General features: G+C 29.5%; 1 protein-coding gene, 1 long non-coding RNA gene and 1 pseudogene across 5 annotated transcripts; 1 reads left to right on the forward strand and 2 right to left on the reverse strand.

Moving 5' to 3' along the window:
• Positions 1–40,190: 40,190 nt before the first annotated feature.
• On the reverse strand, positions 40,191–99,743 carry LOC147806625 (nonsense-mediated mRNA decay factor SMG8-like; annotated as a pseudogene). Its single transcript, XR_015428598.1, has 22 exons — positions 99,690–99,743; positions 98,551–98,607; positions 97,242–97,313; positions 93,917–94,000; positions 92,831–92,898; positions 89,062–89,233; positions 88,269–88,357; positions 87,094–87,227; positions 83,770–83,981; positions 82,793–82,932; positions 81,440–81,527; positions 81,203–81,357; positions 79,610–79,750; positions 69,070–69,283; positions 67,613–67,735; positions 65,737–65,883; positions 63,796–63,942; positions 61,626–61,729; positions 57,993–58,098; positions 56,751–56,905; positions 47,724–47,845; positions 40,191–40,354 (listed from the first exon to the last, which is right to left on the reverse strand). The product of XR_015428598.1 is annotated as a nonsense-mediated mRNA decay factor SMG8-like (transcript).
• On the reverse strand, positions 40,476–43,721 carry LOC147806626 (uncharacterized). The gene is made up of 2 exons (XR_015428416.1): positions 43,566–43,721; positions 40,476–40,642 (listed from the first exon to the last, which is right to left on the reverse strand). It is a non-coding gene; the product is annotated as an uncharacterized LOC147806626 (long non-coding RNA).
• Positions 99,744–104,709: 4,966 nt separating the features above from the next.
• Positions 104,710–117,078, forward strand: LOC147806627 (dual specificity testis-specific protein kinase 2-like). Of its 3 annotated transcripts, XM_087169579.1 has the most exons (6): positions 104,710–104,785; positions 106,245–106,394; positions 107,880–107,961; positions 109,774–109,858; positions 110,559–110,703; positions 116,461–117,078. In XM_087169579.1, exons 2-5 carry the CDS (start codon positions 106,346–106,348, stop codon positions 110,697–110,699), a joined length of 357 nt encoding a protein of 118 aa, XP_087025705.1. In that variant the 5' UTR covers positions 104,710–104,785; positions 106,245–106,345; the 3' UTR covers positions 110,700–110,703; positions 116,461–117,078. The 3 variants fall into 3 exon arrangements, 2 of the variants coding, with proteins under 2 accessions (XP_087025705.1, XP_087025706.1); XR_015436052.1 differs by having other exon boundaries at positions 104,716–106,394; positions 107,880–107,969; XM_087169580.1 differs by lacking the exon at positions 110,559–110,703 and having other exon boundaries at positions 104,716–106,394.
• Positions 117,079–143,314: the final 26,236 nt, after the last annotated feature.

The raw sequence follows: 143,314 nt of genomic DNA on the forward strand, positions 1-143,314 counted from the left end.
ACGTTTAAAAATAAAAATATATATTAAAAAAATAATATTAAAAAAAAGAAAAAATTTGAATGTTGACTGTCGCAGGGTTTCGAACCCATGGCATCGTGGACTACAATTTTAACTTGCCACACAGCTTTACCAACTGCGCCATGATTCACATGCCTGACCGCGAATATTTAGCTTAAAACACCACCGCCCGGTTAGTAAACAAAACTTATTTTGGCAGATTGTGGGCCCACTAATTGGTATATAAAAAAATCCTTCGGTACAATTGCTGGATACATTAAATTCTAAGTTTGGGCGGAGTTTGAAATTTATAGGTTAATATTATAGGGAGTTACGGGGTGTGATTTGTGCGTGACTCCTGATATGACTTCTATCCCGTTTTCAGTCTTTATTCACATATAGAAGACTTTATTCGCTTTAAAATATTGGAAAGAAGTTAAAAAAAGTTCGCTATTAGTTATTATTCGCTATTTCCCAAAGAAAAAATAGATTTTTTATTATATACAGAACACTTGATTCACGTTTAAAAATAAAAATATATATTAAAAAAATAATATTAAAAAAAAGAAAAAATTTGAATGTTGACTGTCGCAGGGTTTCGAACCCATGGCATCGTGGACTACAATTTTAACTTGCCACACAGCTTTACCAACTGCGCCATGATTCACATGCCTGTCCGCGAATATTTAGCTTAAAACACCACCGCCCGGTTAGTAAACAAAACTTATTTTTGCAGATTGTGGGCCCACTAATTGGTATATAAAAAAATCCTTCGGTACAATTGCTGGATACATTAAATTCTAAGTTTGAGCGGAGTTTGAAATTTATAGGTTAATATTATAGGGAGTTACGGGGTGTGATGTGTGCGTGACTCCTGATATGACTTCTGTCCCGTTTTTAGCCTTTATTCACATATAGAAGACTTTATTCGCTTTAAAATATTGGAAAGAAGTTAAAAAAAGTTCGCTATTAGTTATTATTCGCTATTTCCCAAAGAAAAAATAGATTTTTTTTTATATACAGAACACTTGATTCACGTTTAAAAATAAAAATATATATTAAAAAAATAATATTAAAAAAAAGAAAAAATTTGAATGTTGACTGTCGCAGGGTTTCGAACCCATGGTATCGTGGACTACAAATTTAACTTGCCACACAGCTTTACCAACTGCGCCATGATTCACATGCCTGTCCGCGAATATTTAGCTTAAAACACCACCGCCCGGTTAGTAAACAAAACTTATTTTGGCAGATTGTGGGCCCACTAATTGGTATATAAAAAAATCCTTCGGTACAATTGCTGGATACATTAAATTCTAAGTTTGGGCGGAGTTTGAAATTTATAGGTTAATATTATAGGGAGTTACGGGGTGTGATGTGTGCGTGACTCCTGATATGACTTCTGTCCCGTTTTCAGCCTTTATTCACATATAGAAGACTTTATTCGCTTTAAAATATTGGAAAGAAGTTAAAAAAAGTTCGCTATTAGTTATTATTCGCTATTTCCCAAAGAAAAAATAGATTTTTTTTTTATATACAGAACACTTGATTCACGTTTAAAAATAAAAATATATATTAAAAAAATAATATTAAAAAAAAGAAAAAATTTGAATGTTGACTGTCGCAGGGTTTCGAACCCATGGTATCGTGGACTACAAATTTAACTTGCCACACAGCTTTACCAACTGCGCCATGATTCACATGCCTGTCCGCGAATATTTAGCTTAAAACACCACCGCCCGGTTAGTAAACAAAACTTATTTTGGCAGATTGTGGGCCCACTAATTGGTATATAAAAAAATCCTTCGGTACAATTGCTGGATACATTAAATTCTAAGTTTGAGCGGAGTTTGAAATTTATAGGTTAATATTATAGGGAGTTACGGGGTGTGACGTGTGCGTGACTCCTGATATGACTTCTGTCCCGTTTTTAGCCTTTATTCACATATAGAAGACTTTATTCGCTTTAAAATATTGGAAAGAAGTTAAAAAAAGTTCGCTATTAGTTATTATTCGCTATTTCTTAAAGAAAAAATAGATTTTTTTTATATACAGAACACTTGATTCACGTTTAAAAATAAAAATATATATTAAAAAAATAATATTAAAAAAAAGAAAAAATTTGAATGTTGACCGTCGCAGGGTTTCGAACCCATGGTATCGTGGACTACAAATTTAACTTGCCACACAGCTTTACCAACTGCGCCATGATTCACGTGCCCGACCGCGAATATTTAGCTTAAAACACCACCGCCCGGTTAGTAAACAAAACTTATTTTGGCAGATTGTGGGCCCACTAATTGGTATATAAAAAAATCCTTCGGTACAATTGCTGGATACATTAAATTCTAAGTTTGGGCGGAGTTTGAAATTTATTGGTTAATATTATAGGGAGTTACGGGGTGTGATGTGTGCGTGACTCCTGATATGACTTCTGTCCCGTTTTAAGCCTTTATTCACATATAGAAGACTTTATTCGCTTTAAAATATTGGAAAGAAGTTAAAAAAAGTTCGCTATTAGTTATTATTCGCTATTTCCCAAAGAAAAAATAGATTTTTTTTTATATACAGAACACTTGATTCACGTTTAAAAATAAAAATATATATTAAAAAAATAATATTAAAAAAAAGAAAAAATTTGAATGTTGACTGTCGCAGGGTTTCGAACCCATGGTATCGTGGACTACAAATTTAACTTGCCACACAGCTTTACCAACTGCGCCATGATTCACATGCCTGTCCGCGAATATTTAGCTTAAAACACCACCGCCCGGTTAGTAAATAAAACTTATTTTGGCAGATTGGTGGCCCACTAATTGGTATATAAAAAAATCCTTCGGTACAATTGCTGGATACATTAAATTCTAAGTTTGAGCGGAGTTTGAAATTTATAGGTTAATATTATAGGGAGTTACGGGGTGTGATGTGTGCGTGACTCCTGATATGACTTCTGTCCCGTTTTTAGCATTTATTCACATATAGAAGACTTTATTCGCTTTAAAATATTGGAAAGAAGTTAAAAAAAGTTCGCTATTAGTTATTATTCGCTATTTCTTAAAGAAAAAATAGATTTTTTTTATATACAGAACACTTGATTCACGTTTAAAAATAAAAATATATATTAAAAAAATAATATTAAAAAAAAGAAAAAATTTGAATGCAGACCGTCGCAGGGTTTCGAACCCATGGTATCGTGGACTACAAATTTAACTTGCCACACAGCTTTACCAACTGCGCCATGATTCACATGTCTGACCGCGAATATTTAGCTTAAAACACCACCGCCCGGTTAGTAAACAAAACTTAATTTGGCAGATTGTGGGCCCACTAATTGGTATATAAAAAAATCCTTCGGTACAATTGCTGGATACATTAAATTCTAAGTTTGGGCGGAGTTTGAAATTTATAGGTTAATATTATAGGGAGTTACGGGGTGTGATGTGTGCGTGACTCCTGATATGACTTCTATCCCGTTTTCAGTCTTTATTCACATATAGAAGACTTTATTCGCTTTAAAATATTGGAAAGAAGTTAAAAAAAGTTCGCTATTAGTTATTATTCGCTATTTCCCAAAGAAAAAACAGATTTTTTTTTATATACAGAACACTTGATTCACGTTTAAAAATTAAAATATTTATTAAAAAAATAATATTAAAAAAAAGAAAAAATTTGAAAGTTGACCGTTGCAGGTTTCGAACCCATGGTATCGTGGACTACAAATTTAACTTGCCACACAGCTTTACCAACTGCGCCATGATTCACATGCCTGACCGCGAATATTTAGCTTAAAATACCACCGCCCGGTTAGTAAACAAAACTTATTTTGGCAGATTGTGGGCCCACTAATTGGTATATAAAAAAATCCTTCGGTACAATTGCTGGATACATTAAATTCTAAGTTTGGGCGGGGTTTGAAATTTATAGGTTAATATTATAGGGAGTTACGGGGTGTGATGTGTGCGTGACTCCTGATATGACTTCTGTCCCGTTTTCAGCCTTTATTCACATATAGATGACTTTATTCGCTTTAAAATATTGGAAAGAAGTTAAAAAAAGTTCGCTATTAGTTATTATTCGCTATTTCTTAAAGAAAAAATAGATTTTTTTTATATACAGAACACTTGATTCACGTTTAAAAATAAAAATATATATTAAAAAAATAATATTAAAAAAAAGAAAAAATTTGAATGCTGACCGTCGCAGGGTTTCGAACCCATGGTATCGTGGACTACAAATTTAACTTGCCACACAGCTTTACCAACTGCGCCATGATTCACATGCCTGACCGCGAATATTTAGCTTAAAACACCATCGCCCGGTTAGTAAACAAAACTTATTTTGGCAGATTGTGGGCCCACTAATTGGTATATAAAAAAATCCTTCGGTACAATTGCTGGATACATTAAATTCTAAGTTTGAGCGTAGTTTGAAATTTATAGGTTAATATTATAGGGAGTTACGGGGTGTGATGTGTGCGTGACTCCTGATATGACTTCTGTCCCGTTTTTAGCCTTTATTCACATATAGAAGACTTTATTCGCTTTAAAATATTGGAAAGAAGTTAAAAAAAGTTCGCTATTAGTTATTATTCGCTATTTCCCAAAGAAAAAATAGATTTTTTTTTATATACGGAACACTTGATTCACGTTTAAAAATAAAAATATATATTAAAAAAATAATATTAAAAAAAAGAAAAAATTTGAATGTTGACCGTCGCAGGGTTTCGAACCCATGGTATCGTGGACTACAAATTTAACTTGCCACACAGCTTTACCAACTGCGCCATGATTGACGTGCCTGACCGCGAATATTTAGCTTAAAACACCACCGCCCGGTTAGTAAACAAAACTTATTTTGGCAGATTGTGGGCCCACTATATGGTATATAAAAAAATCCTTCGGTACAATTGCTGGATACATTAAATTCTAAGTTTGGGCGGGGTTTGAAATTTATAGGTTAATATTATAGGGAGTTACGGGGTGTGATGTGTGCGTGACTCCTGATATGACTTCTGTCCCGTTTTCAGCCTTTATTCACATATAGATGACTTTATTCGCTTTAAAATATTGGAAAGAAGTTAAAAAAAGTTCGCTATTAGTTATTATTCGCTATTTCTTAAAGAAAAAATAGATTTTTTTTATATACAGAACACTTGATTCACGTTTAAAAATAAAAATATATATTAAAAAAATAATATTAAAAAAAAGAAAAAATTTGAATGCTGACCGTCGCAGGGTTTCGAACCCATGGTGTCGTGGACTACAAATTTAACTTGCCACACAGCTTTACCAACTGCGCCATGATTCACATGCCTGACCGCGAATATTTAGCTTAAAACACCACCGCCCGGTTAGTAAACAAAACTTATTTTGGCAGATTGTGGGCCCACTAATTGGTATATAAAAAAATCCTTCGGTACAATTGCTGGATACATTAAATTCTAAGTTTGGGCGGAGTTGAAATTTATAGGTTAATATTATAGGGAGTTACGGGGTGTGATGTGTGCGTGACTCCTGATATGACTTCTATCCCGTTTTCAGTCTTTATTCACATATAGAAGACTTTATTCGCTTTAAAATATTGGAAAGAAGTTAAAAAAAAGTTCGCTATTAGTTATTATTCGCTATTTCCCAAAGAAAAAATAGATTTTTTTTTATATACAGAACACTTGATTCACGTTTAAAAATTAAAATATATATTAAAAAAAAGAAAAAATTTGAAAGTTGACCGTTGCAGGTTTCGAACCCATGGTATCGTGGACTACAAATTTAACTTGCCACACAGCTTTACCAACTGCGCCATGATTCACATGCCTGACCGCGAATATTTAGCTTAAAACACCACCGCCCGGTTAGTAAACAAAACTTATTTTGGCAGATTGTGGGCCCACTAATTGGTATATAAAAAAATACTTCGGTACAATTGCTGGATACATTAAATTCTAAGTTTGAGCGTAGTTTGAAATTTATAGGTTAATATTATAGGGAGTTACGGGGTGTGATGTGTGCGTGACTCCTGATATGACTTCTGTCCCGTTTTTAGCCTTTATTCACATATAGAAGACTTTATTCGCTTTAAAATATTGGAAAGAAGTTAAAAAAAGTTCGCTATTAGTTATTATTCGCTATTTCCCAAAGAAAAAATAGATTTTTTTTTATATACGGAACACTTGATTCACGTTTAAAAATAAAAATATATATTAAAAAAATAATATTAAAAAAAAGAAAAAATTTGAATGTTGACCGTCGCAGGGTTTCGAACCCATGGTATCGTGGACTACAAATTTAACTTGCCACACAGCTTTACCAACTGCGCCATGATTCACGTGCCTGACCGCGAATATTTAGCTTAAAACACCACCGCCCGGTTAGTAAACAAAACTTATTTTGGCAGATTGTGGGCCCACTATATGGTATATAAAAAAATCCTTCGGTACAATTGCTGGATACATTAAATTCTAAGTTTGGGCGGGGTTTGAAATTTATAGGTTAATATTATAGGGAGTTACGGGATGTGATGTGTGCGTGACTCCTGATATGACTTCTGTCCCGTTTTCAGCCTTTATTCACATATAGATGACTTTATTCGCTTTAAAATATTTTAAAGAAGTTAAAAAAAGTTCGCTATTAGTTATTATTCGCTATTTCTTAAAGAAAAAATAGATTTTTTTTATATACAGAACACTTGATTCACGTTTAAAAATAAAAATATATATTAAAAAAATAATATTAAAAAAAAGAAAAAATTTGAATGCTGACCGTCGCAGGGTTTCGAACCCATGGTATCGTGGACTACAAATTTAACTTGCCACACAGCTTTACCAACTGCGCCATGATTCACATGCCTGACCGCGAATATTTAGCTTAAAACACCACCGCCCGGTTAGTAAACAAAACTTTTTTTGGCAGATTGTGGGCCCACTAATTGGTATATAAAAAAATCCTTCGGTACAATTGCTGGATACATTAAATTCTAAGTTTGAGCGTAGTTTGAAATTTATAGGTTAATATTATAGGGAGTTACGGGGTGTGATGTGTGCGTGACTCCTGATATGACTTCTGTCCCGTTTTTAGCCTTTATTCACATATAGAAGACTTTATTCGCTTTAAAATATTGGAAAGAAGTTAAAAAAAGTTCGCTATTAGTTATTATTCGCTATTTCTTAAAGAAAAAATAGATTTTTTTTATATACAGAACACTTGATTCACGTTTAAAAATAAAAATATATATTAAAAAAATAATATTAAAAAAAAGAAAAAATTTGAATGCTGACCGTCGCAGGGTTTCGAACCCATGGTATCGTGGACTACAAATTTAACTTGCCACACAGCTTTACCAACTGCGCCATGATTCACATGCCTGACCGCGAATATTTAGCTTAAAACACCACCGCCCGGTTAGTAAACAAAACTTATTTTGGCAGATTGTGGGCCCACTAATTGGTATATAAAAAAATCCTTCGGTACAATTGCTGGATACATTAAATTCTAAGTTTGGGCGGAGTTTGAAATTTATAGGTTAATATTATAGGGAGTTACGGGGTGTGATGTGTGCGTGACTCCTGATATGACTTCTATCCCGTTTTCAGTCTTTATTCACATATAGAAGACTTTATTCGCTTTAAAATATTGGAAAGAAGTTAAAAAAAAGTTCGCTATTAGTTATTATTCGCTATTTCCCAAAGAAAAAATAGATTTTTTTTTATATACAGAACACTTGATTCACGTTTAAAAATTAAAATATATATTAAAAAAAAGAAAAAATTTGAAAGTTGACCGTTGCAGGTTTCGAACCCATGGTATCGTGGACTACAAATTTAACTTGCCACACAGCTTTACCAACTGCGCCATGATTCACATGCCTGACCGCGAATATTTAGCTTAAAACACCACCGCCCGGTTAGTAAACAAAACTTATTTTGGCAGATTGTGGGCCCACTAATTGGTATATAAAAAAATCCTTCGGTACAATTGCTGGATACATTAAATTCTAAGTTTGAGCGTAGTTTGAAATTTATAGGTTAATATTATAGGGAGTTACGGGGTGTGATATGTGCGTGACTCCCGATATGACTTCTGTCCCGTTTTTAGCCTTTATTCACATATAGAAGACTTTATTCGCTTTAAAATATTGGAAAGAAGTTAAAAAAAGTTCGCTATTAGTTATTATTCGCTATTTCCCAAAGAAAAAATAGATTTTTTTTTATATACGGAACACTTGATTCACGTTTAAAAATAAAAATATATTTTAAAAAAATAATATTAAAAAAAAGAAAAAATTTGAATGTTGACCGTCGCAAGGTTTCGAACCCATGGTATCGTGGACTACAAATTTAACTTGCCACACAGCTTTACCAACTGCGCCATGATTCACGTGCCTGACCGCGAATATTTAGCTTAAAACACCACCGCCCGGTTAGTAAACAAAACTTATTTTGGCAGATTGTGGGCCCACTATATGGTATATAAAAAAATCCTTCGGTACAATTGCTGGATACATTAAATTCTAAGTTTGGGCGGGGTTTGAAATTTATAGGTTAATATTATAGGGAGTTACGGGGTGTGATGTGTGCGTGACTCCTGATATGACTTCTGTCCCGTTTTCAGCCTTTATTCACATATAGATGACTTTATTCGCTTTAAAATATTGGAAAGAAGTTAAAAAAAGTTCGCTATTAGTTATTATTCGCTATTTCTTAAGGAAAAAATAGATTTTTTTTATATACAGAACACTTGATTCACGTTTAAAAATAAAAATATATATTAAAAAAATAATATTAAAAAAAAGAAAAAATTTGAATGCTGACCGTCGCAGGGTTTCGAACCCATGGTATCGTGGACTACAAATTTAACTTGCCACACAGCTTTACCAACTGCGCCATGATTCACATGCCTGACCGCGAATATTTAGCTTAAAACACCACCGCCCGGTTAGTAAACAAAACTTATTTTGGCAGATTGTGGGCCCACTAATTGGTATATAAAAAAATCCTTCGGTACAATTGCTGGATACATTAAATTCTAAGTTTGGGCGGAGTTTGAAATTTATAGGTTAATATTATAGGGAGTTACGGGGTGTGATGTGTGCGTGACTCCTGATATGACTTCTATCCCGTTTTCAGTCTTTATTCACATATAGAAGACTTTATTCGCTTTAAAATATTGGAAAGAAGTTAAAAAAAGTTCGCTATTAGTTATTATTCGCTATTTCCCAAAGAAAAAATAGATTTTTTTTATATACAGAACACTTGATTCACGTTTAAAAATAAAAATATATATTAAAAAAATAATATTAAAAAAAAGAAAAAATTTGAAAGTTGACCGTTGCAGGTTTCGAACCCATGGTATCGTGGACTACATATTTAACTTGCCACACAGCTTTACCAACTGCGCCATGATTCACATGCCTGACCGCGAATATTTAGCTTAAAACACCACCGCCCGGTTAGTAAACAAAACTTATTTTGGCAGATTGTGGGCCCACTAATTGGTATATAAAAAAATCCTTCGGTAGTATTGCTGGATACATTAAATTCTAATTTTGGGCGGAGTTTGAAACTTATAGGTTAATATTATAGGGAGTTACGGGGTGTGATGTGTTTGTGACTCCTGATATGACTTCTGTCCCGTTTTCAGCCTTTATTCACATATAGATGACTTTATTCGCTTTAAAATATTGGAAAGAAGTTAAAAAACGTTCGCTATTAGTTATTATTCGCTATTTCTTAAAGAAATAATAGATTTTTTTTATATACAGAACACTTGATTCACGTTTAAAAATAAAAATATATATTAAAAAAATAATATTAAAAAAAAGAAAAAATTTGAATGCTGACCGTCGCAGGGTTTCGAACCCATGGTATCGTGGACTACAAATTTAACTTGCCACACAGCTTTACCAACTGCGCCATGATTCACATGCCTGACCGCGAATATTTAGCTTAAAACACCACCGCCCGGTTAGTAAACAAAACTTATTTTGGCAGATTGTGGGCCCACTAATTGGTATATAAAAAAATCCTTCGGTACAATTGCTGGATACATTAAATTCTAAGTTTGGGCGGAGTTTGAAATTTATAGGTTAATATTATAGGGAGTTACGGGGTGTGATGTGTGCGTGACTCCTGATATGACTTCTATCCCGTTTTCAGTCTTTATTCACATATAGAAGACTTTATTCGCTTTAAAATATTGGAAAGAAGTTAAAAAAAGTTCGCTATTAGTCATTATTCGCTATTTCCCAAAGAAAAAATAGATTTTTTTTATATACAGAACACTTGATTCACGTTTAAAAATTAAAATATATATTAAAAAAAAGAAAAAATTTGAAAGTTGACCGTTGCAGGTTTCGAACCCATGGTATCGTGGACTACAAATTTAACTTGCCACACAGCTTTACCAACTGCGCCATGATTCACATGCCTGACCGCGAATATTTAGCTTAAAACACCACCGGCCTGTTAGTAAACAAAACTTATTTTGGCAGATTGTGGGCCCACTAATTGGTATATAAAAAAATCTTTCGGTAGTATTGCTGGATACATTAAATTCTAATTTTGGGCGGAGTTTGAAATTTATAGGTTAATATTATAGGGAGTTACGGTGTGTGATGTGTGCGTGACTCCTGATATGACTTCTGTCCCGTTTTCAGCCTTTATTCACATATAGAAGACTTTATTCGCTTTAAAATATTGGAAAGAAGTTAAAAAAAGTTCGCTATTAGTTATTATTCGCTATTTCCCAAAGAAAAAATAGATTTTTTTTTTATATACAGAACACTTGATTCACGTTTAAAAATAAAAATATATATTAAAAAAATAATATTAAAAAAAAGAAAAAATTTGAATGTTGACCGTCGCAGGGTTTCGAACCCATGGTATCGTGGACTACAAATTTAACTTGCCACACAGCTTTACCAACTGCGCCATGATTCACGTGCCTGACCGCGAATATTTAGCTTAAAACACCACCGCCCGGTTAGTAAACAAAACTTATTTTGGCAGATTGAGGGCCCACTAATTGGTATATAAAAAAATCCTTCGGTACAATTGCTGGATACATTAAATTCTAAGTTTGAGCGGAGTTTGAAATTTATAGGTTAATATTATAGGGAGTTACGGGGTGTGATGTGTGCGTGACTCCTGATATGACTTCTGTCCCGTTTTCAGTCTTTACTCACATATAGAAAACTTTATTCGCTTTAAAATATTGGAAAGAAGTTAAAAAAAGTTCGCTATTAGTTATTATTCGCTATTTCCCAAAGAAAAAATAGATTTTTTTTATATACAGAACACTTGATTCACGTTTAAAAATAAAAATATATATTAAAAAAAATAATATTAAAAAAAAGAAAAAATTTGAAAGTTGACCGTTGCAGGTTTCGAACCCATGGTATTGTGGACTACAAATTTAACTTGCCACACAGCTTTACCAACTGCGCCATGATTCACGTGCCTGACCGCGAATATTTAGCTTAAAACACCACCGCCCGGTTAGTAAACAAAACTTATTTTGGCAGATTGTGGGCCCACTAATTGGTATATAAAAAAATCCTTCGGTAGTATTGCTGGATACATTAAATTCTAAATTTGGGCGGAGTTTGAAATTTATAGGTTAATATTATAGGGAGTTACGGGGTGTGATGTGTGCGTGACTCCTGATATGACTTCTGTCCCGTTTTCAGCCTTTATTCACATATAGAAGACTTCATTCGCTTTAAAATATTGGAAAGAAGTTAAAAAAAGTTCGCTATTAGTTATTATTCGCTATTTCTTAAAGAAAAAATAGATTTTTTTTATATACAGAACACTTGATTCACGTTTAAAAATAAAAATATATATTAAAAAAATAATATTAAAAAAAAGAGAAAATTTGAATGCTGACCGTCGCAGGGTTTCGAACCCATGGTATCGTGGACTACAAATTTAACTTGCCACACAGCTTTACCAACTGCGCCATGATTCACATGCCTGACCGCGAATATTTAGCTTAAAACACCACCGCCCGGTTAGTAAACAAAACTTATTTTGGCAGATTGTGGGCCCACTAATTGGTATATAGAAAAATCCTTCGGTACAATTGCTGGATACATTAAATTCTAAGTTTGGGCGGAGTTTGAAATTTATAGGTTAATATTATAGGGAGTTACGGGGTGTGATGTGTGCGTGACTCCTGATATGACTTCTGTCCCGTTTTTAGCCTTTATTCACATATAGAAGACTTTATTCGCTTTAAAATATTGGAAAGAAGTTAAAAAAAGTTCGCTATTAGTTATTATTCGCTATTTCCCAAAGAAAAAATAGATTTTTTTTTATATACAGAACACTTGATTCACGTTTAAAAATAAAAATATATATTAAAAAAATAATATTAAAAAAAAGAAAAAACTTGAATGTTGACTGTCGCAGGGTTTCGAGCCCATGGTATCGTGAACTACAAATTTAACTTGCCACACAGCTTTACCAACTGCGCCATGATTCACATGCCTGACCGCGAATATTTAGCTTAAAACACCACCGCCCGGTTAGTAAACAAAACTTATTTTGGCAGATTGTGGGCCCACTAATTGGTATATAAAAAAATCCTTCGGTACAATTGCTGGATACATTAAATTCTAAGTTTGAGCGGAGTTTGAAATTTATAGGTTAATATTATAGGGAGTTACGGGGTGTGATGTGTGCGTGACTCCTGATATGACTTCTGTCCCGTTTTTAGCCTTTATTCACATATAGAAGACTTTATTCGCTTTAAAATATTGGAAAGAAGTTAAAAAAAGTTCGCTATTAGTTATTATTCGCTATTTCCCAAAGAAAAAATAGATTTTTTTTTATATACAGAACACTTGATTCACGTTTAAAAATAAAAATATATATTAAAAAAATAATATTAAAAAAAAGAAAAAATTTGAATGTTGACCGTCGCAGGGTTTCGAACCCATGGTATCGTGGACTACAAATTTAACTTGCCACACAGCTTTACCAACTGCGCCATGATTCACGTGCCTGACCGCGAATATTTAGCTTAAAACACCACCGCCCGGTTAGTAAACAAAACTTATTTTGGCAGATTGTGGGCCCACTAATTGGTATATAAAAAAATCCTTCGTTAGTATTGCTGGATACATTAAATTCTAAGTTTGGGCGGAGTTTGAAATTTATAGGTTAATATTATAGGGAGTTACGGGGTGTGATGTGTGCGTGACTCCTGATATGACTTCTGTCCCGTTTTCAGCCTTTATTCACATATAGAAGACTTCATTCGCTTTAAAATATTGGAAAGAAGTTAAAAAAAGTTCGCTATTAGTTATTATTCGCTATTTCTTAAAGAAAAAATAGATTTTTTTTATATACAGAACACTTGATTCACGTTTAAAAATAAAAATATATATTAAAAAAATAATATTAAAAAAAAGAAAAAATTTGAATGCTGACCGTCGCAGGGTTTCGAACCCATGGTATCGTGGACTACAAATTTAACTTGCCACACAGCTTTACCAACTGCGCCATGATTCACATGCCTGACCGCGAATATTTAGCTTAAAACACCACCGCCCGGTTAGTAAACAAAACTTATTTTGGCAGATTGTGGGCCCACTAATTGGTATATAGAAAAATCCTTCGGTACAATTGCTGGATACATTAAATTCTAAGTTTGGGCGGAGTTTGAAATTTATAGGTTAATATTATAGGGAGTTACGGGGTGTGATGTGTGCGTGACTCCTGATATGACTTCTGTCCCGTTTTTAGCCTTTATTCACATATAGAAGACTTTATTCGCTTTAAAATATTGGAAAGAAGTTAAAAAAAGTTCGCTATTAGTTATTATTCGCTATTTCCCAAAGAAAAAATAGATTTTTTTTTATATACAGAACACTTGATTCACGTTTAAAAATAAAAATATATATTAAAAAAATAATATTAAAAAAAAGAAAAAACTTGAATGTTGACTGTCGCAGGGTTTCGAACCCATGGTATCGTGAACTACAAATTTAACTTGCCACACAGCTTTACCAACTGCGCCATGATTCACATGCCTGACCGCGAATATTTAGCTTAAAACACCACCGCCCGGTTAGTAAACAAAACTTATTTTGGCAGATTGTGGGCCCACTAATTGGTATATAAAAAAATCCTTCGGTACAATTGCTGGATACATTAAATTCTAAGTTTGAGCGGAGTTTGAAATTTATAGGTTAATATTATAGGGAGTTACGGGGTGTGATGTGTGCGTGACTCCTGATATGACTTCTGTCCCGTTTTTAGCCTTTATTCACATATAGAAGACTTTATTCGCTTTAAAATATTGGAAAGAAGTTAAAAAAAGTTCGCTATTAGTTATTATTCGCTATTTCCCAAAGAAAAAATAGATTTTTTTTTATATACAGAACACTTGATTCACGTTTAAAAATAAAAATATATATTAAAAAAATAATATTAAAAAAAAGAAAAAATTTGAATGTTGACCGTCGCAGGGTTTCGAACCCATGGTATCGTGGACTACAAATTTAACTTGCCACACAGCTTTACCAACTGCGCCATGATTCACGTGCCTGACCGCGAATATTTAGCTTAAAACACCACCGCCCGGTTAGTAAACAAAACTTATTTTGGCAGATTGTGGGCCCACTAATTGGTATATAAAAAAATCCTTCGTTAGTATTGCTGGATACATTAAATTCTAAGTTTGGGCGGAGTTTGAAATTTATAGGTTAATATTATAGGGAGTTACGGGGTCTGATGTGTGCGTGACTCCTGATATGACTTCTGTCCCGTTTTCAGCCTTTATTCACATATAGAAGACTTCATTCGCTTTAAAATATTGGAAAGAAGTTAAAAAAAGTTCGCTATTAGTTATTATTCGCTATTTCTTAAAGAAAAAATAGATTTTTTTTATATACAGAACACTTGATTCACGTTTAAAAATAAAAATATATATTAAAAAAATAATATTAAAAAAAAGAAAAAATTTGAATGCTGACCGTCGCAGGGTTTCGAACCCATGGTATCGTGGACTACAAATTTAACTTGCCACACAGCTTTACCAACTGCGCCATGATTCACATGCCTGACCGCGAATATTTAGCTTAAAACACCACCGCCCGGTTAGTAAACAAAACTTATTTTGGCAGATTGTGGGCCCACTAATTGGTATATAGAAAAATCCTTCGGTACAATTGCTGGATACATTAAATTCTAAGTTTGGGCGGAGTTTGAAATTTATAGGTTAATATTATAGGGAGTTACGGGGTGTGATGTGTGCGTGACTCCTGATATGACTTCTATCCCGTTTTCAGTCTTTATTCACATATAGAAGACTTTATTCGCTTTAAAATATTGGAAAGAAGTTAAAAAAAGTTCGCTATTAGTTATTATTCGCTATTTCCCAAAGAAAAAATAGATTTTTTTTTATATACAGAACACTTGATTCACGTTTAAAAATAAAAATATATATTAAAAAAATAATATTAAAAAAAAGAAAAAATTTGAATGTTGACCGTTGCAGGTTTCGAACCCATGGTATCGTGGACTACAAATTTAACTTGCCACACAGCTTTACCAACTGCGCCATGATTCACATGCCTGACCGCGAATATTTAGCTTAAAACACCACCGCCCGGTTAGTAAACAAAACTTATTTTGGCAGATTGTGGGCCCACTAATTGGTATATAAAAAAATCCTTCGGTAGTATTGCTGGATACATTAAATTCTAAGTTTGGGCGGAGTTTGAAATTTATAGGTTAATATTATAGGGAGTTACGGGGTGTGATGTGTGCGTGACTCCTGATATGACTTCTGTCCCGTTTTTAGCCTTTATTCACATATAGAAGACTTTATTCGCTTTAAAATATTGGAAAGAAGTTAAAAAAAGTTCGCTATTAGTTATTATTCGCTATTTCCCAAAGAAAAAATAGATTTTTTTTTATATACAGAACACTTGATTCACGTTTAAAAATAAAAATATATATTAAAAAAATAATATTAAAAAAAAGAAAAAACTTGAATGTTGACTGTCGCAGGGTTTCGAACCCATGGTATCGTGGACTACAAATTTAACTTGCCACACAGCTTTACCAACTGCGCCATGATTCACATGCCTGTCCGCGAATATTTAGCTTAAAACACCACCGCCCGGTTAGTAAACAAAACTTATTTTGGCAGATTGTGGGCCCACTAATTGGTATATAAAAAAATCCTTCGGTACAATTGCTGGATACATTAAATTCTAAGTTTGAGCGGAGTTTGAAATTTATAGGTTAATATTATAGGGAGTTACGGGGTGTGATGTGTGCGTGACTCCTGATATGATTTCTGTCCCGTTTTTAGCCTTTATTCACATATAGAAGACTTTATTCGCTTTAAAATATTGGAAAGAAGTTAAAAAAAGTTCGCTATTAGTTATTATTCGCTATTTCCCAAAGAAAAAATAGATTTTTTTTTATATACAGAACACTTGATTCACGTTTAAAAATAAAAATATATATTAAAAAAATAATATTAAAAAAAAGAAAAAATTTGAATGTTGACCGTCGCAGGGTTTCGAACCCATGGTATCGTGGACTACAAATTTAACTTGCCACACAGCTTTACCAACTGCGCCATGATTCACGTGCCTGACCGCGAATATTTAGCTTAAAACACCACCGCCCGGTTAGTAAACAAAACTTATTTTGGCAGATTGTGGGCCCACTAATTGGTATATAAAAAAATCCTTCGGTACAATTGCTGGATACATTAAATTTTAAGTTTGGGCGGAGTTTGAAATTTATAGGTTAATATTATAGGGAGTTACGGGGTGTGATGTGTGCGTGACTCCTGATATGACTTCTATCCCGTTTTCAGCCTTTATTCACATATAGAAGACTTTATTCGCTTTAAAATATTGGAAAGAAGTTAAAAAAAGTTCGCTATTAGTTATTATTCGCTATTTCCCAAAGAAAAAATAGATTTTTTTTTATATACAGAACACTTGATTCACGTTTAAAAATAAAAATATATATTAAAAAAATAATATTAAAAAAAAGAAAAAATTTGAATGTTCACCGTCGCAGGGTTTCGAACCCATGGTATCGTGGACTACAAATTTAACTTGCCACACAGCTTTACCAACTGCGCCATGATTCACATGCCTGACCGCGAATATTTAGCTTAAAACACCACCGCCCGGTTAGTAAACAAAACTTATTTTGGCAGATTGTGGGCCCACTAATTGGTATATAAAAAAATCCTTCGGTACAATTGCTGGATACATTAAATTCTAAGTTTGGGCGGAGTTTAAAATTTATAGGTTAATATTATAGGGAGTTACGGGGTGTGATGTGTGCGTGACTCCTGATATGACTTCTATCCCGTTTTCAGCCTTTATTCACATATAGAAGACTTTATTCGCTTTAAAATATTGGAAAGAAGTTAAAAAAAGTTCGCTATTAGTTATTATTCGCTATTTCCCAAAGAAAAAATAGATTTTTTTTTATATACAGAACACTTGATTCACGTTTAAAAATAAAAATATATATTAAAAAAATAATATTAAAAAAAAGAAAAAATTTGAATGTTGACCGTCGCAGGGTTTCGAACCCATGGTATCGTGGACTACAAATTTAACTTGCCACACAGCTTTTCCAACTGCGCCATGATTCACATGCCTGACCGCGAATATTTAGCTTAAAACACCACCGCCCGGTTAGTAAACAAAACTTATTTTGGCAGATTGTGGGCCCACTAATTGGTATATAAAAAAATCCTTCGTTAGTATTGCTGGATACATTAAATTCTAAGTTTGGGCGGAGTTTGAAATTTATAGGTTAATATTATAGGGAGTTACGGGGTGTGATGTGTGCGTGACTCCTGATATGACTTCTGTCCCGTTTTCAGCCTTTATTCACATATAGAAGACTTCATTCGCTTTAAAATATTGGAAAGAAGTTAAAAAAAGTTCGCTATTAGTTATTATTCGCTATTTCTTAAAGAAAAAATAGATTTTTTTTATATACAGAACACTTGATTCACGTTTAAAAATAAAAATATATATTAAAAAAATAATATTAAAAAAAAGAAAAAATTTGAATGCTGACCGTCGCAGGGTTTCGAACCCATGGTATCGTGGACTACAAATTTAACTTGCCACACAGCTTTACCAACTGCGCCATGATTCACATGCCTGACCGCGAATATTTAGCTTAAAACACCACCGCCCGGTTAGTAAACAAAACTTATTTTGGCAGATTGTGGGCCCACTAATTGGTATATAGAAAAATCCTTCGGTACAATTGCTGGATACATTAAATTCTAAGTTTGGGCGGAGTTTGAAATTTATAGGTTAATATTATAGGGAGTTACGGGGTGTGATGTGTGCGTGACTCCTGATATGACTTCTGTCCCGTTTTTAGCCTTTATTCACATATAGAAGACTTTATTCGCTTTAAAATATTGGAAAGAAGTTAAAAAAAGTTCGCTATTAGTTATTATTCGCTATTTCCCAAAGAAAAAATAGATTTTTTTTTATATACAGAACACTTGATTCACGTTTAAAAATAAAAATATATATTAAAAAAATAATATTAAAAAAAAGAAAAAACTTGAATGTTGACTGTCGCAGGGTTTCGAACCCATGGTATCGTGAACTACAAATTTAACTTGCCACACAGCTTTACCAACTGCGCCATGATTCACATGCCTGACCGCGAATATTTAGCTTAAAACACCACCGCCCGGTTAGTAAACAAAACTTATTTTGGCAGATTGTGGGCCCACTAATTGGTATATAAAAAAATCCTTCGGTACAATTGCTGGATACATTAAATTCTAAGTTTGAGCGGAGTTTGAAATTTATAGGTTAATATTATAGGGAGTTACGGGGTGTGATGTGTGCGTGACTCCTGATATGACTTCTGTCCCGTTTTTAGCCTTTATTCACATATAGAAGACTTTATTCGCTTTAAAATATTGGAAAGAAGTTAAAAAAAGTTCGCTATTAGTTATTATTCGCTATTTCCCAAAGAAAAAATAGATTTTTTTTTATATACAGAACACTTGATTCACGTTTAAAAATAAAAATATATATTAAAAAAATAATATTAAAAAAAAGAAAAAATTTGAATGTTGACCGTCGCAGGGTTTCGAACCCATGGTATCGTGGACTACAAATTTAACTTGCCACACAGCTTTACCAACTGCGCCATGATTCACGTGCCTGACCGCGAATATTTAGCTTAAAACACCACCGCCCGGTTAGTAAACAAAACTTATTTTGGCAGATTGTGGGCCCACTAATTGGTATATAAAAAAATCCTTCGTTAGTATTGCTGGATACATTAAATTCTAAGTTTGGGCGGAGTTTGAAATTTATAGGTTAATATTATAGGGAGTTACGGGGTCTGATGTGTGCGTGACTCCTGATATGACTTCTGTCCCGTTTTCAGCCTTTATTCACATATAGAAGACTTCATTCGCTTTAAAATATTGGAAAGAAGTTAAAAAAAGTTCGCTATTAGTTATTATTCGCTATTTCTTAAAGAAAAAATAGATTTTTTTTATATACAGAACACTTGATTCACGTTTAAAAATAAAAATATATATTAAAAAAATAATATTAAAAAAAAGAAAAAATTTGAATGCTGACCGTCGCAGGGTTTCGAACCCATGGTATCGTGGACTACAAATTTAACTTGCCACACAGCTTTACCAACTGCGCCATGATTCACATGCCTGACCGCGAATATTTAGCTTAAAACACCACCGCCCGGTTAGTAAACAAAACTTATTTTGGCAGATTGTGGGCCCACTAATTGGTATATAGAAAAATCCTTCGGTACAATTGCTGGATACATTAAATTCTAAGTTTGGGCGGAGTTTGAAATTTATAGGTTAATATTATAGGGAGTTACGGGGTGTGATGTGTGCGTGACTCCTGATATGACTTCTATCCCGTTTTCAGTCTTTATTCACATATAGAAGACTTTATTCGCTTTAAAATATTGGAAAGAAGTTAAAAAAAGTTCGCTATTAGTTATTATTCGCTATTTCCCAAAGAAAAAATAGATTTTTTTTTATATACAGAACACTTGATTCACGTTTAAAAATAAAAATATATATTAAAAAAATAATATTAAAAAAAAGAAAAAATTTGAATGTTGACCGTTGCAGGTTTCGAACCCATGGTATCGTGGACTACAAATTTAACTTGCCACACAGCTTTACCAACTGCGCCATGATTCACATGCCTGACCGCGAATATTTAGCTTAAAACACCACCGCCCGGTTAGTAAACAAAACTTATTTTGGCAGATTGTGGGCCCACTAATTGGTATATAAAAAAATCCTTCGGTAGTATTGCTGGATACATTAAATTCTAAGTTTGGGCGGAGTTTGAAATTTATAGGTTAATATTATAGGGAGTTACGGGGTGTGATGTGTGCGTGACTCCTGATATGACTTCTGTCCCGTTTTTAGCCTTTATTCACATATAGAAGACTTTATTCGCTTTAAAATATTGGAAAGAAGTTAAAAAAAGTTCGCTATTAGTTATTATTCGCTATTTCCCAAAGAAAAAATAGATTTTTTTTTATATACAGAACACTTGATTCACGTTTAAAAATAAAAATATATATTAAAAAAATAATATTAAAAAAAAGAAAAAACTTGAATGTTGACTGTCGCAGGGTTTCGAACCCATGGTATCGTGGACTACAAATTTAACTTGCCACACAGCTTTACCAACTGCGCCATGATTCACATGCCTGTCCGCGAATATTTAGCTTAAAACACCACCGCCCGGTTAGTAAACAAAACTTATTTTGGCAGATTGTGGGCCCACTAATTGGTATATAAAAAAATCCTTCGGTACAATTGCTGGATACATTAAATTCTAAGTTTGAGCGGAGTTTGAAATTTATAGGTTAATATTATAGGGAGTTACGGGGTGTGATGTGTGCGTGACTCCTGATATGATTTCTGTCCCGTTTTTAGCCTTTATTCACATATAGAAGACTTTATTCGCTTTAAAATATTGGAAAGAAGTTAAAAAAAGTTCGCTATTAGTTATTATTCGCTATTTCCCAAAGAAAAAATAGATTTTTTTTTATATACAGAACACTTGATTCACGTTTAAAAATAAAAATATATATTAAAAAAATAATATTAAAAAAAAGAAAAAATTTGAATGTTGACCGTCGCAGGGTTTCGAACCCATGGTATCGTGGACTACAAATTTAACTTGCCACACAGCTTTACCAACTGCGCCATGATTCACGTGCCTGACCGCGAATATTTAGCTTAAAACACCACCGCCCGGTTAGTAAACAAAACTTATTTTGGCAGATTGTGGGCCCACTAATTGGTATATAAAAAAATCCTTCGGTACAATTGCTGGATACATTAAATTTTAAGTTTGGGCGGAGTTTGAAATTTATAGGTTAATATTATAGGGAGTTACGGGGTGTGATGTGTGCGTGACTCCTGATATGACTTCTATCCCGTTTTCAGCCTTTATTCACATATAGAAGACTTTATTCGCTTTAAAATATTGGAAAGAAGTTAAAAAAAGTTCGCTATTAGTTATTATTCGCTATTTCCCAAAGAAAAAATAGATTTTTTTTTATATACAGAACACTTGATTCACGTTTAAAAATAAAAATATATATTAAAAAAATAATATTAAAAAAAAGAAAAAATTTGAATGTTCACCGTCGCAGGGTTTCGAACCCATGGTATCGTGGACTACAAATTTAACTTGCCACACAGCTTTACCAACTGCGCCATGATTCACATGCCTGACCGCGAATATTTAGCTTAAAACACCACCGCCCGGTTAGTAAACAAAACTTATTTTGGCAGATTGTGGGCCCACTAATTGGTATATAAAAAAATCCTTCGGTACAATTGCTGGATACATTAAATTCTAAGTTTGGGCGGAGTTTAAAATTTATAGGTTAATATTATAGGGAGTTACGGGGTGTGATGTGTGCGTGACTCCTGATATGACTTCTATCCCGTTTTCAGCCTTTATTCACATATAGAAGACTTTATTCGCTTTAAAATATTGGAAAGAAGTTAAAAAAAGTTCGCTATTAGTTATTATTCGCTATTTCCCAAAGAAAAAATAGATTTTTTTTTATATACAGAACACTTGATTCACGTTTAAAAATAAAAATATATATTAAAAAAATAATATTAAAAAAAAGAAAAAATTTGAATGTTGACCGTCGCAGGGTTTCGAACCCATGGTATCGTGGACTACAAATTTAACTTGCCACACAGCTTTTCCAACTGCGCCATGATTCACATGCCTGACCGCGAATATTTAGCTTAAAACACCACCGCCCGGTTAGTAAACAAAACTTATTTTGGCAGATTGTGGGCCCACTAATTGGTATATAAAAAAATCCTTCGGTACAATTGTTGGATACATTAAATTCTAATTTTGGGCGGAGTTTGAAATTTATAGGTTAATATTATAGGGAGTTACGGGGTGTGATATGTGCGTGACTCCTGATATGACTTCTGTCCCGTTTTCAGCCTTTATTCACATATAGAAGACTTTATTCGCTTTAAAATATTGGAAAGAAGTTAAAAAAAGTTCGCTATTAGTTATTATTCGCTATTTCCCAAAGAAAAAATAGATTTTTTTTTATATACAGAACACTTGATTCACGTTTAAAAATAAAAATATATATTAAAAAAATAATATTAAAAAAAAGAAAAAATTTGAATGTTGACCGTCGCAGGGTTTCGAACCCATGGTATCGTAGACTACAAATTTAACTTGCCACACAGCTTTACCAACTGCGCCATGATTCACGTGCCTGACCGCGAATATTTAGCTTAAAACACCACCGCCCGGTTAGTAAACAAAACTTATTTTGGCAGATTGTGGGCCCACTAATTGGTATATAAAAAAATCCTTCGTTAGTATTGCTGGATACATTAAATTCTAAGTTTGGGCGGAGTTTGAAATTTATAGGTTAATATTATAGGGAGTTACGGGGTGTGATGTGTGCGTGACTCCTGATATGACTTCTGTCCCGTTTTCAGCCTTTATTCACATATAGAAGACTTCATTCGCTTTAAAATATTGGAAAGAAGTTAAAAAAAGTTCGCTATTAGTTATTATTCGCTATTTCTTAAAGAAAAAATAGATTTTTTTTATATACAGAACACTTGATTCACGTTTAAAAATAAAAATATATATTAAAAAAATAATATTAAAAAAAAGAAAAAATTTGAATGCTGACCGTCGCAGGGTTTCGAACCCATGTTATCGTGGACTACAAATTTAACTTGCCACACAGCTTTACCAACTGCGCCATGATTCACATGCCTGACCGCGAATATTTAGCTTAAAACACCACCGCCCGGTTAGTAAACAAAACTTATTTTGGCAGATTGTGGGCCCACTAATTGGTATATAGAAAAATCCTTCGGTACAATTGCTGGATACATTAAATTCTAAGTTTGGGCGGAGTTTGAAATTTATAGGTTAATATTATAGGGAGTTACGGGGTGTGATGTGTGCGTGACTCCTGATATGACTTCTATCCCGTTTTCAGTCTTTATTCACATATAGAAGACTTTATTCGCTTTAAAATATTGGAAAGAAGTTAAAAAAAGTTCGCTATTAGTTATTATTCGCTATTTCCCAAAGAAAAAATAGATTTTTTTTTATATACAGAACACTTGATTCACGTTTAAAAATAAAAATATATATTAAAAAAATAATATTAAAAAAAAGAAAAAATTTGAATGTTGACCGTTAAAGGTTTCGAACCCATGGTATCGTGGACTACAAATTTAACTTGCCACACAGCTTTACCAACTGCGCCATGATTCACATGCCTGACCGCGAATATTTAGCTTAAAACACCACCGCCCGGTTAGTAAACAAAACTTATTTTGGCAGATTGTGGGCCCACTAATTGGTATATAAAAAAATCCTTCGGTAGTATTGCTGGATACATTAAATTCTAAGTTTGGGCGGAGTTTGAAATTTATAGGTTAATATTATAGGGAGTTACGGGGTGTGATGTGTGCGTGACTCCTGATATGACTTCTGTCCCGTTTTTAGCCTTTATTCACATATAGAAGACTTTATTCGCTTTAAAATATTGGAAAGAAGTTAAAAAAAGTTCGCTATTAGTTATTATTCGCTATTTCCCAAAGAAAAAATAGATTTTTTTTTATATACAGAACACTTGATTCACGTTTAAAAATAAAAATATATATTAAAAAAATAATATTAAAAAAAAGAAAAAACTTGAATGTTGACTGTCGCAGGGTTTCGAACCCATGGTATCGTGGACTACAAATTTAACTTGCCACACAGCTTTACCAACTGCGCCATGATTCACATGCCTGTCCGCGAATATTTAGCTTAAAACACCACCGCCCGGTTAGTAAACAAAACTTATTTTGGCAGATTGTGGGCCCACTAATTGGTATATAAAAAAATCCTTCGGTACAATTGCTGGATACATTAAATTCTAAGTTTGAGCGGAGTTTGAAATTTATAGGTTAATATTATAGGGAGTTACGGGGTGTGATGTGTGCGTGACTCCTGATATGACTTCTGTCCCGTTTTTAGCCTTTATTCACATATAGAAGACTTTATTCGCTTTAAAATATTGGAAAGAAGTTAAAAAAAGTTCGCTATTAGTTATTATTCGCTATTTCCCAAAGAAAAAATAGATTTTTTTTTATATACAGAACACTTGATTCACGTTTAAAAATAAAAATATATATTAAAAAAATAATATTAAAAAAAAGAAAAAATTTAAATGTTGACCGTCGCAGGGTTTCGAACCCATGGTATCGTGGACTACAAATTTAACTTGCCACACAGCTTTACCAACTGCGCCATGATTCACGTGCCTGACCGCGAATATTTAGCTTAAAACACCACCGCCCGGTTAGTAAACAAAACTTATTTTGGCAGATTGTGGGCCCACTAATTGGTATATAAAAAAATCCTTCGGTACAATTGCTGGATACATTAAATTCTAAGTTTGGGCGGAGTTTGAAATTTATAGGTTAATATTATAGGGAGTTACGGGGTGTGATGTGTGCGTGACTCCTGATATGACTTCTATCCCGTTTTCAGCCTTTATTCACATATAGAAGACTTTATTCGCTTTAAAATATTGGAAAGAAGTTAAAAAAAGTTCGCTATTAGTTATTATTCGCTATTTCCCAAAGAAAAAATAGATTTTTTTTTATATACAGAACACTTGATTCACGTTTAAAAATAAAAATATATATTAAAAAAATAATATTAAAAAAAAGAAAAAATTTGAATGTTCACCGTCGCAGGGTTTCGAACCCATGGTATCGTGGACTACAAATTTAACTTGCCACACAGCTTTACCAACTGCGCCATGATTCACATGCCTGACCGCGAATATTTAGCTTAAAACACCACCGCCCGGTTAGTAAACAAAACTTATTTTGGCAGATTGTGGGCCCACTAATTGGTATATAAAAAAATCCTTCGGTACAATTGCTGGATACATTAAATTCTAAGTTTGGGCGGAGTTTAAAATTTATAGGTTAATATTATAGGGAGTTACGGGGTGTGATGTGTGCGTGACTCCTGATATGACTTCTATCCCGTTTTCAGCCTTTATTCACATATAGAAGACTTTATTCGCTTTAAAATATTGGAAAGAAGTTAAAAAAAGTTCGCTATTAGTTATTATTCGCTATTTCCCAAAGAAAAAATAGATTTTTTTTTATATACAGAACACTTGATTCACGTTTAAAAATAAAAATATATATTAAAAAAATAATATTAAAAAAAAGAAAAAATTTGAATGTTGACCGTCGCAGGGTTTCGAACCCATGGTATCGTGGACTACAAATTTAACTTGCCACACAGCTTTACCAACTGCGCCATGATTCACATGCCTGACCGCGAATATTTAGCTTAAAACACCACCGCCCGGTTAGTAAACAAAACTTATTTTGGCAGATTGTGGGCCCACTAATTGGTATATAAAAAAATCCTTCGGTACAATTGTTGGATACATTAAATTCTAATTTTGGGCGGAGTTTGAAATTTATAGGTTAATATTATAGGGAGTTACGGGGTGTGATATGTGCGTGACTCCTGATATGACTTCTGTCCCGTTTTCAGCCTTTATTCACATATAGAAGACTTTATTCGCTTTAAAATATTGGAAAGAAGTTAAAAAAAGTTCGCTATTAGTTATTATTCGCTATTTCCCAAAGAAAAAATAGATTTTTTTTTATATACAGAACACTTGATTCACGTTTAAAAATAAAAATATATATTAAAAAAATAATATTAAAAAAAAGAAAAAATTTGAATGTTGACCGTCGCAGGGTTTCGAACCCATGGTATCGTGGACTACAAATTTAACTTGCCACACAGCTTTACCAACTGCGCCATGATTTACATGCCTGACCGCGAATATTTAGCTTAAAACACCACCGCCCGGTTAGTAAACAAAACTTATTTTGGCAGATTGTGGGCCCACTAATTGGTATATAAAAAAATCCTTCGTTAGTATTGCTGGATACATTAAATTCTAAGTTTGGGCGGAGTTTGAAATTTATAGGTTAATATTATAGGGAGTTACGGGGTGTGATGTGTGCGTGACTCCTGATATGACTTCTGTCCCGTTTTCAGCCTTTATTCACATATAGAAGACTTCATTCGCTTTAAAATATTGGAAAGAAGTTAAAAAAAGTTCGCTATTAGTTATTATTCGCTATTTCTTAAAGAAAAAATAGATTTTTTTTATATACAGAACACTTGATTCACGTTTAAAAATAAAAATATATATTAAAAAAATAATATTAAAAAAAAGAAAAAATTTGAATGCTGACCGTCGCAGGGTTTCGAACCCATGGTATCGTGGACTACAAATTTAACTTGCCACACAGCTTTACCAACTGCGCCATGATTCACATGCCTGACCGCGAATATTTAGCTTAAAACACCACCGCCCGGTTAGTAAACAAAACTTATTTTGGCAGATTGTGGGCCCACTAATTGGTATATAAAAAAATCCTTCGGTACAATTGCTGGATACATTAAATTCTAAGTTTGGGCGGAGTTTAAAATTTATAGGTTAATATTATAGGGAGTTACGGGGTGTGATGTGTGCGTGACTCCTGATATGACTTCTATCCCGTTTTCAGCCTTTATTCACATATAGAAGACTTTATTCGCTTTAAAATATTGGAAAGAAGTTAAAAAAAGTTCGCTATTAGTTATTATTCGCTATTTCCCAAAGAAAAAATAGATTTTTTTTTATATACAGAACACTTGATTCACGTTTAAAAATAAAAATATATATTAAAAAAATAATATTAAAAAAAAGAAAAAATTTGAATGTTGACCGTCGCAGGGTTTCGAACCCATGGTATCGTGGACTACAAATTTAACTTGCCACACAGCTTTACCAACTGCGCCATGATTCACATGCCTGACCGCGAATATTTAGCTAAAAACACCACCTCCCGGTTAGTAAGCAAAACTTATTTTGGCAGATTGTGGGCCCACTAATTGGTATATAAAAAAATCCTTCGGTACAATTGCTGGATACATTAAATTCTAAGTTTGGGCGGAGTTTGAAATTTATAGGTTAATATTACAGGGAGTTACGGGGTGGGATGTGTGCGTGACTCCTGATATGACTTCTGTCCCGTTTTCAGCCTTTATTCACATATAGAAGACTTTATTCGCTTTAAAATATTAGTAAGAAGTTAAAAAAAGTTCGCTATTAGTTATTATTCGCTATTTCCCAAAGAAAAAACAGATTTTTTTTTTATAGACAGAACACTTGATTCACGTTTAAAAATGAAAATATATATTAAAAAAATAATATTAAAAAAAAGAAAAAACTTCAATGTTGTCCGTCGCAGGGTTTCGAACCCATGGTATCGTGGACTACAAATTTAACTTGCCACACAGCTTTACCAACTGTGCAATGATTCACATGCCTGACCGCGAATATTTAGCTTAAAACACCACCGCCCGGTTAGTAAACAAAACTTATTTTGGCAGATTGTGGGCCTATTAATTGGTATATAAAAAAATCCTTCGGTAAAATTGCTGGATACATTAAATTCTGAGTTTGGGCGGAGTTTGAAATTTATAGGTTAATATTATAGGGAGTTACGGGGTGTGATGTGTGCATGACTCCTGATATGACTTCTGTCCCGTTTTCAGCCTTTATTCACATATAGAAGACTTTATTCGCTTTAAAATATTGGAAAGAAGTTAAAAAAAGTTCGCTATTAGTTATTATTCGCTATTTCCCAAAGAAAAAATAGATTTTTTTTATATAAAGAACACTTGATTCACGTTTAAAAATAAAAATATATATTAAAAAAATAATATTAAAAAAATAATATTAAAAAAAAGAAAAAATTTGAATGCTGACCGTCGCAGCGTTTCGAACCCATGGTATCGTGGACAACAAATTTAACTTGCCACACAGCTTTACCAGCTGCGCCATGATTCACATGCCTGACCGCGAATATTTAGCTTAAAACACCACCGCCCGGTTAGTAAACAAAACTTATTTTGGCAGATTGTGGGCCCACTAATTGGTATATAAAAAAATCCTTCGGTACAATTGCTGGATACATTAAATTCTAAGTTTGGGCGGAGTTTAAAATTTATAGGTTAATATTATAGGGAGTTACGGGGTGTGATGTGTGCGTGACTCCTGATATGACTTCTATCCCGTTTTCAGCCTTTATTCACATATAGAAGACTTTATTCGCTTTAAAATATTGGAAAGAAGTTAAAAAAAAGTTCGCTATTAGTTATTATTCGCTATTTCCCAAAGAAAAAATAGATTTTTTTTTATATACAGAACACTTGATTCACGTTTAAAAATAAAAATATATATTAAAAAAATAATATTAAAAAAAAGAAAAAATTTGAATGTTGACCGTCGCAGGGTTTCGAACCCATGGTATCGTGGACTACAAATTTAACTTGCCACACAGCTTTACCAACTGCGCCATGATTCACATGCCTGACCGCGAATATTTAGCTTAAAACACCACCGCCCGGTTAGTAAACAAAACATATTTTGGCAGATTGTGGGCCCACTAATTGGTATATAAAAAAATCCTTCGGTACAATTGCTGGAGACATTAAATTCTAAGTTTGGGCGGAGTTTGAAATTTATAGGTTAATATTATAGGGAGTTACGGGGTGTGATGTGTGCGTGACTCCTGATATGACTTCTGTCCCGTTTTCAGCTTTTATTCACATATAGAAGACTTTATTCGCTTTAAAATATTGGAAAGAAGTTAAAAAAAGTTCGCTATTAGTTATTATTCGCTATTTCTTAAAGAAAAAATAGATTTTTTTTATATACAGAACACTTGATTCACGTTTAAAAACAAAAATATATATTAAAAAAATAATATTAAAAAAAAGAAAAAATTTGAATGCTGACCGTCGCAGCGTTTCGAACCCATGGTATCGTGGACTACAAATTTAACTTGCCACACAGCTTTACCAACTGCGCCATGATTCACATGCCTGACCGCGAATATTTAGCTTAAAACACCACCGCCCGGTTAGTAAACAAAACTTATTTTGGCAGATTGTGGGCCCATTAATTGGTATATAAAAAAAATCCTTCGGTACAATTGCTGGATACATTAAATTCTAAGTTTGGGCGGAGTTTGAAATTTATAGGTTCATATTATAGGGAGTTACGGGGTGTGATGTGTGCGTGACTCCTGATATGACTTCTATCCCGTTTTCAGTCTTTATTCACATATAGAAGACTTTATTCGCTTTAAAATATTGGAAAGAAGTTAAAAAAAGTTCGCTATTAGTTATTATTCGCTATTTCCCAAAGAAAAAATAGATTTTTTTTTATATACAGAACACTTGATTCACGTTTAAAAATAAAAATATATATTAAAAAAATAATATTAAAAAAAAGAAAAAATTTGAATGTTGACCGTCACAGGGTTTCGAACCCATGGTATCGTGGACTACAAATTTAACTTGCCACACAGCTTTACCAACTGCGCCATGATTCACATGCCTGCCCGCGAATATTTAGCTTAAAACACCACCGCTCGGTTAGTAAACAAAACTTATTTTAGCAGATTGTGGGCCCACTAATTGGTATATAAAAAAATCCTTCGGTACAATTGCTGGAGACATTAAATTCTAAGTTTGGGCGGAGTTTGAAATTTATAGGTTAATATTATAGGGAGTTACGGGGTGTGATGTGTGCGTGACTCCTGATATGACTTCTGTCCCGTTTTCAGCTTTTATTCACATATAGAAGACTTTATTCGCTTTAAAATATTGGAAAGAAGTTAAAAAAAGTTCGCTATTAGTTATTATTCGCTATTTCTTGAAGAAAAAATAGATTTTTTTTATATACAGAACACTTGATTCACGTTTAAAAACAAAAATATATATTAAAAAAATAATATTAAAAAAAAGAAAAAATTTGAATGCTGACCGTCGCAGCGTTTCGAACCCATGGTATCGTGGACTACAAATTTAACTTGCCACACAGCTTTACCAACTGCGCCATGATTCACATGCCTGACCGCGAATATTTAGCTTAAAACACCACCGCCCGGTTAGTAAACAAAACTTATTTTGGCAGATTGTGGGCCCATTAATTGGTATATAAAAAAAATCCTTCGGTACAATTGCTGGATACATTAAATTCTAAGTTTGGGCGGAGTTTGAAATTTATAGGTTCATATTATAGGGAGTTACGGGGTGTGATGTGTGCGTGACTCCTGATATGACTTCTATCCCGTTTTCAGTCTTTATTCACATATAGAAGACTTTATTCGCTTTAAAATATTGGAAAGAAGTTAAAAAAAGTTCGCTATTAGTTATTATTCGCTATTTCCCAAAGAAAAAATAGATTTTTTTTATATACAGAACACTTGATTCACGTTTAAAAATAAAAATATATATTAAAAAAATAATATTAAAAAAAAGAAAAAATTTGAATGTTGACCGTCGCAGGGTTTCGAACCCATGGTATCGTGGACTACAAATTTAACTTGCCACACAGCTTTACCAACTGCGCCATGATTCACATGCCTGACCGCGAATATTTAGCTTAAAACACCACCGCCCGGTTAGTAAACAAAACTTATTTTGGCAGATTGTGGGCCCACTAATTGGTATATAAAAAAATCCTTCGGTACAATTGCTGGATACATTAAATTCTAAGTTTGGGCGGAGTTTGAAATTTATAGGTTAATATTATAGGGAGTTACGGGGTGTGATGTGTGCGTGACTCCTGATATGACTTCTGTCCCGTTTTCAGCCTTTATTCACATATAGAAGACTTTATTCGCTTTAAAATATTGGAAAGGAGTTAAAAAAAGTTCGCTATTAGTTATTATTCGCTATTTCCCAAAGAAAAAATATATTTTTTTTTACATACAGAACACTTGATTCACGTTTAAAAATTAAAATATATATTAAAAAAATAATATTAAAAAAAAGAAAAAATTTGAATGTTGACCGTCGCAGGGTTTCGAACCCATGGTATCGTGGACTACAAATTTAACTTGCCACACAGCTTTACCAACTGCGCCATGATTCACATGCCTGACCGCGAATATTTAGCTAAAAACACCACCTCCCGGTTAGTAAGCAAAACTTATTTTGGCAGATTGTGGGCCCACTAATTGGTATATAAAAAAATCCTTCGGTTCAATTGCTGGATACATTAAATTCTAAGTTTGGGCGGAGTTTGAAATTTATAGGTTAATATTACAGGGAGTTACGGGGTGTGATGTGTGCGTGACTCCTGATATGACTTCTGTCCCGTTTTCAGCCTTTATTCACATATAGAAGACTTTATTCGCTTTAAAATATTGGAAAGAAGTTAAAAAAAGTTCGCTATTAGTTATTATTCGCTATTTCCCAAAGAAAAAATAGATTTTTTTTATATAAAGAACACTTGATTCACGTTTAAAAATAAAAATATATATTAAAAGAAATAATATTAAAAAAAAGAAAAAATTTGAATGTTGACCGTCGCAGGGTTTCGAACCCATGGTATCGTGAACTACAAATTTAACTTGCCACACAGCTTTACCAACTGCGCCATGATTCACATGCCTGACTGCGAATATTTAGCTTAAAACACCACCGCCCGGTTAGTAAACAAAACTTATTTTGGCAGATTGTGGTCCCACTAATTGGTATATAAAAAAATCCTTCGGTACAATTGCTGGATACATTAAATTCTAAGTTTGGGCGGAGTTTGAAATTTATAGGTTAATATTATAGGGAGTTACGGGGTGTGATGTGTGCGTGACTCCTGATATGACTTCTGTCCCGTTTTCAGCCTTTATTCACATATAGAAGACTATTCGCTTTAAAATATTGAAAAGAAGTTAAAATAATATAAATTAAAATAAATAAATGAATAAAATTTATCCGAAATTTATCCGATTATTAGCTATTATTCGCTATTTCCCAAAGAAAAAATAGATTTTTTTAATATACAGAACACTTGATTCACATTAAAATATCAAAAAATATATTTAAAAAATAATACATAAAAAAAGAAAAAATTTGAAAGTCGACTTCGCAGTGTTTCGACCCCATGGCCCCCGGGACAACAAATCTAACTTGTCACACAGCTTTACCAACTGCTTCATGATTCACATGCCTGCCCACGAATATTTAGCTTAAAACACCACCTCCCGGTTAGTAAACAAAACTTATTTTGGCAGATTGTGGGCCCACTAATTGGTATATAAAAATATCCTTCGGTGCAGTTGTGGGATACATTAAATTCTAATTTTGGGCGGAGTTTGAAATTTATAGGTTAATATTATTGGGAGTTACGGGGTGTGATGTGTGCGTGCCTCCTGATATGGCTTCTGTCCCGTTTTCAGCCTTTATTCACATATAGAAGACTATTCGCTTTAAAATATTGAAAAGCAGTTAAAATAATATAAATTAAAATAAATAAATAAATAAAATTTATCCGATTATTAGCTATTATTCGCTATTTCCCAAAGAAAAATTGTTTTTTTTTTGTATACGGAACTCTTGATTCACTTTAAAATATAAAAATATATATTAAAAAAAATAATATAAAAAAAAGAAAAAATTTGAATGTTGACTGTCGCAGGGTTTCGAACCCATGGCCCCCGGGACAACAAATCTAACTTGCCATACAGCTTTACCAACCGCGCTATGATTCTTATGCCTGACGCGCGAATATTTAGCTTAAAACACCTCCTCCCGGATAGTAAACAAAACATATTTTGGCAAATTGTGCGCCCACTAATTGGTATATAAAAAAATCCTTCGGTTCAATTGTTCGATACAGTAAACTCTAATTTTGGGCGGAGTTTGAAATTTATAGGTTAATATTATAGGCAGTTACGGGCTGTGATATGTGCGTGCCTCCTGATATGACTTCTGTCCCGTTTTCAGCCTTTATTCGCTCTTTAACAACGAAAAATATTTCTTTCCACATATAGAAGACTTTATTCGCTTTAAAATATTGATAGAAGTTAAAAAAATAATATAAATTAAAATAAATAAATAAATAAAATGTATCCGTTTTATGGCTATTATTCGCTATTTCCCAAAGAAAAAATTGTTTTTTTTTTTTATATACAGAACACTTGATTCACATTAAAATATCAAGAAATATATAAAAAAAAATAATATATAAAAAAAGAAAGAAAAAAATTTGAATGTCGACAGTCGCAGCGTTTCGAACCCATAGCCCCCGGAAAAACAAGTCTAACTTGCCACACAGTGTTTTAAGCTAAATATCCGCGAGCTCGGCATGTGAAGCGTGGCGCAGTTGGTAAAGCTGTGTGGCAAGATAGATTTGTTGTCCCGGATGCCCTGGGTTTGAAACCCTGCGAGGATCGTCTTTCAAATTATTTTAGTTTTTTTTTTATTTTGTTAAAAAATATTTTTCGATATTTTAACGTGAATAAAGTGTTATGTACATAAAACTATCTTTTTTTTTTAGGAAATAGCGAATAATAGCTAATAAACGGATGAATTTCGGATAATTCTTATTTATTTATTTATTTCACTTTATGTTATTTATTTATTTAATTTTATGTTATTTTTTTAACTTCTTTTTCAATATTTTAACGTGAATAAAGTGTTCTATAAGTAAAAAGAATTATTTTCCTTTGTTAAAGAGCGAAAAATGGCTGAAAAAGAGACAAAAGTTGTATCAGAAAGCATGCACACATCACACCCCGTAACTCCCTATAATATTAACCTATAAATTTTAAATTCTGCCCGAAATTAGAGTTTAATGTAACGAACAATTGTACGAAAGGATTATTTTATAGAACTATTAGTGGGAACACAATGGGCCAAAATAAGTTTTGTTGACTAACCGGGAGGAGGTGTTTTAAGCAAATATCCGCGGGCCTGGCAAGTGAGGTGTGGCGTAGCTGGAAAAACTGCGTGGCAAGGTAGTGTTGTAGTTCCGGATACCCTAGGTTCGAAACCCTGCGAGGGTCGACTTTCAAATTTTTTTTATATTTTGTTTTAATATATTTTTTGATATTTTAACTTAAATAAAGTGTTCTGTATGTAAAAATATCTTTTTTTTGTTGAGAAATGGTGAATAATAGCTAATAAACGGAAAATTCGGATAATTTTTACTTATTTATTTATTTTATTTTATGTCATATTTTTAACTTCATTTTCAATATTTTCACGTGAATAAACTGTTCTATACGTAAAAAGAATTATTTTTTTTGTTAAAGAGCGAATAATGGCTGAAAAAGAGACAAAAGTCGTATCAGGATGCACGCACACATCACACCCCGTAACTCCCTATAATATTAACCTATAAATTTTAAATTCGGCTCGAAATTAGAGTTTAATGTAACGGACAATTGTACTAAAGAAATTGTTTATAGACCTATTAGAGGGAACGCAATAGGCCAAAATACGTTTTGTTGACTAACCGGGAGGAGGTGTTTTAAGCTAAATATCCGCGGGCCTGGCATGTGAAGTGTAGCGCAGTTGGTAAAGCTGCCTGGCAAGGAAGATTTGTAGTCCTGGATACCTGGGTTCGAAACCCTGCGAGGGTCGACTTTCGAATTTTTTTTATATTTTGTTTTAATATTTGTTTCGATATTTTAACGAGAATAAAGTGTTCTGTATATAAAAAAATCTCTTTTTTCGTTGGGAAATAGTGAATAATAGCTAATAAACGGATAAATTTCGGATACTTTTTATTTATTTATTTAACTTTATGTTATTTATTTATTTCCTTTTACGTTATTTTTTTTAACTTCTTTTTCAATATTTTAACGTGAATAAAGTGTTCCATACGTAAAAATAATTATTTTTCTTTGTTAAAGAGCGAATAATGGCTGAAAAAGAGACAAGAGTCGTATCAGGATGCACGCACACATCACACCCCGTACCTCCCTATAATATTAATCTATAAATTTTAAATTCGGCCCGAAATTAGAGTTTAATGTAGCGAACAATTGTACGTATGGAATATTTTATAGACCTATTAGTGGGAACACAATGTTCCAAAATAAGTTTTGTTGACTAACCGGGAGGAGGTGTTTTAAGCTAAATAACAGCGGGCCTGGCATGTGAAGTGTGGCACAGTTGGTAAAGCTGTGTGGCAAGGTAGATTTGTAGTCCTGGATCCCGTGGGTGCGAAACCCTGCGAGGGTCGACTTTCAAATTTTTTTTATATTTTGTTTTAATATATTTTTCGATATTTTAACGTAAATAAAGTGTTTTGTATATAAAAATATATATTTTTTTTGTTGGGAAATAGCGAATAATAGCTAATAAACGGTAAAATTTTGGATAATTTTTACTTATTTATTTATTTTATGTTATATTTTTAATTTCTTTTTCAATATTTAACGTCAATAAAGTGTTCTATACGTAAAAAGAATTATTTTTCTTTCTTAAAGAGCGAATAATGGCTGAAAGAGAGTTAAAAGTCGTATCAGGAGGCATGCACACATCACACCCCCGTAACTCCCTATAATATAACCTATAAATTTTGAATTCGTCCTGAAATTAGAGTTTAATGCAGGGCTCGAAGAAAGTCAGAAATTTTAGCTGTCCCCGAGGACGGCTTGTTCAACAATGTACCCGTCCTCCTTTGAAACTAACCCGTAGCTTATAATTAAATAAAAATATAATTTTCTCTTTATTTATTACAACCATTAATATAAATTGCACAATGAATTAGTAGTTACTAGGATGACAAATACTGGGTTACTAATAGTAAAACCTAGTAATTCTTATATGAAATAATTTCTTTCTCTTATGAAATAATTTAAATGACAAAGGTCAAGTTATCTGGAATGTCAATTTATCCGAGGGTACAGTAAAACTTGTGTAAGTTGACCACTTGTGGTGCATTGTTTTAGCGGTCAACTTAGACAAGTGGGCAAATTATAGAGGGGGTGGGTCATTGTTTACTTTTTCTTTTCCTATATCATGTTGCTATATATTAAATTTTTTTTTTACTTGACTTTAAAATTTTATTCAGAAAATATGCAAATGAATATGTTAAGAAATGTGTTTAACCCTGAATGAACTTCAATTTGATACATATAATTCTAATATTTAACTAATTTTTTTTTTAAATTATTTGTTAGTTAGTTATGCATGTGAAGTGTTTAATAAATATAATTTCTTAAAATATCAGAACACGAAAATATGTAATTTGAAATCTTTCACAAAATAAAATTATTTGGACACTTTAAAATTTATTTACTACACTTAAAGATCAAAGATTCAGAGTATTCATTTATTCAAATGCTCACTATTGCAACAGGAAGAGCAACTTTTCAACTAACACACCTGTTTTCAATGAACGGATGAAAGAAATTGTAAAAAGCTGACTCCTTACAGTTTCCCCTGATGGTCAACTCACAAAAGGGTTTAGATTAGCTTTTTACACTATTTCACCAAACAAGTGAAATTTTAACATACATTGCTAAAATGACAGAAAATTTTCTGAATTTTTTTTCTGGTCAACTTATGAGGTTTTTAGAATAGAATTTCATAATACTCCTAGACAAAATTGACTTATTTCAGTGGTCAACATACAAGATAGACAGGTGGTCCAGTTATAAAGGTTTTGCTTCCTTATATTATATAGGAAAAATTCCGTTCTTGATAATTGAGGTCAACTTATGCAGGTGCCCAACTTACAAGGGTGGTCAACTTGGCAGGTTTCACTGTACTTCGTTTTTCAAATGAAACAAATATGACCTTTGCCAGTTCCACAATCAAGCCAATAATTTACAGAGGTTTCTGCACAGATCTCTGAAAGGGGTTTTCCATTCAGGTGGATGTTCATAATTGCGTTTAACGCTTCTTGTTTAAGACCAGTACGTAATGTGTTTTTTTGTAAGCTCATTGCTGAAAAGCCTCTTTCAACCACTGCAGTACTCCCAGACAGAGAAAACATCAATTCCACCAAGCGCAGTATGTTGCTGTATTTCTAGATTAGAGGGTCATTTTAGAAGTGAGGCGCAGGACTCTTGTAAGATAACAAAAATTGAAAATGTATCACGAATATTAACGGAAAATGGCCGTCCGCGCGCACGCCGGATTCGAGATATTTGTTGTCCGCCGAGGACGGGCGGTTCTTCGAGCCCTGGTCTCCCGTAAGGAAAACATATTTTCATGAGGGTGGTTTGTTACCACTGCCGATAAACGCCCGACATCGAGCTTTTTGGATCTCATCCCGTGACTTAGCCAAAGATAAACAACGAGCATAGATTCGGCTGATTTGAGACGATTATCGATCATATTTCCAACAGAATCTATATAAATCTCTTCTCCCTCTTGATAACTAAAATCAGCCAAAAGGATCCCAGCGTTTTAAGGTTTCCAAATACATTGCAGGTCCCAGTAGTTCAGTTCATCCTTGGAAGTGACCCCCTTGAATCATAAATCGTATGACACAAAAAACCGGTCATTAGATTACGAGTGTTTTTGTCCATTACACAACTGTAAAATGTGCATTTAAACGAAATTAAGCTTAAAGTAAAGATAATGGTTGAAAACCTCGAATAGGGTAAAAATTAGCTGCCATATAAAGTTTAATTCATTTACTTATGAAATAATAAAACTTTTTTACTCTTTTAAAGTCACGACACAATGATCGCCTGCTAAATTTTACTTATATTTCTAGATATCTGATCTAAAAAGGTGGATAACTATTTTGTTTGTTTTATTCAATATATATTTATTATTTTTTAATGTAATTTTTTTTACAAAATTCATATATTAAAAACAAAAAACAATTGGCTGTTTTTTATATTTTTGAATTACTTGAGAAAACTTATATGTAACTTAGAAATTTAATTTTTTAAATGTCTTTTACTGAATTTCTTTTATTTTGTAACCAATATTTTAAGTTTTTATTAAATTTAATCTTAATAATATGAACAAGATTACATTATAATTCCTGTTGGAAAAAAAAAAGATTAATAAGGATAAATTGAAAAGAGATATTTACCACTGAAAAAGAAGATCACACCATTTAAAATATGAACTTTGATGGTAATACACATTATTTGTTTTCACGAGAATTATAATGAAATTTTGCTTAAATTTCATAATTAAATTTTAAGAAAATAACTCAAAATATTTCTTACAAAATAAAAAAATTTCAGTTAAATAAAAAAAAAAATTTACATTACTAATTTTTTTATAATCATATTTTAATTAAAAAATAAAAGTAAAATGTAGCTTAATTGTTCTTTGTTTGAAAATTTTAAACTTTGTAAAATAATTAATTTAAATATTGAATAAAACATACCAAATAATTATCAGTATTTTCATATCAGGAATCAAGAAATATAAATGAATGCCTCAGTTAGAAGGCTTAATTGTTGCACCATAAATTCACGAAAGATAAAAAGTTTTACTATTTCACAAGTGAATGAATTAAAACTTAAAGCAAACATATTTTACTCCAGGAGCAGCAGTATTTGCAAATTTTTAACCTCTCCAAGGTTTTCAACCATGCTCATTAATTTAAGCGAAATATCTCTTTAATGCAGACATAAACTTCACTTGTATTTAAACACACTTAATGACTAGACTAGGGGTGCACAACCCGCATTTAATCAGAAAAAATATTTCTTTTCTTCAATGTTTATTTATTTTGATAAATCTATTGTTCATATAATAAAAACAGCAAGTTTTTTTTTTCTAAAAGAAAAAAAAAAGTATAAGTTTTTTTTATTTTGAATGCATTCTTTTTATTTTGAATAATGGAACACTATTAAGTTATTAATATTACTAAGTTTATTGATGAAAAAAATGGAACGCTAATGTTTAAATAAACATTATAACATTTGTCATTAACATGTCTAAATACATGTGCGGCCCTTCGTTAGCCAACCTGCTGTGCAAGTGGCCCTTCACTCAAAAAGGTTGTGCACCCCTAGACTAGACGATCGAATATTGATTCACGTTTGAGACCTATTATTTCATTTTTTTTCTTTAAATATTCCCCCCCCTTTTTTTTAAAAAAGAAATGGACATATTTTTTTTAATGAACTCTACTGTTTACAAATATTATTAAAAATTATTTTATTTCATTAACTGTATTTTTTTTATAATACTTCATATTGCTTGGTATTTAAATTACTTAACAACCACTTCAGAATATAATAGTTATTAAAAAAATATTTAAAAATTAGTGCTTATAATAATAAATAAAATTTAGATATTAAAAGGATACAACCATAATATACTTTGACGTCTGCTTTTTCGACATTTAAAATATAAAGTGTTCTTCAGAAATCTTTATATTCAATCTACAAAATCATGATATAAATGTTCATACATATCGAATTAAAATATAAACAACAGTTCCTCATTTATTATCACCAATCTATTGAACACTAATGTGCATATATATTATTAAAAAAAATAATAAAATTTCTTTTTTTCCTTGACAACAAGTAACTGTTAACTGAAATACCAAGCAAGTGCACAGTCATAAGCTCAAGAAACAAAAAATCTATAAAAAGGTATCTAATATTATTGAATAATAAAAAGGAATTGTTCCTTTTATACAAACAAGACATCAATCATTCCTTGTTTCTAGGATTTCACAAGGGTTCCGTCTCCTAGCTATTACTTGGAAAGAACGGCAACATCGACAAAGGGATGTTAACTTTTAAAGAATATACAATGAAAACCAGAAATTCACAATAAACAAAATAAATATTTAATAGGAATCATCATTAAAGTAAAAGTGATAAATATTTTAATTACAAATGTTGAAACAAAACATTTCATTTCAAAATTTAAAACTCTTCTTATTTTTTGTTTTCTTAAGATTCATGGAAGATGAAGCTTGATTACAAGTCTGAAATGAAAAAGAAACTGTATTTAACGATTTATATATAATAATAAAAATACAGTTAGGTAAAGTTTTTGGTAGTTAAAACTTTGGTAACTTTTAAAGAATATACAATGAAAACCAGAAATTCACAATAAACAAAATAAATATTTAATAGGAATCATCATCAAAGTAAAAGTGATAAATAAATATTTTAATTACAAATGTTGAAACAAAACATTTTATTTCAAAATTTAAAACTCTTCTAATTTTTTGTTTCTTAAGATTCGTGGAAGATGAAGCTTGATTACGAGCCTGAAATGAAAAAGAAACTGTATTTCTTGATTTACATACAATAATAAAAATACACTTAGGAAAAGTTTTTGGTAGTTAAAAATCCTATAAATAAAATTTTTCTGAAAAAAATTGCAACGGTTAGTTTAGGAGAGAAAACTATTACAACTTCCAAAGGCTATAGGTGAGAAGAATTTTAACCAATAACTGCGTAGAAATTTGATTTTAGATATTTTTTAGACCATTTATTTATCTGATGTATCAAAACCATTATTAGTAAATTTAGTTGAAGGCAAAGACTGAGTTATCCAAAGTTAATCTGACAATGATTGTTGACTTCAAAATAGACTTGAAAATTTAAATTTTCAGTTAGTAGCCTGTGGTAGGTAGACTAATAGCTTAGCAGCTAATTTTTCCTCCAACTAAATGAGTCAATAATCAATACTGATAGGTCATTTTTATTTAATTAATGATCCCGATCATTAAGACACAGTTCCCAGTAGAACACTGAAGTCAAGCATCACTGGCTGCGGTCAGTAAGCGGGAGGGTGACCACTTTGATCATCGGTCCTCGTTAAACTGTTTTACCATAAAGTGCGCGACTTCGCGCACAGGTCGTCGGGCTACCAAAATGGAAGAGCCATCCCCTCTGTAGAGGATCAAAATTGTGATGGCATGTCTTCGGATCATCCTCGGGGATGTTTCCCAGACCGTCGCCAATAGCCCATTGTGCAGCTCTAGTGCGACGTAAATAAAAGAAAGCTATGAATAAAAATATTGTAAAATGTTTTCGTTAAATGTTCACGGAATAAAAATGGTTTTTCTGCATTCATCTAAACTATCCTTTACTATATTTCGGGTAAACGTACGCAATGAGAATGCCTCTGTGGCTGAGCATTAATAAGATCTACGGCCCCTGGCCAAATTATTAGACGCACTATAAGTTTCTACGTAAAATCTTAATTATTAGGTGACACTATACAGCTTTTACGCAGTTTGCACTTGTTTACGTTTAAATTAAACGATATATAATGTAAATTTGACGATAGATTATATAAATATTTATTATATCAATCAGGTATTATATTAGTACATTATTATTAATTCGACCAAATCATTAGACACACAGCAGTTTTTTAATAACTAGTGTTTTAATAACTGCATGTTTTGCACGAGTGTATATGCGATACATTTATATTTAAACATACATGTAATGAGTGCTCTTCTAGAGATTTTTATATACTTCCTATTTGTAATTATTTTTAAAGTATTGCATTACAATGTTAACCAATTAATACACGAACGTAAACAAGTGCAAACTGGTTTCAGTCGTGTAAGTCAGTTGATAATTTATATAGAATCTTCAGTGCATCAAATAATTTGGCCAGGAACTGATACTAGGCAAAATCGGTCGAATCGTTCCTCAGAAATCGAACCTTAAATATCTGACTTTCTTAGAATTCGATTTCACAAGAACTATAAAGTACGCTTTTGTATCTGATTTCATAGATTAAAATATTGTCTGCATTAATTAATCAGCCTATTTTCGGTCACCCCCTCAAATCATTAAGATTAAGTCCTGAACGTGAAGATCCGATCATTAGATCAAAAGTTATTCGGCGTGGTCAGCTTTTTTGTTTTTCGTACTTTGACAATGTTTTTTGTTTTTTTTTCCCCAGCAAGTTTGCACTTTATTTCTTTGAAGATATAAAAAAGCACTGATCACTTAAATCATAAATATTTGATTATTTCCTAAATCACTGACCAGAAAAGCATAGATTTTGAAAGTTAAAGGAACAAATACATAAAAAGTGCTTTAAAATTAAAAAAACTATTTCATGTAAGCATGAATTAAAACTTCTTAATATCTCCTTATATTTAACCTAGCCAATTTTTTATTCAACACCATTTTGACAATCGGTGAAAATAAGTTCTCCAGTTAAGTTTATCTTCTAAAAGTAGCAGAGTAGTGAACGCATATATTTAACCTAGCCAATTTTTTATTCAACACCATTTTGACTATCATCGAAAATTAAGTTCTCCAGTTAAGTTTGTCTTCTAAAAGTAGCAGAGTAGTGAACGCATATATTTAACCTAGCCAATTTTTTATTCAACACCATTTTGACTATCGTCGAAAATTAAGTTCTCCAGTTAAGTTTGTCTTCTAAAAGTAGCAGAGTAGTGAACGCATTTCTAAAGTAGTTTGTAGTTGCTACATGTTACATTTTTCAAAAAAAAGTAGTTATAGTTAACAACAATTGTAATAAAGTAGAACTACAGAGTTAGCTACTGAAGTTAACTACAAAGAAAATGTAGTTTTACCGACCACCACCCCTGGGTGCTATCTATGGGGGCAATTTGATCTAGGAGAGCGATGAATGAATACCAATACTATTTGAATTATAAATCAAAATGATGAATGAATACCAATACTATTAATTATAAATCAAAATGAGGAATAAATACCAATGCTATTTTTATTATGAATGAATACAATTACAAAGATTTTAAAAACCAAGCGATGATTTTAAATCACGTATTGGAGATATTTAAAATATGGATAAAGCAGGATGGATTATCAAGATGATTTAACTGCGTAAATTATAGATGATTATGCAAAAAATATCTTAAACTTTAAAATGGCAAGATTTCCATTTGACATATTGATGATATAAAATTTCATTTGCAAAAAAAAAAAAAAAATATTCAGAGTCAACATGTTTTGAAGCTTGAAAATATGCGCCCATTCTCAAGACTCACCAGATGTGAATGAGGCATGAATATATTCCTCACTCACATCATGGAGTCTTGAGAATGAGCACCTGTTTTTAAACACTCAAAACACTTAGATTTTTATTACCAGCAGCATATTTTTTTTAAGCAAATGAAGTTTTATACATATTGTCAGTGGATAAATACAATATAAAATGGTAGATTTCCGAACCTGTGCAATATTTTCTTCATTTGGACCTTCAGATCCTGAATCAGAAATTTCTCGTTTGACAGGAGCTTTTCTGTCCAGTTCTTCCTTATCTTCATCATATTGTATTGGAAATGAAGATTCAGATATCTCCTTCTTAATCGGCATTTGAGACTTATCTGGACTTTCTGACAGTTGATTTTCTGTAAGTCAATGGTAATTGTATAATTAGATTCAAATTCAATTATAAATGCAAGTTTTCTAAAAAAAAATAAACCTTTTGCTAACTTATAGAATGAAAGACTTTTCCGTAATAATAAAGTAAGCGAAAGACATAAATCCACTACAATATTAACCTAAGAGCCGAGATGGCTCAGGTGATGGAGCGTTCGCAGTCTCATGAGCTGAACCGGGTTTGAATCCCAGCTGGTCGATACAAATTCCGCATTCACCTTGCACCGACCACATTACTGACGTATAATATCCTCAATGGTAGACGGATCAGAGGTTAGAGTCCTCTTGCCATCAGGCTAACCTTGGGAGATTTTGCTCACCATGTAACCCAAATGTGGGTTAGTTCCATCAAAAATTCCTTCACGAAGGCAAATTTCTCACACTACTTGATGCAGGAGTTCCCTTGTCTTCCAGATTAGGTTAAAAATTACAAGGCTACTGCGTGGAGCGTTAGTAGTCGTAAACCACAAAATCGGGTCGGCTGTTCAATGACAATTTTAAAATAAAATACTTATCTAAAATCTTAATTGCCTAATTTTTATAAAATAATTCATCATAATGTAGTCACCTTCATCATAACTAGGGCTGCAAGTTTGTCGCGGGAAAAAATTCGCGGAAAAATCGCAGGAAATTTTGAAAATTACACAAATTTTAAACATAAAAAAATTTATTATATAAATGATGCAAAAGACAGAAATTGCGCAAATAATAAAAAAAAGCTCATAAATACACAATAAAAGTATTTCTTTGAATTTCAAGCAATATTAATATTTTTATTTAAATGAACAGAATTTTGGTACAAAGTATTGTACATTGTCAGATTATTCTCATTAATGCTTCGTCTTTCATCACTTAATGCATTTTTATACTTAGAAAACGATCTTTCTGCGTCAACGCTGTTTTTAGGCACCGACAAACATCCAATTGCAAATTTTGGAGCGTTCGGCCTTTGATTTCCAAAACTCGATCAATTTTCCTTCACCAACGCGCAATTCCTTGGCCGTTGCTTTGTAAGAAGTAAATGCTGTAAAACTCAAATATTCTACATTCAAACTTCTAGTTACAAGTCCCTACTAACTACTAGTCCCTCTCATCTAAGAAACTGATCCATATTTAAGAGATCACAAGAAGCCGCCTAGGAAAAATTAACTGAATATGTAGAAAGGCAGTAGAAATTTCGTTGCCCAGTGCAATAGCATGTATAACAATTTTTCTGTCAAAGATTTGATTTATAACATTTTCCTTCCTTTGTGATTCCAATTTCTTTTGTACTCTTACTGACTTCAGGAAGGTAATTACCCTCCCTAAGTGTAGAAAGACCACCTTAGTTGACAAGATTGTGATTATCTCTTATCTCTGAACTATTTTCATGTCATTTTGCTATTGATTCACTCCCCTAAATATCTAATCAATTTTACACATTCAATTTAAGGTTCAGGAAAATAAAAAATTCTGTTTTATAAAAATAATAAATAAAATAAAAAAACTCTAATTTTAAGCAATTTTCACGCAAGTCAAGACATATTGAGAAATTAGCGGATTTTAGGAAAAAAGATGACAATTTCGAGGAAATTCGTGCCGCGACAAACCTGCAGCCCTAATGATCAATAGTGAATAATCAACTCCATAGGTCCTCATGACTTACAGGTATGCTGTACTTTTTTTTTTCTGTGAATCTTGGGAGGTTTACTTTCAAAGAAGTATTAACCATGTTCCCTATCAAGTAATACTTAGGTGTAAGGGGATGTAAATCTAATAACTGAAACTGACTGAAAACTAAAAGCTCCTATTCGGTATAATTTGTCTGACTTGAATATTTGAGCTAATAGGAAAATCATATTCATTTATCTGTAGCTACATCTAGAATTATGTACTTATATCAAGCTTTTTAATGTATTCTTTTTTATCGCAAAATATTTTTGAAAGTTTAAATATATATTCTTGTAGATTATTTAATTATTTCTTTGAAAATATTCTAAAAACAATTTATGTTGATAAACTTCGTTATTAGGGTATCCTTCCTGTAGACGGACAACTCTCATAAACGGACAATTTTTTCGGTCCCAAGAAAGTCCTCTTAACCGAGGTTTCACTGTATACGTAAATGAAAACATATAAAAGGTAATTTATATTTCTTAAGTTATACAAACTAACAATTTTTACATTACATAGATTAAGACTGTAATGAATAAATGGAAGTATAAAATAAAAAGAGAAAAATGTGAAAGAAAATCTGAACTGATATATTATTACCAATATTGTAAAGAATAACACATTATTTAAATATAAACACTATTTTGCATGAAAATGAGTTGCATTTTGTTTGATTTTAAATGGGGCAAGAACCTTGCATTTCCAATCTTATAAAATGCTACAAAAATAATTATAATTTTATGAGTATGCTATACTTCTGCTGGGAGAAACCCTTCACGGCAAATTCTCTTTATAATTACTTGAAAGTATAGATTAAAGTGAGTTCAACTATACACCTAGAGCATTGATGGACAAACCTTTCTGATCCAAGGCAAAAATTCAAAGAAAAAAAAGTTTGGTGAGCTAAGTAAAAACTTCTAAAATAAAATAAAAAAAATGATATACAAGTTTTAATTTAAATATTTAATGAGATGAATGAAATTAGGATTTCATTTTTAAAAGTTCCTTATATTGAAGTTCCAAGTGAGATGTTCTTATTTTAAAGAGCGAGGCTAAAAGTTTGTCTGCTTCTGAAATGATTTTTTCTAAGGTTCATAGTTGAAAACACTTGTGCACATAGATAAGATGAAGCAAACATAGCACTGATTTTCTGGGCCTGAGATATTAAATTTGGGAAACTAGCTTTTGGTAATGATTTGTAAAACTCAAACTTTGGCATATTTAGAAACAACTGCTTCAGATGGCACCAATTTTCTGCTATTCTATTTAGAACTTTTGCTTTTAACATTTTACCAATTGAAGCTGACTGTGCTAGCTATTTCCATCAATTTATGTTTTGAAGAACAAAAATAGAGAAAGTAAAAAGATCGTCAGTACTTTGTTGTTAGAAAAGAAAGAACAAAAATAGCTTTAAACAAATTAGACAAGAAAATGGGTGTATATTGTTTATATTCGCTATGGATCGGCAAGTTAAAATTCTATCTGCGTGCCGGATAAAACCTTCTGGCGGGCCGCAGTTTGCTCATACCTGATTTAGAGCAAACAATGAAGTATCAAATGTTGAAAAAATGCGTGTAACTTATTGCATAGTGAAATAACACATTTAGTCACTTTAAAAATATTTACTCCAGGCTTAAATGAAATCACTTTTCTGTAAAATATCAACAGAGATGAAATAGAATTTCCCATAAAATTTTTCTCTCATGATACAGTGTGCTCTCAAGAGGACGCCACACCACGGGTGAAACTTTTCGTCGCTAATTCTTTTTCACCTTCATGATAAATTTTTTTTAAAAAAAGAAAAAGTGAGTTCAGACAAACCTAGAGTAAGCAATGAAGTTTCAGTTGCTGAAAAAAAAAATCAAAATGCAAACAAATTATTGAAAGAGAACTTTTCCATTACGTAATCCTAACTTATCATCGTATAATTTATTTTCATTTTGATACTTAAAACATTTCTTTTCATTATTTGAAACTTCATGCCTTGCTCTAGGTTTATCTGAACTCCCTTTTTCTTTAGCTTCAATTTCAAATTAGTTATGGAGGTGAAAAAGAATTTGCAATGAAAGGTTTCCCCCCGTGGTATGGCGTCCTCTTAAGACAGCCAAATAAAGTCAAGAAGACACTTTGTGGGGTGAGGAGACAATGTCAACCTTCATCTATGAAAAGGTACTCCTTCGTAGAATTGAGTTAACATGTCTTATATACTAGGGAAATGGAATTGTATTTTTGTAGTGGTAGATATAGACTACAACTTATTTTGAAAGGGTCAGTAAAATAGGAATTTCGTCTTACTTTCCAAACATCTCAGAAAACTTCCAAAAACTATGACTAGCTTCCTCCTCAGGGGGTGGACTTGGGGTTGGACTCAGCATGTAAACTGGTATCCTGGCAGAATGTTCAGTTGGGATATGCATCTGAAAAATTGGAATAACATTACACATGAGAAGCTTCATTTATGCAATTCATATAACGACCCTTGTTATTCAAACAAAAATGGACATTATTATGTGAGCTCATCATGTTCCAAGTACACAAATATTTGTGCATGGCTAATAAATAGACCAGAGTTTCTCAAAAGGTGTTTTTCAAACCTTACTGTTCAGTGATAGGATCAATAAGGTACGGAGGTACTTTATTTAGGTCACTCTAAAGCTGCACAATGGGCCATTGGCGACGGTCTGAGAAACATCCTTGAGGATGATTCAAAGAAATGTCATCGCAATTTTTATTCTCTGCAGAGAGGATGGCTCATTTGCTTTGGTAGCCCGATGACCTGTGCAGGTAGTCGAGCACTTTACAGTCGAACAGTTTATCGAGGACCGATACCGTGCACCCTCAGTCTCTACATCGTGTCACCCTCAGTCTCTACATCGTGCACCCTCAGTCTCTACATCAAAGTGGTCATTTACTGACCATAGCCAGCAATGCTTGACTTTGGTGTTCTACTGGGAACCGTGTCTTTACGATCAGCCCACTGCAGGATCATTGGTAAGATCAAGTGGTTCCGGATGTAAGTACATTTTTTAAAACAGTAATGATTTTTGAAATCGGTAATTTTTCTTATATTCAAACAACAATTTAGAAATTAATTATTATTATTTTTTTACATAAAATTATTGAAGTAAAATGCCAAAGAAGGCAAATTGCCAAAATTTGAAAAATAATTTTTAAAACAATATATCGAATAAATTATTAAAAGAATATAGAATCTAAGATAAAATATTCTATCAATATTTCTCATTGAAATTATTATTTCAAATAAAATAATTGAAATGAAAAATAAAATTTTTTGTTTATCTGACAATCATTTTCAGCGTTTATAAAAGCTCCCTTTTGAAAACCAAAACCAGCTTATTTTATAGTTTTTGATACCATAATCAAGTTTATTAATCAAAAGCTACTTTATTTTCTGCATATGTATAAACCAAAAACCAATTCAGATGTCACTTTAGACCTGTGACATTAACTGTCTTTTTAATTCCAGGACAATTATTGATAAAAACGATGATTCATTGCTCTTATTAAATATTTTCAAAATTATCAACAGTCGTCCATTTGGATAGAATATACATAGCTTCAAGCAAACTTAAGAGTTTCCATTTTTAGTTTCATGGTCGAAAAAATAATTAAGAACCGCAGTACTAGATTGATTTGGGCAAAAAATGCAAATTTTTCTTTTCTTTATATTCTTATTTCTTCCTTCCTTTTCACAGTGTAGGGTTCTTTCTGTAACTCTTAAAAATCATGAGGTGATTTTGCTCTAGGGGTTGGTAAAAGTAGAAAACATAGGATGCGCATTGTTAGCTGGTGGGTCAAAAGAGGGTATATGTCCACCTCAGTAAATAGAAATCTCTAAAAGTCCCCCCTCAAAATTTCAGAGAATTTCAAATAATCATCAAAATTAAAAACAAGAGAATTAAGCTTTTTACAAATATTTAGCACATTTCAAAAAATCTTTTCTACGTGTGAATTTTTTTTTTCTGATAAAGTATTCTGAATTCTCAAAAATTAGTCTCTTGCAATGACTATGGCATGGGCTTCTTAGTATACATAAAAGTACCATACAAAAGAATAGATTATGGATGGTTAACCATGTAAAGCTAAGCACAGGTGGCGCTTGGGGTTAAAATTCGCCAATTTTCAAAAATTGAGAATTATTTATTGATTTTAGTATTTCTTATCTAGGTGGTATTTTGTAAGAATTTTTTAGATTTCTTTGCTTTGTGCGAAAGCTCTTAAACTGCCCCTTCTTTTTTATTTTCCCTGGCGTAAGAGCTTTGAAAAACATCCTTAAATAATTTTCAGTTAAACAACAAAGAGCTTCATAAAATTCTACTTTAATAGTGAAATGTATCGTTAACTTTCAATTCAACAACAAAGAGCTTCATAAAAACCTACCAAAATAATTCCTAAAAAGTGGAAAGAGTTTCCTTGTGAGAAAAAAAAACTGTTAAAGGTAAGGATAATAAAATAAAAGCTTACTTTACTGCTGAATTTATCACATACTGTCCTTTCACACATTTTACACTTTATTTTCCATGGACCAAAGAAGGAAAACCTAACTTGTTTGCAAGTGAAACAGACCTAGAACAAACAGTTAAAATGTTATCTTTTAAATAGTCACAAAATTCTACATTGACAGTAAAGATCGGACAAAAAAAAATCAATTAAAGATAAACAGGAAGAGATAGTATAGTTTGTCTAAAGTGAGAAATCCCCATGCCATTCGTCTGGCCCTGTCGCGGTGACCATGGTAACGAAGTATAACTTCTTCACGTAGGGGTCGTTGTTTAGGACAGGTTTTAGCTCGGGTGGGCAAAAGAAAGGGAATATTTTTCTTCGTGTTAGCCTTAGAGTGAAGAGAAGCTACCCTCCCTAAAATGCACTATTATTGTTTCCATAGCCGCAGACGGCCTCAGATTTTTTGGAGGTGAGAGTTCTTACAATAGACAAACTATACAGCTTGCAGCCTTCAGCACAAGAAACCTGGAATTTATTTTCACCAAGTTTCAAAATCAGTAACTAACTTTGTTGCTAGAAAACATGCTAACGGGAAATATTATAAAATAATATTTTTGCAGTATGTCAGACCATAATAAATTACATACAGTAAAAGCTCGATAAAATGAGTACCCGAGTAGCACAGGAATATTGTTAGACACTATTATTATAATATTGATCAGCATCGTGAATGCAAAGAAAACCAAAGGCATTTGCGCACATTACGTCATCGAGTGATAACACAATTTCATAAGAAGTTACCAATTTATTCCTGTTAGTTAACTAATTTCATAGGAAGCTAGTTTAGCAATAATATACAAGAAAAAATGTTTAGAAGACTAAAATAATTCATTTTTGCTGAAAAAATCAAAGAGTCAAAATTTGCATTGTATAAAAATTTTTTGTAAACAACAATGAATATCATATATGTAATGTTTTTTCGATTTGCATCCTTTTACCTTTCGTTTGAGAGTTAAATTTATTCATGAACAAAGCATTTTAAATGGATGAAAATGTTGCTTACTTCGCATTAGGATAGCTATAGCAGAAAGTGATGTGTATTTACTGTAAAAGGTATTAATTATTGTCCTGTATTGAAAAAACTATAAAATTATCACCTATTGATTCAATTATTTGAATTTTTAATGTTCTATATATTTGATGATCTGAAAATCTGCGTTGTAGGCCTAATCTGTAACATCTTGTCCAGAGTTTTAAGAAGCTTTTAATGTTATTTAATTTCAAATTTAATATTTTTTTTAAAACTTTAAACGCAGACTTTTTATGTTTCATTATATCTTAACAAATTGTTTAACTGGATCATCCACCATACAGCACCAGATTTTCATCTGTTTCCAGAACTTGAGGAATTTCTAGGTGAAAAGCACTTTGGGAAATGATGACATGTTGAAAGAACCTGTTACTAAGTGGTTTAATGGCCAGGCAGCAGAGTTCTTAGTTGAAATTGTAAAATGAATAAATGTTCCTATTTTAGTTAGTGATACAATTAACGTTCATATATAAAGTTTCTTTTACAAGATGATTCTTACTTATGTAGCGTTTCTACCACTGCAAAAATACCATTCCAATTCTATATAAGACATGTTAACTCGATTACATGGTGGGGTACCTTTTCATAGATGAAGGTCAACATTGTCGATAAATACATCCCCACATTGGTGACCTTCGGACGTGATGTGAACATGCCTACCTTGACAGAAACTCCCACTTCGATATGAACACGTCTATCTTGACATTAACGTCCACTTCGATCTGAACACAAACGCCTACTTCATTGGATGGTCCACATTGAACAGTTGACTTGCTACTTGTGATTGCGACATTGTCCATCTCTTCGCGCTATTGCTGCTCAGTCTTGATCGACAATCTATACACTCGACTGCTAAAGGGAACACAGGAGCGACCACGACTGTGAACTTAATACAGCTCTAAAAAAGTACGATGATCTTAATACAGCTCTCCCAGCTTCTCACAAAACAGCATTGAATCGACTAGCAGTATTCATGTATCGAATTCTATCGCAAATATAATTATGGTAGGGGAGTGCTGTAGCGTTTATACCCCTACAAAAATATAATTCCAATTCACTAGTATATAATACATGTTAACTCGATTCTATGTTAGGGTTTCATAGATGAAGGTTGACATTGTCGATAACAACTCACTCCCCGCACTTAATTAGATGATATTTCAAAATGTATCTATTAAGCTAAAATCTTTCGTAGTACAATGTTTTATAGGTATACAAGATTTAACAAACTTAATTTTACTTTAAACAGATCATAAATCGCAAAGCGTTTTAATTTTTTAAAATACAATTCACTTTAGAACGCGAGCATTAAGTTATTCATAAAATATTTTTGGAATTATTCCTCTCCTGAAAGTACTTTTCTCGTTAAATTTGGTTGCAGTTTTTTTTAGGAGAAATTTTAGTGAGAAATAAAAAAAAAGATAAGTTAATTAAAATTACAGTTATTAAAAGAATGACAAATTAAAATTATTAAAAGGCTGTTTGTACATTGGAAAAGAGAAAAAACTGTAAGCAAAGCCATTTCGTTGCTACCTTTTTTTGATTATATTAGCCACCATAAAATTTTATATATCTTCCTCAATAAATCAAATACCCTCCTCGTCATTGAAAAGCCTATTCTTTCAATCACTTGTCATGGAGCTCATATTTAGCGATACAAACCAGCCAGTTTCAGCAGAAATTTAAAGACAAGACATCAATTAGCTCCTCTTCAAAAAAAAAAAAAAAAAAAACTTGCACAATTTTTATACAAAAAAGAAAAATTTGAAAAGTATAACAGTGAATGGGTAATTACAGTTTGGTCAGTAATATGGGTGAATGTAACACAAAGTTAAAAAAAAATTATCAATTGTATCACTAATAAGTTTATGTTTAGATTAATGAAGTATTTATGATGATCATGAACAGTTCAAATCAAATTTATCAAAGAATAAAAATGATTGTTTATCTATAATTTGGTCAAAATAGGAATTTCATTCAGCAAAATGTGAATTTTGTTCCTCCAAAAATATAAGTTTGCGAAGCCCCTGATGTCTAAACATTTTTTACTCTTTTTATAGTTATTTTAACATTAAATATGTTTATTTGCTTATAATAACGCACAATTTCATCTTTCCATAATTTAATCTACAATTATAGATTGTCGTTATAACGGACTGCATAGGCATCTGTTAATGTTGTTCTTAGACTGCTGGAAGTTGCTGCTTTAAAATGGTGGTCAGTTTGAAAACAGTTGATAGCAAAATTTCTCTTGAAATAAAAAACAAGACTCCGTTTGGCAAATAGGACTGCCTAGGGGTCGAGAAAATTTGTTCTTAATTTACAAAACTCTTGTCTGACCAGTCTTGGCATATACTTCTGAAGCTTGGACAATGACAAAACTGGAGGAAAATTGTATCACAATGTTTGAGAGAAAGATTTTGAGGAGTATACCTGGTGGTGTAACTGAAAACAATAACTGGAGAAGGAGATTTAACTTTGCCCTATATTATTAAACATTAACAGTTCGATATTATTAAATACATAAAAATAAACAGAATGAATTGTATGGCCCATGTGATTTGAATGAGTGATGAGAATTCAATAAAAAATATATTGCTTTTTAGACCCAATGGAAAAATTTCTTACAATTCATGAAAAGAATTGGACATCCAAGATAAATTGGAAATCGTTATGGAGAAATGTTTAGAGGAAGGCATTGGCCCACATTGGGCTGTCTGGCCAGCTATGATGACGATGAGTTTGAAAACATCCTTTTACAGTTTATTTTTTCAGTTATCAATTTAATATGTTGACGAATTTTATAATAATTTTTTTTTAAACTAAAGAAGAATAAATAAGCAGGTTTCAAAAGCAAAGAGCAGTGATTACCTTTCCCTTGCATATGTCGTCGTAGAGTGTAGGATCTACAATTAGACTTTCAAGCTCAGCTTTCGTCTAAACGTTGCGGATGTGGACTTCTTCTAAAGTTAAGGAAAGACATTCAAGGCTCTGCCACTGAGACTGAAAAAGAATGTTAATGACTTGAAAAATACAATTAAAGCCTCATGAAATGACTTCAAAAAGAAAAATAGTGTTTTTAAAAATGTTGGAAAAATTGTTTTATATTACCACCACTTTTTGTGAAAAATCACAAAGCATAATTTGCATTTATCAATGTAGTAAAAAATGAGAAAAATTTTTAAAAAAAATTTGAAAAAATAAAATTTAACTAATTATTTGATAAAGGAAGAATCTAACCTTCTTTAAGTTTGCAAAAATACCAGAATTGAATTGTGTTGTCAAATATTTTTTTTTAAATTAGAAGATTGCCTAATGTCCTAAAGTAAATTCTTTCTTCTTTACTGCCTAATGTCCTAAAGTAAATTCTTCCTTCTTTACTGCCTAATGTCCTAAAGTAAATTCTTCATTCTTTACATCTCGTAAAAACTCTGTTCAACATCAACAGTTGCAGGAACCACATAACTTGGGGGATCTCTGATCCCTCACATTTTATAGAGGGAGGAACACAGCCTTTTCTAATATCACAATTTTTCAATAAATATTTTTTTAATACGTAATCTCTGTATACAAAAGGAAAAAACTTTCTGTTGCAATTCCAAAAAAAAATAAAATAATAATACAGTAGGGAACCGATTATCCGGAACGAGCGGGACCATCGCTATTCCAGATAACTGATTTTTCTGGTTTTCTGAATCACTACAAAAAGCCGTTTTTTTATTGTTAAACCCAACTAAAAAAAAAAAAAATATTTGGAAATAATCATAAAAAGAAGAAAAATGATGAAATAATACACTAATAATTATTTCCAAAATGACGGTAAGGTAAACATCTTTCAAAAAAGAAAGAAAAATCCTAAAATTTTAAGAGGAAAAAAAAAACGCCAGGAAAATTTATTGAATTTTGTTCCGGTTTTTTGGTTTTCCGACTTCCGGATAACGGGTTCTGTACTGTAATAATAAATTACCTTATTTCAAGAGATCTTTAATATTTCCTTGGTGGGAACTGCTACCAAAATCATCCCCCCCCCACAAAGGCAATCTATGGTGATCAACGGAAAAAATCTTACTTTTAAATGTTTTTTTTTAATTTTTAATTTTTTATTTATTTTTAATGGCAGAAATTGACAAACTCTTAACGAGAAGAATATATGCAAATGAAATAGATAAGAGAAAAAAAGTCAATGACTCATTAGCAGTTGCCTAGCACTCCAATATCTTTTCACTTCGGAGTCTCCGTGTACAGCCGAACATCCCATCAAGTGCTTCCTTTCCATTAATTCGAATTTCCTACAGAGTGAGCAAATCGGACTCGGTATAAATACCAAGCGGTGGAGGTGGTGCGCAAGACAGTCATGACCCACCGCAAGTCTAAATTCTGCCACAGCCTTTTCACGGGATCTGTCTGAAATGCCCCAGTCTAAAATGTTCCCCCAACTTTTCAGGGATATATGGGAAGAAAGGGACACTTTCCAATTTTTCCACATTAAATTTTTGATGTAGATTTTCGTGGAATGAAAGGATATATTGGTATTTAGTTGTTGGATTATTTTTGTGCCTTTTTTTGCCAACATATATCAGCTTGTTCATTGCCGTAGATATCGCAATGTCCTGGGATCCATTGTAGAGTAACCTGACAACCATCGATCTTCAATTTCTCCAAGAGACTATCTTGTATATTCTTGGATATGGGCATTTCCTTAGATGCAATGGCCTGTGTGGCAGCTTTGGAGTCAAGAGAGAATAACAGTCTTTTTGTAGAGGTGTCTTGGAATTAGCTGTATCAGAGCCACATTGATCGCTGTTACCTCTCCCTCAAAGGAGAGGTAGCAGCGTTACTTTTAAATGTCGTAGTGGAAAAAAAAAGAAAAAAAAAATAGCAGAGAGGAAAAAAAAGCTAGAAAAAAGAGAAAAAATCTAATATGCTATCATATTGTGCTTGTTTTAAAATGGATTAATTATTTAATATGTTGGCTTAAGCAAAATATATATAGCATAATTAAAATTAAAAAAACAAAGAAAATTAAGAAAAGCAATTGTTAGACAAACAAATAGATCAATTTTTTTTTCTTCCTCTCTTCGGATTTTTATTATTATTATTCCCCCCTTTTTTTCCCATTGTTCTGTAATTTTTTCTATGTTTTCTCCACATTTTGAACTCTTTATATATATATAAATACACAGGGGTCTGTTCAGGCCAAATTTACTACCGTTTATCGGCACCTTCACAAATTCAACTTTAGAGAAAACGGTAGTTTCACAAAATACTTTTTCTTAAAATTTTATTTTCGTATCCCTTAAGAAACGATAAATCCATATTTTTGCGTTGATTTTTTTTTTAATATAAATTTTAATTTCCACAAATTATGTCTAAATTTTCACAAAATAGTTACCTCTCAGAAAAACCTAGACAGACCCCTGATATATATATATAAATAGCACAATAAGACAAAAAGAAGAATAAAAAAATAAAACTAATAAGTTTTATATACTGCACATACATGTAACTACTAAAATAAGTTAAAAAATATAGAGAAAACATGGAAAATATTAAAGATTATTGAAAAGAGAAAAAGAAATATTCCTAAAATAAAATATTTTTAAAAAAATTAAAAAAAAATATATTAAAAGGCTGGAAAACAAAAAAAGTGAAAAGATATAATCTCATCATCAGCTCGCACAATTATATCCACAAAAAGGGTATATATATATATATATATATATATATATATATATATATATATATATATATATTGAGAAATCACTTACAGATTTCCAATAGTCGGATCTTGTCCGACTAGAACATTCATAGAATGGTGTGGAATATTTCAGAGTTCCTTCACACTGTGGGGTCTGGTCACCAGACTTAGGAGGAGATTCACACACGCTGATGCTGTGTCTCCTTTCTCTACTCCTCACACTTTCTGCAAAATAAATTTAAAAAAACATTTCTACATTATTGATACATTTTCTTTAAAGTTAAATAAACATTACCAAATCTTTTCAACATTCTGAACCCAATATATATATATATATACTGGATTAGTTTGTTGAAAATCTGGCACTGAAGAAGCTGTTGATTATTTTAATTACAGGCTACATTTTAGATTTTCAAATCCAAAACTTTCTGTGACTAATTCCAAGAATTTTCATGACTTAACGAAATTACTATTTTCTCTGACAAAAACACAACAATAAATTTAAAATAAGCATTATATTAACATTAATTGAAATGATAGATATAACCAAAACTGTTATATTCCGCATCTTCATATTTATAGATTTTTAACTTAAAAAATGGAGTAAAGAAAGAGTTGAAGCAATAAAATAAAGGAAAAAAATACAATGGGAAAAAAATACAAAAGGAAATAACTAAATACAGTCAGATATATGCAGTTATTTAAATCTGTTTTATTTCTTATTAAAGGTAAGTGTAATATAAGAAGCCTATACTAGAATTTTAATTTGATAAAATAAAAATAATAATAAATAGATAAAATATTCTAATATCATGGGAGTTTAAAAGATAATTCGCTCTAGAAATTATGTTCTTTCATTTTTTAAAAGAACACCATAATTTTTAAAGAACAGGATAAAAACATGCTATATTTTAATAAAATATGACTATGAGTGGGGATTTTGTTACAAATTCAGATATTCGGAACATTGGAAACTGTGAAATTGGTAAATTCTATTTTAAAAATTAGATTTTTCGGCAATCTAAATCCATGACTTTCCATGATCTTGTTTTAAAACAAAAATAGTTAAAATCATTATATTTCGTGACAAATTTTGTTCAATACCAAAATCCATGATTTTTCATGACTTTCCAGGTGCACAGATACTCTGTAATTATTTGATATTCCAATTTAATCTTCATATGAATGGGATGTTAGAGAAACCATTATCAGGCTACCAATCAATAACTTTAATGAAAGACTGACAATTACTTTTAATAATTCAAATGTTCATTTAATTTTCATACAAATTGGATGATGGAAAAAGGTTTACCTATTTGACTATTACTACGTTCAATGGAAGACTGCCGATTACTTCGATTTTGAAGAGGTAGTGACTTCGGTTCCTCGTGAGGAGTCTGAGGTAGATCATCAATATCCTGAGATAAAACATTAATTCTTACACATTAAAATGTTTAAAAAAAATTGATATACTTGTACCAGGGTTTGTTGATTTAAATCAGCTTGATTTATATCACAATTTAAATCAAATTATTTTTATTTAAAAATCATCGATTTAAATCAACTTATTTTTATATATATATATATATTGATTTAAAAAGTTAAAAAACAGTGTTTTAAATTATTGATACTTCTTTTATTTCTTTTCTTATAAAAATTTATTTGAAATAAATTGCTGCATTAGTTTCAAAATTTAATATTGCTGCATTAATTAATTTTAGCTAACAAAATTACTTTCTTTCTTGGTATGTGTTAAATTCCAACATATTTGAAATTACATTTTTAAAAATCATTTGATGCTTGAGATTGAAAGTACAGATTAAAGTAATCATTTAAGTATTTTTTTTTCACATAATATGTTTACAGTATCTTTGACATTAAAGGAATTTTGTGAAAAAAATTTAAATGAGTACATAGATTTTTTAAATTTTTTTTTTAAAGCTTAACTTATCTATTTTGATACAGGATTAAAAATTTATATTTTAATGTAAAAATATATAGATTAAATATTTATTTATTTTTTGATGAATGACTACATTTATAAACACAATCTGTTACATTTATTTTGTCATTTAAAAAAAAATTTTTGTCACAAAAAAAAAAGAAATCACAATTTTAAATTAAAATTATGGTTTGGTAATTGAAACTTTGTTTTAATAGTTTAAGTATTCTTTAAATTCTCTATTTCTCTAGTCTTTAAATTTCAATCATGTATTTGTTTCAAAATGGTTGCTATGCATTCAAAGCTATGTATTATAATGAAAAATTGTTTTAGGTAGTTAGAGCTTCTAAAATATTCTTATAATATAGTTTTAATATTAATTTATATTGATTAAACATTTATAAAGTTATTTTAATCATAAATCAAAGTTCTTACAGTGTATTTGAATAAAAATCAAAAATATCCAATTTAAATTTTAAAAAATCTGATTTATTTTTTTAAAATTTTTTTTTATATCAAAAAAATTACGAACCCTGATTGATACACATATAGTCATCTATCTACTTTGCGCAGAACATTAGAATTGAAATTAATTCATTTCATCAACTTCCAAAAGTAAAAAACTTTTTAATTAGTGAATATATCTATAAATCTAGGTCATAATTTTAAAGCTGTCAAGGCAAATAGATTATACCATAAAATAGAAATTTCATGCTAACTACTACATAAGTGCATAACATGTGAAATACTCTACATCTAAGGAACTTAATATATTTTTTGCAATGGCAAATAAAGTACAAAAATGCTTAAAAACTACAGCATTTAATATATATATTACTGTGAATAACTGAAATTGGTGGTTGTTGACTTCCGCCAGTGAATGTTGACAATCACAGTCGCTTTGGTAAATGTCCAAAATATATACTAGGTCTAGTTAAGTGCCCGGTATGCATTTGCCCGGTGTACCATTGTATTTTTAAGGACCAGTGCCCTTGCCCAGTATGCATTTAACTGGTACTCTGAACACTGATGTTTCTCCAAATCTATTCTTAGCAGATATTAAAATATCAAATAAATGTTATATCAACGAATAAATGAATATCAACTCGGATATAACAAATATTTCGGACATTCACTGAAGCGACTATGTAATTGCTGACTTTCACTGGTGAAAATTGACATTCTCTTGATTTCGGTCTTTCACGATAATGTATACACTAATAACTATAAATTTAAATTGTTATCTGTTTGTGACCAACACTGGATGGCCATAATCACATAGGGAAAAAACTCTCTAACTGATTTTTTAGACTGATTGTAGAAAAAGGATTAATATGGCCACAGTCACTTAGGAAAAAAACTCCCAGACTGATTTTATAAAAATTTATCAATTTCTGCAACTGGTAGTATAAATTTCATTATTAATTTTTTAGCAATACCTTATTCTCATCCATAAAATATGTCACAAAACTTTTATGTTAAGCACAAGCACATCAAATAAGAGGAGCCCACATTATGCAGGACCACCATGTAAAAGAAACCACAACCATTTTGTAGGTACAAATTTTAACTAATGCTGTTGTCCTTGTAGGCCATTAAGGCAAAAGGTGCGATTGTTTTTGTTTTCCAGTGACGCCATCTGTAGCCAAGAATTAGACTTCAGCCACACCCATACGTCACACCAGCTTATAGAACGAACCCATTCATTCATCCACAGATCTTATTTTTAACCTGAACCAGAGAATGGTCAATCCCCAATTCAGTACCCCTAGAGGTATAATTTGTTATGGGAACATGGAGGACTTTGTGACCAGACAGATTTAATATACACCAGTCACCATTTACTACACCGGGAGTCTTCGGCTGGCTAGATTTAAACTCCCGTTCTCACGCACGTGAATCCCACGTTCTGCCAATGAGGCTATCCCGGCCAACTTTAACTAATCTCACCCCTAATTGATACAATAAAAAGTTGATAGTGATAGGTTTTACACTTGCTACTAGATTTAAAAATAACCTTTTTTTATTTCATAATTATTGTGAGACCAATTTAAGAAAAATTATTGCAAGACTACTTTAACGAAAATATTGGACATTTGGGTACCTGAAAATCTAATTAATTCATTTTTCGTGACTTTTTTTAAAATTATAATTCCATGATTTTTCACTGCAATGTGACCACCCTGTAAACACTAAATAAATTAATATAAACATTTTTTATTAGGTTCATTGCATTCTTCAATTCATAATTTTCAATGAATTTATTTTCGATAGTTATGACATATTTTTGAATAACAAATACATTAAAAACATTGGTGATAATATTAGATGCTAATTATTTTCTAACTGATTTAAAAATAAAGCTTTTATTAAAAAAGATAATAAGTAAAATTTACAGAATTTTCAGAATTTTAAATTATAAGTAACACTTGCTTTGCTGATACTTACTTAAATTTACAAGCCATCAATTATTTGAGTATAGATTTATTTTGACAGGGATTCTTACAGTGAATTCTTTAGATTTCATAAAATTTTTTAAAATATACGAATACATACAGAAGTTTTGTTTAAATTAGAACACCAGGATAAAATTGCCAAAGTTAGTTATTTTCAGGAAAATAAAGTAGTAACAATTATTTTCAACTCTTAAGAATATGCGAAGATTGCTCAACTTCATTTGAATGAAGTCTGCAATCATAAAATTCACCAACTTTTTTAAAAAAATAAAATCTAGAATAATAATTATAAAGAACACTTGATTTTGTTTTAATACAAAATGGAACTTTCAAATCCACTTAACTTTGTTTCCATAAAATCTAGAATTATAAAAAAAAGTTTGTTCCTATAAAATCAGGAATTACAAAATCCAAGTAATTTTATTAAAATAAAATCTAGAATTACAAAAACTACCTAAATTTATTTTAATGAAATCTAGAAAATGAAGAAGAGAAAAGCTATTTCTTTCAGAAAAAAAAAAGCATTGGCTATTAAATAAATACTTGCCTCGTAACTTGAAGAAAAACCTAAACTAATGTCTGCTTTAATAAGTCGTCTTTGTGGTTGTGGCCTATCATCTGTGTCCTCTAGTTTTGTTCGAGAAGTTTCAACTAAAAATAAAATATACAAAAACATACATATTTATAACTGTTTTTCTTGAAGAACATTTTAACCTAATAATATAAGGATTCTAACATAAAAATAGCCCTGTGGCAGAATTTTTTAGAGCTATCTGGGACATAATGGTCCAGCACTAATATCTTTCTGCAAAATACTTTTAATAATAACAAACATATATGTTACTAATTTAAAATAACAAGAGCGTTTTGTTTACAACTACAAAAAAAAAAAAACTATAGAATTCTTTTAAACTGAACATGTAATAATTTTTTTATTCTAATATTATGGGTGGTATTCTCGCATTTTGTAGGGGGGGGGGGTGAACGCACCAGTTATTTCCTTTTTTGCATTTTGTAAATAATTATCACAATAAAAAAAATTAAAAATCATGAAATCCGTAGTGGTAATTGTCCAAAAAAAGACAGAGGACAAAATCACGAGAATAGAACTCTTCAAAAAGGGGCTTCTCTTCAAGATTAGGTTGTTGTATCGAAATGTTATCGATTAAAAATGTATAAATGGAGAAATCTATACTAATAACTGCTCAAAAATTCTATAGAATTATTGCCTTAAAAAGCAAATACTCAAATGTCCGATTCAAATTTTCCATGCTGTTTGAAATATATCGGAATATTTAAAATCCAACTGAAAATCAATATCAGTAACTGTCAATAATACAATCGAAACATTACATTGCGTTACGATACCATCGTCGTAAATTGAGCGAGTCAAAAAGTGATTAACTAAAAGTGACTAGCTTTAATTAAGGTTTTTTTCACGCTTGAAAATCCTAAGACAACCTCGATTTAAGGTTTTTATATAGAAGGTTGTTTTCCAAGGTTTTGGATTAGGGTAATGTGAGTAGAATAGAGGAGATTGTCGCAGACAATCTCCTCTATCAAAAAACTCAGACAAAATTAACAGACTTTATCAATAGTAATTAAAATTAAGAATGCATGTGAAAATGTATGTTTAAAATTACATTTATAATAAATGAAGCAATAATTTTGTTATATAAAAATTTAGCATTTTTATTCAGGGGAAAATATATGTAGCATGATAGTGTAACACACTGGATAATGTTTTATTCTATTCTTACTTTCATTGCATATTTCTTTTATGGGTAAGATTTATAAAATAATTAATTGATAATAATTTACAAGATAAAGGTGTATCAATTGCAATTTTAATTATTTCTAGTATCCGTGAATTTAAAACCTATTCTACGTTGTGTAAGTATTTCAAAAGATGATTTTCTATTTAACGAATTTTCCATATAACGAACTTTTTTTCGGGATTTAGCGACTTCGTTAAATAGAGGTCCGACTGTATATCCATTTAGTTTTAAATTTATTTAAATTTAAGTACTTTTAAAACTTTATAAATATGTAGTTTGTGTTTACAAAAAAATAAAATTTTATTGAAATTCATGAGGTTGCTGAACTTGAATAAAATTTTGATTTTATTGAGTGATTATATAGTTGTAATTAAATAATAATCTTGAGTTTTAAATTTATATAAATTCAAGTATTTTAAAATTTTAAGAATATGTCGTTTGTGTACATAAAAAATGATGAGATTGTTGAGCTTTAATAAAAATTAGTTTGATTATATTTAGTAATTAGATATTGTTGTAATTAAATAATAATCTTAACTTATTTAGTTTGGAAAAATAAAGTATTTTAGCTACATATTTGTTTTTGAATAAAATTAAGTATTATTAATACATTTTATCATAGTTTAGATTAAAAAACGAAAAAATAAAATTTAAAAAAAAACTTATTTCAATTTTTAATTAATTTATCTTTTTTTAAAAATCATTAATTTCACCATCCCTAGTCACAACAGTTATATTTTTTTTCAAAATAATAATAATAATTGAAGGTTTTTAAGAAATTTTAAATTTCGATTTGTTGATAGATGTTCATAGTAGTAAACAGAGCTGAATATTGATGAAATAAAATAGATGAATAATAAGAAAGAACATAATTCTATAAGCAGCATTTTTATGTTATCTATAATCTCTAAAAAATAAATGCATTTAAAAAAAAATCACCTCTAACAGTCTTTTTAGATTTCAGACCATACGATCTCTTCCCTTCTCACAATGCAGGCCAGCGTTCTTTTTGTTCCAATTTTACAGTCACATCCCAAGGAAGTAAGTAATTTGTTTCAGGTATGAATCCAGGCTGATCTTGCAAACCTGTTACAGATTTAATAGCAACAAGCAGATTAGAATATTTATTAAAACAACATTTTACAATATAAAAATCTAATAGTCATTATACTATTCAAGAAAAAAAAAAACTTAATCGTAATATGTAAATAAATCATTTACTTATAGAATTACTAAGCTTTTATATAAAATTCAGCCAACATTTAGCATGACTCAATTAGTATGATTCTTTCATTATAATGACCACTACATGAGTCCTGTTTGCTGGTCCCTAGACGCAATTTTATTTTAACGCCCTTAAGACGCCATAAGAAAATTTTTATAGCAAATTCTCTTTCTCCTTTAATTCTAATTTAAAGTGTAGAAAAATAAAGTTCAAAGAAACCTAGAGTAAGCCATGAATTTCAAATACTGAAAAGAAAATTTTAAAATATACAAATGAAAATAAATTATGAGATAACAACTTAGGAACTGAGAAATTCTCTTCTAATAATTTGTTTAATATTTCGAAGTATTTTTTTCAGCAACAGAAACTTCATGACTTACACTGAACTTACTTTTAAATTAGTAATGAAGGAGATTTTGCAATGAAAATTTTCGACCACACTTCCCCTTAAGAACGTCTGAACTGAACCCTACTTTCAAACAAGGCGATAAAAATTTTGTTTGATTTTTGATTAATTCCAAGAAAAACACTCCAAAAATAGGTGCTAATATAATTAGGAGCTTTCAAAACTAAAATTTTTTTCATTTGTCAATCAATAATTAAAATCCTGCAGAAAACTATTCAAACTACTCAGGTGTTAACAATAAAACTGGAAATATAAGCAAATGTAAGAATTTTGCGAGAAGCATCTGCAGATCATTTGATGCCACCTGTTGAGGAAATATTATTTATTTCTTCATTGTGGTTAAATTCCTTTCTATACCATTCATAAGATTCACTTTATCTTTCCTTTTTAAGAGTTAAGAGTTTTACAAATTTTTTACAAGAAACTGCAACTGTAAATTTTCTTTACAAACAACTCAGAAACTGAAAAATAAATAGGTTAACTGAACAGCATAAGTTTAAGTACAGAATCAAAATAGTCAAATAAATAAACTTTAAGGGTGAACCTAGATTCTTTCATTATTGAACCAATAGAATGCAATGCATATGTTGACAATGCAAACAATACTGACAATAGAAAACAAATTTTTCCACACATGGTTTTAAACTACTGTTTTACTTTTCTTTTACAGGGTTGCCATTCAAATCTGAAAAATAATTCCCTGTACATAATATACACAATATATTGATAGGAAACACACAATTGATGTGCTCTTGAGAAACCTATATTAGTCTAGCTATACTAGTTTTAATTGCTGGAAAAGCTTTAAGAAATAACATACTTAAAACAGATAATGCTATAGTAAATGAAATAGTTTAGTACGGCTGAAATATCATCCTTAAATATCATAAAAATTGCACCTTGAATATCCCAAAGACGAAAATAAGAAATAAAATTCTCTGTATTTTTCCAGTTTGCTGGGAAAAACTCAGAATTCCCTGCATTATCCCGGTTATTTTTAATTTCCCTGTTCTACTTGTGGAGTAGCAACCCTGTTTTTGATCGGAAGGAAAAAGTTATCTTTCCTAAGATAATAAAAAGGAGTGCGCATGAATAATAAAGAAGTCTAGATAAAATAGATACGGATCTAATAAAAATTAAAAGTTATGGTTGTATTTTTAAGAGCTGAATATTTCTTCTCTTTTGTTGCCCTGAAATGATTAAATGAAGACAAATTTCATAACTATACAGAGACAGTAAGAACTCTCACCAATGTTATGGGAGTAGAGACTAGAGGGTCCCACACACACTAGGGACCAAGAGGAAAACATTGGAAGTAATCCTGGTCTACTTTCTGAATGCAACATACCAGGCAGATATTCTGTAGTGGAAGGCTGTCTCGTAAGATTTCCTTTATCTAAAGTTTAAAAAAAAAGTCATTCATAAAAACTACACAAAACAAACTTTAGTTTCGATTGTCTTAAAATATTGTAGATTATTAATATCATATTAGCATGAGAGTGGGAAATAAAAAAAAAGTCTGAAAGTATCTATCAAGTCAAATCAAGAAAAAATAAATGAAAAAGAGTGTGAAACTATTTTTTACTGACAGAAAAAAATTTAATTAACTACATACTTATTATTTTTTGCTATATGTGTGCATTCACAACACAATGAACTTAAGATTAGTTAAAAAAATTAAAAACTGTTAAGATTTACATACATAAATCACGATTAAAGAAAATAAAACTAATAATAATGTAAATCAACAAAACAATGTAGAAATATTAAGAAAAATAGTCACTTAACGTAGCTTTTTCTTTTATTATTTTTAGTTCAAAATATCTCCAAAAATTGGAAGAATCTCATGCGTGATTAATAAAATTAGAAAAAAAAATGGTTTTTAAACATAAATGTTTTTTATTCTATTATTTTGATTAGAGAGGAAATGTCTTTATTTTCATTTTTATTTCATAAAAAAATTTATTCTATTTTCAACAAAAAATAAGCACTTGAAGAATATTTTTAATCACTTTCCAAAAAAAAAATAGTAATAATCATAATTAGGAATTGTGCAGTACTAAATATAGTTTTTTCCTGTCGTTTAGAGTTCTTAATTTATAAACATAAAATCAATGAAATTCAAAAAGAAAAAATTTCACAGACTTTACATAATCATGATAAAATAACTAGCTTCTGATAAATATTGCAGAGAAAATTGGGAAAATCATGAATTTTTTTGTAATTTTGTATTCAATACGATACGACAAAGAAAATTATTTTTTAAAAAAAAATAGAAAAATAAGAACTTTTTACAAACCCTGAATAAAAAAAGCATCTTTAAGAGCTTTTAAAAAATGTAAATCAAAAGTAAGCACCTTTAAGCACTTTTTAAAAACGCTATGCACCCTGTATTCATTTCATAAATGAATAAGTACAATAAGTGCCAGATAAATACCAAAGTAATTAACTTTGTCATAAATTTCATTCATTTTCGCAAAAGTTCAAAATCCTCATACCATAGAACCCTAATCACCAAAATACCATAATAAATAAAGGATTATTGTTTTGAAATTTTTTATCATCCCTGACACAGATATGTACTAATGTTTTTTATTTCCTAATTTATTTGGCAGACAATATAAGCAGTTTTGAATGGATCAAAAGCAAATAAAATTAAATGAAATAAGAAGTTTGTATCATATTTCGGAGTTTTCTTTATCTGTTTATTTTGATATTACACTAAACAACTAATATATAAAAGATTCAATTAGGTCAACAAAGAAAAATTTTATTTTAGTTACTTTTTATTATATAACATTTTATTAAGAATTTTTTCTCCCATATAACTAATTAATTAAATTTATGAATTAATATTTTTAAAAACTGTATTAACATCTCACTAAAAGTTTTAAAAAATGTATTTGTACTTGAATGGGTGAATAAAAAGTATTTTATTAACGATTGAAAATTTGAACAAGATAATAGGGAGAGTGGGAATAAATAGTAGGAATTGAAAAATGCACTTAAAAATAAATTTTTATCCAATCAAAGAGGAAAACTACAGAAAAAAAAAAAAAATTCAGATTTGCCACTATTGGGCGCCTACTTTAACTCATAAAGTGTACAACAAAGAAAACAGCAACCTTTGCTAATGCTGCTTTCTTCCTGGATGACGATTTCATCCCTTTCTTCTTGACTCTGAGAAGACTCATCTTCTGTGGTCAGTTGTTCCATCTCGCTGGTCAAAGAATTTTCCTCAGAGTTTCCTGCTTCAAAAGACAAAAATGTGATCACCTAAATTATGTTTCACATTATTAACTACGGTCAATAGCAAACACTTGGTTGTAGCAAGCTTTTTTAGTAGTCCCATCTGAACTCTTATATAACTGATTTATTTTATCTATTTATGGTAAGCAGCTGTAAGATTTTATTTTACATTTTATAACTTTCATTGAACAGCCAACCCAATTTTTTGGGTTTTTGACTACTAATGTTCAACTCCATCGCCTTGTAATTTTGATCCTAATCCAGAAGACAAGGGAACTGCTGGACCAAGTATTGGGAGAAATTTGCCTTCTTGGAAGACTTTTATATGGAACTAACCCACATTTGCGTTACATGGAGAGGAAAAATCATGAAAACCTTCCACAGCTAGCCTGACGGCAAGGGGACTCTAACCCAAGATCTGTCTACCAATGATGATATTTTACATTAGCACTGTGGCCTCTGCAAGCCGGATGCGGAATTTGTAACGATCAGTCATCGCTGGGATTCGAATCTGGTTCACTTCATTCAAAGACAAACGCTCTATCCCCTGACCCATCACGACTCTAACTGTAAGAATTATAGTATGTTTATAGTGGTTTATTATTTCATTTCTTCAGTTCTTATTTCAATTTATTATTTCTCCAACTTTAAGTTTTATAGCAGATTACTTGTTTTTAATTATCAGGACATTTTTGTTTAAATAGTTTGAGTGGAAACAAATTTTAATTTAACAATCTATTATTGATTTAATAAATTTAATTCAGAATGATTTTGTCAACCACTATATAATATATATATATATATATATATATATATATATATATATATATATATATATATATATATATATATATATATATATATATATATATATATATAGGCATTTTAACTTTAACTTCAGCTCAGTAAGTTCGTTTTCTGTTTTTTCTCTTTACTCATTTTCATTTGCAAACATTTTAGTAAATGAATAGTTTCATTGTTCCTTCCTTGGTGGCCTTTCTCCTATGGATGGTCACCACATTATTCAGTGCAAAGGTCTTCATGGAACTTTGATAACTGAGAGCTATTTATTGGCAAGAAGCCTAATGAGGTTATGATTTTCTGTATATCTGATTTTACATTTGCTTTATTTCATTTTTATACTATAAACTCTCAGTCATTGAAAAAAAAGTTCTTGAAATGAAAAACAAAAAGTGTAACACAAATACAAAAGCAGAAAACATAGGATGATTAAAAAAAAAAAAGATACTTATAAATTTTTTTCTAGATTATTTTAAAATGAAAGATAATGAAATAATTCACCATGTGATGGGCAACTGCAATACAGTCATACCTTCAGAGAGTTCAGATTTAGCAACAGGTATGTTGGAGTTTGTGACTTCCCTTGACTTCTCAGATGGAACATCATTATCAGGGGGTGGAGAGGAGGAGGAAGATGGACCCGGACGAGCCACATCTGAACTGGCTTGAAAAATTGGAAACTCTACCCTGTCTAAATCACGACAACACTGATTTCTCTGTAGAACGTAGAAGTCGTAATTTGCTGCCTAAAATGACAATTAATAAATGAAGAATTTGAACATCAAACACATTACTATCAGACTGATATTTTATAACCGTAGGTGAACAGCCGACACATTTTTTGGTGGTTTATGACTACTAATGTTAAACTCCATAGCCTTGTAATTTTGAACCCAATCCAGCAAACTCCTGGATGAAATATTGGGAGAAATTTGTCTTCATGGTGGGCTTTTTTATGGAATTAACACGCACTTGTGTTAGACGGAAAGGAAAACACAAGCAACACCCCTTTGCTGTCCCAAAACATGGTACACATGATTTTCTGGGCTGACATTGTTTGCTTAAACTTCACTTTCTAGGATGAAGTTGAATCCTGCTGTTCCATTCATTGATGCTTGTGTTAGACGGAAAGGAAAACACAAGCAACACCCCTTTGCTGTCCCAAAACATGGTACACATGATTTTCTGGGCTGACATTGTTTGCTTAAACTTCACTTTCTAGGATGAAGTTGAATCCTGCTGTTCCATTCATTGATGCTTTGATTCAGGTGTACTGTAGGTCGCCCAGGTTTCACCGCCTGTAATGATTAGGCTAAAAAAAAATCATCACCTTATACGTGGTAAAGCCCAAGGAAGGTTGAGACCTCTCCCATACATTTGGTTTTGTTCACCTTTAGCAACATTTTCGGAACCCAGCGTGAGTGCAGCTTTCGGTAATTTAATCTTTCAGTTACTAATACATAAAGAGCACTTTGACAAACTTGAGGAAAGTCATCAGATAACGACTTAGTCCTAAAGCACACTTATTTTCGCTCACTGTTTGGTCAACATTCTGCACCAAATTGTCAGTAGTAACTGAAGGTCGCCCACCTTGTTCGTCATCCTGCACATTGGTATGACAATCTTCAAATGCTCGAACCCACTTCCTAATCCATCACTCATAATGTTTTCTCAATCAGTGTGCATAGCCAAATTTCCCAACAAAAAATAAGCACTTTTCAATCAAATAAAAAAATATTTTTAAGCACTTTAAAAAATTTTCATAATTAGACAGGGTGGCAAGTTTCTGACAATTGCCGAAAACCAAAAATTTTGGCTATAATAAATATGAAGTATTTTTAAATTAATATACATGTGAAATTACAAGTGCTCCATCAATATTATGTTCCTGAATTATTTTAACACATAACTCTTTTTGTTTTCAAAATTACTGTCAAAAACCAAGATTTTAGAGTAGAAAATATTAGATAATTATTAATAAAAATGTGTATTATAATATACATAAAAATATAAATGTGTATTACATTATACAGGGGTCTGTCCAGACATTTTGTGAAAGGTCTGTTTTTCCAAAATTGTGAAAAAAATATTCATAATTTGTAAATATAAAATAAGCGTTAAGTCACATTCTTTTAACCAGGGTCCTGCTTTTGTGAATTTGTACAAATAGGGTCCTGTTATTGCAAAAATTGATAAAAACCTTTTCAAGAAGTTATTCAATTGTAAAGAGATAGAAGATTCTGCTCAACAATTGCTTCTACTAAATTAGAGATGCAACATACAAATATTTGGTATTTAGCCTATACTGTTCTACACAGAATATTCATTTCGGACGAATGATAGAAACAAAATCACTCACATTTGTAATAGTTTCAATTGACATATTTTAAATAACACAACTTAGTAATGTATCACTTTTAATGTGTTATGCATTAAGTAAATTTAAACAATTCTTAAATTTATAATATTTTATTTAAAAAATTGCCAGAAATTAATTTTTATTTACATAATATTCTATTAATTAATTTTATGAATAAATATAAATTGATCAATGACTTATTTACAAGAAAAATTATGATTTAACATTAATAAGAATGTGCACACGATGTTTGCAAAAGTACAAATATTTTCTTAGAATACTACATTTGGAATTTAAACTTAGGGAAACTTGTTTGTCTCGAACCATCTTTCTTTCGCCCCCAACCCCCTCGGAAGTGTTTATTCGATTAACAAAACAATAATGAAGATAAACAAATTTGTGAAGGGTCTGATTAAAAGATAAATTATTTTGTGAAGGGTCCGTTTTAAGAAAAAACATTTTGTGGACGGACCCAAATTTCTTCTAAACAGATCCCTGGTATAGTATTATAAATATGTAATTATAAATAAAAATGTCAAATTGCAATTTATCCAATCCCTTTATTTGTTTAATTATTAAAAATAAAAATACACAAAAAATTATCTTATAAAATATCACTTAACAATCATCTTATTCTTTTTATACGTAAAATCAGTTTTCATTTACTTCCATTTTAATTCCTCTTTTTCCCAAAGCAAGCCATTACAAACAAGTGATTTTGAAGCTTTCAGAACTAAGTTCAGTTTTCAGTTTTGTATGAATAAGAACGAAATTTGAAAATGTTCTTTCATTGATGCTCAGCTGTATGGACTAGAATGTTGACCTACTAATTTATTATAATGTAATAAAATAACATGTAATTAAGAAATTTATTCTAATAACTGTACTAAATATTGCTGCTAACTTAATTAAACCATTGAATTGATTGAGTGAAAAAATTATTAAATCATTTAAAAAAAAATTTATATTTTTTGTAAATTATAATCAATTTTCTTATTAGGGAATATATTATATTTAGGATTTGTAGTAAATAATCAAGTACATATAAGCAGAAGAATTCTTAGTCCCTCAGAACAAAGTTTTTTTTTTCTTTTCTTTTTTTGGATCGAAATTTCTCCCAAAATGTTAACATTTTTCATTCATTTTCCTTTAGTACAATATTTTTTTTAAAAAAAATATGTTTGGAAAGTAAGCTTACATAAGAATAAAAATTTGTTTGATTTTTCACAATTCTTGAATAAACGAGCATATGTTAAAAATTGTTAGAAATCAAAATATGCTGAAATAGTAATAATTTATTAAATTAAATTACTCCTAAACTTAAGGAATTTAAACTAATAAATACACAACTTGACATTTTACGTTTTTTAACAAGGTAAAAAATTTTCAAACTGACACATTTTTTAACAATAAAAAAATTTTGTAGGAATTTTTTTAAACAGAAAATTTTTCTTTGGCTGCCTGAATTTTTCTCAAAACCTCGTTCCCATGATTAGACATACACTGCTAACCTGCATATAAGTAATACTAATAGCAAACATTACATATCAAAAAATATTTTTTTATTAGTTGAGATCACACAATTATTGGCAACCACTTAAGTTTTACTTAATCTAAAAAATCTGCCTGAATTGTGACATAAAATAATTAAAATCAATATTTAGATTAATAATAATTATAACAACTTACAGTTATTACTTATAATTAGAGCCCGGATTTTGATGACCTAAAAAATCTCAACTAATGCCCTTAAAAAGTGCAAAAAATGCCCTTAAAAAGGGCAAAAAATGCCCTTAAAAATGCAAAAATTGCGCAAAAAATGCCTTAAATAAAGTAAAAATATTGAATTAAAAAAATGTTTTGCTCTTTAAAATTATTATGAGTCATTTGAAAGATATAAAGCAATGCAATACTTGTTCTACGCTCATTAAAGTTTGAAAAATATGTTTTATATCCTAAAATAACAAAAAAAGGAAAATATATTGACACCAAAATATTTTTATTTTGTATAGAAACTTTAAAGGATATAACAACTTCCCAGAGGCGTATCTATGGAAAGAAGCGCCTATGGCAAATCTCTTACTGGCGCCCTTCCTAAAATATTAATATTCTCTTTTTTTTTCTTAAATTTTTTTTTTTTGTCCAATGCAAAATAAAAGCATTGTTTGAAGTATTTAACTCTTTTGACAATATTGCAAAAAGATTGCATTAAATTTATAGAAGGAAAAAAAAAAACGAATTGATAAATAAATAAATATTAAATATAACAATAAAATTATTTCTTTTTAATTGTTATGCGTTCACGTGTATTCGAAATCCTCCTAGGTAAGAAATAAAAATACCTTTTCTATCATATTTATAGAAGGTTCTATTGCGTTTTTTAAATTGCCAATAAAAATTCTAACAAGTTGTTTAATTAAGCACTATTATATTTTAAAGCTTTACAATTATAATTTGGTAACAAAAATACGCACACACAACAAATGTAGCTCTGAGTTAAAGAAGAACTGTAATATAACCGGATGATACCTAACATTTTCAAAATTAAAACTGAAGGAAATTGATTTTTTTTAAATAATCACGCTTTGCTAACGTCAAAACAATAAAATCATCGCGATATAATAAATTCATTAAACATCACAATGTAAATGATTTAGATTTGTTGTGATAGTTACAAATAAAATAGCTACAATCAAAAGATATATTTTGGTTAGTTTATTTACTGTTCAATAAAAAAAGACCGATGCTCGTAATATAATTAAGTTTCGCAAACATTAATAACCGATAATATGAAAAAATATACACATAATTACATACAAAACACTAATAGCGACAATAATACATTCTTCATTGAGAAATAAATTAAAGGAAGTTGACGTTTTAGTTTTAAGAATATCTAGAAATAATTATTTTGCAAACAGTAAAAAAAAAAAGGCAAGAGGTAAAGAAATAGACCGATATCTGTATATTTAATTAAAAGAAGAAAAAAAATATGAAAAATTCTCTCTTTGCATCACAATAGAACAAATTAAAGATAAAGCAAAAAATTAAACAGATTTGAATTATTAATTTTTTGACGTTCAGTGCGCAAAAAAATAAATAAAGGGACCACCCTGATAACTTTTGATCTAATGATCAGATCTTTACTTTCTTCTTATCTCAATGGTTCAAGGGGTGACTTGAAATAGGATAATTAATGCAGGTAGGATATTTTAAGTTACGAAATCAGATACTAAAACGTACTTTCTCTGAAGTTTCTATTTATACATGCCATTTTTTCGACGAATTTGGATTTCTGAACCCCAAAATATAGGAGTAATCGCAATTTGAGAAGTACCTAGAGAGATTTTCAAACAAAGCGAAAAAAAATAATAATAAATTGCACAATTATTATATCGTTTATTGCACAATTATTAAAATCGTTTATAATTTTGAAAATTGTTTAAAAAAAAAATTTTTTTAGTAAATATTTATTATTTTATTTAATATTTGTCTTAAAAATTTGAATTGTAAGGTAAAATTTTTTTACGTCATTTTAAAAGAAGGTAATTTAACATGGGAAAATACAATAGTTCAGCAAAATTGATCGAACAGTTAATGAGAAATCAAATTTTAAATATCCGACTTTTTTAAAATTCGATTTCTCAGAAAACCGAACTCCATATTCGAACTATATGAATATAGACTAACCTGCAGAACAGGTTTTTCAAAAAACTTTATAAAACTAATCAAAATTAATTGGATTTAAAAGTTGTTTTTAAGGAAAAAGAAAAATATAAATCATTGAAATATTTGAGAAGATGACTTTTCGCATCTTTATGAAAATACATTATAAGAATGCGTATGCTTCATAACTAAAAAGACTCTAGTTTTTCATTAGATGCTTTTTTTTATATATATTCTTAAAATAAAAATAATTATTTAATGAAAAACTATTATTGTGATTATCATTTTATTGATAACTTTTTTTCTCAAGTTACTGAACTGTTGTAATGATTGGGTTATAAACTACATATTATACCCTTAATATTATTTTGTTATCATTTTACTTTGATTATAAGAAATAAATATAATATATAAATATAATATATAAATAGAGGACACTTTAAACCCATTTAAAAGCAGTACACTAATTTTTTTCAAGCAATATGATATGGAGTGACATAAATGTAATGTGATATATATTGCGAAAGACTTAAAAATTAAAAAATTAGCATTTATATAAAATTAAAAGAGTAGTATTTATTTAATCTATTTTTTTGTTTGTTTGTTTTTGTTTGAAGGAAGAAAATGGCAATCTGAAATAAAAGAAAAAATATAGGAGAAAGATTTGCAAAATTTTGTGCCTGAGAAATAAGGAAGCGTGCTCCATAGCTCGAAGACAGTTTGATAAATATTAAATAAGTATAATTTAAAAATTCAAAACAAACATGTCTTTAAAAATTAAAAATTATTTTTTTTTTCAATTTGTAGGTAGAAGGATTATTGAAATTCACATTTAAAGCATCAAAATATAATAAAAATTGTGAGTGAATAATACTTCTGTAAAAAAAAAAAAGAAAGAAAAAAAAATGCCAGCAACTGATGATATGTTTCTTAATCTAACTATTCAAAGGAAAGAAAAAAAAATCGAACTTTCGAGTGGTTAAATTCAAAATTTATCTATTATGAATAAAAAGAAAAACATTTTTAGGTAGTTGGCAACTGCTGAACTTAAAGAACGTTACTTACTTAATTTACACAAAAGTATTTACCTATCGCAATTAATTTTCAGGAAATTTAAAAAATTATGTCCCCAATAACATTTGAAATTTTGACATTTGTTTTTTTTATTATATATTATTTTTAATAATCAAGCATTAACAAGTATTTAATTATACAATATATAATTATTAATACCAAAAAATCAATAATTACTTACAATCAAGGAAGAAAATCCTACCACTTAAATAGTTGAATGAATCATAAAGAGCTGTAACTTATTAAATTAGATTATAAAATTCCAAACTAGACTTTAAATATTTATTCTCTTGAATTAAATTTTGAAATAACAACTAGAACAAGCAGAATTTTTCATATGTGCCTGAACACCTAACAACTTACAATTACGCCTGTCTTTATTTTTCAAAATAGTGGGGTGTATTCATTGTTAATCGCTTCATTGGTTCAAAATAGTTGATGAGCCAGGCAGATTCTCCTCCTATTTTTAGTATTTCACACTTTTGTGGAGGTGGTTCCCATCATGGGTGGCAAATATTTCCTGTTTTGGAAGGATTTACGCTAATTTACAGCAGGGGTTCTTTTTGAAATCTATTCAACAGATTCGGAAAACGTTTTTCAAAGAGATTTTAACCCCTGATGAAACTGAAGATTTAGCATGAGACACCCTATAGTTTTTACATTTCTCTGTCCTCTGGTCATCAGCAAAGATCTATCTCTGCCTGAAGGGGTTCTATCCATTCCCCCCCCCCCACGGTTAATTGCCTTTTTAGAAGGACTACAGTCTTGCAATGTGATACGAAAAGGAGGAACAAATTGTTTATCTTTTCTCTTTGCTTATAGTAGTGGAAAAATAAAGAAAATAAAAATTTATTCAGAGATTCTCTGCATTCTGGTCTTTCTTTTAATCTTTTCTAGTTTAAGAACGGGGGGCTTCTTCAAAAGAGTCATGGTGGGCTGCGCTATGGGAGGTCTCACTTTCCTTTAGATATAAGGGGGAAAAAGTTTCTTTACATTTTCCACCTACTTTTGAACATCCTTAGTTTCGTTCGTTCGCCTTTCTTTTTTTAGTCTGTTATATTTTTGCTAATTTTTTCATATAGATAAATATTTTAAATTTAAAGACTCAGCTTCTTTATTATAGTTTAGTTTTAACGTATGGTATTTTCAAATATGCATAAATAATATCAAACAATCTCAGTCGAAAAGCATTTTTTTAAGTAAATTATTTTAAATTGAAATGAATATCAAACTAAACTATTCTACATGAAAATCAATAAATATTTTTAGGATTTGTTTTCTGTTCTTATTACTGAAAAGTACATGATTTTAAATAAATACGTTATGCATTGCAGAGGAAAAAGACATTGATTTATATCGATATATTACTACTCAAGAGCTATAACATCATACATTGTACAGGCTATATAAACATTTGAAATATGGCATTAACAACATACATTCTTAATACTAGTATATGCTTTATACCTTTGTAACTTAAATTTTTTTATTTACTGAATTATTTTATTTTTATAAATATTTTGATTATTAACCATGATATTTTGAGGCTATTTCAGTGTTTTTTTCCTTATGCAATATTACAGTTTGACTCTAAGTTAGTTTCAATAAAGTCTTATCAATAGTGTCTTGTTTGTTTATAAGATTGTGAACTTTAAAATTTAAAACTCTTATGCGCGAATAAACCTTTTGAATGAACATTATTAAACTGTTTATTTTATGATCGTTTATTCTGAAAAAAATATTCTTTTTTTCGTTTCTTCAAACAATTTTACGTTTAGTTTGTGCTTTATTTTTCATTTTTAATTGAAAAAAATGAAATACATAATACACTGAAAAGAAGGAAAAAAATTAAATTCTCTGTAATTTTCTATAATGAATAATGAGCTTATATTTTGTTTCCTTTTTTTCCGTATCGGCTGTAACTTAAATTCTTTCTATTACAGCTTTAACTTGTAAAGCAATGATAAGCTACATTTTCGAAATTTTTAAATTCATTTGAAATTATATATGTGGTTAAAAGACTTTTCGTAAAAGGATATATATATATATATATATATATATATATATATATATATATATATATATATATATATATATATATATATAAGTAAAAAAATTTTTGATGTTGATCGATTTTGCGCCTTTTTGAAATAATGCGCCCATGGCATTCGCCATACTTGCCATACCCTAGATACGCCACTGCAACTTCCATCTCATAATATTACTAAATATCAGAATTACATTGGATTATTAAATGTTTTTTGATAATTTGAAATGCAAACGAGCGTCTTTTGTCTGAAAGTAAATTTTCATTCCTGCGAAAGCTTCTTTCAACGTCTACTGATGTTATAGGTTATATATTCTTTGGTTATAGGTGCGTACTTGAAAAAGACGGTCTTACTTACTAACAATTCTTCTTCAATTTGAAAAGATGTTGCTTCACCTGTTAATATCCTATAGATTTTCTTTATTGTTTGGAAGCCAGTGTAATAATGAAAATTGATAAAAAATAATAAAAATTTTAAAAAAGTTAACAGAAAACTTTAAAAAATGCATTAAAATGCAAAATACGCCCCAAAATTTCAAGAAAAATGCCCTATAAATCTAAAAAAATGCTCTAAAAGACAAAAAATGTCCAAAAGACAATGTCATCAAAATCCGGGCCTTACTTATAATATATTAAAAATACCATGCTTTTAGAAAAACCAATTAATAATTTAATGGTTTTGGCAATATTTTTTATAAAAGTGATATATTAATACAAATTATAATTATAGTTTCGTCCAGTGGCTGAGCGGTAGTGCTTCGCGCTGTCATGCCACAGGTCCCTGGTTCGACCCATGAGCCGGGCAAGGTTGACTCAGCCTTTCATCCCTTCAGTGGGTCGATAAAATGAGTACCAAGCATGCTTGGGAGCTAAACATTGGGGACTCCTCGTTGGGCTGACCACCCAACTGGAACATCTGTCTTTGCGTCTTAGAGCCCAAAGGTCAAGAAAACTGAGATGGGCTCAGTAGGCCTTGGCCCTCTATGGGTTGTTGGGCCACTGAGTTTAGTTTGTAGTACAATTATAGTTTATAATGCAAGTATTGTTCATGATTTAATGTCTAATAAAATGATCTCAATGTTAATAAAATGAAACTTGTCCCCAGTTTTTGAAATTTTTTTTAATCAGATTTTGAGAATTTTTGACACTTTTTGACATGCCAAGACAAACACATTGAATGGCATCGAAATTCCAACCCTGTAATTAAGATACGCGTACTAAAAAAAAAAATATTTCCTTCTTACTATTGTTGAAAGTTCTTCATAAATACATTCATAAAATGCACAATAATGTCTTAAAACTTTATATGATCATGATAAAATAACTAATTTCTGACAAAGAACTCTTCTCATGATTATATTAGCCACCATAAAAACAATTTATACACAATTTTAAAGATATTCATTATTAAGTGGCTCATTCTATTTTTAAATTAATAAGTAATTTATTTAATTATGTAAATGAATAATTCAAAATTATAATTAATTTTTAACTATTATTTTAAAAGATTATCGAGTGTACTTTTTAGATTTAAATGAAAGTTATTTATAAAAGCGTATTCAACAAAACATTAACAAGATTATTATTAATCATACTGAATTTATAAAGATATGTAAATAATTAAGCAAACTAAGAAAACTCTAATAAATTCACATTACGTTAATGTAATTTAGGGAATGAAGCCAAAAAGAATGTTTATTAATATAAAAGTGAGTTTATTTTTTCAGATTATTATTTCTATCAGATTATTTAGATCGACAAAAGATTGTTTCTTCAGATTATTATTTATATCAGGTCATTATTTCAATTTTCTTTAGACTAGAAAATTATGAAAACATTTTTAATCCCTAGTATTTTCAAGCATCACTTTAAGGATCCTTTAAATTAAATAAAAGCTTCCTCTAGTCCTTAAGTTAAAAGACTGACCTTAATATCGAATGGGTCCTCTCTGGTGGCTTGCTTTCTTCCACATTCACATGTTGACACTATTTTCACTTGACTGCAATGAGACATCACGGGAAGAGACTCAACATCATCATTCTCCTCATCTTGATCACTTCTATGAATCTGAATAGGAGTAAATCCATTATTACTATTATAAGATAGAATAAATGATCTCAGTTTTATAGTAGCAGGGTTGCCACTCAAATCTGTAAACAAAATTCCCTGTACATATTATACACAGTATTATAAGGAGAAACACTGTGATCTTGTGTAAGCTATAATGAGATAACTGTACTAGTTTTAATTAAGTGCTGGAAAAAATTAGAGAAAGAAGGCTCAACATACTTAAAACAAATAATGCTGAAATAAATGAAATAGCTGAAATATCCTAAAATATCCCACAGATCGCACCTGGAGTGGTCACCAATTTCTACAAAAGATGAATATAAATACCTATGCTACTTTCTTATGTTTGAAAATCTAATTAGAATTTAAAAGATTTTAAATTTTTAGTGATCAGGAATTACCCCTTCTCTTGATCATTTCTGGGGTAATTCCTGATCAATTCTGGGGTAATTACTGATCACCAGTTTTTATAGCAAAGGGGCTGTTTAAAAATAATTATACGATGGTAATTAACAAATAAAACATCAAGATCAAACAAATAAACCAAAATAGTATATTAAATCAGCTAATAAAACGATTTATTTAAAAATATGAACTGTTATTTAAGAAAAGACACTTAACTATTTATTAGCTGTTTTTTATACTATTTATAAAAAGTAATGACAATGATCAGGAATTATCCCAGTGATCAATAATAACCCCATCTGTAGGGGGCGATATTTGATATAGTTTCCTATAATCAATTATAATGTTTACAATAAAAGTGAAACAATTAAACAAAAGCTTACACTATTTTTATATCAAAGAAGAAGAAAGTAACTCAAAATATTTATTATTAAGAGAAGTGTTGCAGAAATGTGCACATTTTGAAACCTGTCTTTGAAATGGAAAATACAGAAAGCAGTTTAAAAGATACTTATTTTGTTAGATTAAACAAAAAAAACTAATATTAAGTAAATGTAGTTACACTTTAGTAAAGTGTACAAGCATTCTTGTCCATGTATCAAATTTAAAAATAATTCCGGTTTTTTAATTTTTTTAAAATAAACTTAGGTGATCATTATTTACCCCAGAAACAGAGTGATCGTTAATTTCCCTGGGTCACCCTAATTGGTGAAAGAATGAAAGTAAATATCGCGCAAACAGGATTTAAAAAAAAACTTCTAACTTTTACCGGGTCAAAAGTTTTTGATTCACAAAAGGACGCAAACCAATGCTCTTGATTTATGCGAAATACCGCTATATTCATGCTAAAATTGCATGCCTCACAAATTGCAAATTTTAAACCTGGAAGAATAATATGAAAAAAACAGAATTCGGGAGTGCCCTTGGAATAAAATCACCATGCATTTGTCGAGTGCATATTTCCATAACGTTAACATACCCAATACTAAAATGCAGTGATACTTTGAATAAAATGAAGTAACAACAAATGAAAAAGAAACTCGCTGGATTCATGCAATGATTTCCAGTAAGGCTGAGAACTTCGCACATTTGATGTCCGTTTTTCAGAGCCTTTCACAGTCTTCCATCAGCTGCTGAGCGAATCTCAGCACGGCCGGACCCCTTGCGTGGATATTAAATACGTGTAAAGCGTGAGCAAGCTAAAAGTAAATTACAAATAGAATCAGAGAAAAATTCCATTTATAGTTATGCAATTTTGGAATTATTAAAATCTCTTATAACCCTAGTTTCATGATAATTCTCAGTGTAGTGAGTGGGTAGGTTTTCTTGGTATGCAGCAGACGCAATGGGCAAAACTTTATTGCACCTTCTGAAATGATAAAAAAGATAAGAAAAAAACATTTAAAAAAAAGGAATCGAATACAGGATGTCTAGTAAAAGACTGAATGATTTCAAAATTAAAAAACTTTTAACAAAATTAAAAAGGCGACAGACGAATGAAACAAACTGTAAAAAAGCTTAAAAACATATTCAGAAATTTTTTGAATTTAGTTGGAAAGACACAGCCTCACAAGCTATCATTGACCAGTTCCAGCATTTTTCTCTGTGTCTAATTTTATCTAATTGTGTCTAATCTTCTATCTAAAATTTCAGAGCGTATTTGATAGGTCTAAATGCTTCATTCTGGAAATTATTGGTAATAGTAGATGGAACACTTGATAAAAAGTGATAATTGGTTTTTAAAAAAAATCATTGATAGCCACTTCTCATTCTTTAAAGCAACTTTATCATTCTAAAAACGCTTAAATAAAACTTATTTTTAATTTTAATTGAAAGAGAAAAGAATAAAAAAGACAGCAATAAGCACTCAGAGAAGAATTTTAAGACTGTTTTTGTTAATAAAATGTATTAAGTATGTCATTTGTACAAATTGCAACATAGTTTAGATACAGAGGATGACTAACTGATATTAAAAATCTTTGAAATGAAAGGCGACAGACAAATGAAACAAAGGTGAAAAAGCTGCAAAAATATATTTGAATTTTGTTTTATACGACACATTATTAAAATAATTTGTTACATATTATTAATACATGTTATGTACTACAGTAATGTAAGCAAACATTACTATTATGAACCAAATAAAACAATCTTAAAAATTTTAACTACTTTATTTTGCTATTTTGATTATTTGCCCATCTGCTACCTCTAACGGAGGAAGAAAATAGAAATAGCATTTTTCAAAATGAATGATTAGGATTTTATTCACATGCTTATTATCTGTGTTGTGTCCAGTTTCCTTTCGTGTTAACCAATAATCAGCTTGAAAATTTCTTGTTAAATACAACAATGATGAATTGCTGACTCACAGGACCAAACATGTGTTTCATGTAAAATGATATTTCACATTAAGCGGTTTCGCATTAATGAGTTTCGACTGTACTAACAACTCAAAAACCAGAGTTGTTCGTGTGTTTGTTCTTTCTTTATTAATTCATTAAACACTTAATGTTATGTGGTAGCAAGCTATGGATGTTTTTTATGCTTTTCACTCATAATAAATAGATTTGCCATTAAATCATCCCTTAGAGGTTCAATAACAAAGGAGGATATGATTACAGTGAATTATATTACCCTTCAGAGAATTTCACATCAGTATCCAAAGTGGTTTTCGTCGCTTGATAGAAGGGTCGACTTTTGCCCTCTTTCAGATCTCCATTCATAGCATTGGTCAGCTTACAAATTACTTCAAACCAAGTCTGGACAGGAGCCAGCTAAAAGTATATACATTAATTCCTTATTATACTTATTAATTGCCTTTTTCTTGCTTGAATTTTACTATATCTTGATAGTTAGCAAGTATGATCTTTTTTTAAAAAAAAATTGAATTAATTTAAATCATATTTTGTAGAATTTAAATCAGATTATTATTATTTAATTTTATAATTATATCAATTAAAGCATATGCAAAAATGCATTAATAATACTTAAAAACAATATTGCTAAAACAGTTAATAACTGGTTAACATTATTATTTAATAAAATCATAGTTATTTTTGTTCAAGCTATATCAATTAATATTATATTTTCAATGAAATCAGACTATGTAAGAATAACTTATATAAGAATATATTAATATATATTCTTAGACTTATATAAAAATATATATTAATTAAATATATATTTTTCAAAAATATTTTAGGCTTAATTAAATAATTTAAAAATAAAAAAAAATCAATTGGTTTAAGTTAGTGATGTTTTTTAAAATTAAGTATCACAATTTATATAAATTAATGATTTTTTTTGAAAAATCAAGTGATTTAAAGTGATATCTTAATCATGATTTAAATCAAGTGAATTTTTCCCTCATCTTCAAATAAAAGAAAATACAAAATGATACAATGGTTTTCCTGATCAGAAGCAAAAGCATTTAAACTTTTTTTAAAAATTGAAACAAAAAATATAATAACTTTGAGTATGATAATATTTAAAAATCAAAAAAGAAATAAATAAACAAGAACTTAGGTAAAAGCTATAAGATTTTTTAAAAAAAAAAAAATACATGAGATACATACAAAGAGGAGTTTTGATGAAGGTATTGAGGAACTTACCTGGAAATAAGCAGGAACCGGAAATCGACCAACATTATCATCGAATCCCTTTGTCAAGGCTAGATTTATGTGTTGAAACAGAAACTTGGAAAAACTATGTTCAGAGTTATCATTGGTTGAAAATGGCTCAAATGTGAAACCATTTACATACGGAAAACTTAAATTATTTCCTAGGATATTAGATTTGCTCTTCGGCTTGGAATCAGAAATATCTGCAAGGTGTAAAAACAATCTTATAACAAAGTATCTTTAAATGAAAATCTAGAATAGTTTTATTCAAAACACATTCAACAAAATAAAACAAAAAACCATTTAATGATCAGAAGAATATTAATTTTTCTATTGCCAAGTATGACATATTAAGAATGCTTTTCTTAATATAGTAAGATTGTTTTTTGTCATTTTCAAAGGCTTTGCAAAAATATGTCTTTCATTAATTTACCTACACCTTCAAATACACTTTTATAACTGTTTAGTATGAAACAACAAATTTTGGCAAATAATATGTCACTTTTATTGCTGTTTCAAATGAAACAGCAATAGTTTTATTCCTTAACAGTTTATAGTTTTATTACTTTTTAGTTTATATTACTTTTACCACTGTTTTATACAAAATAACACGTTTAAGTAAATAATATGGTATTTTCAAACTGTTTCATATGAAACATCAATTTTTAATAAATAATATGTAACTTTTATAACTGATTCCAAAAAATAACACTTCTTAAAACTTGTTGTGAGTTTGTATCTGCTAAATTATTTAGTGACATTTCTCTTCAAAACTAAAAAATTTCAAAGTAAAAAACTATTTTCAAAAAGAAGAAAAATCCAAAACTTTAATTTAAAAAAAAATAAAATAAAGCTGTTATGCCCTAATTATTTAATATTTCAAAAGTTACTTCATCACTGCATTGTAAAGGTTCATAAAAATATGAAAAAAATACGAAATATTCATTGATTTTAACGAGATTTTTCTGTGGGTTAAAAAGTTCTACAAAACTAGAAAATTCATAAAAATGCTTAATATTTTTTTCAAAAATATTTTGTTATTTTAAAATCGAATAAATTCCATTCAGCAAAAAAGCATTATACAGTTTCAAATTAAAGCTTTACCTCAAGTTTGAGAAAAATATCTTTAATGTAACTAGAAATTTAATAATGGTTTCTTTTCATTTTCCTTTGCAAAAACCCTTCAAAAAAACATTCTTTAAATTGTGTATGACAGAAAACATGAAAAATTTACAATGCTATCATTTTAGTAATAATAGCAGACTTCACGACTTTTTGCCTAGGTTTAAAATTATGAAATTTTATAATATAATTATGATTAGAACATTATTAAATATAAATTATAACACATATGTCATAGCACATTAATAACAGATGTCACAACACAATCACTCACTTATATACATCTTTTCTTTTTAATATTTTAAAGCTTTATTTACACTTAATTAAATAATAATTTTAGTTAATTCAATGCAAAATTTTCAAGTGATTTTTCCGAATTAGGGGAATTTTTCTTAATTTAAACATTAATAAAATGACCACTATTTTTCAGTCTCACAATATTTAACCTCTCTTTTTGAAAATAATTTTAACTTTTTATATGTTCTACTTTACTATCAGAGGTCATTGCATGATTCTGTCTGGACAAAAGTTTCAAGATGGGTTAGAAATATGACTTCTTTTTTTTAACTTTCTCTTTCAAGCATAAGTAATGGGTCTGTTTTAACCAAATCGCAATTTGTATACATAAATAGCGATAAATGTTCCTTTTATAGTGTTTGTTTTTTAATGTGCAATAAATGTTTTTTTAGATTTTGAAATATTGCTTTGTGAGAATGACGTCATGAAATTAGAACAATTTGATCTTTGGCCTTTAGCAATTTTAAAACAAGAAAAATATGATTGATGAATAGAAAATTTTTAAAGGTTATGATTATACAGGAGATTCTGATTTTTAAATAAAAGTGCACTTGAAATTCTATGTGACGAAATCCTATGTTTCTAATATGGTGATATTCTTGCATTATTTGTATGGGGGGGTACACTAATTATTTTCCTTGTCGCATTTTGTAAATAATAATCACAATAAAAAAATTAATTAAACTCATGAAATCCGTTGCCGTAAAAAAGATCAATGACGAACTCACTCGAATCGATCTCCTCAAATCCGTGTTTCGTTTCAAGATTAGGTTGCAATAAATAATATCGTACATAAAATATCGGATTTAAAATCTATGGAGAAAATCAATAGCAATAACTGCTAAAAATTCAATAGTATTACTGCCTTAAAAATCAAATACTCAAATACATGATTCAAAATTTTCACATTGTTTGAAATATTAAACAATATGAAAAATTTCAGATTGTTTCAAACCACGTGAAAATCAATAACTACCGAAACTTCAATCAAAACATTACATCGATTTACGATACTATCTGCGTGAATTGAGCACGTCAAAAAGTGATTATCTAAATGTATGATTCAAACATTACGTAAAATTCAAGAGACAAATTTACGAGAAAACTCAAAATTTGTCCTTTTCAAAAGAATTTCTGCAAGAACTCTGTAACGTTCTGCGACAATGTCGCCGTGATTCTGTCACGGGGTAGTAGATTGGAAAAAAAAAGTTTCCCTTTCTTCCGCTGACCAGAGCCGAAACCTGTCCTAAATAATGACCCCACACCCCTACTTAAAATAGTTATACCTCGTTACCATAGTCACTGCCAGGGGTCTAGACAAATGAGCTAGGGGAGTTCTTACTTTAGACAAACTACAGGGTCTCCTAGGATTAGAATAGGTGGTCTTCAAGGAAAAAAGTAAGCCAGAAAATAAATCTTGAATTAATTACATAATTATTTTATAAACAAAAATTAATAGTCTCCTTTTTTTACCAATGAAAAACGGAAATAAATATTATATTGCAATTTAAATATGAAATTTATAGTAAAATACAGAACAAGAAGTAGAATAATTCATGAAAGAAGTCTTTTTACAACAAAAAAACTTTTACAATTGCATTTCTTAAAAAAAAAAAAATTTTTTTTTGTTGTAAAATTAAGAAATTGCAAAAATAATAAAACATTTTTTAATAATAATCTATAGCAAATGCTGTTGTTTTCTTCAGCAATGAGGCACTTCACTTTTTCTAAGTGATTTACCCTTTACTTTTATAAAACATGTATAGTCAAGAGTTAAAAAAAAGTTTAATGTTACAAGAGATAATAAGAAATAATTATTGTTAATGAGGTTGACTTCGAAGACATTTGTTCTCTAAAAAAAGAAGTTTAATAAGCGAAATTAAATGAAAGTCATACCCAAGTCTTTAGCTATTTGGCAGTGGTACCTTATTTGAGACAAAAAGAATCCAATAAAATCTGAGAGATATCGCTTTGTGGAGAATATGTAGACAAACTCTTGATTAGCAGGAACCGCAAACAGAGAGTTTCCACTGCAAAATTAACATTTATGTAATAAATATATGCGTGTATGTATACAGTCCCTAAGCCAAATTATTAGACACATTATAAGATTCTAAGTAAAATCTTAATTATCAGGTGATACTATACAGCTTTATTGCTTTTACGCAACTGAAACCGGTTTGCACTTGTTTACATTAGTGTATCAATGGGTTATCATTGTAATGCAATACGTTAAAAATAAATACAAATAGAAAGTATATTAAAAAATCACCTGAGTAAAAGTCCATTACATGTATGTTTAAATGTAAGAGTATTGCAAGCAAACTCTTGCAAAACATGTAATTTTTGAAAAACTACAATGCGTCTAATAATTTGGTCTAATTATTACAATATAATAATATAAAATCTGATATGATAAATATTCTATACGTATATAATCTATGGCAATGCATGACTTATTGGCTATATAGTATTTAAAGAATATTTAAAATATTAATTTAAAATATAGATATAGTCTAATAAATAATATTTAATTTCAGATTAATATTTTATTTATATATTTAATATATAAATATTAATAAGAAAATATTAATATATTAAAGTAGAAATTATAATTTTGAGCAGAAAAAACCAATTTTCAAATCGTATACTTCCTTTCTTTCTTTTTTTAGTTCGAAATATCTGATGTTTGCAAAGAATCTTGAAATAGACTTACTTAATTTTTTACAATTAGTGCAATTATCATTTTAGTTTTTTGATTATTTTTAGTGCAATTATTATTGAAATGGAAATATATTGATTTGTTGCTATAATTAATTTCTTTTTTAACTTTTTATTTATTTATTTTTTGTTAACTTTAAGATAAGTGCATTAAAATCAAATTTAACGTTGTAAATGTTTCATAAAAAAAGAGACAAAAAATAATAAAATATGCATATAATATATTTTAAAAAAAAATTCTGATCAATTTGCACTTTCAGTAATTTAAATTACAAACTTAACATAACGTGTTGACTGAACTAAAAAGTTCACTGTAGATTTCAAAGAAAATATTGATAGATATTAAATACCTGACATTAGTTATAACTCTGCTTTTTCTCAATATTCTATAAATTTCATCCTCCAATGAGTGCTCAAATGTTTTGAGAGGGGATTGTTTCTATAGAAATTTAAAAAAATATTTGTACATGACCACATAAGACATAAAACTTCAAACGAGAATTGGCTATTCTACTGGGAGACAACATGAATATAGCATAAATGAACAACAAGCAAATATAAATTAAGTAAAAGAAATTGAATACTATTAATTATCCGGGCTTAAACCAGAATTTTTATAAAAATTCCCTTTTCTATGAAATTATGAGAATCTACTCATAATTATGATAATCTAAAATAATGATAAATTGGGTCCTTCAGCCAGAATCTTGTTTTTAATTTTGTGAAAAAATTCCAAAAAATATCTGTCCTTCAAGAAAATAAAGCTCGTAAATTGAAAATAAATGCAAAACCATACCAAGCCTCTTAAAGTTATTTTTTATTTTATAACCGTCCTTGAACAGAAAAACCAAATTTGGGTTTATGACTAGTATTGTTCAACTTTGTAGCATTGTAATTTTAAACCTAATCCAGAAGACAAGGGAACTCCTGGATCAAGTACAGGGATAAATTTGCCTTTGTGGAGGACTTTTTGCTGGAACTAACCCACATTTGCGTTACATTGAGAGGAAGAATACAAGAACCTCCCCTAGTTAGCCTGACGGCAAGGGGAATTTAACCCATGATCCGTCTACCAGTGAGGATATTTCACGTCAGTACTGTGGCCAGTGCAAGCTGGATGCCAGTAATTTTTTAACAACATACTTTTGGTCTTGTTGAAAATTCGCCAGAAGTCAAATTGTCGGGTGGAGTGTACAAAGGAGAAGATTCGAACACAAAGAGAACACGGGGAGAGCATGGTCTTCCATTCTGTATCCATTCTGCAGAAAGTTCCAATTCGGATAGAACTTCTTTAAACCAGGGCAATGCTTTCAATCTGAAAGAAGAAGGAAAAAAACTAACACACATGAAATACAATATCGTAAGATAGTAAAAATAACAACCACTAAACAACGACAAAATATTCAGACATGTACTCAATGGCATTAAATTTGAGCTGACTATGTCTGTCAAAAACATGCCCAGAACAGATGGGCTAACGCTCAGTTTTAAAAAGTATAAACCCACTTAGACTTTTAACCCACTGACAGTTCTGCATGTAAAAAGTCGCATTTTAATGTGCAGTCTTCTCCACATAGCAAAACTGGTTTTTACTTGTTACTATATAGGAGAAAAACATTCCTCCCAATTTTACTCATTTGCTAAACTGCCAGTGGGATAATACAAGCTCAAGATAATACTTAATTTGCAAAACAAAGGTTAAAATTCTTAAAAAATTATAAACCAAAATTTAGGTAAATATAAGATACATTATTTGAGATGATCTATTTTTGAATCATGACATTTGATACTATTATTGTAGAAGAATTGGTAATAGCGAAAATTTCTTTTGTACTTAACATAGAATATTTAACTTAACACTCTTTTAATGAGTTATACATTCGTATTAAATTAAAAGGCAGGCTGCACATTGATTGTTAAGAAAATAATAAGAATATTTAAAGTTGCTTTTAATAAAATGAGATAAAAATTAAATAATTGATTTATTTTAATTATAAGAGAATTAAGAATGATTAAAAAAAATTAAACCATAAAATTAAAGAAAGTTTAAAAGTTAGGAAATATGTAAGGTCTATAACAGCATCATAACTATTAAATTACGTATACAGTTGAACCTGTTTATCTTGAAAACCCCTATATCTCGATATTTCTAAAATTCCCTACATTTACTGTCTAAAATCAATGTATTTTTCAGGTTTATGTCAAATTTTTTCCCCTTCAAATCCTTCGTTTCTCGAATTTCTAATAATACAGTACAAATGTCAAAACTTTCTTTATCAGTAGAACTTGCTACAGAGATGCATTTTGTGAACACACAGGAAGTAGGGATGAACTGGTTGGGGTGTTTCTTGGAATTTCAATCACTATCCCTGCACTTTCTTTAACTAGAAAAGAATACAATTATTCTGGCATTAAGTGAGGGGTTAATGAGTAGTGACCAGACCACCAGGGGTGAGCTTTTCAACATAGATATGAAAGCTAAGAATTTATTTTCACCTCAAAATTGCAACCAATGGATCAAAGGATAATTAGGAGTTTTAAAGTGAACTGTAGAAAACAGTTGGTATGCAAACTTGTAGATGCCATTGATGAAAAAAGTTCTCTTCCAAAATTAAATGTGTTGAATGCTATCAGAATTACTGTTTTGCCTGGAGAAATGTGTCTCTAAAATTTATCCAAAAAGGTTTTAAGAATTGCTGTGCAGATGATGAACAAGAGGTTGAAGGCATTAGTAAAGAAGAAGAAACTGATGATGCTGAAAATACAGAGCCAGATTTGCCAGAATGGAATGCAATAAAATCTGGGTTTAATGTTGGCATTAATTTCGAAGAATTTTACAAGTGAACAACTGCCCGGCAACATGCGGAACATTGACAGATGCAGAAATCATAGATAATGTCAAAGGAATATCAGATGATGAGGAAGAAGCTGAAGATCATATTAATGAACCAAAAGTGAATGCAACAGAGGTAGAAAAAAGCTGTAGAATTCTAATAAAATATTCTTGAATCCCAGGAAAATGTTATCTATTTGGGCTTTGCGCTCTTTCTAACCTTTAAAAGAATAATCGAAACAAATAAAGTTATACATCAAAAATCTTTTAAAAATTACTTTCAGTGTTAAATGTATGTTAAAAAAATATTATGTAAATAGATGTTATGTAAATATATGTGGTATAAGCAATTTGAAGAAATGCCCATATTTTTCTACTAAAAACAATTAAAGCACTTTTAATAGAATTTCTTAATTAAATTAAATATTTTTAAAGTACCTGTATAACTCGAAACCTTTTTATCTCAAATTTTTTTGCCTTTCCTGTGAGATTCGAGATAAACAGGTTAAACTGTATTAAAAAATTCAGACAAATATAATCGAATAATATAATTTTGAACTATATGTTTGATTTGAAGGTAGTAAGAAAATATATGAAAATTTTTATCAAGAGCCTGGCTTTTTATCTGATAACTCTTTTCAGCAAAATACAAAATTTGAGCGAATTCAGTTGAATAGTTACTGATAAATCAAATTTAAAACATACAACTTTTTCTAAATTCGATTTTTTAGGAACTATTCAATCGATTTCTCACAAATTTTGTATTTTTTTTAGTTAAAATTATAATTTTTAAAAATATATAAAAAATTGTATAGCTTACAATTTAAAATATTTTCCACTTTTAAATAAAATAATAAATATTTACTAAAAGTTATATATTGCATGGAATTATATTGAGCTATGGTGAAATATGCAAAACGTAAAATTAACATTACGGAGTACAGAAAAATGAATCCCTTGGAAAAAAGTTATGTTTATTCAGAGAAAGTATGTTTTTGTGTCTGATTTTGTATGTTAAAATAATATTATCTGCACTAATTATTTATCATATTTGAGATCAAACCTTTGAACCATTAAAATTGAGCCCTAGAATATGAAGATCTGATCATTAGATCAAAAGTTACTTAGGGTAGTCTGTTTCTTTGTACATTTATAAGAACCTCATCAATTGATTGGCAAAACAATAATACAGAGTAATCAAACAGAGCTATATTTAACATTAATGCTTTTAATTAAAACTGATCCAACACTTACATCAAGGAAAAGCAGCAATTTAATTTGAGGGGCCGTTCAAAAAGTACGTACACAAAAATGGAGAAAATTTAAACCCCTCCCCCCTTCGTACATAAGGTCTTACTCCCCCCCCTTAGAGTATGTACATTTTATTAGTCTACCCCCCTTTTTCATAAAAATTAAAATAATTATGCTTTATTAAATAAAATTAAATATTTACTTAAGGAGGGTGTAGGATAAAGTCAAATTTAAATTTGGTGTATGTTTATAAAGTACGTACTTTGTATAATACCTCCCCCCCTCCCCATCGTACAAAACCGTACATAATAGCAAATCCCCTCTCCCCCCTTCGGGATGTACTTACTTTTTGAACGGCCCCTTGATACTTAAAATTATTTTCATTTTTTTCCTGTTATAAATACAAAAAAAAATTATACTTGGTTTAATACTTTTGACATGAATTTTCATGTGAGCTACTTTTTTTTTCTAGCTAGAGAATTACAGGTTCCAGAGGATATGCCAGCCTATTCATCAGATGGCTTTATATTATGTCAGAAATTTAATGTCCATCATTTTCATGCCTTCAACTAAAGTAAAAAATATCACGCAAGTGATTAAAATAATCTCTTTATCGAAATCCCACATGAACCACTCTCCATTTAATAATTGTCCTTTACTTTCCGTGGAGATAGCGGGATTAAAATAGGGTGAATCTCGTAGATTAAATTTTTATAGATTGCTGAATACGATTAATTACCTTTTTATTTTATTAGATTCTTGAGCAGCCATAACCAGATTTCAGCATATAAGTACTGCATATTAAAAAAAGAAATGAAATAAGAATACCTAATTGTGTCTAGAGCTCTGAAAAGCTGGATGTAGCTAACATCAAAACCTGCTTTTGGATGTGTTATCTGAAAAAAAGATTTGAGAAAAAGATTAAGTTCGTCAATTAAAAAAAAAAAAATCAATACATAAACTAAGTATGTTGAAAAGAATAAAATAGTTTAAATAAAAAAAGAACATTGGTTAATTAGATGCTACTTTTTTTTAGATTTTACTTATTGCCTGATCTTTGATTGCCTGTAAAAAATAAAAAAGAAAGTAAGTAATTAATTAATTGGTATATAAAAATATTGTTTCAAGCTGAAAGGCATACATTGACACATTTAATAAAGCTAAAATAATTGCACAATTTTTATTATCTTCAGTTCTGTAAGATTAAGCAAATTATTATATTATATTATGCAAAACATGATTTCATAAGTTTATCCCATCAAGCTAAAATTTAAGCATCATCTAGTTCTAACTCATGTTATTCATAGTACACTAAAATCAAACAATTTTCACAATTATTCTGATTTTTAATATTTAACATGATATTTTTATTTCAACTACTATTAATTTTAAACTATTCAATTTTATAGAACCATTTTTCAAAAGCGTAATTAAACAAAATAAACATGTGGTTTCAGATAATTTAAGAAGAAATACTAAAACGGTGACAAAACCTTTACATGCTATTGATCTTTAAGCTTACTTTACATAATGAGTAAAAATAATGAACTAAGTGTATGCAATAAATGTGGCTCTTGATCAAACAGAGCTATACGCAAGCAAACATCAGAGATGTTATCTCTTAATGTTTGAAAAAGAATTGTATACAGATTAATTTGTAGCAATATCTAATGTTGAAACAATATTAAAAATTCGCTTTTTAAATGACCTTCCCAAACAAACTAATTGACATTTTAGGAAAACTTTTAGGCTTGAGGAAGTTCCTCTTTACACCTACTTTAAAAATTCCAAAACTCCAACACAAATGATTTTTTAGTTATAGGATTGATGCACAGTTGGACAGACACGCAAATTTCTTATTTTTATTAAATAGACGATAAAGAAGCAAAAAAAAATTTTTTTTTTTATACTTACAATGATCATATGAGAAACACAGAACAGAATAAGTAATATTTTAGCAAAATCCAGATGCAAATCACTCCATACTTCTAAGAAGCTCTAAAAATATAAACCTAATTATTTATTTATTGATACATGAAGGAAAAAACTTATTTTGTTTAAACATTGAAATGTCAACTACTTAAAGAGATTAAGGAATGTTTCTATTACTTTTTTAAAAGCTGTACTGGAAAAATCAAGCTACGAATTAATTAATATGTGATATCCGTCGTTGAACAGCTGACCCACTTTTGGGTTTACGACAACTAATGCTCAACTCTGTAGCCTTGTAAATTTTGAATCAATCCAGAAGACAAGGAAACTCCTGGATCAGTACCCCCAGAGGTATTGATTTGTTATGAGAACATGGAAGATTTTGCGACTCGACAGATTTACCGTGCATCAGTCACCATTTACTACATGGGGAGTCTTTGGCCGGGGGGGATCAAACCCAAGAACTCTTGGACTTGGGCCCAGTGCCCTACTAACCAGGCTATTCCGGCCTAATTAATTCATATTGTAAAATATAATAAAGTCACACAATTTTAACTGATAGAAGAGAGACAAGTGGAAAATATAAAATTACAGAATGACAAAAAAATATTGATAATTGGTTCACTTCATTGGAATGTTCTATCCCTTGAGCCATCATCACTCAAGAGTCTAATAAGTTGTGAAAGATAGGAATGTCTAGAGAAAAGTACTGGAGAAAGCGTGACCCGGGCTACTGAGCCATTGAAAAGGGAATAAGAGCAAATTTAATGATAATTAATATACATGTTTAATTGGGAAGATGCACAAGTTCCCGCGCTTTGTTTAATTAAAAAAAATTGCATTTAAAATGAAATGCTTTGGCATAATCTTTTCTGTTATTCAAAAGAGAATTTTTCGCTCTAAAAAATAGTGTATTTTGCTTTTTTGTTGACTTTATTTTTGTTACTTTTTAGAGCATTTAAATGGAGTGTCAAGTCGACAAAAATGAGCATTTCAGACACCACATTTATTTTGAGTTTAATCGAGGTGCCAAAGCTACAGAAGCTGCTAGAGAGAGCAAGCACAGAACTACTGAAATGCTTCACGTGGCGTTTCATTCAATAATGACGTCGAATTATGGGCTTGGTTGGACGACTTTTTCGAGATGCTTTCAGGTGATTTCTGTCAAAGAGGCATCGTTAAACTGGTTGAATGTTGAGAGGAAGTCATACACAACAACGGAGAGTACATTATTGATTAAATTGGTATTTTATGTAAAAAAATTAAGTTTAAGTAAAAAAATTTTTTTAAATGAAGCGGGAACTTATGCATTAACCCAATATTAATATAGGTACCATTATAAAAAAAATTTGATAAGTTATCTTTTTCAATTCTCTTACTGCCTTGGTACAAAATATATGAATAGAAGTTTATCTTTCATGCATATTTTTGGTATTAATATTAGACAAAATATTTCTACTAAATCTATCATAATTAAGGTTGATTATTAATGTCACACTAGAGCTGTGCAATCGGTGACAGCAAATCCTGACAATTTATCACTGAGAAAAACTTAGTCAATATTTAAAAGGGTTGGGAAAAAACCCCGAAAAGTAATTAAAATATATGCTTAGTTATCAATAAACCAAGTGAGTGAAAATAAAACAAGTGAAGTAAATTAAAACACAAATTTTGATTTTTATCTTTGTTTCCAATTCTGTTCCTAACTCTTTACATTTACGAACTAAAACACTTGTATCAGATATGCCAGTTGCTTGAAGAAATATGGTGCTGACAGAAGGATCGTAATATCCTTTTACTTCACAACTCTTCTTGAAAGTAAAAGATCAGTATTATGATGGTTATGAATGACTATAAATTTATATTAATAAAAATATACATTTCAAATAATTATTGAGAGCATTATTGAAACGAATTGACAAACTTAATTAAAAAAGTTTTTTTAAATTTTTTAAAACAGGGTTGCCACTTAAATTTGTAAAGAAAAAAATTTTTTGGCACATGTTATATGCAATATATTAAGAAGAAACACAATTATTGTTCTCCTCTGTGAGCTATTTTGGACTAACTATACTAGTTTAAATTGCTGGTATAACTTTGAGGAAAAAGAAGGAACAGCTGAACATACTTAATGGTGTAATAAATGAAATAATAGCTGAATTATTATCTTTAAATACCCCATAGATTGTTTTTTCAGAGTTCTGAATTTTTCAAAAGACAAAAATAAGAAATAAAATTCCCAGTTTGTAAGGAAAAATTTTAAATTTACAGCATTTTCTGTGTTATTTTAGGTGATTTTTAAATTTCCTGTATTTTCCCTGTGGAGTAGCAATCCTGTAAAAAAGATATAGATTATAAATGTTATAATAGACAAAGTATTACACAAAAAAGACAAAAAATAAAATACTAATAGTTGAAATAATTTGGAATAAATTTATTTTTTAAATATGCAATCAAAACTTCATTTATTAAATGTGTTTCTCTCACTTTAAACAAAGGTTTTATTACACAATAATTACACAAAATGAGCCCTGTGCTTATCTTAAGATTAGGTTGAATTTTTTATGGTAAGCGTCAGCTTTTGGATGAAATAGGGTGCATAGCCAGATTTCTCAACAAAAAATAAGCATTGCCATACTTTAACTGACGATAATAATGCTCAATCAATGTTAATGTAGGGTTGCCACTCAAATTTGGAGAAAAAAAATTAACTGTGTTTTCCCTGTACATATTATACACAATATATTATGAGGAAACAAAATCATTGTTTTTGTGTGTAGCTAAATTCGACTAACTATGATAGTCTTAATTAAAATTTTGAGGGAAAAAAAGGAACAGCTGAACAAATTTAAATAATGCCATAGTAAATGAAATAGTTTAGTATAGCTGAAATATCTTCCCTAAATATCAAATGCTCTTTGAGTGGTCACTTTTTTTTAAAAAAAAAGACGAAAATAAAAATTTAATTCCCAGTTTGTAAAGAAAAGAATTAGTACGCTTCTCCCCCCAACAAAATTCAAGTATATCGCCTATAATATCAGAATAAAAAAATATTACATAAATCAGTTAAAAAAAAGACATTGCTTTTTTTTTGTAAACACAGCATTTTTGTTATCTTACATTTGTAACCTACATCTTTGTTATTATTGAAAGTATCTTGTAGAAAGATATTAGCGCTAGAGAGTTTTTGTCGCAGAAAACCTAAAAATATTCTGCCACAGGGAGAGTTACATTTCTACATTGACTATCTCCATCTAATGATATTCTTTGCATTTTTAATACTACAAATAAAATTACTATACATTACACAGTGGATTGCCCAACTAGTATAAATTAATAAACATTTTCTTACAGAAGTAGACTGACAAGCTTCTTCATTCTAAAGAATAAAAAAAAATAACAATTACTAATACAATACAAGTATAAAATTTTTTTCACAAAAATAATAGATTGGTAGAGAAAAACAATTCAGTCAACATCAGCACAACAACAAATTTAATTACTTCTTTGCAAACAGTTTCTAATACATTTTTTGTCACAATAGTAGGGGTCTGACTAGGTTTTTTTTAAGAAGTACCTATTTTGTGAAAATTTAGACATAATTTTTGAAAATTAAAAATTATATTAACAAATCAACACAAAAATATGGTAGCATAAGAAAATAGTTTCAAAAATCGTCACTACAAATAAAACTCATTTATGACAGGTAAATGTCTATATATATTCCCCCCATATATTCAAAAATAATTTTGCTACTGTAAAATTTTGAGCAAAAAATTGTATCCGAATTTCAAAATCCAAAAAAATCGCTGTCCATAGTTACATTTCAACTTGATTTTACAAAAACATGCATTTAACAGTACTAAAAGTTATTTTAATTATGAGAGCATTTTCAACTGGATCATACAGAAAAAAGTTTCACAGAATAAAAAAAATTATTAATGAAAAATAAAGGTCTGTTAGAATAAATTTACAATAGTATTTAAGATAATGTTTGAATTTCGACTTCCTGTAAAGTTTATAGGGTCATCGCTTCATTATAAAAAACTCAGCTAAAAAGCTAACTTTGATATGGCGTAAATGACCTATTAGGGTTACTACACTGCACTATCTGACCAAACATATGCTACTTTTCGTAGAAGGCAGCTGGCAAAAAAGCTCCTCTCTTCCATAGATTGCAAAGAGAATGGGCTTTGCATGAATTTGTAAAGGTACAGCCAATCGGTAGTAAATTTACCCCGGACAGACCATTAAATAGTTTATCTAATTTCGTTCGGCATAAGATTTAAAACCATAAATAACTCTCTAAATATCAGGCATTTAAGCATCTTTGTACAGAATATCATTATATAGTAAGAAAACTAAATTATTTTACAAAGCTGCAAAAAGTAATTATCATGAATTATAGAAAAAAAGAAGGTACTGGTAAGGGGGGGGGGGAATATCTCATTAACGAGATTTTGCATAAGTGACAAAATTTAAATTTTAGATAAAGAGAACTCTGAGAAAGTTTTGCTGGAATATAAATTATTCATTCCTGAAAATTCATGAATCAATGGTTTTCAGATTCACAGAATCATGCGAATTAGTAGAATCACAGGATTGTATAATCTTACCCATTCACGAATAATTGGTCCAGTCAGTTCTAAAAAGGATTCATTCTTAAGATCACCCTGAAAAGAGAAAATGTTTTCTATTTATAAATGTATATAAACATATACATTCCTTTATCGTAATATTCCTTTTTATCTAAACTAAAATTTACGATCTAACTTGAAGTTGTTAAATTGTGAGTGCACAAAAATATCATAAACAGTGTCCACGCTAAGGATTTCAAATTATCAGCCAGTATATAAGAATCTGAAAACCACCAAATCTTTCCAATACACAAGAGATAATAAGACATATGTATTTTACCTGCCCTCTCTTGATCTAAAGATCTTTTAGGTCACAGAAGAAATGTTGAAGTTTTCTCTCGACAAACCCTTATTTTCCTCTACTCAACTTCAAGGATGAGAAAATTTTTCTCTAAGGCTCAAGTTCAAAATAGGGGGAAAATCGAGCTAAATTTTCAGTTTTATGGATACTAAATAAATGGTTATGTTCTGTATTGGCCATTATTATAGAAAACTTGACATCATTGGGGTTCATACAAAACCCTGTGGCAGAATTGGTTTGGGTTTTCTGCGACAAAAAATCCCAACTTTTTGGATAAAATAAAATAAATATTTTTTTTAAAATTGAGTTATAGTTTTTTTATTCTAATATTATGGGCAAAATTCTCGCATTTTGTCGGAGAAAAACATACTAATTATTTCCTTTTTTGGATTTTGTATATCATTATCACATTAAAACAAATAATAATAAAAAATTGTGAAATCCGTAGCTATAATTATCGAAAAAAAGATCAATAGCAAAATCATGCGAATCAGACTCATCAAAAAGGGATCATTAAATGCATGTTCTCATTTTGAGATTTAATTGTAATAAATAACAAATTGAAAATATTGGATTTTAAAAACTGCGTGAAAATCAGTAATAATAAATGCATAAAAATATAATTCAGCAGAAAACTAAATTTTTTACTTCATTATTCTTTATTTTTCATTATTCTCAAATGAGAAAAAAAAATTCAAAGGCATTTTTTTTCGAACTCAGATGCACGAGAAAGGCATCTTTTGAATATAATTCTGAAGAAAAGATAAAATCTTTCAAAAAATTCAGCAGAAGAGAAAACCAAAATTTTTTACTTCACAAAGAAAAAATTTTTCTGCAAGAATTCGGTAATATTCTGCGACGATGTCGTCATGATTCTGTCAAGAGGATATAGATTGAAACAATATAAAGAAAAAGTATCTTTTTTTAAAATTAATTTAAGTTTGATATCTGTAAAATTTTTAAGTAAACACCAATTTAAGGAGAGTTTACCTTTTGTTTAAGTCAAAATTGGAACTTTTTAGTTCAATTTTTTTATCTTTTGAATATAATTCTGAAGAAAAGATAAAATCTTTCAAAAATTTCAGCAGAAGAGAAAACCAAAATTTTTTACTTCACAAAGAAAAAATTTTTCTGCAAGAATTCGGTAATATTCTGCGACGATGTTGTCATGATTCTGTCAAGAGGATATAGATTGAAACAATATGAACGTTCAACGTTCTTTATTTTTCATTTTTCTCAAATAAGAATCGAACATTTCTTTCCCCTCCGATGCGCGAAAAAGGCATCTTTTAAGTATTATTTTAAAGAAAGAGAACCAAAATTTTTTACTTTCAGAAGAAAAAGTCTTTCTGCAAGAACTCTGTAACGTTTCTGTGACAATGTCACTGTGATTCTGCCACAATTCTTTTCTAACAGAAATAGTGTATTTTAAAACTAGAAAAGAATAGTACTATAAGTCTAGCAAATAGAAAAACAGTGCAATGTCCTTAGAAATACCATTTATGTGTAATATTAACTGGATAATTTACCCAAATGCTATAGATATTTCTCTGATAAAAAAAATTATTCTTTCTCATCTTTGTCTTTCTCATTGTTAAAAATTAAGAAATAAAACATTATTAACTGTAAAAATTTTGTTTAAAAATAGATATATATATTGTAGTTAACAAAAGTAAAAGCTAATTTGATGTACATATAAATATTCTATAATTACAATAAATAAAAAGAGGGGAAAAGCTCGAGAGTTCGAAACTTGTATAAAAAGATTTAGAAATGAGTACCAACTTTTTATCTTTATTATCAATCAACTTTGGAAAGCATAGAGCGACGTTTATTCTTTCTGCCAGCAAGTATTTGTCCATAACCAGCATAAGTCCTTAATTGATTTGGGCGAATATTATATAGCAGTCTATTAAACTTTATCATTTCAAACTCGTCAAAACTAACATATATAATAATTACACAAAACAGATCAGTTTAGTTATTATAGCTTATGTATTATGAAAGTATTACGAACTGTGTGTTTATTGATTGTATACCAAAATTTTGAAACTAGCGACCCTCCACCAAAACTCAAGTTGTTCAATTGAAAATGGTAGAAAACAATTATTAGCTTTAGTCTAACTCACGTGATTTCGACATTAATTTAATTTTAACTCATTCACAAAATGGGCAGAAATAAGCAAAACGAATTTTTAAAGCTTTTGTTGTTGAAGTAGGATACTTATGTCTGTGGGTACAACCGGCTGAGCAACTGCGCATGCGCTTGAAATGCTTGGCTAGAATTTAATTTTCACCAAATAATTTCGAAAAGTAACCCTGTTGAAGAGATTGCGCGGAGGTATACATAGTTTGTTGCTTACATGTGTAATTAAGTGTAGCTTGGATTGCTCTAAGCTCTTTATTTATGATTCATTAAATAAAGTAAGTTAATTGTTCAAATAATTTTTTTCTGTTTATAATATTGTATCAATGTATTTTGAAACGTTTACGACATTTTATAATTCTAATTATCTGTGATAAAGTAGTTAAAGATTTCCACGTTACTGAGTTAGGCTTAGTTGCATATTTGTTTTCCTATTTTATCTTTGATAAAATAGGAAATGTAATATAATATAAAATGTCTGTTAATAAAAGAGTATTATTTTATGTTCTATTTCTTTTATGTGTGTAGAAAATATAATAAATGGTAATTATATGGTTTTAAAAGGTGTCAATGTACCATCATTTACAATTGAAAGGTTATTAATTGTAAATGATGGTATATTGACATTATAGTTACTTTTCTTTAAAAGATTATTTAACCGTATGTAGATTCTTAAATTATGATACTTATAAAGATGAATTTATTGAAATTTTTAGATTTGTTATAATCCCTATTGTATTTCTATGATAAAAACATTTGACTACTATGATTGAGCTTACATAGTAATGTGGTAACTGTAGACTTGCATATCACATTGAAGTAAATTTAACTAAGTTAATATAAAAGAGCACCATAATAAATCTATCAAATGTTATCTGAGTCTTTCATTGTTTTATTATTGGGGTAGTTTTTACTAAATGATGTATTTAGGGACATATTTTCTACTGAATCTACTTGTGCAAAATTCCAGTAAAGTTAAGATTATTTTATAATTATATATATATCCCATCAATAATTGATGAAATACCAGAATGTATATAAGTATTGTAAGATTTCTTAGAAGAAAAGCAGAGGTTGTGCAAGCATTACCTTTAACTGTGGAGAAGTGATGCAGTTTAGCGATAATCTATGATGCACAATGGCTCAGTGGGGCTTTAGTGAGGGAACTTGTTTATTATTTTGATATCAAGTCTTTCTTTCTATTGCCCCTTCTAAGCCGCATCTTTTGATTTCCACGAACAATTTTCTCGATGTGGAGTTCTTTGGGAATCTGATAATATAGGTGTATTAGTAAGTATAATGGTGATTGGTGAGTATATTACCTTATATGTATATAGTTTTTGTTTACATCCTCTTAAAAAGGGATATATATTGTATTATTAAGTTGTATGTGGAATTCCATGTTTATTAACATGTACTGCATTATATTTAAGTTCTTTTAGCAACTAATATGAAAAGTTCATTTAACCTATGGATTTTGGATACCTAGATGTTTATCAATTTTGCATAGTGCATATTAAGTGTTGCATTATCTTACTAAATCTAAGAGCCAAAGTAGGACAGTTAGTGAGGTATTCATTGGTGTCCAATGTGTTTTAATTACCATGTCCAATCATGAGCAAAACATTTATGAATGCTAAAGGGGAAAGGTCAGCTTCTCCGATTCACTAGCTTTGAAAATACTAAAACTAGGACATTACCAAAAGTGCCTCTCCTTTTGCGGCGAAATAATGACAGTTGGTAAATAAAGAAAAATAATGACAATTTGAATGGAATACTTTTATTATTTAATCTACTAATCATGAATCAATATGTTCGTGCTTATACGTACTGTGTAACCATTATTGCAAGAGGGTGCATTTTTATTTACAAGCGTAGCATGCCTAATTTTTTATTTACAGCTTGTTCAAGGTAATTCCCAAATAATAAAGCCTACTGTTCAGTTTTTACTAGTACATGGGCTTATATACAGTTTGAGTTAGTTAATTTTGTTAATTGATGTTTGTTTTATGATTTTAATATTTTGTAGTGTGTTAAATGGTTTTTAAGATAAAATATGCTTCTCTTGGTGTTACTTATTTGATAAATATTTATTATTTAGTAAGTATAAGGCATAATAGACGCCCGGTGGCTGAGCGGTAGCGCTTCGCGCTGTCGTGCCACAGGTCCTTGGTTCGATCCTTGGGCCGGGCAAGGCCGACTCAGCCTTTCATCCCTTCAGTGGGTCGATAAAATGAGTACCAAGCATGCTTGGGAACTAACACTGGGGGTTCCGCGTTCGACTGACCACCTGACCGGAACATATGCTCCTGCACCCCAGAGCCCAAGGTCAAGAAAACTGAGATGGGCACAGTCGGCCTTGGCCCTCTTAATGGGCTGTCGCGCCACTGAGTTAGTTAGTTAGTTATAAGGCATAATAACAGCATAGACTTAAGTGATTAATGGCAAGATAACTTATATTTTAAGAAAGGATATACCTATTATTTTGAAATTTTCTAATTCTGATGTGACATCAAAAGTAACCACTTAAAAAATGTTTTTTAATATTAATTACATTATTTTATGATTGTTAGTTATTAGAAAGTGGTATATTTTAAATAAACTTGTAAGGAAAAAAAAAATCATTTTAAAGTACTCAGAATGCAAAGGGTTTAAGTGGCTGAATTTCCATGAAACATTTATTGGCAATAGTTTTTAAATTGTACTTAAAAGATCAAAACCACATAATTAACAACTAAATGTATAATTTCAGTAATGTGTCATTATATACTTGTCTATTTTTGTTTCTTCAATTCTAAGAATCTTTTTAAATCTTCTGTGTTACAAATACATATTTTAAGGCAAATTATGCTTCGCCTAATCATGTGAGAAATAATAATTAAAGCAGTAAAATTGTCATAATCATATTGAAATTATATTATTTAATCATATTAATTACAATATTTAATCATGTAAAATTAATTTACATATAATGACACATAACAATAATTTTACCTATTTGTATGAAGTAGGCTTTAAATGAGTGTTCTGAATAGGATCAAATTAATTTTATCCATGTTTTGTATCAATCTTTAATATTTACAAAGAATGAAATGTTAGGATAGTGAAACTGAATTACCAAATACACTGTTTTTGAATTGTATACAATTTCTTAATGAGAAAAATATGTACTATCACTTAAATAATAGATTTTGTTAATATATAGTTATTTATCTAACTATTCGCATGAATTTGGAATGCATATATATATATACATACATATGTTTGAAAAATTCTTTTAAATAAAAAATTATCATGAGTTTGCATACTTTTAAAGATATGGGTATAGCCAAAGATACTATTATATAATAGTATATTACAAGTTAATTACTTCACACACTTATTTTTTCTTGTCATGAATATTATAAGACAATTTTAAAAACTCATGTATTTTCTAAAAATTCATTAAAACTTAATATCATTATTAAATGAAAATTTATTCCTCTTATCACCATTTGTTCGTTGAAATTCAGCGCCATCTGGCAATGATTTAATAAACTTTCTATCCAAAGCCGAAAATCTCGCAGCCAGTTGTAAAGAGATAGGTTTGCAACATTTGGCAACTTTTCGCTGTTTACAACTGGCTGAGGCGTCAAAAAATTTCGCCCTGCGCATGCGCAGTTGCTCAGCCGGTTGTACCCACAGACACAAGTATATTTTATTATATGACTTACTACTATTTACGAAAATACAATTGAAATATTACATGGATTTACGTTACAATTATCGTAAATTGATTTGAAATGATTAAATGCATGATTCAAAATTTTAAGTATAAATACTTGTAGAAAAGAAAACTTTTTACTTTTCAAAAGGAAGGTTTTTCTGTAACGTTTTGCTACCAGTTCGACACGTCGCTGCAATTTTGTCACTGGGAAAATGTTTATAGGTCGTTTTTAGGGGTTACCTCTATTGACTTCAAAATGTTAAAATATACATGATTTTCGCCCAGCGTTTTTAATTTTAGCTATTTTCATTTTCTTGGTGCGGAAAAGCCACTGATTTTGGTATCGTGAAATCAGAATCAATGAATAACATTTAGTGTTTATAAGAATAATCCCTACTGATATAACTATGAGTAAAAATAAATTTACCAATTATGATGATGGAATTATTTAAATGAAAGAAAAATTATGTTTTTGTTTAAGTTTGGCTTTATTTTTATCAGATACAAATTAGTTAGCTTTAAAAGAGGGGAAGAGGTTTGTTTATTAGAGGTGCTTAGTTTTTTCTAAAAAGACCTAACTATGTATTATCTTTAAAGTTTCATAATTTGTTATAAAATTATTTTAAGTGTCAAGCGTTACTTTACTGTAAGTTTGAGTAATATTTGACACTTTTAGTCAATAAATACTAATACAAATACTCCACTTTACTATTAGAGTTAATTTTAACAGTCGCAAATATAAAGTGTGGAACCTATGCCAATATCTTCAATAAGTTGAAAAAGTTTTTTATTATGTTCTTCAGAAAATCAGTAATGTTACTTTTCTAGTTGTAACTTTTATATTCAATTTAAGTATAGGAGAAATACAAAATAATCTCAATCTGAACTGTAACTTAAAAAGAAAATTGTAAGACTTATTCCGGTTTTTTTTTATAACACTTTATGTAATTTATGAACGAAATACCAAGAAGAAAGTTCACCTAATTTCATCATATGTTTTTTTTTTTTTTAATATTTTAGTAACAACGAATTATTTTAATTGAAAAGTATATTTTTTCTTAACTATTCACATCATTCATTACCAAGAGTGATATCTTCATAATAATAAAATTTTTGTCTCATGGTTTTAGTTTTTGAGATTAACTAATAAGAAATAAATTACTATTATATTTTTACTGTTCATTGGTTTTATCCCTTTGTAGCTTGGTGAAATTTTTTTGTTTCAAGGGCATCACCAAGGATCTTTTCTAGTAAATGCTTCTATGGTTTTACATATATTAGTGCCAAAAACATTTCTTTAGATATATTTATTATTTTTTTAAAACTTTTTTCTATATTTAAGAAAATAACAAACTATCTTCTAGGAAAAAATAGTTTAGTTTATGATAGTATTAAATATTTTTACGATTTGATTTTTTATAAATATTGATATATTTATCTTATTATCCAAAGATTTTGCAAAGCTTGTATTTAATTTTATTTTAAATTATTTGGTGATTCATATTGTAAATTTTTTCTAGTACATTAATGGTGGAAGCTTGGAACAGCTTTTTCAGAACAAGCATATTGAATTATCATGGGAGACAAGAATTAAACTGCCATTAGATATAGCTCATGACATATGTTACTTGCATTCACGTGGTGTTTTTCGCAGAGATCTTACTTCAAAGGTATGAAACATCTGTTATGATTTGACCTCATCTTTCTTTTCATTCTGTGTTTATTGTTGTGTTGCTGGCATCAGATTTGTTTGATTAGTATTTTTATTTTATTTACTTGTATTTTAGTGTGTGCACGGGTAAGAAATTACCAGCTATTAAAACTATTTTTACATCTCATAATTATGGAGAACTGTATGTGTATTGTAAGGATAATAACTGAAATTTTTTTTTTAGAGTTCATCTTTTTTTCTATAATTTTACCTACTGGTTATGAGAACATGTTGGCTGTAAAATTATTAAATTATAATCAGTTATTTTTTTAAGTGTTATAAATTAAACAAAATAAAAATTTTAAATTTACCTAAAATAGTTTTTTAGTTTAAATTTGAGCCATGCTTAACATTGTGCCCCAGCACGATGTTTTTCTTCCCCCCCCCTTTTTTTTTATCCTTAAGGTTTTTTTAAAAAATTAATTAGACCTAAAATGCTTAAACAATATTTTTTTAGTAGATTTGAATTTTTAATACTTGTAAATCTTAATTGAACTACTATGACATTTAACTCTTTGACACACAATTTTTATTAAACATATGTTTTATTATTTAATATTAATTTAGGTCAAAATGTGTGAATAATATTATATTTAGCACTTTAATAATTTATGGTTATGATATACAGCTATGTCTTTTCATGTGTAAAAGATTAAATCTTCCAAACACTGCTCACTTCCAAACAATAATTTTTCAAATTTGCACTTAATTGCAGTTATTTATATTTAAAAGGAAGTTATTTATCATTGAAATTTCTTTAATTTACAAAATCAATAATTGATCAATTTTAATATGATTAAAAAGAAATAACTACTTTCTTTGGATTTTATATTTTAGTGTAAATATAATTGTGATAATCTTCTAAGAATTTGTTTTCGTAACTATTACTGATTTTCATATTTGAAAAATACCAAAATATATGTGTTTGTAATTAGAATATATATATGAAAGGGACTCTGGTGTCCCACTTGCATTAAAGTGTCTAAGATGAATTGAGCTTAAACTGTTCCCAGCACAAGTTCAGTTTAGTTAAAAGGTTTTAGGCTAAGGCAATATTTTTTTTTCACTAAAGTTCTCTTTTTCTGAAAGTTAAAGAATTAAACCAAATTATACATATATTATAAAGAATTATACATTTTATATATATATATATATTATAAAGAACTATACATTATTTCTTATACATTATAAATTATGGCTTTAATTTGACATATTGTTACGCATACAACTTTAACTCAAATTTTTTTACTTTAAATATTTGAAATCTTTTATCTTCATAAGTTACTATAATGTTCTAATTTGCTGCGCATTTGCAATATATGAGACATAAAAATGTGTTATTATTTTTATTTTAATATACATTTCATTTATAAAAAAAATTTGAAAGTTTTAACTTTTATTATTATTGTATATGATTTGTAAGTAGTGATACTTTGTTCTACAGAATGTCCTCTTCAAAATGAAAGAAGATGCGATGACCGCAGTTGTTGGGGATTTTGGCTTAGCAGAGAAAATACCAGATTCAAGTTAAACAGTAACTGCCCACGAGCCTGTATATATTTGAATGTTTATAGAACATTATTTTAATATATTTTCTGTATTAATCTGTTAACTGGGTGAGAAACAAAGTAGCCAAACTTCATTAAGACTTCAGCAATAGATTATTCTTTTGAAAAAATTGAATTCTTGTGTCCACCTTTTATTTGGTTAGTCCATCTTAATTTAAACAGCTTCCTTAAACTTTCAAAAGACTTAACTTTTTAAAGTTTATTTTTAATTAGTTTAAGATAAATCAGTTTAGTTATAACTGTCCTTCTTAATGCTGAAAAACTTGTAACCATTTTGATGAAGGTACCCAGCTAATGGATAAATATCTCAATCAATCAATCAATTCAAAACTCCCGTTTGAATTTCTGGTTTCTTATATATGATGTTAGCACTTTTTAATTGGTAGATAACATTGATGAAAGTATCAACAGATGGCGATAATTTTTTAAAATTTTTTTTATTAAAGCATATTTTATCTGTATCACATTTATCCGTAATTTAATTACAGTACCAGTTTATTCTTAATATATGCTATTTTAAAATAATTTGTTTATGTGACTGAAAAACATAAAATATTGGTTATATGTTTTTTTTTTCTGTACTTTGGCTTTTTCTTCTTTTTTTTCATGTAATCTCTAAATATTTGCCTTGGATTTCAGAAACTCTTAAGGCTTCCTAAACTCTAAAATACAATTTTTCCCCCTTCAATTTTTTTTCTTCTTAATTGTCTATGTGTGTGGAAAGAATTGTATATATTTGTGTACTCAAATTATTAAGTAATGGTATGATTATTTTAAACTTATTTCTATATTTTTTCTACATCGATGACATTAAATGTCAACTTAACAATGGCTATTGCATTGTCAAAATTAGTGTTCTTATGAAATATTAAATTTAAGTTATTTGATTTTCCGAAGTAAATATATCAATTTAATTTGGAAATTGATATATTACAATTATCAATTGACCAAAGTAAATATATCAATTTACTTCGGTACCTTGAAAAAAAATGCTTTATTGTAATATTAAAATTTAAAAATATGAAGGAAGGATAGCCATGTTAGAAGGCCTCTTTTATCCTGTAGTGTGCTTGGTGATCATGAATGCTATATTTATCCTAGTGGTAGTAAACTAAAGCAGAAATTTTAAAACAAATAAAAATTTTGTTAAATGTTAATCCAAACTTATGAGCTTTTGTGTATCAGACTTTTCATACATTAATTTAAATCATTTGCATGTAGTGGTGAACAATTTTATTTTAAATTTAGTTAATTAAAATATTAATACTTAACATTTGCTACCATTAAAAATATTTTCTGTAACTATGAAAATTCTGTAGTTGTTAATGGGTTTGTGACACAAACTTCTATGTTGTGCAATAACTGTTGCAGCATAACCGTAAAGTGTCTATAAAGGAAAAAAGATCTAATTTTTCTCTTTTTTTAAAATTTAGAATTTTTTTGTAGAATTTATTTAATTACATTCAAAATTAGCATGTCTCAAAAATATATAGCAGTTTTAAAAGCACTTGAATAATTCAATATAAGCTTAATATGTATATATTTTTTTAATAAAAGTGTGCATATCTTTTTAACAAAGTCTAAATTATACATGCTAGTATTTAAACTTCTTTTGTCCTTATTTTGAGACTTTTTCTGTTGAATTATAAATTTAAATGCTTTTTATAACTAAGTAAGCTTAATTGTTTTTTCTAAAATATTATGATGTTATTTGTTCATTTAGATATTAAGAGGTTATTAAGGTATTAAGACATTATTTGTTTATTTTAGGGATCGTAGTCAACTTTTACTAATTGTTGGTTCACCTTATTGGATGACACCTGAGTGTTTAAAGGAAAAGTGGTATAATGAAAAGGTAAATATTTTTTAATGAAGTTCGCTCTACTTTGTAATTTTCAGTGTTCCAATGACACTTTTTGTCTTATTTATTTGATTTGTGTTTTTAATTGTGGCCCCTGTCCTCATACAAGTTGGAAACCCCTGTTTTAGATGGACTTTTATAGCCAAACAGTTGAAATATCATCAACTTAGCAATACCTTACTTGCATCAAAATTTGCTTCATTTTAACCCTGTTAAACTAGAATACCACATTAAACTCCCATGGTAGCTAAATGAGTGAATAAACCTTTGACCTCTTTGGAGAATATGGGACTGTATAGTTCAGAATGGGCAAAGATTGTGGGGGAAGAGGTTAGGATATTTGCTTCTGATGATAAAAGTGGATTTTTTTTCCCTTTTAGTCTGTGGGCTGAATCCATTTATTGTTCTAGTTTGTTTTGATGCTTTTGGGATAGTTTTTTTTTTGAAAAAATGTTTTATTTTTAAAACGTAATAAAATTCTCCAAAAATTACTTGGTTATACAACAAAGGTTGGTTATAATAACAAAAGATTTTAGATAGCACTAGCTTTTGTGCACTCAGCCAATGAAATCAGTGGATTATTTCTCGGCAAAGCCGATCAATCACACATTTTCTTACAATCACTAACAGCAATGTTTGACAATAAATCGTTTCAATTGTTGCATTTCTTCTAATTTTCTCAATTTCATTTTAGCCTCCTATTTCATATTTTAATTATGGAAAGGTTCTTTTAAGTACCAACTACAGTAGAGAACCATTTATCCGGTATCCAGAAAACCGGGAAATGAGAAAATTGGAAAGAATTTTGCTTGGTTTTCCCGCTATTTTGAAATAATATGGTAAATATTCTATTTTTGATTCAAAATATGAAATGTGTAATAATTAAAATGTTGAACGTTTGTAAGTGTTGTTTGCAGTCTAGAGATATTTTTGAAACTGTTTCTCCTTTTACCTTAAAAAGCTGGCAAAGACTGAAAAATGTATAAGAAATATGTTAAATGATGTATTAAAATAAAATCTCAAAAATTTTTATTCATGTGCAGGCCCCACACTAAACACTTCAAATTACTAGCCAATAAATTATCCAAACATTTATTAAAGGTTCAAATATAAAAAGTGTTAATCAAAGGAAAGAGTTCTGTTGCATGATATCGCGTGATCCAGCAACAAACATGTGATCTGAATTTTTTTTTTCTTTGCTTTTTTGTTGCTTAAATTATCTAGACTTAATATAATTCTAATTGTTATGTGACATATCCATAAGAAATTACTGTAATCGAATGAACAAGATTTATTCAAAAAAAATCATATTGATGTAATTTTCATGATCAATGGGAATATATATTTTTCTTAACTATAGAAATTTTTTTCACCAAAACGCTATTTCTTTCGCTGAATTTACAATTTTATTGCATTCGGCGAATATTCTGCATGGGCTCTATGTGTGTCTTTCTTGGAAAGAAGGAAAACAAAACTTTGTTTTTTTGTTCTGCACTGTACAGGGACAGGTTTCTAGTTGTAAAAACAATTGACTAATTTAAACTAAAAAACTATGTGGTTAGATTGGAATTCTTTAAATATTTTTATTTCAACTGAGAAGGCAAAATGAATAAGATTTTAAGAATTTTATCGAGTTTTCTTATAGAGTGCGCAAGAAGAAATTTGACAATTCTGCATTTACTACATTCATTTTTGTATTCTGACTATCTCTTAGAATAATGCTAATTCCTAACAAACTACATTATTTATACATTGATTTGACTTTAGATATTGGTTTAAATAAAATAGGATCAATGAATTTTGAAAGAGCTTTGTTTAGATAATATAAAGTACAAAATAGCTTTATATTGAAATATAAATATAGTGTCTCTTAAAAAAGTTCATACACTAATGACTTTCAATGAAATAGGACTTTGTATATTAATTAAAATGAATATTTCAGAATGGATATATCAATAAAAAATATACTCTATTCTTGGCAAAACTGCATAGAATATTTTAAAAACAAAGCAAAAGTTTATTTTTAAGAAAGTCGTCGTACACTTTAAAAAAAACTCTGCCTATTGGTAAATATCCTCATTTTTAATATAATTAGAATATTTACCAGTGGCAATTTTAATATAAATCAAAGTTTCCAATAAGCAAATTTTTGGCTGATAATTATAAATTGTATCTTAAAATATTTAAATAAACAGGTTTATTCATTATGCCATCAATAAATGATTAATTACCTTATCCTTATGATATGCACCAACATACAAAGACACCATGCTTAACTGTTTTGAATAAAGTTCCTCATTTTTTCTGCTTCATAATGCACATGAAAACCCAATGTATTAAGTTTGTTTCCATTAAACATTATTACTTATTTATCATTGATTTTGCAAAGTAATCGAAAATTAAATATAAGCAAAAAAAATTTTATTAAATTTTGCAGAAATGTTTTTGCACAAATTTTATAATTTTAATCTCAGATCACGCTGATATGAAGTACATCTTTTAAGCATTTTACCTCATGTTGCCCAATGGAATGGGACAAAATAGACTAATTTAGCAATATTCATTACTGATTTACCTCTTATGATGACAAATAATCATCTTTCAAAGGTTGTCAGTTATATAATTATGACTACGAGCCACTTATAAATGATAGAAGAAAATATTATGGAGTTAGCCAGCAAAAATTAAAATATAATTTTGCTAACATAAGTTTGATACTAAATTGCAAATAAATAAATAAATAAAAATTAAATTAAAATAATTAAATAAAACAAATTAAAGTGATAGACAATAATTTTAATTCTGAAATCCTAAAGCATTTAAGTGTACAATGATTGTAAAGTAAAATTTTGTTATTTTTTTATTGATTTCTTAAAAATAAACTTTTGTTTTGTTTTTAAAATATTCCATGAAGTTTTGCTAAGAATAGATTCTACATCTTATTATTAAATACCCATTCTGAAATACTCATTTTAATTAATGAAAAGAGCCCTATTTCAATAAAAGTCATAAGTGTGCGAACACTTTTGAAGGCCACTGTAAAAATAAAAAAATTTCGAGGTATAATCACTAGGAATCCTTTTCTTTTGCTTAATGAAAATATATTAAACAATATTTATTCAATTTTTTTTTTTTTTTTTGGTCTCTCTTTATTTCATATTTGGTACACTTTGTGAAAAAACTACTTAATGTATCATATTAAAACATTTTTTATTCACTAAAAACAATGTATCCGCCCGTCGGTGTTCCCACCTTATCGTGGTGGTGTGGTTTGTGTGTGTTGTCGATCCCGAGAGCTATGCCGGCGGTAGCTTAGCTACTGGCAGGGTCACCCAAGCCGGACAGGTCGGAGGGGAGACACCAGACAAAGAGGAACACCCTGGTCCTCCAGGTTGGGGGTTGGGCGTAGGGCTAACAACTCTACCCTGTAAAAAAATCTTGTTGCGAAGTCTCAAGTCAATGAATCCGGACCGAAATTTAGAAGACGACCTGGCAAATCTTACATGGAACTGAGAATCGGAACTTGGAACATTCGCTCTTTGTATAAAAGCAAAGGGCTGCAACTCTTAACGGAACAGCTGGATAATTACAGAGCTGATGTAATGGCTCTGCAAGAGATGAGGTGGCTTAACGATGGAATAATCGAGAAGAGAAATCACACAATCTTCTATAGCTGTGATAAGAAGAGGCATTTTTTTGGAACGGGTTTTGTTGTGGGCAAACACATTCGTCATCTTGTCGTGGATTTCGTGCCAAAGTCTCCAAGGTTATGTAAAATTAGGCTAAGAGGAAAATTCTTTAATTACAGTCTTATAAATGCCCACGCACCTACTGAAGACAAGGATGAAGACGAGAAAGAACTTTTCTATGAGAACCTGCATTCTCTATATAACTCCTGTTCACAAAACGACATCAAAATTATTTTGGGTGACTTAAATGCTAAAATTGGAAAGGAAGCTGAGCACAGGCCCACTATTGGAAAATACAGCCTGCACGAAACAACAAATGACAATGGACAGAGGCTCATTCACTTCGCTGCAGAACATAGCATGGTCATATCCAGCACCTTTTTCCAACACAAGAGAATTCACCAAACGACCTGGAGATCACCAGATGGAGATACCTCCAACCAGATCGACCATATATTGATAGACTCCAGACATATGACGGACATACAAGATATTAGAACCTATCGTGGGGCCAACTTTGACTCAGACCATTACATGGTAATGAGCAGGATCAAGGCCAAACTATCTAATGCACGTAAATGTCATGGGAAACGTCTTGAGAAATTTGACTGCGAACAATTAAAGACCCCTAGAGTCAGGGATGACTTTCAGTCACAACTAACTATGAAGCTTGATGAAAAAGCAATCGAAAATATTGATTGCATAGATGGAAAGTGGACTTCTTTCAAAGAAGCCCTATTGGACACATGTGATAATGTAATAAGCAAAATAAAAAGAGCTGAGAAAAAGGATTGGTTTGATACAGAATGTCGCAACGCGACCCAAAGAAAAAACGATGCATATAATATGATGCTCAGTAAAAAACACTCAAGAGCATCAGTAGAGAAATACAAAACTGCAAGAAGAGAAGAAAAAAAAGTTCATAGGTTGAAGAAAAAGTTTTTTCACGAAGACCTCTTTAAGGATGTCGAACATCTCCGAGGGTCTAATGAGAGCAGAGCTTTCTTTCGTGGCATTAACTTTGGTCGTCAAGAGTTCAAACCTAGAACTAACCTTTGCAGAAATAAAGATGGAGATATTTTAAGCGATAAAACAGACATTCTCAATAGGTGGAATGAACACTTCGACAACCTACTTAATGTAGAGTGCGTTCAGACAGAGTCCTGTTCACCAAACGTTAACCAAGAGTGTATAGCACCTCTTTCAATGATTGAGGTTGAAGAAGCAGTTCAAAAACTTAAGAACAACAAGGCTCCTGGCCCAGATTTGATATCACCAGAATTCTTAAAAAACTCAGGACCAGATGGGTTAAAGGCCATACATAATATTCTAACATCAGTATGGGAAAAAGAGATACTCCCGGAAGAATGGAAACACAGCACTGTTTGTCTTATACACAAAAAAGGAGACATTCTTGAATGTTCAAACTACCGGGGTATCAGCATGCTCTGCACTGCATATAAAGTCTTTTCAAAAATTCTATTTAACAGACTTAGCCCCTATGTAGAAAACATCATTGGTGAATACCAGTGCGGCTTTAGGAGGGGCAGGTCTACAACTGACCAAATATTTTGCATAAGACAGATTCTGGAAAAGACCAGGGAATTTGGAATTGGTACCCACCACCTATTTGTGGATTTCAAAACTGCTTACGACAGTGTAAACCGGAAGCGACTCATTGAAGCTATGCGAGAATTCAATATCCCGGACAAGCTTGTACGACTCACCACACTTACACTGTGTAAGACCATGCAGAAAGTTAAAATCCAAAATGACTTCTCGGAACCAATGGAGGTAAAAAATGGTGTAAGGCAAGGCGATGCTTTGGCATGCCTACTCTTCAATTTGGCATTAGAAAAAATTATCAGAGATTCAGGAATCAATACCAGAGGACATATCTTTCATAAGTCTGTCCAAATTTTCGCTTTTGCCGATGACATTGACATCATAGCTCGAACACAATCTGACTTAAAGCAAGCCTTTCTATCCATGGAAAAAGAGGCAGAAAAAATGCATCTCACTATTAACCAGGAGAAAACCAAGTACATGCAATGCACCAAAATAACTGATTCTACAACTCACTTGCAAATTGGTGAATACAAGTTTGAAAAAGTAAACAGTTTTGTTTATCTTGGTTCTGAAGTCAACGTTAATGGCAATATCGCACCCGAAATACAAAGAAGAATCAATAGTGCAAGTAAATGTTTCTATGGATTAAAAAAATATTTAAACTCAAACCTACTAAAAAGAGATACTAAACTGTTAATTTATAAATGCTTGATCAGACCTATCCTAACATATGCCTCAGAAACTTGGACAACAACACAGAAAGATGAGAATTCCTTGGGAATCTTCGAACGTCGGATCCTAAGATCCATTTTTGGGGGCAAACAAGTTGATGGTACTTGGTACAGACGTTCAAACTCACAACTCTATCGGGCCCTTAGAGAGCCTGAAGTTGTCAAGTACGTAAAAATTCAAAGAATTAAATGGGCTGGTCACATCATTCGGATGAACAGAGAGCGTCCGACAAACATAATCTTTTCGGCTCAGCCCATCGGATCAAGGCCCAGAGGTCGACCAAAGCTGAGATGGGCCGACTGCGTGGAAAGAGACTTTTCAGTCTTAAAAGTCTCAAACTGGAAGACAACTGCCAGGCAGAGACAGGCCTGGAGGAAGTTGATTGAGAAGGCCAGGGCCCACCCGGGGCTGTCGTGCCATTGAGGAAGGAAGGAAGGAAAAACAATGTATTCTACTAGTTAAAGATATCTCCTCCACATCTGTCTTAATTTTTTAGAAATTTATCCAAACATTAAAAAATAAAAAACAATATCTTACTAAGTTACAAATTATAAGAAACAATATCTTACTTAAATAAAATAGTAACCGGACATGATTGTCTTGCAGATCACCTTCACCATATTCAGATCTTCTCAAGCCCTTACTACCCCCTCTGTAACTCTAATATCCCTATCCACACCACATCCCCCACTGTGCAGTCATTAGGGGAGACTCCGAGACTGGGCTTTATTGGAAGGCCAGAGAACTTATGAGGCATTAACTTCGGTCAATTTATTGTTGTGTCATCTTTACTTTTGTTTCTGTTCATTTATTTTTATTTTTGTCTTGCCATTGGAAATATTAAAAAAAATGAATAAAAAGACAAATATTTCATAATATGGAGACTTCTCTTGTACCTATCCTACACTTTATGAGAAAAAAACTTGACAACCTGGAAATTTTAACATGTTAACATGGAAAAACCTGAAAAAAATTAGGGAAATTTGAAACTGAATTTAAGTGACCACCCTGCTCAGTGTTGGTTGATGTAAATATAATTGTATTTAATGTAAATTTTTGTCATGTAGAGGTTTGTTTGATTTTAATTTAATCCATTCTATGGTATTTTCCTGATTTTAAACTGGGTCTTATTGTTATTATTATTGTTTATTTAACCTTATTTTTCATCTTCTCTAATTATAATTTCCTATTTACAATACCAGTTTGCTTTTTACATTTATATAACTATTCAGATATTTTAATAATATTTATGTCATTTCCCTGAAAATGCTCATACGTCATGAATTTTGCAGAAAATTTTTGAATGATAATAATATTTTATTTAAGATTTATTGCAGTTTTATATTATTATTAGTTTTAAATCTAAAAGATTTTAATAAAATTGACTGGGGTTTATTAGTTTTTTATTTACTTTTTCAAGTATTTTTCTGAAAAATCTACTCTGAGCTCTTAATCTTTTCAACTTATTGTAAAAATTTTGGGAATGTATTATTTAATATTTGGCCTTGGTTTTACAGACTACTGTAGTGTTGCTACAGCTTACTAGTTATGCAACCTGTTCTCTCTTTTTTATAATATCTGATTTCTTCTTTTTATAGTCTCTAATTTTAGATTGATTTTTTTTCTATTTCATTTTTTTGAATGTTTGCATTTTTTTAAGTCCAGGGGGGAATTTATAATTTTAAGTGAAAAAATTGAAAGTTGTATAGATTGCAAATGGTATTCATTGGTAAAAGACTATCATCAAGAAAAATAAACAAATGACTTTGACCTGACAGAGAGTAAATATAAACTATTAAAATATTTTTTTTTTAAATTCATTTAATTGAAAAGTAGGCTTACAAAAATTTATCTGCAGCTAATTGTGTATTAATTTTTTGTCATTTTTTACAAAAGCGTGTTTTTTATAAATCTTATTTTTATATACTGATTGTATATTAAGATTATAAACTGTATTCATTTCATGTTAATTGTGCTTCTAACATAGGGAACGTATTGTAAATAGAAAATAATTTTTTATAAATTTTTAGATGGTAATACAAATTTTTCGGGAAAGTGGGCTGCAACATAAAAAGCTTTAATCTTTTTATGTTATTTAATTATCTAAATCTTCTTAATTTATTATTCAAAACTAAACGAAAACGTTTTCTCACACTTAATTATTCACTCATAATTTTATTCACACATATAAATTTTATTCTTTTCATGTTCATTGTGCTTCTAACATAGGGAAAATATTGTAAATATAGAATAATTTTTTATAAATTTGCCTGGAACTTTAATACATTTATATATATATATATATATATATATATATATATATATATATATATATATATATATATATATATATATATATATATATATATATATATATATATATATATATATATATATATGTATATATATATATATATATATATATATATATATTATTGCCATTCATAAATTTCATGTTTGAAATACTTATTGATTTTAATTTTATAGCTTGTGGTCTTTGAAGGTGAAAAATAAATTTCTATGTGGTTCTTTGATTATTTTTCTGGCATTTGCCCGGAATTTTTATATTTAATATTTTTGCTTTTCTTAAATTTTTGCTTCAATTATTTATTGATTTTAATTTACAGCTGGTATTATCTACAGATGAAGAAATTGTAGTATGATCTATTGACCGGAAGTTCTCTTTGCCTTTATAATTTCTTTCTAGCATTTGCCTGGAACTTTTATATTTCATATTTTTCTGCCTATTATAAATTCCATGGTTAAGGTATTAGTTGATTTCAATTTATAGCTTGTGGTCTTGAGATAAAGATGAAATTGCAATATAGTCTTTGGATCTACAGTTTTCCTAGTTTCTTGTAAAATAAAATTCTGGCATCTGCCTGAATTTATTACTTTTTTTTTCTTCCTTAAATTATATTTCCTTGTGCTAGAATTTGCAAATTGTACTTGCATTTTTCTGACTTTCATTAATGGTGACATTTCCATAATTCAGTAATTCCTTAATCTTAATTTAATTAAAATGATCTTAAAAATTTAAAGAATCATAATATGATTAACCTGCTGTTTTCCTTGCTGCTGAAAGTTTTCTTTTGAGCCTGTAGTTGTTGAGTTGCTATTTTGAAACTAATGTATTTCAGTTTGTAATATAAGATTGTCATAATGCATTTGGATTTGCGGCTATCTTAATTTACTGGTACATGTGTGGTTCACTCTAAGTTTCTATTCTTTGTTTTTATTTGTGCTATAATCCATGAGATATTTTACTAAGAACTTAATCTAGCATTCTTGATCTCTTCTTTCAAATTTAGCCTACAGACTTGGTTTTAATGTTTTCTTGGTTTTATTCTTAGTTTTCTTTTCCTTCAATATTTTCTCTAATTTTTGCGTAGAAACATTTCTTCATTTAGTACTTTTACTATACTATACCTAAAAGTACAGAGTAGTGCTTTTTTTGTTATTTCATTTTATTTATTATTGGTTGCTCACACAGTTATTACCTTTTAAGTTTATAAAAATATATACCTTTTAAGCTCATAAATATATATATACTAATATGTATGTATATATTTTTCCATCTTTCAGCTTTCTCTTGGGTTTAGTTAATGCGCATAATCACATTTTTATTTCAGATTAGTTTAAATGTTTCATGTGGTATCATTCCTAGGGATAAGTGTATGAAGTATCATTTAGCCATATATGTATATGGCTAAATAACTAACTCCGTTGAAGTTGATATTAATAAACTCCTTGGAGTTGGTGATATTTAGTCATTAGTTAATGAAAAGGAAGCCAGAATATTCTGATATTGAAAACTTTGAAGGGTATACTTTTTTTTCTGTTGATTTGAAGAAGAAAAACAACATTGTGAAAACTTACAAATATTAGATTTCTGACTATAATGTTTTCTTGCTGTAGGATTATTATCATGGACTATTTTCTTTTGGATAAGTTATAATTTTACAGCTTTGCTTTTCTTATTAATCGTTCATTTAAGTAACTATATTTAAATTTCCGTTCACAATTTTTTTTATAATACAGTTTATCTTGAAATTCATTTTCATAATATGTGAGTTGTTAAACATGAAGTTTTTTTCCAGTTGTTAAACATGAAGTTTTTTTCCAGATTATTTTTAATGTTCTAAGCATGAAAGTAGTACTCTTTTCCATCCCTACATTAGATCGAATAATTATTCCTAAATGATTTATTATATGCTAAATATTAGTTTCCATTAGAAAAGGTAACATCAAAAACTTTACATAAACCAATTTAGTGCTCAGAAATAAAGTTTCTTGTAATATAAGGTTTCTTTACAATATGATTCCAATTATTAAATTATTCTCTCCTTGCAAACTTGTAATTTTGCTAAACTTGCACTTTTTTTCTTGCTCTTTAAATATTTCTTCTTACAATTGTATTTCTACATATAATGATTTTTATTATTAGTTAGTTCTGATGGTTATTTATTTTTAAGTTCGTAAATATAGCTTGCTCTTTGACTTAGTTAAAACACACAATTAAGCTTATTTCAAATTACTTTAAATGTTTTGGGTCTTAGAGCACTTTTTCCTTATAATTAGTGTGTGAAGTATTATCTTTGAGTCATCAAAAAAGATATGGCTAAATAACTGACTCCATTGAAGTTGATGTTAATAAAACTATGCAACTCTTTGGAGTCAGTGATATTTGGCAAAGAGTTAATGAAGCAGAAGCAAGAGAGTTCTTATGATGAAAATTGATTTAATTAACTTTGCCCGGGTATGACTTTTTTTCCTGTTAATATGAAGCAATCCAACATATTTGGTCAAATTTAAAGATATTGAGATTTCTTATTGTAAGATTTCTTTTTAATGTTCTTAAAACTGTTCCTAAATAAAGTTTCAATAATGTATTTCTAAACTTTTTATACTTGCCTTTTTTTTACAAAAAATTATTTTTTTTGACAATATAGTTTATTAAAAGTAGAGATTGTAGATTACAGATTGGAAATCATAATGAACAGATTCTTTTCTAAAATTAATTATTTGACAGAGGCAAAGTTTTCTAGAATATAGCATTAAAGGACTATAAAAGCATAATTTTTATTTGAAAACTATGAAAAGTTTTAATACAGTTCCTTCAAAGTTTAACATTCAATTAATTAAAATCAATAGCTCTCCAAGTGAATTTATAATATACTTTTATTTTACGTTTTATGAATTTTTGAACTACTAAAATAGTATGTAACTTCGTGAATTTGTTTTGAAAAAAATTAATAAAAGGAAAGATAAAAAATAACTTCTCTTTTACTAAAAAACTAAAATAATATATGTTTGTTTTTGCATGATATATGTTTAGTACATTTAGCCCCGGTAAATTCTATAGCATCACTCTAAAACTAAGTCTCAAAAATAGAGATCAAGCAATTTTTTAAATATTTTTGACTTGTCTAATATAATAAAAATGCCCTTATTTTATGGGTTCGTTTCAAAAAATTAAATTAATTAATCATCAAACAATTTTTCTCTCAAAAAATATATTTCCCTGCTCTATCTTCTGGAAATTCTTTAAAATCACGGAAAAATCAATACACTCAAGTTCGTTAAAAAAATATTAAAAAAATCAGCAGATTCTTTAATTTTTTAAACAATATGCTAAAAACTGACTTTTTTTAAAGATGTTTTTACAGTATTTAGAATTATTTTATCTAAATTCACTTTGATAAATCGCAAAGCTGTTTAATTAATCTGTTACTTTACTCTATCCAATCAAAATTTTTAGCATGCCGAAATAAAAAATGAAACTGCCGTTTTTTATTCTTACGTTGATTAACTAAGGATGATTTTTGAGATCACGTGTTTAATCTGCCATAACTACTAAGAATGATTTCGACCGGATTTCATGAACTGATACTAAAGTCGTTGCTTAACCGCTTCCCCTAATTATCCCGAGTTAACTCGGATATATACTGCAAATATTGATCATCCCGAGAAAACTCGGGCTTAGTATCACTACATTTTGTTTTATCACGTTTTTACTCGTTCGGAAGCGAAAAACCTGCTGTTTGCCAAGTTTTATTTGTATGTTGGACTGCACACGTGTTTTGTGCGATTGTATAAACGATGGTTGCTGAATTTACATAGCAATAACAGTAAATGATGTATTCCTTCACTGACGTTTGAAAAGTATCACTTTGTGTAAGAACTATCATATAAAAGACTAATATTTAACTTTTTTCATTTGCCCGAAATAACTCTGGATAGTAAACTGATTTTAAATGAAATGTTTCTTACACATGCGCAGTTTATGTTCTTAACGTTAGACTACTCAATTGATCCGTGCTGAGGCCTTCTCTTTTTAAAGAACGTAGTTGACCCACAAGGGGAGCTTCACTATTATGAGCTATTCAGAATCATAATAGGGATGCACCACCCCAATCGGTGTATGATCTTTCCTGGCATGAGTTCTTAGTTCGTAAAGGTGTGACAGCTATGAAAAAGCTGGAAGGAACTGTTTGTGCCATAGATACCATTGAGTTTCAGTGTAGTGATTGCGTAATGTTTCTCTGAGCAATTTAATAACTGATTTTACACCTTACGAAAAAGCAGTATTCTTGATTTAATTCTCTAAATAAAAGTTTGGCGTAGCATTCCTGCCGGTCAAGAGCCACTTCTCCTTACTCCTCCATCCTCTTTTCCGTTCTCCATCTGGTGCCCATGTCAAAGCTGTTGTAGTTGGGTCTTTTGGGGACATTCTTATGGCGCGTCTTTTCCGGAACCTTCTTCGCTTTTTCATTTCTATTGTGATTGGTTTAGTTTTTGTTTTATAATAGATTCTGCTGCTTTTGATTTTATTTAGCAAATCTATCCCTAAATTCCTCAGAACTTTTAAAAGTATCGAGTTTTTTTTTTTTTTTTTCGAATCGCCTTCCGAATATTTTGCTAGTTAATGAATAAAAATGACAATTTCAGTTGATCTGATCAAAATTTCAGACGAATTGTATTAGTTATAATAGTGATGAAGTAGATTGATTGTATTCTGATTCAGATCAAAATGACGATCTGTGGATGAATGGGTCCACCCTATAAACGGGCGTGATGTATGGGTGTGGCAAAAGTCGAATCTTGGCCATAGATCGCACCTCTCTGCTTTTACAGGCATACGAAACCACCAGTGACGAAGTAGTTAAATTTCATCATTTGTTATTTTCGTGTTGAAAAATTGTTTGGAAAAATTATGATGTGAAATGATTTTGTGTTGAAATTCCTGAAAAATTCATATACAGTGAAACCTGCCAAGTTGACCAGCCTTGTAAGTTTTACACCAGCATAAGTTGACCTCAGTTATCAAGAACGGAATTTTTCCTATATAATGTAAAGAAGCAAAACCTTTGTAACTTGACCACCTGTCAATTTTGTTTAGGAGTATTATGAAATTCTATTCTAAAAACCTCATAAGTTGACCAGAAAAAAAAAATCAGAAAATTTTCTGTCATTTTGCAATGTATGTTAAAATTTCACTTGTTTGGTGAAATAGTGTAAAAAGCTAATATAAACCCTTTTGTGAGTTGACCATCAGGGGAAACTGTAGGGGGTCAGCTTTTGACCATTTCTTTGATTCATTGATAACAGGTGTGCTAACAAAGTTGCTCTTCCATTTGCAATAGTGAGCAAATAGGTTTGTAAGGGTAGTAATAACAGAATAAATTTTAAAGTGTTCAAATAATTTTGTTTGGTTAAAGTTTGCAACGTTTTTGTGTTCTGATATTTTAAGAAATTTTTATTATTAAACACTTCACATGCATAACTAACAAAATAATTGTTTTAAAAAAGTTAGTTAAATATTCGAATTATTTATATGTAACAAATTGAAGTTCGTTTGGTTAAAGTTTTTAACGTTTTTGTGTTCTGATATTTTAAGAAATTGTTTTTATTAAACACTTCACATGCATAACTAACAAAATAATTGTTTTAAAAAAGTTAGTTAATTATTCGAATTATTTATATGTAACAAATTGAAGTTCGTTTAGGTTTAAACACATTTCTTAAGATATTCATTTGACCATTTGCTAAATCAAATTTTTAAGTAAAAAAAAAATTAAAATATCTAGCAACACGTAGGAAACGAAAAAGTAAACAATGACCCACCCCTTCTATAAGTTGACCACTAAAACAATGCATCACAAGTGATCAACTTACACAAGTTTTACTGTATTGTGTATCTTCTACTATTAAAATTTAAATGCTATGAATATTGGAATATTAAATGACAACGAGCAATCAATATTTTGCTATGCACTACTGCGATGTCATTTTGTTTAATTACATTCCAGGATCTACAAAAGATTTAATTACGCATTGCTTAGTTAAATTGGAAACACATTTGAAGATTTTAACGTTTAGGGAATGTTTAATGACAAATGTATAAACAAATAAATTGATAAATAAAAACTTGAGTTTCATTCTTTCTACACTAGCTCTTGAAGTAATTTACCATTGCAATTTAAAAAATAGAAAACTAAGGGAAAAATTATTCTGCCGTTATACTTATATAAGTATAACGGCAGCAAATATTTGAATTTTATTCTTAAAATCTCAATAGCTGAACAAAGAAATATAGCGAGCTAAATTCCTTTATAGAACACATTGCAATGAACGCAATAATTGTGAGTCCAAGTCAAAATTCCGGAAAATTTCTTGAGTATAAAAAAAAAAAAGTTTAAATCGAAAAAAGTGTAAACAAGGTTTTTTTCTTTTTCTCAACATTTCTTAGTTTACTTAAAATATATTTAAAATTTTACACATAGCTATACCACTTACAAGTACCTATGTCGACCAGGAGAAGTAATTGAAATTTACAAATATGTTTTTCTTTCTTGATTTTATGATCATAATAACTATTTAGTGATAGAAAATTAATATTAATCTTGAATATAAGCTTATAAAGTATCTGGCACTCCCTTACGAATAAAAGAAACTGTGTTTTTAAGTTCCACCTTTGAAAATTTAATTTCCGGAAACTTTTGTGATCAGTGATTGAAGCTTGTGAACCTTCTATCTCCGGAAACTTCCGGATCATGGTTAGCAAAAAATCCGGATTTTTTTAGGAGCACAATCAGCCCTGAATGAAGACGGTGGTAAATTATCGTTTAGTTGAATCTTAATGAAGTATCCTGAACTTATACAGTGGTTTCAGAAAATTTGTTTTTAAATGAAAAGACGAAAATTTTGTTTATTATTATTTTTTTATTACTCTTGTTATTGAAATAACATATTTATACAGAGATGACTGAAAGTATATTATATGTTTCTTTTTTATTAGTTAGCTTTATTTGATCCTATTATTTCAAATATAAGAAGAAACAAAAAATGCTTTTGAATAGCAAGCAACTAAACTTTAACTGTTTATATTCGAAAAATTATCTTACTCAAGTAAATTAACTTTCTTCAAGAGAAATGCATGTGCAAATTAGAATAGTTAATTATAGAATTCGTTTAATCAAAGATAATTCCATAAAAAAAATAACTTTTAGAAAATATTTATTATTTTTTTTATAAATAATGTTTGAAAAAATTTTAAATTTCAAGGTGTACAGTTTTTTGCATCATTTTAAAGAATTTCATTTTACTTGTTAAAATACAATATTTGAGCGAAATTGGTTTGAATAGTTTCAGAGAAATCAAATTTTGAAAGAGTTGTAATTCTAAAATTTGATTTCTGAGCAATTACATGTTTTGCGCGAGTTTATATGCAATACTTTTATATTTAAACATACATGCAATGGATTTTTATTATACTTCCTATTTGAATTTATTTTTAACGTATTGCATTACAATGTTACCCAATTGATACTCAAACGTAAAGAAGTGTAAACCGGTTCCAGTCGTGTAAAAACGATAAAACTGTGTAGTATCACCTGATAATTAAGAATTTACATAGAATCCTATAGTGCGTCTAATAATTTGGCCAGGGACTGCAAATAAGGATTGTGCCATTTTTTCCAGATACACTGGACCATTTTCTGAACCTTGCTCCACTTATAAAGCAAATTTTCTTTTTTATCAACTATATTTGGCTCGGGAATACCATTTATAGGTTGACCCATTAGAAAGTGGCCAGGTGTTTTCATATCAAAATCATTACAAAGTGGGCGTGATGCCTTGTATCTGAAAGGTCAATGTAGGAAATTCCTCAAGAGTAGGCTTAGTAAAGACAATTGTTCTTTTGAACTTCAAACTCTTGATTCCACTTTAACAAAGAACCCCAAACGAAGGGGATCAAGGGCCATTTGATTCCTTCATCGGAATTAGTCCCTAATTCCTTCATTAGTCCCTTATTTCGAAACTTCGTGGCTAGAACATACAGCAGAATTTTAGAGAGCGAGTAAATTTCAGAGTTTGCACCAACAAAGTCAGTTGCGTTATCACTAAAAAGATTTAGACTTTGTCCGCAAGTGCAAAAAATCTCTTAAGAGCAGCAATCAAAGCGTCAGGTGTCAAATCAGACAAGGTTTCAAAATACACGGCCTTAGTCACCACACATACGAAAATTACAACGTATACCTTTTGAAAAATACCCTTCATTCGATTTAATTTGAAAGGGACCGCAAAGATCCAATTCGGAATTGAAGAAAGAAGGGGAAGATCATGTGTTCAACTAAAATTGGTTTACATTTGAAGCTCTGTACACGGTACTAAATTTCGAGTATTGATTGGCCTAAGGATAGCAGTACATGATAGCGCCTATGGACCAGCATGTCGTTTGTGATAATACCCAATAAGAATTTATGATTAGCTGGAAGTACGATGGGGATCCTAATTGCTTGAGATGTCCACCTATGCAAATAGAACACTAAGCGGCCACAGAGTGCTCTTATGAATAAATTTGTTGAACTGTATTGTGGTTAAGTTGAATCAAAAATCTGAATTCGTCGTAAAAAAGACGTGTTATTGTGGTACCGTAACATTTCAATAAAATTACTAACAATTTCTGAAATCTGCAAATTCTATTTATATCCAATTTAATATTTCGGTTATTTGTACTAATTTATTTAAGCAAAACGGTACTGAAAAAGTTCACAGTTTCTAAAAAATAACTTGGCTACTGACCTTTATTTCCCATTTCTTGTTGGCAACTTTATGCTTTATAATTAAGTTTACGTTTGTCATACACGTCTGGAAAATGAGAGCCTATTTTTGAGGGCTTGAAACATGTCGACTATAATTTCCAATCAGTATATTTTTTTAAGTCAAATCATATCATACCGCATCAGTCTCTTATGATTATTTTTTTAATTAATTTCAACCAAATTATTAATAAAAAGGAAATAGACAAATTTAATTGTGATGAAACTTGTTTCTCTAATATCCAATTGCAATGTTTGTAACATTTGTTTGTTTTCCTTTAAATTCAACTTATTACATTCATTTTCTGTTTATGCCTGAACTAGTCTGTGAATCTGACATGAAACCTAATTTTAAAACTATTACGGTTGAAACAATAAAATTTTTTTTAAATTCCTCACTTCAAATAGTCTTTCTTTATTTACTAAATCGTTTTTTTCGTCAATCGATCATAAGTGAAAAAGTTGAAACCCCTCCTCTAGAGAAAATAAGTTCTTGAGTGATTTCATTTCGAATGTGGCATCAGCAGCGTTTAATTAAAATAAAATATTATGATAATTATTAAAATAAAAAATGGAGATTAAAATATTAAGAATACACCGCGTCCTTGAAAATCCGAAATTCAATTCAAAAGATTATTGGTTATACTATATAAAAGAAGACAAAAAAATTATGTTTAGAATTTCTACTGGTCTCCACATAGTATGTACTTACTACGGTCTACTTACGGGGTATGTGGCACATACCCCGTAAGAAACCAGTTTCCGCGAAAAAAAGCAGAGTAAGAAGTGTTTATTTATTCTATATTATTGATAGAATGGAATAGCAACTTTCCAAACGGGTCGAGAAAACGTACCACTATTTCAGATTCTCAAATATAAGGATTAATAATATAGGGATTAATTCAAATCTAGCTGCAATCTAGGAAATAGGATCCGAATAGTTTGGCCAGAAGAACAAACAGAAGTTTTGAAAGAAAAATATCAAATAATTCTTAGGTCAAATTTTAAACACGCGAATTTTTTTAAAATTTGATATTTTAGAGAATACTTGATCAAATTTCGCGATTTAAAATGGGGTTAAAACCTGCTTGCCTTGCTATTCAAAAACTTTCATTAAAATAAAGTAATAACAATAATTAACGTTTGCTATAAATTCCTTTTTGCATGGAATTATCTTTATATAATTTCCATTCACTTTTCAAACGAATTTTATAATTTGTGTGCAAAAGCAAAACGTTTTGCAGATATGGCTATTTGTGGGTCAGTTACACAGACGGAAAAAAAAGGTATGATTATTCTAAGAAGTTTGTGTCTTAAACGATATTTTAAGTAATAAAAACTTAAAATATCGCTTGTATTTATTAACCTATTGCAGAAGAGATCCTTATACCATTGTAATTGAGTCGTAGTTTACGAGAAACCCTTGAATAAAAACCCTGTGGCAGAATTTTTTCGAGCTACTTGCGACAAAACTCTCTAGCACTAATATCTTTCTGCATACTTTTAACAATAACTAGCATATATGTTAAAATAACAAATGCGCCGTGTTTACAATATATTATTTATGCAATAATTTTTTATTCTATTATTAAGGGTGATTTTCTCGCATTTTGTAAATAATTATCACAATAATGAAATCCGTAATAGTGATTGCTGAAAATAAGATCGACAACGAAAGTACACGAATCGGACTCCTCAAATGAGTGTTTCGAGATTAGTTAGTTATTAATAATATCGTATAAAAATTCGATAAATTATTGCCTTTAAAAGAAAATACTCAAATGTACGATTCGAATTTTCAATATTGTTTGAAATATATCGGGACATTTAAAATCCGCTTGAAAATACAATCGAAACGATGGCGCAAATTGAGCGCGTCAAAATGTGATTATTTAAAAGCATGATTCAAATGCTACTATAATTTTTCTTAGTTTCTTTTCAAAGGAAAAATCTTTCTGCAAGAACTCTACCGTTCTGTGATATCGCCGTGTCTCCGACCTATATCTATGTTAAATTACAATAAAAAGTAGCATTTATACAGCTAATTGCATTTGCTGCTAATTTTTTCTGATAAATACATATATATTTTTTGAAGCAACCATATTTCCTTAAACAATGGTTTAAATGTTAACATAGTTTCTTAAAGCAGTAGGATTTATATGGTTTCGGAACCTCGGATCACCTGAGATCTAAAGTACAAATTAATTGTAAGAAAAATGTATATGAATTTCAATTGGAAGTAAAATAAAAAAAAATGAGTATCTTGCTGAACTTGAAGTATTACTCTCAGATGAGAAATTTTAAAAATCAGCGTAAAAAATTTAATAACTCTTACTTGAGTTTTAGGGAGATATTACATTTATTTTTAATCGAATATAAAAATGACTCGCATATGACTGGAGTATAAATTTTTAAATTCTCAATGTGTGATATTAATAATGAGAAGTGTTACATACTAAAATAAATTGCTTTAAATGTAGTATTACTTTTCTGACTACACAGTAAAAAATATTATAAATGTTCGTTCTTATTTGATAAAAGTTATCTTAAGCGAAATACTAATGCATTGCAGATGATTTCAGCAGTGATTTGAGGATACTGGGTTCAAGTTTTAATGAAAAATCAGTTACTCCGTGGATTTAAGCGTTATTTAGAGGAGCAGGGTTCTAGTACCCAATTGAAGCGTTATTCCGAGGATGCAAAGCGTTATTTTGAGGATTGGAGGAACTGGGATCAAGTTTTAAGCAAAACTAAGTTACTCCGAGGATTTAAGCGGTGATTTGAGGTACTGGGATCAAGTTTCAATGAAAAATCAGTTATTCCGAGGATTCTTAGCATTAATTAGAGGATTGGAGGTACTGGTTAATAGAAGGGAAAATAGCGTATTCCTTCACACGATTTATCTCACAAGTCATAGTTTAAATACTATTCTCTTATATATATTAAAAAATCGATAAATAAATAAATGTATATAAAATACAAATCAGGAGAACCATAGTTATTTCATAGATCGATGGATGGCGCCACTAAAATTTAAAAAATACTATTTTGAGAAGATAACTCAACTGAATTTTATACTTATTAATTGACTAGTAAGCATATAAAATTGTTTGATTATTATTGATCTAGCTGGAAGGAACATATCTAATAAGCTTTCAATTAATAAATTCGAACTCTTAATTAATGTATTTCACCGAACAGTTTAATTTCCGGCAACCAATATGTCAAGTCATTTGACTATATTGTATGTCTATTTACTAATAATAATAAAACTTTCCAATTTTAAAAATAATTTAGTGATTTCTTTAACATGTTATGAAGTCTGCTATAAAAGAAATTTTTGCTTGAACAATAAGTCAATTAGCGAACGTTTTTTTTTTTTTTTTTTTTTGCTCGTTTAAGCAATTTATTCATTAGTTTATTTATTATAAATATATGCTTGTCATTAATGAGATGTATATGCTTGTCATTGATGATAAATAATGAATTATTTCAAGTTAAAAAAGCTTATAAATTTTCATGTAAATCTTAATGACGCCATCTATTGAACTGTAAAGTATTTACTCAATAATTCATGGTTAGATTTAATTTGAAATTTCACTGTAAATTTAAATGCTAGTCAAGTGAAAAACGAAAAAAAAACAAACTAGAGTTAAGTTTTAAGGATTTTTTTCCTTTATTGCTGAATTCGAGTACAATACCGAGGCGTTCAAACTATAAGCTTAGTATGAATAAGTTGAATTTTGTACCTACACTTAACGCAGCTATTCATAATGCTGAAATACAGCTTTTTTTTCTTCATTTTCTGATTTAAGTGAATAAGAACAGGCACAAACCTAAAGGCCTTATGTTTCAAAACTTTACGGGGTAATTTTTTTTAAATATTAGATTTATTATTTTTGAATTGCACTTAATATGAAGAAAATAATTCAAACTAAACAATTTTATCGCAAAAAGTACCTCGCATGCTCGCATGTTTAATTAGCTCCTAGATAGTAAAATAAGAAAAATACAAAAGTTACGCCAAAAACAGAATTTTTTCCATGAAAATTTTTAACTTTTCAGCGATTAGTTCTCGTATTATATCATTCTATTAAGTGTAAAAGATAAATATGAAATGTCTCGCTTACTCTGGCAGATGAGTAAATAGGTGCAAGCACAAATTTGTACATAAAATACTTATAACTTTTAAGTCTCGTGATTTGGTCCCATTCATTTATGCGTGAGTATTTCGAAGAGAAAGTCTGATTTAACGCTTATATGAAAACATTTTCAACAATCTGACTATTTATGACCAACTGTACCAAACCAACAAGGCAAAATTGTATTCAATCTGTAATAACTTGTGCTGCAAGTTTCTTAAAATATCTCTTTATTTTAAGGCTAAAAAAATAAGCATTTTTTTTTTCGGTTTATAAAAACTACCAAAGTATATTTATTATAAACGTAGTGCAACTTAGGATAACTTTGATCAACTAAACATAGATATTGTCTATTCTAATTGTTAAAGAAATTCAGCGACATCTTACTCACATTCGAGAGATAGAAGAATCTTAAGTTTTGTATTTAAAAAAAAAAAACAATTATGGTTCTACCAATGTATAACATCTCATAGTGCATTAGGATTAAAGTCCACAAATATTACTAATTAAATTCGATTACAGTTTCATCCATATGCACATACAACAACCAAGTTGAAAAAGAAGCTAAAACTTTGATCGCGTGTTTACTTATAGATAAATATAAAATACTGAATAATTGTTTCCTTTCAATAGTGTAATTAATCACCCTAATCGATAATACCGGGAAATAACACGTATCAAGCAAATTTAAAATCTAAAATCGTCCCTTTTAAATCTATATAGATAAAATTTAAAAAAAAAATCGATGTTTATTATTCTAATTTACGGTTATACGAAGAAAAAAAAACACGTTCTTACAATTTACTACTTTATGTTCAGCACAGCATTTACGGCTCTTGCTCCATTAAATTAATTGTATTTGCGATTACTAGATTTAATTTTAAAGTTTATGCTTTGGAGGTTAATGAAGACACAACACAAAATATTATTTTAATTACATCCACCTGTACATGAATATCCTGTATAATATTATTTATAACGAACATTAAAAAAGTGTTGGCACATTATTTCAGTATTAATTATTAAATGTCTTTCTCTTTTGGCAAAGGAGACTTTAAGATTTCCTTGAGACAACACCATTTTAACAGATGGTGGGGTTTTAAATTGAGAGAGAAAAGTTAATTGCTTTGTAGAGTCTATTTAGTCTGTATTACGACTTCTAGTAAATCCCGGATCATGGTGAGATCTCCAGATATGAAGTTACAGACTTGAGATACCATTCTTTCCACTTTATAAAACTTTTGACAAAGGAAAAACTAGCTTCTAGAGCAGGGGTTTCCAACTTACACGAGGCCGGGGACTGCTATTAAAAACACCAGTCAAATGGCGGGCCGCAACTTTATCAAAATTTTATATAGGACTCTTCTTTGGTTTAAAGGAACATTAAATATTACTGTCAGATTTTAATCAAAGTTTTTTTAATATTAAAAAGCAAAATAACAAGCATTACAAATAATGTTACGTATCATTTTGAATCTTCTCTTTATCAGAAACTTAGTGACAAGATTTTTTTTCTTTTAAATTTAATTCTGTGATAAACTAAAATTATTAGGCGTATTAGGACGATTAGGAACGATAATAAGGACGTATTAGGAATTATCGCAACAACAACAAAAAATTCTCGCACCTGGAATTAATTTTTTTCTCTTTTCCGCTCATGCGATATTCAATTCAAGGAATTTAAATAAAACATATTCATTCCCTCTTTTATGCGTTTGAAAATTTACAAACGTAAATAATTTCGTTCAAAATGAGTGATTTCAAAAAGTTAAATGGGAGAATTTCTTCGAGAAAATTTATGATACGCACATGCTAAATTATATTCACAAAATACAAAAAAAAAAAAAAAAAAAAAAAAAAAAAAAAAAAAACGAAATAGAAAAGAGCAACATACTAAATAATTTTTGTATTTGAATAAATATTTTCTAGGATGCAAAACCTGTGAAAAACCAGTTTGCACCTGTTAACCTGTTTGCACCGTTGGTATGTTAAATTTCACAGAAACGAAGAAATTAGTTTTTTTTAAACGAATAAAAAGTAATTTAAACCCGTATAGATTTTTTATGAATATTGTCCGCAAAAAATTAAAACCAATATGTTTCAGTTCGAGGCCCGTCAGTTGGTAACCACTGTTCTAGAGCGTTGTTTGACTCTGCTGTGGATGTGCATGGATGTGCACGTCTTCACATTGAATCATTTTCTGCTATCTCTGGAGGACCAGCAAATCAAATTTTTCATGTTCCACATTTTACCTTTGGAAATAAAACATTTTATAAGATTAACATGCATAACATTGTTAAAATTTATAAGTTAAACAAATTAATTTTGCAACTAAACGAGAAATATGTTAACACGATATTTTGACTGATACTAATGTAATTAAGTAAAACGCGAATAGTAAGTACATTTTGACAAAACTAATTATGAATGGCAAATATTAGTTGTAGTAATATTCGATTAAATCTTATAAAAATTTATGTAACTTTTTTCTTTTTCTAAAAACACAAATTTAACAAACTTTTTACTAATTACGTAACAAAACAAAAAAAAAGTTTGCATGTTATAAATTTAATTCTGCTATTGGACGACATAAACAAAAAATATTGATAAAATATACTAATCAATACGAATGTAATTCTAAAGTAAAACTAATTTAAAAATTAAGCGTGAAAATTACTTCGAAAAGACGTAAATTACAAAAACTGTAATTTAGACAGAAATAGGATAAAAATAAATTGAAAATAATAATAATATTAGTGTAAACTGCTTTGAATAGTGAGTTGGAAAATAGGGATATCAACCTGAAAAACTTTTGTTTTAATGAATAGCTAATGCTTTAAATAATATGCTAATTAATTAGTATGTTTATTAAGTTATGTAATTAGACACCAAAGCGTGCTTCCTATTAATAAAAGTTTGACAGATTTGGAATTCAAATTCCCCAAACCCTAGCCTTAATTTAATAATCTTATGCTTCACATTTTACACGTTATTTTTCTTATGATTTACTTTTTCTTTATGCCTGGTTTTTATTTACGAGGAACTTTTGCGCTTTATGTATTTACTTTTGTCTTATTTTCACGAGTTGCTCTTTTTCATTCCCTTTACTAAAGGCTTTCCCACATTTTCTTTTCATATGTGTTACTTTTACATTTAAGCCTTACTTTTCTTTATGCTTCAAGTCTCACTGTTATTTTAGATTTTACGCATTTCTTTGCCACGTTTACATTTTTATGAGTTACTTTTCTCTTTGCTTCAGTTTAAACACATTATTATTTTTTATCCTCTACTTTTTCTACGAAAAAATAAAATAAACGTGTTAAAATAACACTCCTTCAACGTGTTTATTTAACTTTTTTGTGTTACTCTGTTTTCCTCATTATTATTTACATTAGTGCGGCATACGTGCTCATTGTACTTGTTATAGTAAATTACGAGTTACATTTCATTATGCGTTATGTTTTTGTGTTCAGTTTTATTATTCGTCACTTTTACGCTTTTGGTTTTATTATGCAGTAGTTTTAAGCATTTATTTGTTCATGCGTTATTTCTTTTACTTGTGAAATTAACGGATTAGTCCTATTTATCGTTACATTTACGCGTTATAATAATACAAGCATCTTTAGTTATGTGTTTCTTTTAGGCGTACGCTTTTCTTTCGGGTTACTTTTCGTTATGGGTTATTTATAAATTTTATTAATTATTTTTTAATATATTTATGCTTTACTTTTCAAGATTATTTTTAATTTAACACCTTATTTTATTTTTTCCGTTCATTTTCTTATGCAAATTCTTTTAAAACTTATCTTACGAGTTTTTTCTTCCATACGATATTATATTGTTTGCATGTAAGAACAAATATTTGTTTTACGAAGAAAAAAGTGCAAATGTAACTCATTCCTTTTTTTTATGAATTATATTTGCACGGCATACGCGCTTTTTTTACACGTTATTGTACAATACGAGTTACATTTTTTATGGGTTACATTTTCTCATTTAGTTTTCTAATTTTTTACTTTTATTATGCAGCAATTTTAAGCACTTATTTTACTTATGTGCGCCTTACTTTTACTTGTTACTTTCACGCATTAGCTCAATTTACGCGTTTACTAATGATTTACTACTTACTCGTTACTAACTATTTTTACTTTACTTTTTACACTTTATTTTTTAACGCGTTACTTTTCTTATGAGTTAAGATTTCGAGTTACTTTCCTTTACGGGTTATTTATAAATTGTATAATTTACTTTTTAAGATTTTTATGTGTTAAATTTTTTTAATAAGGTTTTTTTTTTCTCTTTTTTTATGCGTTTTTATATTTAAATGAAAAAAAAAATTATGAAGGAAAAAGTACCATGCCAATATATCTCATTCCTTTCTTCTGAATTAGATTTGCACGGTATACGCTCTTTTTACATGCTATTTTACAATAAGGGTTAAATTTTGTATGCGTTACATTTTCTCGTTTAGTTTTCTTTTTAGTTACTTTTACTACGTAGTAATTTTGAGTATTTATTTTGCATATGTGCTACTTACTTTTACTTGTTACTTTCACGCATTAGCTCAATTTTTGCGTTATCGTACATTACACTTTACTTTTTATTCGTTATTTTATCGCATTACGACTTTTTTTATGCTTAAAATTGCACAATTTTTAGTTTTTAGAGCGTTACACTTTTATGCGTTAATTTACTTTTCTTCTGTGTTTTTCTTTAACTTTCACGAATTATATATAGTATTAGTTTTACATATTTGTATTTATTTAGGCGTTGCTTTTTTTTTTTTTTTTATAGATTCCTTACTTTTATATATCCATTACTTCAGTTTGTAATGCGCTACTTTTACTTGTTTTTTCGTTGTGCCTCACTTTCTTGCGTTACTTTTATTCTAAGCGTTAAAAACGTCTTTTACTTTACATGTTACGTTAGCATTTCTTTACGCGTATGGATTTTTTTCGTTAGCATTACTTTCTTGTATGGATTTACTTCGTATGCGCAACTTTTTCGATTTGAATTCACGGGTATATTTCATGCGTTATATTTTTTATGTAATAATTTTACACATTTTTCTTCGGTGTTACTTTTCTTAATGCTTTAATTTACGCACAATTTATTTCTATTTTATTCTCAACTTCTCTTCATGCTTTACTTATTACCCGTTTAATTTCCTTTTCATTATTTTTACGCATTATTATTAATTGCGCGTATTTGCTTTTAATGTTAATTTTTTACTTTACTTTTCTTAAGCATTTTATATTTTCTTTTTAGCCTTACTTTTACGCGTTTACTTTTTGTGCTTTTTTCACTTTTACTGCTTGTACTTTTTTAATAAGCTACCTTTTTTATTCGTTACCATCACGTGTTATTATATTTTATGCGTTGCTTTTTTTAATGTGATACCCTTCAGAATATTATTTTTTCATATGCTACTTTTCTTGTGAACTTGTTTTGAATCTTTCCGTCCAAATTCCTTTAAATTGTTAAAGCGAATTTAGAATTTACACGTACCCTTTTCTTGTTACTTTTCTTTATGCGCAATTTTCAAATACTTCTTAATTTACCTTATAATACTTTTTTGCATTATTTTTACGCATTTAGTTTTTTTATGCTTTACTAGGCCAAGCTTTTTCTTATCGGTAACTTTTTCTTATACTGTATATTATATTTTACTCTTTACTTTAGTTGCGAGTTACATTTACAAGGAATACGAGGCTCATTTTACATGGCATATTTGCTTTTTATACGTGTTACTTTCATTATGCTTTACAATTAGTTTTAAGAGTTACTTTCACATTTACACGTTACCTTTTTATGCCTTAAGTTTCATGTTTGTTTTAGATTTTACACTTTCTGCGTTTATCTTACGCGTTCAATTTTTTATACGGTACCTTTGCGGTTACAATTACGAATTTACGTTTCTTCTGTGTTACTTCTTCGATGCATTAGTTTATACACATCTTATTTTAAACATTTTACCTTTATAATGTAAACTTTACTTTTTTATATGCGTTACTTATACGTCTTAAATTTCTGTATTAACGTTATTTTTGCTTTTCTTATGAGTTTCTTCCTTTATTTTTATGGCTTACATTTGCTTTATTGTTCATTTTACAACTTTACTTTTGCATTATTCTTTCGTGTCTTACGCAAGTTTCAGCGTTACTTTCACGCGTTTTTTTTTCCCATCTGGAGCTGCACTTACCCGTCATTAAAGGCGTTACTTTTCTTAAAGCGTTACGTTTAAGAATTTACATTTCTAAGACGTTTGTTTTGTAGTGCAGTATTTTTACACGTTGCTCTATTATATTTTTCTCTTTACTTTTTTACGTATTTTTCTCTTTACAAGTTTACCATTACACGTTTACTTTCTATTTGTATTCCCTCATTTTCCTTAGGATTTATTTTTTCGTGTTTCTATTCTTATGCATTATATAGATCTATTTTATGCGTTACTTTTCTTAAGCGTTATTTTTACTTTTATGGGCTATACATACTTTTATGCATTAAAAAATTCACTTTTACGAGTTACTTTTTTTAAGCGTAACTTTCTAGTCTTCATTTAATTACACGTTTCTTTTAAGCGTCGCACTGACGTTTTATTTTCAATTCATTTGTCTCAATTTACACTTTTAAATATAAGCTACGTTTGCAAGTTTTATCTTATATGTTTCACATTTACCCGTTAATATTTTAAATGTTATGTCATATGCAATACTTTTCCTCTTGCGTTACTTAATAAACTCGTATTTTTCATGCGTATTTCTATTTTAAGAGGTATTTTTTCTCTAGGCGTAATTTTTGTTATTCGTCACTTATACCTTTTATTAAGCCTTGCTATTACGTGTTGCTCAATTTCTTTATCCCATACTTCAAGCGTTACTTTTCTTATGCATTACTTTTACTTTTGCGCATTAGTTATATTATGCTTCAAATAGCTTACTTTTTACGGTACTTTATACTTCAGCTTATGCATTATGTTTTACATTTTACTTTATATTTCACGACTTACTTTATTTTACTCTTTATTTTTTAACTTTCGATTTGTTTGCTTCTCTTTATCCTATAGTTTACTTTATGCTTTACTTTTTACTCTGCTTTATTCGTATATTAAGTTTTACATTTCGCTTAAGCTTCGCATTACACGGGCTTTTTCTTATAAGGTTTTCTTTACTTTTTATTTTAAATGCGCTTTACTTTTTTTTTCCTACTAAATAATATAAGCTATATTTTTATTTTATATTTCGTGCTTTAGTTTATTTAATACTTTACACTTCAAATGACATTAAAATTGACTTTTTTTACACACATTTAATCGAGGCTTTACTCCAAACTTTACCTTAGTCCTTACTTTATTAATTTTTACGTACTTTATATAGCGCATAACTTGTTATTTTACTATATACTCTACACTTTTTGTTTACTTTAGGCATTAATTAACACACATTTTACCTTATTTTATACATATTTGACTTTTCTTGAAACTCATTTTGCTATATTTTACTTTAGATCCTACGCTTTACTATAACTTTACACATTACTTTATATTTTACTCTCTACACTTTTTTTATTTTACTCTTTAAACTTTTATATTCAACCCTTAATATTTTCCGCTTTATTTTTATTTTATGCTTTACACTTATTTTTTTACGTTTTACCTTATTTTAATTTTTATCTTACGCTGCAATTCACATTTCATGTTTTACTTTACTTACTTTTTGTTTAATTTTTCTTTATTTTATATTTAATTCTTAACTTGGCACTTTAGATTTTACGTGTTTTTACACTTAGTTTACGTATTTACTTTATATTATAATTTACTCTCAGCTATGTTTCACAATATATTTTCAAATTTACATGCATATTTCTTTAAAATGTATTTTATATTCCGGGCATTTTTAACGCTTTTTACTTAACTTCATATTTTACGCTTTTACTTTCGATTACTATATTCTTTAGTTTACATTTTTCACATTACGTTTTATTTTATGTGTATTTTTCTTTACTTTACATTTTACCCTTTACATTCTACTTTACTTTAAACACTACTATATGCTTTAATTTACTTGACGATTTCACTTTGAACTTTACTGATATACATTGATATCTTCTTTACTATACACTTTTCTTTTTACTACATTTTGCATTTGATTATACTTTTTGCTATACTTCCGCTTTACTTATTATTTTTTTGATATTTTGCATTTTGCCACTTTTTAATTTATGTTTCACGTCGTATTTTATGTATTACTTTTCTTTTTCACTTCCTACTTCATGTTTTACTTGATATGTTGCGCTTTACATTATTCTATGCAATACTTTGCTTTTTATTTTATAGTTTACCTTTTACTATACCTTGCTTTTACTTGATATATTACGCTTTACATTATACTTAACAATAAGGTTGAGGATAAACTGCATACTTTACATTTTACTTCATATTTCATTTTATACTTCCCGTTTAACTTTACCTTTTACAATAATTAGTTTTTTAATTTACACAATATTTTTTTACTTTACTTTTTAAACTTGACTTCATACTTAACGCTTTTCTTTCTGTTATAATATATATTTTATTTTACTTATAACTTTCTGCTAAATTTATATTAATTGTTCTTTACACACTTTTTAACTTTATGTTTTACCCTTTACATTACACACTTTATAATTTAACATTTATCTTACGCTTTAGTTTACTTCACATTTTACCACAAACTTTATTAATTTCCCTTTTTTACATTAATTTTTTTTTATACACTATTTTTTTTTTAATTTTATACGCCTCAGTTAATACTTTACGTTTTGCGCTTTTTTTATTATTTACATTGTTTTTATACGCTTCACTTAATACTTCTGGCTTTGCGTTATACTTTGTGCTTCATCTTCTACTTTTTTATATTTTGCGCTTTTTTTTTCATTTCAAAAATTAGTTACATTTTATGTTTTAAGCTTTAATTTATATTTGACGTTGTTTATGAACAGAAAACTATTTCACGATATATAATTTTATTTTAACCGCATTTTAGGACCATAGCAGAATGAACAAGTTTTATCTACGCTTCAACAAATTTAACTTTTTAAACTTTGAGATTTTCACATGAATTACTTTAATTGGATATTGAATCATACTTAGTTGGGAAATTTGAGTAAAACATTTATTTACTTTTGCTACAAAAGATTCAGTTCGAAATGGTTTTATTTGCATTATTAGGAAACACCGTTCTCTATCAGAACGTGATAGTCAAAATTGTTACGTATAATTAATTAAAAAAGTTTTTATCTATATTTCGGTAATCTACGTAAGATTTTGATCTAGAAGAAAAATTTATCATTTCATTTTATTTCTATAGTGAATTTTTTTTTCTTCTCCCCGTAATAAAAAAAACTTTTTTTTCTTAAGAAATAAAAAGTTGGTTTTAACCTAATTAAGAAGGTGTCAAACAATTCTGAACAAAAACGATTGCTTTTTTTGAGTTTCTTTTTTTTTTTTTTTTAACAAATATAATTTTTAGGCTAATTCTTGAATAAAGGTTCATTTAAGTACAGGAAGAGATGTTATGCTATTAATATACTTCTTTATTGGTATTAAGTATTATTATTATTTTCCTGAAAACTTACATTAATGCTGATTGAACACGAAGATTATTAAATTCTTTGAGTGTTTATATAACTTACCTTTTTAAAAAAACTATGATGTCGGCTCTTGGTTGGATTTATGATTCCTAAAGATTTCGAAAGCTGAAAAAAATAGGACATATTAATTAGAATTATATAAATATTTATGCAACACGATAATAAGGGCTGTTCAAACATTACTTAACGGGGATGAGGTTCACTAATTTGCTTATGGTGGTTGACAATGGGCAGACAGGATGAAAGCTTACGTATGTCATTAAAGTCGCATAATTTCAAGTTGCTTTTTTTTAAAGGGAAAAACCGAGACAAAAATTATAATTTGAGAAAAATTACATTTGAAACAATTTCAAATAAAATTTTGGAGAAGGAAAAATTTTCGCAAAAAATTGTTCTTATGTGTTCAAGAATTTTAGCTATTTTAGAAAAACAGCAAAGATTCCGTAAAAATATTCTTCTCAAATTCTATAAAATTAATTGAAATATCTACTATTTTCTTAAGGAGTTACATTATTTATTTGAATGAAATTCTAAAATTCCATTGCTTCAAAAAAAGTTAAAATTAGAGTAAGTTAGTGCGTTGTTACTTTTTTACGTAAGCAGAGGAGGTGATTTGTTTATTTTGACAAGGAGAGAGAGGAAGACTAAAGCTAAAAAACAGGCTTTTTTAGCTTTAACTAAGGGAACCTTTTGTTCAGTTAATTCTTAAAATTTCGTTCTATTGAACCTAGTCACAAAATTTTACTCAAAATTTTTTTGAAAGTTTTTAATTTAACCTTTAAGTAACTTTATTAGTCTAATCTTCAAATACAAAAACTTTTTAAATTTGGAAACTAGGCGTAAAAGAGCTTTCAATGAATGAAAAGAATTACATAAAATAACGGAACTTAGTTCCGTTAGTTAGTTGTGTTCCTCCAGTGCAGCCACCTCCTTGGCTGTGTGGATTTTAAAAAGGAGGATTTTCTGCTCGACCCGGTCTTGTTTTTTGACTTCCTGAGGGTGAATGGACTCGTGGACCTGGTCTAGCTCCGCTGGACAAGTGGGGATGAGAAACAACAACAACACGAAACTTTGTTTGTTAACCTACCAATACGCAATTCCTTAAACTTTGACGCAGATGAGACAGTTTCCCTTTATATTTTTGACACTTTAATTGCAAGTAAAAATATATTTCGGTATAATAAATCATAAAATCAGTCTAATATTTACTAAAAAATCTTAACTAATCTGAAATCTATTCTGAAATATATAATTCAAATAGTAGTTTTAATTTTTTTATTTACAGTCAAAAATTGAATAAGTGATTTTGTTAATTAAGGAAACTTCAAGGATGAATTACTATTTCTTAGATGTAATTAATTTCTAATAAGTGTAAATTTGTAAATTTTTAAGTGAGCCGCGTTACAAGAATTTTACCTTTACAGCAAAAAAAGATTTAAAAAAATGACATTTTCCATTTCATAACCAGAAATGATCAAAATGTTAAATATATTATTTTCATTTGTTTTGACTTTTATACTTTTTAATGAAAAATAAAAGAGTTAACACTTCATTAACTTTATTGGAAATGTGTGCACTTTAGTCAGTAGATTGCTTATCATAGTGGAGAATTTATAGAACTAAAATATTACGTTCTAATAATAATGGAAAATTAAAATTGAAATTTAATAAAGGTTTTGACAAGGTCTCTTCCCAGCCCTTCAGCATTTGGAAAATTAGAATTCTGTAGAAACTAAGTGAACAGTTGATTTCATTTAGTAAATATTGTTCCATTTAGCCTATTCATGAAATTTAAAGTTTTTTTTAAAGTTTTTGAAAGTTTTAAACATGCTTTAAAATTTAAGAAACTTTATTAGTCTAATCTTTAAATACAAAAACTTTTTTAATTTGATAACTTTGTTCAAAAGAGATGTCAGTGAACAAAAAGAATTAGATGGTTAACAAACTGAATTCCGTTATTCTTACACAATGAAAAAAATTCTTTAACCTTTGACGCAGATGGGACATCGGTATTCCTTTCATGTATTTTTCAATCTCTATAATTACAAGTAAAAATATATTTTGTTATTTTTAATTCTAAAAACAGTTTAGTAGTTACTAAAAAATCGGTTAGATTATCGGTACTTGATACTAAATAAAAAAATCCAAATAAAAATTTTTTAATATTTCAAAAATTTGATTTTGTACATTACATAAGTTTAAATGATGAATAACTGCTTCTTAGATCTAAATAACTGCAAATGAAAGCAAATTTGTAAATGGAAGTGAGCCGCGGTTTAAAAATTTTACCTTTACAGGAGCAAAAAGTACTGTCTCATTTTGTATTTTATGATAAAAAAATTAAAATGCTTAATATATTTTCGTCCGTTCTGAACTTAAAAAGGTATGAAATATATCTATGTAACAAATTTTTGACACAGTTTCCCACTGTTATCGGAGCACTTATTGGCTGGAAAAATCACGTGGTAGGATACAGTTTTTACGTATTGTTATCAGCATAAAAAGTCAAAGGTATTGTTTTTCTATAAATATCTATAAATTTAAAACATTTTTCTCTACTGCTATTATTACGCTTTGAATTCA

This window comes from Parasteatoda tepidariorum, chromosome 8, assembly GCF_982258835.1.
Source record: "Parasteatoda tepidariorum strain Cologne lab strain chromosome 8, Ptep-v5.0, whole genome shotgun sequence".
NCBI classification, from domain to species: Eukaryota; Metazoa; Arthropoda; class Arachnida; order Araneae; family Theridiidae; genus Parasteatoda; species Parasteatoda tepidariorum.

What these genes read in the sequence shown, in the direction of transcription:
- LOC147806627 (XM_087169579.1), top strand. Translation starts at nt 106,346, where the DNA reads ATGTTACTTGCATTCACGTGGTGTTTTTCGCAGAGATCTTACTTCAAA. An exon ending in GCAGAGATCTTACTTCAAAG is followed by an intron (nt 106,395 to 107,879) that starts GTATGAAACATC and finishes TTTGTTCTACAG; the next exon opens with AATGTCCTCTTCAAAATGAA. An exon ending in AGAGAAAATACCAGATTCAA is followed by an intron (nt 107,962 to 109,773) that starts GTTAAACAGTAA and finishes TGTTTATTTTAG; the next exon opens with GGATCGTAGTCAACTTTTAC.